Source organism: Bufo bufo, chromosome 5 (genome assembly GCF_905171765.1).
Source record: "Bufo bufo chromosome 5, aBufBuf1.1, whole genome shotgun sequence".
Classification (NCBI taxonomy): Eukaryota; Metazoa; Chordata; class Amphibia; order Anura; family Bufonidae; genus Bufo; species Bufo bufo.
This window is the reverse complement of record NC_053393.1, coordinates 466,292,174-466,413,898: the sequence shown is the minus strand read 5'-3', so window position 1 is coordinate 466,413,898 and position 121,725 is coordinate 466,292,174. Positions and strand designations below refer to the sequence as shown.

Genomic DNA, 121,725 nt, shown 5'->3' with positions numbered 1-121,725 from the left:
GACTTGTGAATCGCATTGAGTAGGAAAATAATCCAAAGTACCCCCAGCACTTTACCATCAGTAGGCCTCTTTATTGTAACAATTTCACTTTGGAAATCCAATAACTATTAAAGTTATGGCATACCCTAGCAATATGCCATAACTTTAAATAGCCTAATAAAGCAGAGTCTTGGAAAGTTATCTTCCCAAGAGGGCAGGAAAATAAATTTAGTGCTGGTCACACTTGAAAGATATTATTAATGTCAAATGGACTTGTATATCTACGCAGCTACACAATGTGTGGACTGCGCAGGAAAGCACTCCAGATCTCAACAGTTAAAACTACTTTGGGTATAAAAGAAACCGGGATAGTATGGTTAAATCCAGTGAACCTGAAATTGCAGGTTTGGTAGAAGTTACCCTTCAACCACAAATTCTTTTTTATAAATATTCTGCTCAGGCAACTTTCACACTTGTGTTGTCGTTTTCCGCTATTGGGATCCGGCAGAGGATCTCAATACCGGACAAAAATGCTTCCATTTAGTCCTCATGCATTCTGAATGGAAAAGTGATCCATTTAAGATGCATCAGGGTGTCTTCCGTCCCGGCAGCAATCTGTTTTGTGACCGGACACAAAAATGCTGCAAGCTATGGTTTTGTGTCTGGTCATAAAAAAACGGAAAAAAACTGATCCGGCACTGAAAACAATGTAAGTCAATGGTGAGCCTAAAAAACGGATCTCATTGACTTTTAATGTATTTAGTGACGGATCTGTTTTCTTCCGTTTTAATTTCACACAACTGCATCTTAACAGAACGGATGCATCCTGATGTGCAAAATCAAAACTGAAGTGTGAAAGTAGCCTTAGCTTCACTAAAAAATGATGATGACAGAAATGTAATTTGCTAGTGTTGCAAGTAGGATCATGCACAGGAGGTGTTTGATGCCAGGCTGGAGTACAACTTAAAATTATGGGATTTCAATACAGTGCACTCAAGAGACGCCAGTATCAATCAATTCCAGGGAGGTGAAGCTTCTGACAAAACACATGAATATACAAGACTCCTCTAAAAGCAGGAATACCCAGTGGACAATGACCTTGAAGATCTGCGCGTCTAATATAAGCCTTATTGTGAAAGTGTTGAGTTGGCACAGTGACTCGGCACCTGCGCAGTGGATCTGATAAGCACTGCCTTCTGAGCTCATCAGTCCCACTGCACAGATGCCGAGTCACTGAACCTCAGCGCAGTCGTGAGAACACAAGGCTAGAGAAGACGTCTAGCTTTGTCACTCAAAGGGGAGGTGGGAGTACAGAGAGCAGGGGAGTGCTTCGCTAGTGGTGCTTCTAGCTCTATGGCCAGCCCCTTGGTGCTTCAAATACCAAATTTACACAATTATAAAAATTTATATATCTACAACATTATTAACCCTTTATACAAAAGAAAGATATCATTTTACTTAGCATGATCAACCCTACTATTCCAATATGCCTGGTTTAATAGGATTGATCATGTTGACAGAGGCTCTTTAAATTAATATTTTACAAGTTATACTGAATCTTTTCCTATAAAGATATGTATCAATTTACTCAGCTCTTCCTACACTATAACAGGCTCCCTGCAGATTACACTGTTTTTCATGGTAACAGGTTCCCCTTCATTTCTACGTAATTAGACTCATTCTTGCAGCTGATCACTTAAACCTTTTTATTTCTCCAAACTCTCCTGGGGATAGAGACAGCATAAAGAGCAATTATCTAGGTTCTGTCATCACCCAGTTCATTCCAACCCATCCTATACTCTCTCAGCACCAAGACGTGAGTTTGGAAACTTGTACCTCCAACAATATAAACATTTTAATGTTGTTGCTACTAGGGTAGGGGTACCAATGTTTTCTCCAGGGTCCCCGCCAACCTTGATCCATACTTCTTGAAAAAAATTAAGCAGAGAATGAGATACAAAGTGTGAGCACTTCATAAGCTGACACACTGTGGTCACTTTAATTTAAGAGTAAACCCCCTTTAATTAATAAATAATGTCATTAATTTCAGTTATGTTAACTCTGTAAGACCAAAAGATGGAAAACAAAGGACAATCTAAGCTTCACATTTTGTTTAATTCCACCTGGCCAGTGTATAAGGTTCATGAAGACTTTTTGATTTAATACAGTCTTTATAATCGTCCTCTAAATGTAGCGGAGCGGAGTTTATCATTTAAAGAAGGCATATCTACTGGATATACTTATAGGAATGTTTTTGAGATGAGCTTCTTCCATTATTTTTGGAGTGTGGTTATTGACAAAAGGTCCAGAAAAAGAAATAATGGTTCTCACAATATAAATATATTGAGATATTTGTCCTTGAGCCAGCTTATAATCGGGTGCTCTTTTCATCTTGTTCTCTATGTAGTATGTTAGAATCACTAAACAAGTGGTCCGTTGGCAAGTTGTCTGGCCTGAAACAAAAATTTCCTTACATTGGTGAAAATAGCAATATACATCAGATTTCTATATTATGGACATAAAACTTGTATCAAAGTGAAATCATTAGTCCTGGGGTTCCCAGTTCTACATCAAGAGTATGCATTGACAGAATGATCATTGAAGTAGAAGACCAGATATGATTCACAGTATTCACACTGCTGGAATAAATCTCTTCATTTCTACTATTATTAATAGTAATAACATTTATTTTAAACCAAAATTAATTGAAGGGTACATACACATTTAAAGGGGTTCAATACATAACATGGGATAAAAAATATGTACAATATACTAGTAGAGATGGCCTTGCGGTTCGCCCGGTGGTCGGTTCGCTGCAAACTTTGTTCGTTCGCGATTCGCCGAAAATGCGAACATATGGCGATATTCTCGCATCCATATTCTTTTACATTGTGAAGAACTTTGACCCATGACACATCCATCAGGTGGTACAGGACAGCCAATTGAGAAGTTTCAGCACATGGACATACCCCCTACCTTATAAATAGACCTGATCTGGCCGCCATTTTACCTTCTGTCTTTTGTCAGTGTAGGGAGAGGTTGCTGTGTGGAGCAGGGACAGGCTGTTAGGGACAAAAACGCTATCAAATAGGTCCACAAAGGTCCTTTTAAGGACTGATATAGGTGTGCTATTGATAGGTGTGCAGTACAGAGGGGTGTAATACACTTATAATATACTTTCTAACATAGAAAGCATATTATAGTGGATTTGTATTGTGCAGCAGTGGTGAGCGGTTCTACAGCGATACTGCAGCTACACAGAGTGACAAACGCAATTAGAAAAAATAGTTATAACTGGTGAGATATACCAGTCGCCCCCCAAAAAAACTGATAGAAGCTGGATGTTTTTTTTTTACCAATAATATACTTTCTATATAGTGCATTTGGGTACTGCAGCATTTGTTTGCGGTTTTGCTGCGTTCCCTCTGCTATACACAGTGACAAACGGTATTGGAAAAAATAATTATAACTGGTGTGCGCATGTGCGTACGTGAAAATTATATTGCCGATATTTCGCATTGAAAAAAATAATGAATGGAGATCACAAATTCGAATAATACATCTGGTATGTCACTGTCCATGTTGTGGGACTATTTGTGTACTTCTAGTAATTATTTCTTGGCTGCAAATATGAGCTGAAGGTGTTTCAAGTTCGCCTGCCATTAAAATGAATGGGACCCGCCGCGAACTTGCGGTTCACGAACATTTGATCGTGTTCGCGCGATCGCGTTCTCGACACGTCCCGGCAGATGTTCGTCCATCACTATATACTAGAGACTAAATGAGTGACTGGTTCACAGGGGGTGAGGACCCCGCCAATGAGGGCTTGCAATCTATAAAGGAAGGGGGAATGGGACAGGGTGAGGGTAGATTGCTTTTGAATGTTTCAAAGATATGAGAGACCTAATTGGCGGGAAGAGCCTTAGTAAGGGAGGTGACCAAGAACCCAGTGGTCACTCTGGCTGAGCTCCAAAGGTCCTGTGTCTAGATATGAGAAACTTCCAGAAGGTCAAACATCACTTTAGCATTCCACCAATCTGGGCTTATGGAAGAGAGGGTAGGAAGAAGCCTGTGAAAGACACATTAAAGCTACCTAGAGTTTGAGAAATAAATAAATAAATAAAAAAGCACCTAAAAGGATTCTCAGATCTTTTTGGCCTCAATTCTAGGAGTTATGTCTGGAGGAAACAGGGCAATGCTCATTAGCTTCCCAATACCATCACTAAAGTGAAACATGGTGGTAGCAGCAGCATGCTGTGAGGTGTTTTTTAGCACCTGAGACAGGGTGACCTCTCAGGTTTGAAAGAATGCTGAATGGAGCAAAATAAAGAGATTTTTTCAATAAAAATATGATCCAGAGTGCTCTGGACCTCAGACTGGGCAGAAGGTTTACCTTCCAACAAGACAATGACCTTAAGTACACAGCCAAGATAACAGAGTTAAGGATGGATTGGAAGGGTACACAAATGTTATAGGGGAAGTTATAGAGAAGGATGTTGCAGCAGTCTAGGTGAGAGATGATAAGAGTATGCACTAGAATTTTTGCTGACTTGAATCATGAAGGAGCGGCTTTGAGAATATTTTTTTTTTTTTTGAATCGGCACAAGGGTTTGGATATGTGGATTAATAGATAGGGCTCAATTAAAGGTTATCCTGAGACAGAGGACTTGCGAGACTGGGGAAGCATTAACTGTGCTTGATAGATCTGGTGCTGGGAAGGTTCAACAAGATGGGGAAAAGATTAATTCAGTATTATGTATGTTGCATTTTTTAAATAAGATGGAGTAGGAGGATATAGCTGATAGTCACTCTGAATCTCAGGATAGCAGAAAGGTCATTTCTGAGTCAGATGGGTTAATTAGTGTGTCATCAATGTAGAAGTGTTACTCAAGGCCATTGGGGTTTATGAGCTATCCAAGGCAAATGAAACCATCAGACATCAGGCCCATGGTTTAATAATGCCTATTACTAGCTGCATGCATGTGCTGCTCCCAGTACAAGTGCAGCTAGTAATATATAGTGGTTGTGATGGTTGCATGTTGAAAAGGAGAAGGAAAGATGCCAGTATTGACTGATAGGCAAAAGAGGAGGGTCGGAGTTGGGGTAAATGCAAGAATAAGGTTGGGGATGAGATGCAATGGGAGAGAGTTCAGGACACAGGTGCAGACTTGTGATTTGGAGAGTAGGGCTAAAAGGTTAGGTTAAAACTTTCTCTGATGTTGTAGATCTTATCTTCGATGTATGAGATGAGGGATATGGGGGGCGGGACCAGAAGTTGAAGTCAAAAGTTTTAAATAATTGCCAGAGGTTGATTGACAGAGAATATATGACAATAGTGAAGTAGTCCTATTAAGCAATAACAAGTGCAGACTTGAAGTTAAGAACTGCTAGTCTGAATTGGGCATACTCTTCAGCGAAACATGTGTTGCAGACACAGCTGATCCATAGGAGAAATAGCCTTACCTTGGAATACCATTGGTGTCAAATGTATTGTCCTGAAGATCACTGCCCTTTGTCTCTGGTAAAAAGAAGCAGAGAAGACCTCCGATGATGGGGGCACTTCCATAAATGGCCATTGGTATAGATGGGTGATATTGGTCCATAAGCCTAATGAGGGGTGCTATTATCCCAGCGACCCGAGCTGCCATAGAGCAGAGTCCTACTCCACTCTGCCTGCAATATAGGGAAAACCTCCAGATCATTATAGTTGTAAACTCAGACAATGTATATAGCCTGTACTCTATGATGAAGAGTGGGTAAAGAAAACCATTTGCATATGTGCTGGTGGTTTACTGCTCAGTACTACAGAGAACTTGGTCCATGGCGGTACACCACTTGCATGGGTTTGTATAAGTTCCTCCTAAATTAGTCAACCTTCTTCCAAAAGCTGCGCCATGAACAAGCAGGTATGTGTGGATTTTACTTTGGCATTCTTGTGACCTAACATACTGTTAAACATATTTATGGTTCACACAGAACCGCTTGCAGTTAGGAATATATAGTTTATTAATCCTGGGAATCCTCTGTGGTGTAAATTCATTCCTTATGCACATGGTATGAAAACCACAAGGAGCAGACTTGAAATCCTTGCCTGGTACATCCTTTCTGATGAACACTTGTTGCATGTGATATTCCCATCATGCAACTAAGAGCCTAGCGGCATCATCAAAGCACAGGGGTGCAAGCACAGGGCATTATGGCATTCAAGGACAATGTACAGAAGCACGTGGTTTCATCATGGATTCATTGTGCATCCATCTGTAGTACTGCATGATGTAATCAATCATGTCATGATTTTTTTTTTACTCACAGATTTCAGTAAAAGCTACGTACACCTTTGGAGGCAATTTTTTTTTTTATTATTGCATTGTACTCATTTTGAGCTAAAAATTTTTTTTAATTGGTCTTATATGGTATTAAAAATATGGCATCCTTTTTTCTGGACAGAGCTGACATGGTATAAAAGCACCCTTTGGATTTTCTGTCTTTTCCGTCAGACCAGGAGCTGACGGACTCCTTATCTCTGCTCTATTACCTCCTACCTTCACACACTGGTCCACAGCCTCCCCTCGCAGCTCGTTCCTGCTGTCCCACGGGGGTCCTCCTTTCTGCCTACACTCTTCTTTTGTGACTTATGTGACCAAGGTCCGAAACGACCGAAATGTCATTAAGACTTGGAGTTACAATTTTGGCATCTCTCCATGATTACTTATGTACCCATTGGAGGATATGTCAGAATAAAATAATTTTTATTTGCATGATAACCTTGAGTGTGCAGTGGTTTTTCTCTTACTACTATTACTTCCTAAACACTATTTATAGCTCAGTTCTTATCTTACTAATAAGAATGTAGCTTAAATAAGTGTTTATGACCTCTAAGTAGTTTAGAGATGAGGTTTATTAGATGACCTACACAAAGTGAAAGTGAAAGTACCAGTCACACAGCTAGAAAAACAGTTAACCCTTTTTGACAGAACAGCTCAATATTTTTAATATAGGCCATTTGAAAAAAGTATCTTTATCCAAAAATGAGTAACAAGCAATCATTAAAAAAAATTACCTCCGAAGGTAATGTGCCTACATATAATATCGGAAACACCTAGAGGTACAGTATGCTGTCAGAGCAGGCTATGGGCATCATATTACGCATGCATACAACACAAAAACAGTATGTGACACAGCCATGTGAAGGAGCCCTAAGGCGTTTTTCACACGAGCAATACGGATTGTGTCAGAATCTGTTCAGGAAAAAACTGATGGTTTTGCACGCACGTTCAATAAGATCTCCTAGTTCAAATTCAATTTAGATCTCCTAGGAACCATCAGTGAAAAACACATTGCATCCGGATGCCTTCTGTTTTTCACACAGCCTCATTCACTTCTATGTAGCCAGGGCTGTGTTAAAAATGCTGTGATTTTTCCTGAACGCAAAGATGCTGCATGAAAAACTCCACTTTTGTACTCAAACCTGTTGAAATGAATGAGTGAGGATTGACTCCGAATGCTATGTGTTCACTACACATATCGCATCCGGATGGAAAACCAGCTCATGAACTCTAAGGGTAAAATTCTTTAGTACGCATATTTCTGCCTTTAGACAGCTCACCTGATGATTGTGGGGAATAACTCAGCAGCATATATATAACAGACTGAATAGGCAGACGCAGTTGAAAATTTTCCAATTACCGCCAGCACAGTGGTTACGACAGATAACTCTGAAAATGACACAGCATAATATTTTACATACTGGTTATATACAGAAAGTTTATTAAAGGGGTTGTCTCACTTTAGCAAATGGCATTCATTATGTAGACAAAGTAAATACAAGGCACTTACTATTTTATTGCGATTATCCATATTGCTTCCTTTGCTGGCTGGATTAAATTTTACACCACATTATACACTGCTTGTCTATATGGTTATGACTACCCTGCAATCCATCAGTGGTGGTTGTGCTTGCACACTATAGGAAAAAGCATCAGCCTCTCTGGTGGCTTGGACCGTGAAAGCACACATAGGCTGGTGCTTTTTCCTATAGTGTGCTTTTTCCTATAGTATGGCCTTCCCATATCACATATCACAACTGCTAATGGGTGGTATGTTACATATTGCCCAACAGTAAAGAGACATCCAGCAGTCTTATTCCTGTCTGCAGGGGCTTTATACACCCCTTCTAACATAGTACTGAGAAAGGACACACTGATATACACTTATATTAACCCCTTGGCAACATGTGACATACTAGTACGTCACAGCGGGAAGTGACATGATTATCAGGCGGGCCCTGGAGCTGGGTGTGCCCAATCAATGCAGGGGCCCGGCTGTAACTGACAGACGGACACCTGCTGTATCCACCGGCATCGCTGTAAATTCCATAGTCAGCGGATTAAACCCTTATATGCTGCGATCAACGCTGACCATAGCATATAAGAGGATCGCAGAGGGAGGGGGCTCCCACTGCCTCTCCATCGCCCCCGTGCTGCGGTGACAGGGGGCCGATGGCTGTCATGGCAAACCCAGGCCTGACAGAGTTTACTACACTGACAGTTAATGTAGTACAATACAGCATTTATTGTACTACATTGAAAGAGGGATCAGACCCTGAAATGTTAAAGTCCCTGTACTTTGACAAAAATAAAAAAAGGGAAAAAAGGGGAAAAAAAGTGTTTTATAAACAAAATAAGTTTACAGTAAAAAAGTCCCCCTTTCCCTTCATCAAGTGATTTTTAATAAAAAAAAAGAATAAAATAAAAATAGACATATTAGATATCACCGTGTCCATAATGGCTCTATAAAAATATCTACCCCCTTAGGTAAACGCCGTAAAAAAAATCTATAAAAAAAAAAAAAGCTATTTTTTGGTCACCTTTCCCCAAAAAAGTGTATTATTAAAAGATCAAAAAATCTTAGGTACCCAAAAACGGTACCAATAAAATCGGCAACTCTTCCCTACACAAGGCAATGTGCAGAAAAAGAAAAAAAAATTGGCTTTCAGAAAATGGAGACACAAAAACTATATTTTTTTCGAAAAATGCTTTTTATTGTGTAAAACTAAAATAAATAAAACAAAAAATAGACATACTGCTACGTCTGTAATGACCAGCTTTAAAAAAAATCACATGATCTGTCCTAAAAAAAGAAAATAAAAACTGCCAGCAGAGCCATTTTTTGTTACCTTGCCTCACAAAAAGCGTAATATCGAGTGATCAAAAATCATATGTACCCCAAAATTGTACCAATGCTCTCCAAAGTCCACATGTTGCACCTTCACTTCTACTCCTTGGCATGTGCCCATACAGCAGTTTACAAACACATATGGGGAGTTTCCGTAAACTGTAAAATCAGAGTAATAAATATTACGTTTTGTTTTGCTGTTAACCCTTGCTGCCTTACATAAAAAATGGGTTTAAATGGAAAATCTGCAAATAGAAGTGAAATTTTGAAATTTCACCTCTATTTTCCTTTCATTCTTGTTGAACACCTAATGGGTTAACAAAGTTTGTAAAATCATATTTGAATAACTTGAGGGGTGTAGTTTCTAAAATGGGGTCATTTAGGCATCTCACATATGAACGTGGTTTGATTCCAATTCCGAGCCGCATTTTTTGCGGCTCAGGTGCGGACCCATTCACTTCAATGGGGCTAGAAAAAGATGCAGACAGCACTCCGTGTGCTGTCCGCTACCGTTGCTCTGTTCCGTGCCCCGCAAAAATTATAGATCATGTCCTATTTTTCAACACTCTGCCCTGCCTCCATGCTGGATGAGACATTGGTGTACATTTTGGCCAAAGCGTAATAAGCCACTCACCGCGTCAAGGTCGTCTCATTTGAGTGGCATACCAACATGCATGCTGAGCCCACCATATACTTCTCCTGGAGCCAAATGGCTACTGGTAGGTTCTATATAAGCAGACTCAGTTTTATACTGACTTTAAAACCAGCCTCCAGGACAGATTGACTGGTCAGGTGTGGATGACTCAAAGGAGATCGCCACGCCTCCAATATAAACTACAAAGAAAAAATGTGGGGGGTTGAGTCAGCACAACCCGTATGTAGGTGCATATCACTATGGCGAAATACATATACAAACGGAAAATGCAAATGTGATCGCACACTACATCCAGCATTCTGCCCTGCCTCCATGCTGGATGAGGCATTGGTGTACATTTTGGCCAAAGCGTAATAAGCCACTCACCGCGTCAAGGTCGTCTCATTTGAGTGGTCCCTAACCCTAGTTCCTACCTGTTTATGTACGGGTTGTGCTGACTCAACCCCCCACATTTTTTCTTTGTAGTTTATATTGGAGGCGTGGCAATCTCCTTTGAGTCATGCACACCTGACCAGTCAATCTGTCCTGGAGGCTGGTTTTAAAGTCAGTATAAAACTGAGTCTGCTTATATAGAACCTACCAGTAGCCATTTGGCTCCAGGAGAAGTATATGGTGGGCTCAGCATGCATGTTGGTACTTGCATCCCTGGATCCGATGAAAGCTGTAATGGCACCGGACGGGGTTAAAAGCAGAGTGTGCTTGGCTTGCATGCTGACCTGCATTCCCTGGACTTTGTGTGGCTGTCATGGCCCATAAACAGGTAGGAACTAGGGTTAGGGACCACTCAAATGAGACGACCTTGACGCGGTGAGTAGCTTATTACGCTTTGGCCAAAATGTACACCAATGTCTCATCCAGCATGGAGGCAGGGCAGAGTGCTGGATGTAGTGTGCGATCACATTTGCATTTTCCGTTTGTATATGTATTTCGCCATAGTGATATGCACCTACATACGGGTTGTGCTGACTCAATCCCCCACATGTCCTATTTTTGTCCGTTTTGCGGACAAGAATAGGTATTTCTATAATGGGCTGTCTGTTCCGTTCCACAAATTGTGGAAGACACACGGGCAGCATCCGTGTTTTGCAGATCAGCAATTTGCGGACCGCAAAACACAGTACGTTCGCGTGCAAGAGGCCTAATGGGTGGCTTCTATTATATAAGCCCCACAAAGTGACTTCATAACGGAACTGGTCCTGGTATCACTGTCTGTCTCAAAAGCAGAGAAGTTAAAATTTAGAAAATTGCTAATTTTTAAAAATGGGTAAATTTTGGATAAAAAAATAAATAGAGCTGAAATATATTGACTCACATTTACCACTGTCGTGAAGTACAAGGTGTCACGAGAAAACATTCTCAGAATGGCTTGGATAAGTAAAAGCGTTCTACAATTATTACCACATAAAGTAACACTTCAAATTTGCAAAACAATGGCTCAGTCCTTAAAGGTGCTGGCACACACTGCAGTTCTGATATGCTTTCAGTGCAGTGTTCAATTTAGCTAGTTTAGCAGCCTCGTTGAACCCTGGTGTTCTGCAAAGTGCAAATTATTTAATAAAATGTATCTAGCTACAAAAAAAAATAACTGCATCCTGAATGCATGTTAGAACTGCACTGTATGCCAGCACCCTAAGGCCTCTTTCACACGGGCGTCACGTTTAGGCTCAGGATGCGTCCCAGGTGCATTGCGGCAAACCCACGCGAGTAGGTACGCAATTTCAGTCAGTTTTGACTGCGATTGCGTTCTGTTGTTCCGTTTTTATTGCGCGGGTGCAATGAGTTTTGCATGCACGTGATAAAAAACTGAATGTCGTACCCTGACCCGAACTTCTTCACTGAATTTCAAGTTTGGGTTCAAGATTGTGTAGATTTTATTATTTTCTGTATTCTTAATACAGAATGCATAGTACAATAGGGCTGGAGGGGTTAAAAAAAAAAAAAAAAAAATTTAACTCACCTCATCCACTTGTTCGCGCAGCCCGGCTTCTCTTTTTTCTTCTTCTTTGAGGAAAAGGACCTGTGGTGACGTCACTGCACTCATCACATGGTCCATCACATGATCCATCCATCGGATGCTTGCAATTTTCACGCAGCCCCATTCACTTCTATGGGGCTTGCGTTTCGTGAAAAACGCACAAAATAGAGCATGCTGAGATTTTCACGCAACGCACAAGTGATACGTAAAAATCACCGCTTATGTGCACAGCCCATAGAAATGAATCGGTCTGGATTCAGTGCAATGCATTCACCTCACACATTGCACCTGCGTGGAAATCTCGCCCATGTGAAAGAGGCCTAAGGTGAAAACTGTCCCAGGGTAGAAGGCGATAAGGCTACGGCTACACGGCGACACTGGTCACTGAGGATCGCTGAGTAGCGGTGATCCCATAGAAATGAATGTGATGGCCTCGGCAGTTGCAAGAAACCCAGTCGTGTTGGATTTATCGTGACTACCGCGGTGATCATATTCATTTCTATGGGATCACCTCTGCTCAGCAATCCTGGCCGCGACCAGTGTCGCCGTGTATCCCTAGCCTAAAAGGCATGTTTTCTCACTAAGCCTGTCTCTTGAAGGGACAGCAGAATAAATGTAACACATCCAATCCATTAACATTAGGTGGGGTCTCAGATACACCCCACTAATACGTTGCTCACCTTTTGGTATTGCAGTGGTGATAAGGCAAACAGTTCCCCCGAGCAAAAGGTAAAATGATTGACTTAGCCTTCTTCCAAAAAATTGCAATGCGAAAATAGATCCAAGGCGAGCGGGTATTTCAACAGCTCCAAATATGAGCTGAGTAGCATAAATGTCCAGTCCAAAGCTTCCCACATTCAGACTGAGGCCATAATACACTAAAGCATTCACAAACCTATAAAAAGATTTTAAAACATGGAGAAACTGTCAAGCCAAAAATACATAGAAGACAGTAAGCTGTAGGGGCTGTGAGGGTCATACATGTGTTATCAATATACAGACCACATATGACATAAGCGTAAAGAGGAGCTGTCATCTCCAGGAATGACTTTTAGTAACTACTTGCATTCCCCATGTACTAACAATTTTGGAGCATCTATTTCTAGGGTTTATTCACCACATGTAAAATCTGTCCGCTGGATAGTGTGTTCCAAAAAAGCCATAAAAAGAATAATAATAAAAAAAAAAGTAGTTTGAAGCTACTCTCTCTGTAACGAGTGGCCGGCAACGCGTGCTTCCTTCGCAGCACTGCTGGCACCCTGTGCAAGGAGAGGGACAGGGATGTAGCCTGCGTCCTCGTCTCCATGACAGCAGGTGAGCTGCAGGAGAGCCGAGCATCGATAATGATGATCGTCTCCATGACAGCAGGTGAGCTGCAGGAGAGCCGAGCATCGATAATGATGATCGTCTCCATGACAGCAGGTGAGCTGCAGGAGAGCCGAGCGCCGATAATGATGATCGGTGCTGGGCTGAGTTGGGCTGCTGTGAGTCACGTGATGCCGGCCACGTCATGTGACTCACCAGCCAGGACTATTTAAACAGGCAGCCTGCTGGCCACAGGTTGCCTGTGAATAAGGTCTTTTCATTTACCAAGTTCTCTGTATTGGTTTGCATTGTACCTTGACCTCGGCTCTGTTTCCTTGACCCCGCTTCTGCCGTTTCCTCTGAATTGACATGACCTCCTGGCATTCGGACCTCGGCTTGTGTTTGTTGTGATTTGGTTATTCCTTTGTACTGATGTGACCTCCTGGTACTGACCTCGGCTTGTTTTGACCTTGCTTACTCTTTTTTATGTATCTTTCGTCCTGTATTTTGACACATGCTTATATTTGCATTGTTTGTATATCTACCCCTCCGTGCCTGCCTGTCACTTTGTTTATTATTTTCTCCAGTTTCATTGTTCCCTTTAAGGCCCAGCACGTAATCACTTTTGGGAAAGTCGTCCAGTTGTACACCGTCGCCTAGGGCGGACCGTGCAAGTAGGCAGGGACAGAGGTGTGGGTTGAGTCAGGGCTGTGCACGCTCTCTCCTTCCATGACACTCTCTCCCTGTTTTTAGCAATTCTAAAGCTTTCAGGTACCTACAGATGAACAGGTGTCCCAGCAGATCTAAAACATCAGACCTATGTACTGTACTACAGTTCAGCTTGTTTACAGACAAATATTTTAATTTGCAGGAGATTTCTTGCATGTTTATTTCAATTATCTCTAGGACACTACAGTTGGAACTTACCATACCAAACACATAATGAGCGTTTTTTTCCTCAAAAGTGGGATCCTAAACAGGTCTATCATGTTGCCAGATTTAGTCTGTTTTTGTTCTTTTACCTAAAAAAAATTGGAAAGAATAATGTAATCTACTGTAATATTTATCTATAACCTCAAACTAATCCAAGTAATTTACAAACTGTGTTTCTTCACTAACACCTCCATATGTTATTACACCATCAACTCTACCCGAGCACATGGGATCCCAGGACTTGTTCTCCCTGTTCCTATATCTGATAGTAGAGAATCTGCTTGTTCATTACAAGACAGGCAGTAGGGTGGAGGTCGGAGCAAGTGATAAGGGACAAGTCTTGCGACACTCATGAGGCAAGAAGTGCCGTTGTGGTATTGCATAGTAAGACCTGGAGAATGTCACAGTGAAGTAGATGGTGAGCTGACTTTTCTTTGCGGCTGAGACAGTCAGCCATGGGAGGGGACAGCTGGCAGGGCACTGTGTGGGCTTTTGCTGTGCTGAGGTGTGCCTCCTGCCTATAAGGAGTCTGCTCTGGGGAGTCTTCTTGAGATGTGACAGATGTTATTCTAGAGAGGAACCAAGGTTGGTTGGGTGGTGCTAGACTGAACCTTGGGGGAAGCTACAGATGGGTCTAGGTGGGCCTATGTGGAAAGTGGGGCAGGGAAGAACTGGTGAACATCTAGCAGAAGTTTTGGCTGCCCTAAAGCCTGGAATGTGTTCTGGTTTCTTCAGACTTGTGGTGAAGTGGACGGGAAGGGGGTGCTAGAAGGGATTGCTTAAGAACTTTCTCAAGAATAGGGCTGCTGCAATCACTCTTCTTAAAAGGTTTTCCAAAATTTTAAAAAGATTTGCATGGCAGCAGAGAATATGCTAAAATAAAAAATAACCGATATTCACCTGTTAAATCCCCTCAAATAACTTTGAAGCAGCTATGATGATTCTTTACATCCACATGACTGCTGGACATCAGTGGTCTCAACAGTCTCTTGTTAAACATGCAGACATATTTGCTTAGGCCTTTGGCTGCAGCAATCACTCAGATGTAAGGCATGCCATTGCTACAGCAAAAAAAACATTGTCAGGGATCACTGGAGTGGTGGCACAAAGGCAAGAGCTGGCATATAAGGGTCTGTTGGCACCAAGTCAGACAGTTTGGGCATGTGTGGAACACACCTCCAAGGCAACATGTGGACACATCTAGGGCACAGGATAAGCCTGTAGTGGCAAGGAGCCATTAGACTCCAAAAGAAGTGCTGTGTTGGGAAAGCTGCACAGGGCACAAGGGCCCAGTAGCAAGTGCTAGAGAGGAGAGAGGGCTGTCTGGTAAGAGACACGGTCTGCTGCTGAGACAACCTGTGCAATGGACCCAGCAGAAGTGACTGCAGATAGAACAGAGAGAAGGGACAAGCATTGTGGCCTCATGCACATGTCCGTATTTACAATGCATTGAAAAAGTATTCATATTCCTTGACCTTTTCCGCATTTTTTAATGTTAGATCCACAAACTTAAATGTACAGATGCAGCAGAGTTAAGAGTCACAGTGATAACGTGTTAACTAGATGCGATAACTCACCAAGTGTTTGTGTTAACTACATCCATATTTTATTGGGATTTTATGTGATAGACCAACACAAAGTAGCAAATATGTGTGAAGTCAAGATGGACTTTATTTTCTAATTAGTTGACTTCTGAAGGCAATTGGTCACATTGGATTTTATTTAGGGGTATCAGAGTACAGGGGGCTGAATACAAATGCACACCACACTTTCCAGAATATGATTTATTAAACATTTTGAAAACCATGTATCGTTTTCATTTTAGTTCACACATGCTTGCTAGTTTGTGTTGGTCTGCCACATAAAATCCCAATAAAATACATTTAACTTTGTGGGTGTAATGTTAAAAATGTGGAAAAGTTCAAGGTATGAATACTTTTTCAAGGTACTGTAGGTCCGCAAAAAATGGATCCGCCAAATACCAATATCTTCTTTATGCATTCCATATTTTTCCCACTCTCATCAATAAAACTATCTTTATCTGCAAATATGGACAAGAATAGGACCTACATTGAGATTTGAGCAATGGCAGCACAGATCCATAGAAAATATGCATGTGTACATGGCACCATGTAGTAATGAAGGGGTCAGTGTGTTATTTGTAAAAAAAAAAAAAATGGATTAGCACACTGAACAAAAATATAGTCATGTGCATGACCCCTGAATGTGTTGGCTGTGGAAAATGTTTGTTTTTTAGTCTGGCCCATACTTGTTCACGGCTATAAAAAAAAAGTGAGGTACACTGCTCAAAAAAATAAAGGGAACACAAAAATAACACATCCTAGATCTGAATTAATTAAATATTCTTCTGAAATACTTTGTTCTTTACATAGTTGAATGTGCTGACAACAAAATCACACAAAAATAAAAAAATGGAAATCAAATTTTTCAACCCATGGAGGTCTGGATTTGGAGTCACCCTCAAAATTAAAGTGGAAAAACACACTACAGGCTGATCCAACTTTGATGTAATGTCCTTAAAACAAGTCAAAATGAGGCTCAGTAGTGTGTGTGGCCTCCACGTGCCTGTATGACCTCCCTACAACGCCTGTGCATGCTCCTGATGAGGTGGCGGACGGTCTCCTGAGGGATCTCCTCCCAGACCTGGACTAAAGCATCTGCCAACTCCTGGACAGTCTGTGGTGCAATGTGACGTTGGTGGATAGAGCGAGACATGATGTCCCAGATGTTCTCAATTGGATTCAGGTCTGGGGAACGGACGGGCCAGTCCATAGCATCAATGCCTTCGTCTTGCAGGAACTGCTGACACACTTCAGCCACATGAGGTCTAGCATTGTCTTGCATTATGAGGAACCCAGGGCCAACCGCACCAGCATATGGTCTCACAAGGGGTCTGAGGATCTCATCTCGGTACCTAATGGCAGTCAGGCTACCTCTGGCGAGCACATGGAGGGCTGTGTGGCCCTTCAAAAAAATGCCACCCCACACCATTACTGACCCAATGCCAAACCGGTCATGCTGGAGGATGTTGCAGGCAGCAGAACGTTCTCCACGGCGTCTCCAGACTCTGTCACATCTGTCACATGTGCTCAGTGAGAACCTGCTTTCATCTGTGAAGAGCACAGGGCGCCAGTGGCGAATTTGCCAATCTTGGTGTTCTCTGGCAAATGCCAAACGTCCTGCACGGTGTTGGGCTGTAAGCACAACCCCCACCTGTGGACGTCGGGCCCTCATATCACCCTCATGGAGTCTGTTTCTGACCGTTTGAGCAGACACATGCACATTTGTGGCCTGCTGGAGGTCATTTTGCAGGGCTCTGGCAGTGCTCCTCCTGTTCCTCCTTGCACAAAGGCGGAGGTAGCGGTCCTGCTGCTGGGTTGTTGCCCTCCTACGGCCTCCTCCACGTCTCTTGATGTATTGGCCTGTCTTCTGGTAGCGCCTCCATGCTCTGGACACTATGCTGACAGACACAGCAAACCTTCTTGCCACAGCTCGCATAAGCTGCACTACCTGGATAAGCTGCACTACCTGAGCCACTTGTGTGGGTTGTAGACTCCGTCTTATGCTTCCACTAGAGTAAAAAGAACTGCCAGCATTCAAAAGTGACCAAAACATCAGCCAGGAAGCATAGGAACTGAGAAGTGGTCTGTGGTAACCACCTGCAGAACCACACCTTTATTGGGGGTGTCTTGCTAATTGCCTATAATTTCCACCTGTTGTCTATCCCATTTGCACAACAGCATGTGAAATTGATTGTCACTCAGTGTTGCTTCCTAAGTGGACAGTTTGATTTCACAGAAGTGTGATTGACTTGGAGTTACATTGTGTTGTTTAAGTGTTCCCTTTATTTTTTTGAGCAGTGTACATAAAAATCCATGTGTCAGCTAGATATATAATGCAAGAGTGGAAAAATTGTACTGAAATATACATACAATAAAGTATAGACCAATAGCTAAATACATCACAAATAAATATGCCATACAAAGTTCTTAGGTGAATCACCAAAATTGTAAAAACTCAAAATTCCCAAATGTACAACACTGCCCAGCCGGCTACCCCTGTGCAAAATAAATTGACAATTTAAAAAGTCCACAAAAAAGAGTCCATAATAAAAAATAATGTCTCCAAATATATGTGGTAATAGTGTACCAGACTCTAAGCCAGTTAGTTTCTTCAATCATCGTGTTCTAGCAGTTCCTGCGCCACACACCATTTCAATGGTAAGCTTATATTTATTGATCTATACCAGGGCTGGCCAACCTGCGGCTCTCCAGCTGTTGTAAAACTACAATTCCCACCATGCCCTGCTATATGCTGATAGCTGAATGCTGTCTGGGCATGCTGGGAGTTGTAGTTTTGCAACAGCTGGAGAGCCTCGGGTTGGCCATCCCTGATCTATACTGTGTAGAACAGATTGATATTTAAAGGCTATGTACATCTTTGGAGGCAGTTTTTGCTTATGATTGCATTTTACTCATTTTTGGGTAAAAATCATATTTTCAAATGTCCTTTATTTAAAATATTGAGCCATTATATCACAAAGGGTTAACTGTTTTTCTAAATGTGCGACTGATACTTTCACATTGTGCCAGTCATTTTATTACTTATCTCTAAACTACTAAGAGGTCATAAACACTTATTTAAGGCTAGTTTCACACTAGCGGCAAGAAACTCCGACAGGCTGTTCTGGCGGGTGAACAGCCTGTCGGATCTGTGCTGACGCTAGAGCACGCGTCTCCCCGGACTACCGCTCTGGCCCTATTGACTATAATGACTAGCCTAATTGACTAGTGGCAGCACAGCACGTATCCGACAGGCTGTTCACCCTCCGGAACAGCCTGCCAGAGTTCCTTGCCGCTAGTGTGAAAGTACCCTAAGGGTACTTTCACACTTGCGTTTTTCTTTTCCGCCATAGAGTTCCGTCACAGGGGCTCTATACCGGAAAAGAACTGATCAGTTTTATCCCCATGCATTCTGAATGGAGAGTAATCCTTTCAGTTTGCATCAGGATGTCTTCAGTTCAGTCGTTTTGACTGATCAGGCAAAAGAGAAAACCGCAGCATGCTACGGTTTTCTCTCCAGCGAAAAAAACTGAAGACTTGCCTGAATGCCGGATCCGGCATTTTTTCCCATAGGAATGTATTAGCGCCGGATCCGGCATTCAGAATACCAGAATGCCGGATCCGTCCTTCCGGCCTGCGCATGCGCAGACCAGTAAAAATGTGAAAAAATGTACAAGATGGATCCGTCTGTCCGCATGACAAGCGGAGAGACGGATCCGTCCTTGCAATGCATTTGTGAGACGGATCCGCATCCGGATCCGTCTCACAAATGCTTTCAGTCAGCGGCAGATCGGCGGACAGTTCCGACGACGGAACTGCCCGCTGGATCACACTGCCGCAAGTGTGAAAGTAGCCTTAGCCACTTTCTTATCAGTATGTTAAGGATTGAGCTTTAATGAGTGTTTATAATGTGAGAGAGCAGAGATAAGGAGTCTGTCTGCTCCCCAGATGACGGAAACGACAGAAAATCCACAGGCAGCTAGTAGAACATGTCAGCTCTGTACACAAAATAGGATTCCATATTTTTAATAAAGACCAATTGAAAAAAAGATTTTTAGCAGAAAATAAGTACAGTACAATGCAATACTAAAAAATGGACAGCTATATAGAATTCATTCAATTTGGTAATTTTGAGTTTTTACTATCTTGGTTATACACCCATGAATACCATCCATAACCTCTCCTACATTTTATTTGCTCTCCTCTTACAGTGTTTTTGGAAAGTCTTCAGACCGTTTCACTTTTTTCATGTTTTATATTGCCACCTTGTACTAAAATAAAAATAAAAATTCTAGTAAGAGAATGCCAAGAGTGTGCAAAGCAGTAATCAAAGCAAAAGGTGGCTACTTTGAAGAACCTAGAATATGACATATTTTCAGTTGTTTCACACTTGTTTGTTATGTGTGTTAATTCATAGTTTTGATGCCTTCATAGTCATGAAAATAAAGAAAACTCTTTGAATGAGAAGGTGTGTCCAAACTTTTGGTCTGTACTGTATATATATATATATATATATATATATGTGTGTGTGCGTAAAAATAGGGAATGTGGGGCTAATGAAGAGAAAGGAGGAGGACCTCCTCTTACCACTCCATTCTAGTCTCAATGGAGAGCTCATCTTCCATTTTGTTGGGGGTTGAAGGACCTGTGATGAGGCTCTGCTGTGCAGTTCATTTACTGGCAGATGCTTCTATCTAACCAGGGAACTACACCATTCTTTGAGGAGTTCCTTTACTACATGTACAGGACCAGTGATGACATCATCACACATCCTTTAGCTTTATTCACTGATGGTAGGGATACTATACTGGAGCTAGATGTAATTAGTGGGTGGGGCCTATCCACTTCGGGCCCCTTTTTCCCATGGTCCCATAGCAGCTGCGTGGTCTGCCTCTATTGGAAGTACTCCACTGCAATGTGGCAACAATACAAAATATGAAAAAAATGAAAGTGCCAATTTTTGTGGCATACCTTGATCTTCCTTCTCGCCACTTTTCTCGAATGGCAGAAAAAGGAGGCGTGGTGAGAGCAGGAGGGCAAGCACATTTATCTTAATTCACATCAGTTTTCTAGCACACAAAAGGTGTCAAACAGGTGAGACTGTCGTAACAGGGTCATTCTACGACACTAAAAGCTTTACCTCCTTCAGTATATCTTCAGATAACTCTCGTTTGTTCATGCGCGCAGCTTTCTGGAGAAGATCTTTGGCTTTTTCATTTTTGCCTTTCGTTAGAAGCCAGCGGGGAGATTCTGGAAGAAACCTATGTGATATTATAATATAGATTGTGACTTTCTTGTAAGTAGCTGCTGTAGACATGAGATTTATATGTGTAATTATTCACTATGTATCTGTTCCTTACACATTGTATGTGGCTGCTATAGCCTCCATGTTCTCTTCGAGATGGAAAGACTATGGATGTATTTGGGACATCAATTAAAAAAAAATTGGATTCAGATTGGACCCACATTTTTGGAAAATTCCGGTCAAATTTGATTTGTTTAAAATTAATTCTATCATCTTTACTTGTGATCCAATAGTCTTTCCACTTATTTCTCATAAATCCAAAAATGTTTAACTTACCAAATATAAAAGACTAATAAAGCAGAGGGAGCAGAGCAAGCAATCTGTAGCAACCTCCAGTTACGTATAGCATATCCAATTCCAGCCAGCACCATTAGTCCTATTGCAAAGCATGTATGCCCAATGATAGTAGCATAGGCACGCTGTGAAGGCCCTACCCATTCAGCAACTGAAAGAGGGGAGAAAAAAATTATATATATAGGCAGGTGTTGGAAAAATGCTGCAAAGTTAGAATGCTTTTATCAATTAACAAAATGCAAAGTGAATGAACAAAAGAGAAACCTCAATCAGATCAAGTTTTGGTGTGACCACCCTTTGGCTTCTATACAGCATTGATTCTTCTACACTTGCACAGTTTTTGAAGAAACTTGGCAGGGAGGATGTTGTAAGCATCTTGGAGAGCTAACTATTCATCTTCTGTGGATGTAAGCTTGCTCACATCATTCTATCTCTTTCTTGTAATCCCAGACAGACTCACTGATGTTGATATCAGGGCTCTGTGGAGGTCCTATCATCACTTCCATGTTCTTCTTTAGGGCTCATGCACACAACCGTTGTTGTTTTGCGTTCCGTTTTTCACTGATCCGTTGTTCCGTATCTGAGGTTTTTTTTCCTCTGATTTAAGTCCTCTTCCGTTCTGTTATTCCACAAAACATATTCGTATGATTTCCGTATGTGATCCGTTTTTTGCGGATCAGAAACTGAAACAGTAAATTATTAATCACCAAACACATGAGCAACATGGGCTGAGCATAGTATTTCTACAGTATGGATCCGCAAAATACAGATGAAATACGGATGTGTTCCCTGTGCATTCCATATTTTTTGCGGACCCATTGACTTGAATGGGGCCTCGGACCGTGATTTGCGGACAATAATAGGACATGCACTACTTTTTTGAGGAACGGAAATACGGAAATGCAGAAACGGAATGCACACGGAGTACCTTCCGTTGTTTTTGCAAACCCATTGAAGTGAAGGGTTCCGCATACGGTCTGTAAAAAAAACCTGAATGGAAGCGGAAAGAAAATACGTTTGTGTGCATGAGCCCTTAATAATTCTTAATAACATTGGCTCTATGTTGGGGGTTGTTGTTCTGCTGTAGAATTAATTTAATTTAAACTAATAACACTATGAAAGCATTCTGAAAGCATTCTTACTAAACGTTTGAACAGTACTGGGTGTATATATAGGTGAAGAAAATAACATTGATCATCCTTTTGGAAGGAGTTAGATATTTCAGGCAGCAAGTCAGTTGCCAAAATTGAAGTGCTGGAAGTAGAAAAAAATGGGCAAATGTAAGGATCAGAGTGACTTTGACAGATGCTAGATTGTGAGGACAAGATGATTGGTTTAGAACATCTCCAAAACGGGAGGTCTTGTGGCGTGTTCTCAACATGCAGTGGTTAGAACCTAAAAGTGGCCAAGTAAGGACGACTGCCAAACTTGTGATAGGGTCATGGGCATCCGAGGATCATTAATGCATGCAAGGAGCATAGACTTTCCCAGCTGGGACAGGGACAGGGATGAAGGGTGGTTTAGGGATCTGGAACAGCTGCAAATGAAAAAAAATAATAATCAGTGCAGCAATTCCAGATGTTGTTCTTCTTTTCTTCTTTCTGCAGGAAAAGCTCAAATCGCAGTGGTGGTGCACCACAAGTCCCAGCAAGATAACAAGCAGCACAAAGAAGCACAGAACCTCTCTGCATGCAATCACCAGCTAGAATGGCTGCCTGCAGAGATGTTCAGCCCTTTCCTGTGCTGCTATAGCGCTGCCATTAGCTGGAGCGTTGTTCCAGCCAATCGCAGCGTTAGCAGGGAAAACCAAACACTGGTGTCCCCTGCCTGACATCGGGGGAGACTGGTACTGACTAGTTCAGCACCAGTCATCGCAGTACAACCCCTGCAGCTGCATGAATGAATGAAAACCATCCGGAGCTGCGATTGTCCGGTCTGCAGAAACTGGCCGATGGCAGAGATTGGGGCTGCAGGGGGCAGAAAAACTTCCCTGTGCTCCTAGGAAAGATGGCTGTACACCGCGCCGTAGCTGTACGGCACTGTTATTTTAAACACAGTTCGCAGCGCCGTACAGTTACGGCATTGGTAGCGAACGAGTTAATGTATGACACGACTTAACAAATGTACTCAATTGGATGATGCTGGAAATCTGAATCCAAATGGATCCTTCAATGCAGATGAGAACCAGCCCAGAAGAAGGGAGGAGGTGAATAAGAAATAACTTTTTTTTTTTAAGACAATTTCAATTACAAAAGTTATTGCAAGTATGAGATACAATCACAAACCTTCTTGCTTGTTTAAACAGAAAGTCATTGCTTGGAAAACACAGAATAAAAGGCTCTGAACACTTATTTTATAATTTAATAAAATATTACCTAGTACAAGATTGTTTATCAGGACCCCAGACATAGCGATTCCCACAAAACACCTCAGCACCATAAAGATATAAAAATGTGTAACAAATGCCGCTCCAAGACCAAAAGCGAACATCATTAAAATGGAGATTAAAATAACTGGACGTCTCCCAATCCTTTAAAGATTAAAAAAAAAGAAATAATTATTATATTTGTAAGATTTAAGATCAGTGACATAAACATATCTTTACTTACGTATTGCATGCATGAAAATGTGCAGCATTTCTACTTATGCAACTGGTTATTTTTACTTTTTTTTGCCAATTACAGTTTTGTACAGCTATTAATAGATTATATTACTATTTATAGTTTACTTATAGGGGTATTCCCCTCTAAGGCTTAAATGTCCCCTCTGGGGCCTCATCTTTTGGGTGAACAAGCGTCCAGAGGCTCTCATTTGCCAGCTGCACTTTCTGTGCAGTTCAATGGCACAACTCTCACCACTGAAGTCTATAGGAGGTTAAGAAAAAGAAAAAATGCTGTTCCAACTCGCCAATCTGACGTTTAAGTCATTTACACTGTGTTCCAAATTATTATGCAAATTGGATTTAAGTGTCATAAAGATGTAATTTTTTTTGTTTTTCAATGACACTCATGGATGGGATTGTGTCTCAGGGCTCTTTGGATCACTGAACTCAATCTCAAACACCTGTGATAATTAGTTTGCCAGGTGAGTCAGATTAAAGGAAAACTACTTAAGAAGGACGTTCGACATTAAGCAGGCCACAGGTTTCAAGCAATATGGAAAAGAAAAAGAGCTCTGCTGCCAAAAAGCATCAAATAGTGCAATGCCTTGGACAAGGTATGAGATATTTCACAAAAACTTAAGCATGATCATCATAATGTGGAAGAGATTTGTGGCTGAATAGAGCACAGACAGGTCTGTGCAGATAAAGGCGGAATGAGGAAGGTTTCTGCCAGACTAATAGTAAGAGAGCAGCTGCTAAAATGCCATTACAAAGCAGCAAACAAGTATTTGAAGCTGCTGGTGCCTCTGGAGTCCTGCGAACCTCAAGGTGTAGGATCCTCCTGAGGCTTGCAGTTGTGTATAAACCTACTATTCCTCCTCCTCAACCCCCCCCCCCCCCCCCCCCCCCCCCCCAAAACCAGTGCTCACAAGCAGAAATGGTTGCAGTGGGCCCAGACAAAATTGAAGACAAATTTTCAAACAGTCTTCTTTACTGATGAATGACGTGCAACTCTATATGGTCCAGATGGATGGAGTAATGGATGGTTGGTGGATGGCCATCATGTCCCAACAAGGCTGCGATAACAGCATGCAGGAGGCGGAGTCTTGTTTTGGGCCAAAATCATGGCGAGGTTGCTCATAAGACACTTTAGTATCTCTGAAGGTATGAAAATGACCTCGGCAAAGTATATTGAGTTTCTGACTGACCACTTTCTTCCATGGTACAAAAAGAAAAACTGTGCCTTCCATAGCAAATTCATCTTCATGCATGACAATGCACGATCTCATGCTTCAAAGAATACCTTCTCTTGGCTGCTATGGGTATAAAATGAGAGAAACTCATGATGTGGCTACCATCCTCCCCTGACCTCATCCTCCCTTGTATCCAACTTTCCAAAACCTCACAAGTTTAATGGATGCAAGAATTGTGAAGGTGATATCAAAGAAGGGGTTCTACGTTAACATTTAACATGGCCTGGTAAGATGTTTTTGATTGGAATAGCTTTTGATTCCAGTAAATATGACCTCTTAATGCTGCAAATTCAACAAATGGCCATTTTTAGGTTGATGACTGTCATTTTGTCATTTGCATCGACCATTTAGGAATATGAGAGAAAAATATAATTTGCATAATAATTTGGAACGTAGTGTAGCTGAGGGTACCCTATCAATAACATAATATTTAAAACTGTTTTTTTTTTTCTAAAAGTAATAAAAGAGCAGTACATTTGGACATTTGAGTGGGGATTGAGGCCCATTTGAGCTCTATGATTGCAGTGTCCACCTCTGCTCATGTCTCATACCAGCATGGAAACTGTAAGGCACAATACACACTGGTAAAAGCAACTCAATGGTTCTAAAACTGGTCAAAAACATGAGATAGAAGTCATACAAACAACTGGCTGCTATCTTCCCTGACTCCTACATTGATATATCCTTTTTGTCTTGCTTAGTATAAACTTTATTTTTATTATAGTGTCATAAAATGCTTTACTTATTATTTAGCCTCATTGCCACACAAAGCTCTCACTGCAGACACGTACCACACACACAGCTCACACTGTGCCACACAGGCTGCTCACATGGTTGAATCATGCTGCACACACATGGCTTACACAGTAAAAACATGCCACACAAGCTGCTCACATGGTGGACATATGCTGCGCATACATGGATAACACAGTGGACACATGTCAGACATGCAGCTCACACTGTGGACACGTGCCACACATGCAGCTTATACTGTAGATACATCCTACACACGCAGATCACATTTTGGACACACCCACACATGTTACACACACTACTCTCACTGTGGACACATGCTGCACACACATAGTTAACAGTGGACACATATCAGACATGTAGCTCACACTGTGGACACGTGTAACACACAGCTCACACTGTGGACACGTGTAACACACAGCTCACACTGTGGACACGTGTAACACACAGCTCACACTGTGGACACATGCTGCACACACAACTCACACTATGGCCACCAAAGTTGCTCACACAGTGGACTCATGCTGCACACATATAGCTCACATGGTAGACACCTGCTGCACACATATACGGTAGCTCACACTGTAAACACATGTGCAGTATGCCAGACCTTGCAGGGGAATTATGTGTGAGGTCACGGTGTGAGCAATAGGTGGGCCGAGGTAAATACAGTTCTGGTTACTCACGGCTATGTTGTCCCTGGGCAGGCTAGCATAAGTGAAAAGGAAAATGGCACAAGGATTCTCTGGGGCACACTGTGGTGTAAGGGACACTGGCCAGATGGTGGCTTGAGGTGCCCTTGGTTGTCTCTATTAATGTGCCAGTGGCAAGGTCCCTTGTAGTCGTGACGCGACTTACTGTAGTCGTGATTTACTATAGTGTTAATAGAGGAACTGAGTCTGAGGCAAGCAGGATGGAATTCGAGGTGGAACTTTACTGAAGATGACTTTGGATAACAGTTCATCCAATGCATTTAACAGTCTCAGCACAGAGATATACTGCTGCAAGTCCTCTACTGACAGGTGTAACTGTCCCTCGCTAGATATTATGCAGCGTACTCAAGTTAGGTTTAGAAATGTTCCTGGGTGTTGTAGTGCAATAGACACTAACCTGAGACGGCTGACTCTCTGCAAGGGCAGGTGATGATGAAAAATGTTCGTGACGCCAGTGCCAATTAAACGGTGGCACGCCGTTTGCTGATAGCAGGAATAACTGAGGAACCACGTGATGTTAAAGCAGAACTCAAACTTTAGTAGTCATCATATAGGGACATTAACGGAAACGCAGTTCCTTTGCAGACAGTTGATTTTCAATACAGTTGATGCAGGCAATATATGTATAGCAAGGTGACTTCAGAGTGTTAAACACAGGATTTGTAGTACAGGCGGCTTGCACTCTATTCCTGACTGATCCTGGAACATAGAAACTCTTCTCCAAGGCCCAATACCCTAGCTCTGGCGTATATCCTTGGTTTTATCTTTATCAAGTACCTCCTCTGTTGTCTTGAGTACCTCTTGCTTTTCTGAGCTTTGCCTCTGTCTCTCTCTCAGCTTCCTCAGGCTCTTTAATTGAGGGGTTCCTGCTTCTGCATAGGTGAACTCAGGAAGGGAACCTTCTCTTTGAATCTGGAACCCGGTTACAGGGACTGCAATACCCTCTCCTGGTCTGCAGGCTTCCGGCCTGGACTTGACTCAGACATAGTCTGATCTCTAACTCAGTCTAAAGTCTCCTTCAACTACCCCTCCTTTCCCTGACTGGGCCTTATATAAACTAGGGCTCCCTAGCTCCCTCTAGTGACTCAGAGCTGGAATGACACCCCTAGCAGGCCTGTACATGCAAGTTTCACAGTAACAGGGAAATACATAGCATTACAGTTTATAAAGATGACTTATACCAACTTCCCCATAAATAAGGGGGGGAACGACAGCACACAAGTGACCCTCCTGTAGTGACGGGCATTACAGTCCCCGTACACTACAATTAGATAAGGAGATTGTAGCCTTATTGGTAGTGGAATTCAGGAATGGTCCTGGTTCAGGCTTGTGAAGTCGCCAAAGGGTAAGCTACCCTTCACAGTGGAGTCCAAAGGTCCTAAGGCACTCAGAAGATGTGTCCAATAACCCTTTGGGGGTCTCCTTTCGGTAGTAGTCTCTGAATGAATAAAGTACTTCAGCTCTGGGCTGAGATATAGCTGAGGGATGTAGATAACAGGCTGCATACACCTCTAGACTGTGCTCAACTGCCACTCTAGTCTCAACAGGAAGTTGTCTGCAAACTAGACTTCACTGGCTAGGCCTGAGCTGGACTATATATATGGGAGGTGTTATCTCCCCCTAGTGGTAAGCTCAATGTAATTGAATGCTAGTACACCTGTTAGCAGGGATGATACATAAGGACATATTGCAGCTTAACAGGCTATATAAAAGGCATATAAAGTACAATACAACAACTTTGCAGTACCCACGAGGGTAGTGGGATGCTGCATATGCTGCACACATATAGCTAACACAGTGGGCACATGTCACACATGCAGTTCATACTGTGGACACATTCTGCACAGACAGGCAGCTCACACTGTGGACACATGCTGAACATATGCGTTGTGCCGCCCCCCAGGGCTGATCATGTCCCAGGTTTTTAGGAATGCCGAGTGGTGATGCAGCCTTATTAGTTTGGTGTGTCACTGTGCTCCTACCTGGATACCGCCGCTCCCCAGAGTTAGGCTCTGTAGAAATAAAGGGAAGGGGGAAGATGGTGGAGTAAGTGTCCAGACTTGGTAAAAGTTCAACAGGCAGTGTCAGACTAGGGTGCCTAGGGCCAGTGGCATACCTACCATATAGGCAGACCACGCAGCTGCTATGGGGCCCGTGGTATGGGGGGCCCGGACCGCATGGAAGGCCCCGCCCCCTACATCTGCAGACAGTTTATCGGGCATTGAGGCACACCCACTTGTCCTCCATTCAGACCTGGCCGGGCCCTGCTTGCTTCCCCTATTCTTAGTCAGGGTCCCCCTCCGAACCTCCCCCCCCCCATTCTGTACACAATAGAGCACACGCCACTGATGTCCCGACCCTCAGTGTCAGACTCAAGCAGACAGAACTTCACAGGCCACGCCTACCTCCATAAAGCCACACCCCGCCCGTGAAGCCCCCCTCATCAACAGCCGGGGGGGAAATACTGCAGCAGAAAAGAAACTGAGGTAGGAAACTAGCTGTCTGCCACCTCCCTCTATCCTGCTGTTATCTATTATCTCCCTCTGAACCTCTCTTGTATGCCCCTCTACTACTCTCCCCACAGAATAGCTGCAACCATCTGTGGCCTCCAGCCACTATCATCTTCTATGTTCCCTGAAGTCCCCAGAGACTCCTTGCCACCTTCTGTGACCCAAAGAACCTGTACCAGTTTCTGTGCCCCCTTCTCATAAAAGAGCCCCTGCCACCTTTTGTATTCCTTGTCACCACCACCCACTCACAAAGCCCATGGAACCCTCTGTCCTCCAATCTCTTTCTGTCCACCCATCAGTAACTCAGCCCCTATCACCTATTGGACTTGATGTGCCCAATCCCTTAGCACAAAGCCCTTGTCAACTTCTGCCCCCTGATCTATCAGAGTCCATGCCACCTGCTTCTTTCCCCTTTCATATAAAAGAGCCCATGCCAGCTGCTGCTAACCTCCCTCTAATAACAGATCTTCTCCATCTCCTTTTGTCTTTTATGTTCACTCCCCTCATAGAGCCTCTAGCAGCTTCTAATCTCCCACCCACTGCAGTGTTCCTGACATCTGCCCCCTCTAAGGCTCCATTCACACGTCCGTGAAATGGGTCCGCATCCGTTCCGCAATATCCGGAATGGGTGCGGACCCATTCATTCTCAATGGGGCAGGAATGGATGCGGAGAGCACAGTGTGCTCTCCACATCTGCATTTTCGGAGCGTGGACCCGATCTTCCGGTCCGCAGCTCCGGAAAAAAATAGAGCATGTCCTATTCTTGTCCGTAATTGCGGACAAGAATAGGCATTTCTATGGGGGTACCGGCCGGGTGCATTGCGGATCCGAAATACACTACGGACATGTAAATGGACCCTTACAGTGCCTAGTGGCACTGACTCTGTGGCAATTATGGGACAAAACATTGCAACCTGTCTCACTGTGTACAAGATATGGTGGCTTTATCTGTGTACATTGTATAAGGGTCCATTCAGACGTCCGTTGAATGGGTCCGGATCCGTTCAACAATTATGTGGAACGGGTGCAGACCCATTTATTTTCAATGGGGCCAGAAAAGATGCGGACAGCACACAGTGTGCTGTCCGCATCCGCATTTCCGGTCCACTGCCCCGAATTTCAGGCCCGCGGCTCCAGAAAAAAATAGAGCATGTCCTATTCTTGTCCACAGCTGCGGACAAGAATAGGAATGATCTATTAAGTGCCGGCGATGTGCGGCGTCAGTGTTTTGCGGACCGCAAAACACTATGGACGTCTGAATGGAACCTTAACAGGATTATTTATCTGTATAGCATATTATGTTATTATTTGTGCATAGTGTATGGGAGAAGCACTATATGGTGGAGTTACTGCTGTGTGCAAGGTTTAACAACATTATTGGTGTGTAACGTGTAATAGATCATAGTTTTTGTGTATAACGTATGATGTTCACGTTTTTATTTCTTGCACGTTATGATAGCAATATCAACTTATACTCAAGTCATTATTCATGATAAATGGCAATTTTTTTCTCATGGTAAACTAAGCATCAGCAGAAAGGAGTTAAGGAGGTTATCCAAACCCTATAATGCCCCCCAAAATGCCAGGGCACCTCATACAGCAGGTAATACTTAACCCGCTCCCGGCACCCGCATCACTGATGCCCACACGGCCGCCACTGCATCCCCCTCGTCACATGAATGAAAACATCAGGAGACGTGGGGGGCAGTCAATAGCAGGCCACGATGGGAACGAACCTCCTTAGCATCACGGGTGACGCTAGGGAGGCTCATTTCCTTCACGGCCTGCTGTTGGCTGCCCCAAGCATATGTATTACCTGTATGTGGTGGCCAGGCATTTGGGGGGGAATAATAGGTGTTAGATAACCCTTTTAACAGTTAGGATACCAGAGGAGGTTTTTTCATTTTTGCATTTTAATTTTTCTTCCCTATCTTCCTTGAGCCATGACTTTTTTATTTTTCCGGTCACATATCCATATGAGGGCTTATTTTTTGCAGGACAAGTTGTACTTTCTAATGCCAGCCTTTAATATGGCATACAATGTAGTGGAATTGGGAAAAAAAACGCAATTTCTCTACTATTTTACAGGTTTTGTTCCCTTTGCGAAGAAACTGACCTGTGCCTTTTATTCTCTGGGTCAGTGGGAATTCAATGGGGGTGTGACAGGGGAGGAGCCAGGACAGGTGGTGGGGTGGATAGTAGGCAGAGTTAGGGGGCCCAAATCAGATTTTTGCTATGGGGCCCAATGATTTCTATGTACACCCCTGCCTAGGGCCCACCAGTAAAATGTATTTTAGGGACCCACCGTACGTATACATTCAAATATTACCTGCTCACACAGCAGCAAGATGCTACGAGATGACTAAATATGGGGGTCCCTGTAGCAAATTTGACAAGGTAGGTCCTGGGGAAAAGAGGATACTGGCTAGCTTTCCTCTATACCTAGAAGTCATCTCAGCTATCTGATCATGTCTATAATAATAAACTAGGGAATTTCTTTAATAATCTATCAAGTTTTTTTATATGAACATAGGCTGGCTGAGGTGCTGTACATTGAATATATGTATGTAGTGCAATAAGTCTACTGTGTTATGTGCCACTTGTGCAGAGGGTGGGAGACTAGGGGCCCACCTTGCTCAGGGGCTCGCCAATGGATTCACCTGTACCCCTGTGGGTCAGTCCGAGCCTGAGTCAGGGTTCTTTGCAAGCCGATTCCCTTGGGAGACTCCAGCTGCAGAAGGGGGGAGATCCCCTTACTGCGAGATGTCTGCTCTCCTTCCAATTCTCAGCTTCACTCTCGACTAGACTAACTATAGCTTCATGCAACCCCTCCCTTGGTAGCCCACTTATTACCAAAAGAGGGAGAACGGAATGGTAAATTCTGTTCTATCTAAAGATACTCTCTGCCAGATACACTGCCACCTGCTGGACAACCAGGCACATCTCATGTAATAATAGTTGCATAAAAATACTATAAAGGCACAATATCAAAGGACCTAGAAATATATGCACAGATGACATTATTTATTAGCCATTAGAGACAGTAGCAGGGTGTAGGAAAGGGAGTGTCCGCTCTGGGGTACTACACATACATAGCTCACACTATAGCCCCACACGTTGCTCACACAGTGGACTCATGCTGCACACATGCCACACATGCAGCTCATACTGTGGGACATGCTGCACACACTTAGCTAACACAATGGACAATGCCATACACAAAGCTGACACAGTGAACACATGCTGCACATGTAACTTCCAGCTCGGAAGCGGTCTTACATTTAGACTGGCGCTGGATGCGCCCGAGTTATGTAGAGTCCGGCGCCTCTTCATAACTTCGGCAGATCCACCGCCAGATACAGGGGTTATTAAGACTGGATCTGGTCTTAATAAATTACCCCTTTATTTCTGTTTCTCAGTTTCACTTTGGACATTGCTGCTGAGACAGTGAGTTGCTAAGAGGGAATTTAGCTGTCCATTAGTGACATGGCACATGGGAGTCCTTGGCAAAGTCTATCAATCTTGTATTATATAGATACCGAAATTGACCTAAATTATTGGGATCTATTGTCTTTTGAAAAATGAAGTATTGTCATCATCTGTTTCATGCACTTATTATACATTCCTTCTTACCTGTCTGCTAAGTGACCGAAAAAAAGAGATCCAATCAGGAGACCAAGCATATAAATGGATTGACATATGTCATTCTGCTCTTTCCTGTGACATACCAGGTCAAACTTGAAATAAAGCAAATACCAAAATAAATATTATGATTGTAATAATCGCTGAAAAAATTTACACATTTTACTCTTAGTAGTAGTGTCCTTATTAGTATTATGTTAGTGTGAGAAACCTTTGCAGGGCATGGATAGACAAGCATTCAGCCAATGACTGCTTCCCTGAGCCTCCTACTTTCTTCAGCAGCGTAACTGATGTACAGTAGAAGGGCGCTCCTCTTCCTGCATCGCTACCTTTCTCAGGTCCCCCATTCATAGTGATATCCAGGAGGATCGGACAATACTTGTTTTGGTTCTTGCAGTTACATCAGGCAGACATTGCTCATGATCCTACAGGGAAGTAAGACTTATACACAGCAGAGGGCAGTACATGACTTAGGCTGGGGCTACACTGTGATCGTAGCTGTGTCGCAGTGCAGCATTAGAAATGGGAGTCTTAACATGACTCTCAAGTTGCAGAATTGGAAAAAATCTAAATCCAGCAGGATTGAATTTATCTGTGATTCTGGGGTGACAGTGGGGCCAAATTCAGTTCAGTGGCTGCTCTGCTACACAGATATCTCTGGTTGCACGGCAGGAGTCTTGACCAAAATCCCTGTGTAGCCCCACTCCTAAACAAGTTATCAGAGCCAAATCAAGGTTGGTGTGGCCTTCTGCCTAGCAAAAGTGTAATTTAAAAATTAGATAAAAATTGCCAGTTCCACTGAAGTCAATGGGACCTGTCAACAATTCAGTATGTATGTATGTCTACTATTATTGGAAATAAGCATTGGTATGTTGGATTTTAACATCCCTAATCCTTTTTGCAAACAGGAGATATAAGACCCCTATTGTAATAAATGTGCCTGCTCAGCCATTGGATTTCTTCGAGTTATCATTACAAACAGAACAATGACAGTCTGACAACCACTAATACATACTGTATAAGAAAAAGCAGCGTAAACACCTCTGAGAATGCTATATTGTTGGAGGTACTAGGAATGGAGTGGACTGGATGGTGAAAGCTCCAAAGTACTAGCCTCTGGACAAATGCTCCTTTTGCCCTTCTTGTTACTAATATCTAAGAGCCTAGAAGGGCAAGTGCCATATTGTATCACTGTATACTGAAACACACATAAACATACAGTGCTCAGGAGATGATCAGAAATCTTGCATCGGTATCACAAACCCTGAAAATAGCACATGAAAAAAAAGATACCTGACAAAAATACATGGTAATGTCCATAAAAATTTAAGAACAGAAGGAAGAGTACATTAAAAATATTTGGCATACATTCTGCTTCAATGATGCCTATGGGTTGCAATGTAGCCAAATTAAAAATCCCAAAAGATTCATGGCTATTAAGAATTTTCAATCTGTTGGGGCTATTTTCAAGAACTTGTTCAAGAATAACCAAACTGAGAGCGAAAGGGTCTCTATTGTGTTTAAGATCAAAGGGGGTCATTTATTACTAGATATATGCCAATTTTTGGCATGTATCTGTCGCATATTTGGTCACAAAGGGGATTTGTGGCCAAATCTTCCAATTAAAATGATCTAATTGTACTCCAGCAAGGGAGCTTGCATAGATTTAGGCTGGCACCTCTACATAACTTAGGCGCATCATGCATCAGCTCAAAGGGTATTAAGACCAGCGTCTAAAACGCTGGTCTTAATAAATGGTCCTTAAAGTGTCTGAATATATTGGGGGAGATATATCAAGACTGGCAGATCCATCCGCCAGTCTTGATCTCCCTGCACTGGTGTGAGATGCCCGTGATTTGTTTTAAGAGGCAGAAGTCTCTCAATAAATCAGGCGCATTTCTGCCCTTCTGTGCGCCAGAAGGTGAAGTCTATGCCAGCTACAGGCTGACATAGACTTCAGCTATAAATTCCGCCTATAACTTTCCTTCTGGCAAAAATTATAGTAAATGCTGCGGGTGGCGCAAAACCACGCCCCTTTTTCTTGAAGCTTCGGGAAAGTGCTAAAAGGCTCAAAAAGACGCATATTATGGTGCACAGATGCAGTGCGCCTGAATGTGCTTTTTTTTTTTTTACGCCACAATTGTGGTGTATAGGGCTTGATAAATGTCCCCCATTGTGTTTTGTGTTATCATTTAATATGTTATACCTGTATTCTGTATTCAGCCTGTTCCTCATACTTTGGGTGGTTTAAAAGGCACTAGTTATTTTTTAACCCATCATAGCAATCTTTTTGATGTTCAGACCCATTTTTACTACAGTGTCCATTTACTCTCATCCGACAGTGTTTTCACTTTTTTAGGGACAGGTTTACTAACAGGTGGGGGACTCGATTCATCTGAAATTATGTCAGTCTCTTACTGGGGCATTTTGAGTCCCTCTACATATCGTAGTCCACTTCCCGCTTCAAGTATATATAATTTTACAAACGTTTCATGGACAACTTTTTCATTTGGAAAGGTTTTGAGACACATGCCCAATCCTTTGGGACTTAACAAAGAATGGGGCCTGAAGTTTTCGATAGAAGATTCAGAGCATGAGACTGAATTCCTGAATCTCACGAAAATAGTATTGCCACCAAAACCCAATTTAATTCAGTGGACTGCAATAGCTACTTTCAATTTCACACTGGGCACCTGCCGGGCTGGCTCAGAAATGTCCCCTTCAGACAATACCAATGGATACACAGAAACTGTACCACTAATCAGGATTTTTTAGAGCGATACAAAATTATACAAAATCACTTTAGGCCCCTTTTACACGAGTTTTCCACGCGGGTGCAATACGTGAAGTGTACGCATAGCACCCACACTGAATTTTGACCTGTTCATTTCAATGGGGTATTTTACAGTAGATAATAAGCAGGTGGCTCACTCTGGTTTATCACGATTGGTGCACAGGTTTGGAGAAACACCCCTAGTTCTGATTGGTATAGATATATATTGGATAGAACCGGCACTCAAAACAATAGGAATTCACGTGGGACTGAAATAAAAGTGTTTAAGAATTTATTAAACAGTATACACTAGGTTAAAATATATATACACTGCGTGCAGAATTATTAGGCAAAAGAGTATTTTGACCACATCATCCTCTTTATGCATGTTGTCTTACTCCAAGCTGTATAGGCTCGAAAGCCTACTACCAATTAAGCATATTAGGTGATGTGCATCTCTGTAATGAGAAGGGGTGTGGTCTAATGACATCAACACCCTATATTAGGTGTGCATAATTATTAGGCAACTTCCTTTCCTTTGGCAAAATGGGTCAAAAGAAGGACTTGACAGGCTCAGAAAAGTCAAAAATAGTGAGATATCTTGCAGAGGGATGCAGCACTCTTAAAATTGCAAAGCTTCTGAAGCGTGATCATCGAACAATCAAGCGTTTCATTCAAAATAGTCAACAGGGTCGCAAGAAGCGTGTGGAAAAACCAAGGCGCAAAATAACTGCCCATGAACTGAGAAAAGTCAAGCGTGCAGCTGCCAAGATGCCACTTGCCACCAGTTTGGCCATATTTCAGAGCTGCAACATCACTGGAGTGCCCAAAAGCACAAGGTGTGCAATACTCAGAGACATGGCCAAGGTAAGAAAGGCTGAAAGATGACCACCACTGAACAAGACACACAAGCTGAAACGTCAAGACTGGGCCAAGAAATATCTCAAGACTGATTTTTCTAAGGTTTTATGGACTGATGAAATGAGAGTGAGTCTTGATGGGCCAGATAGATGGGCCCGTGGCTGGATTGGTAAAGGGCAGAGAGCTCCAGTCCGACTCAGACGCCAGCAAGGTGGAGGTGGAGTACTGGTTTGGGCTGGTATCATCAAAGATGAGCTTGTGGGGCCTTTTCGGGTTGAGGATGGAGTCAAGCTCAACTCCCAGTCCTACTGCCAGTTTCTGGAAGACACCTTCTTCAAGCAGTGGTACAGGAAGAAGTCTGCATCCTTCAAGAAAAACATGATTTTCATGCAGGACAATGCTCCATCACACGCGTCCAAGTACTCCACAGCGTGGCTGGCAAGAGAGGGTATAAAAGAAGAAAATCTAATGACATGGCCTCCTTGTTCACCTGATCTGAACCCCATTGAGAACCTGTGGTCCATCATCAAATGTGAGATTTACAAGGAGGGAAAACAGTACACCTCTCTGAACAGTGTCTGGGAGGCTGTGGTTGCTGCTGCACGCAATGTTGATGGTGAACAGATCAAAACACTGACAGAATCCATGGATGGCAGGCTTTTGAGTGTCCTTGCAAAGAAAGGTGGCTATATTGGTCACTGATTTGTTTTTGTTTTGTTTTTGAATGTCAGAAATGTATATTTGTGAATGTTGAGATGTTATATTGGTTTCACTGGTAAAAATAAATAATTGAAATGGGTATATATTTGTTTTTTGTTAAGTTGCCTAATAATTATGCACAGTAATAGTCACCTGCACACACAGATATCCCCCTAAAATAGCTAAAACTAAAAACAAACTAAAAACTACTTCCAAAAATATTCAGCTTTGATATTAATGAGTTTTTTGGGTTCATTGAGAACATGGTTGTTGTTCAATAATAAAATTAATCCTCAAAAATACAACTTGCCTAATAATTCTGCACTCCCTGTAAAAGGCATAAATAAAACATATCAATAAAAGCATATATCAAAAAAAAGGAAAGGAGGCATATATCAAAAATACATTGCCCATATAGTTCACTATGTCACAAAAGGCTGTATCCGTATATCTTCCCCGTTGGGTACGACTCATTGAATCACAGCCGTCTGTGGCAGAGCAAACCAGGACCAACCATATAACTGTATTCCAGATATAGTTAAATGCATACAAATTTCATATATTGTTGGGTTCATACAGATTACATATAATATTATAGAATGCCACCGTGTAGGACGCAAGATATAGATTATTCGGATGTGATCCGTAGTTGCACTTCATACGGTATATAGATTGTCCATCCGCTATAGTTGTCTCAAAGGTCTGAGTACACTATATGTGTCAGTTCAACTGTTCAGCAAGTCTATTACGTCCGCACTTGTGTCGCCTTTTGCTCAACGATACGGTGCAACTCCACTTATATTTAAATTGTATATTTACTCACTGTGTCCCATGTAGGCTCACTGCATTCATTCCGCGGGAGGATTACTGCCGTGGCGTCCCACGCTTCAACCTTTCTCCGCTATAGGTGTGTTAGTTCCGGTTTTGCCGGGATCTCGTCTCTAATCTCACGAGAGACCTGTATCGAATATTTTGCTTTCGTGAGTCCTACACCGATTGTTGTCTTACGTGAGTAAAGTAAAGTGAGGAGTTTCCACATCTTTTTTATAGATGAATTTTTTGTCTTTCAGTACATGGCCATGCACCGCCGAGATGGTTGTCTCACAGGTATTACGCCCAGACGCGTTTCGAGATATCTTATCTCTTCCTCAGTGGGTTACCTGTGAACTGTGGTGTCTCGTTTTTTATATTCTCCTCTTAATTGGTTAATTCATTTCACCTGTTCCGAGGATTATATTGTGAAATATAGACCTTACTCTCCGTTGATCTTTTCCTTTGCCATGCGACTTTTTGTCACATTGTATTACTTTTTCATCATCATCGTCATTAAGTTTTAATCTTGCGATTTATTTATAACAATATCACATGTCTCTGCATATATATATTCATTACATATGAACAAATTGTATAGATGTATAAAAAATATATAAATATATAAAAGAGTAATTTCATTATTAAACTTTAAAATACTCTAAAGACAGTGCTGCCGAATAAATGTAGGAAATGCTTCTATTTATAATATATTTTTATCAGTATTTCCTATTTATATTTTATATTTTGCTCGAATTTTTCGAACACTTATACAAATATTTTTCCAAACATATATTCCGATATTATTTTCGAATCCTATTTTCGGATGTTATTTTCAATAATCATCTCGATGAGTTTTATCAAGGAATATTTTTCATGACAATCTTTCGAAAAGTTTATCGAACAGAATCATCTTGAGGGCAGGTTGGCTCAGTGTTGGAATACTTTTGAAATTTTAAAATTTCAAGATTTTAAGATCATTTTTCACCCATCTCTCTTTCTTATGAGAATGATCTTATATAGGTGGTATATTTCAACACTGGTCCATCATTTTTCTTCAATCTCAATATTTTTTGTGATAAGCGTTTATCATGCGGTTTATTTTACTATTGCGTTTTTTTCTTTTTTTGTTGCGTTTTTTCTCAGGGATATATAGAATGATCTTGTCTACCTTCTGCTTAAGGGATTTTTTACAAATTCATTGCACTATAGAGTTATCAGAGGTTTTACATTTTATCAGAGGTTTTACATTTTTATAAAGGATATTGTCTTCAGTCCATAGTGAATATGGATCGATACTTTCTTGCTCAACTTTATATCAAGTATCATCCCTATTCTCCCATCTATACTGCTCTAAGTATGTTTATGATTTATCTTATTATTGTTCTATTTTCATATATTCCTCCAGTATTGTCTCTAAATCTCATAGTTTTATATTTTAATATTTTAAATGAAACCAAAGATTTCTAGGTCTGAATTCAGCCCTGCGGGGAGAAGGCTGCCAAAATCATAGATTCTTCTGGACTCGGCCCGTGACATTCTCATAATGTGATTGCCTCCTTTCCAGTGTATGTCCACCTTTTCCAGGGCCACAAACGAGAAACCCCTAGGGTCACTATTATGTGACACTTTAAAGTGTTTAGATAGAGAGTGGTTTTCGTAGCCTTTCCTGATGTTATTTAGATGTTCCGTGATTCTCACTCTCAGGGGTCTCTTGGTTCTGCCAATGTACTGTTTCCGGCAAGGGCACTGGAAAAGGTAGACAACACTGGAGGAATCACATGTTAGGCAACCCTTAATGTCCAAAGTGAATTGGTTTTGAGTAGATTGAACCCTAATGGTCTTTTTTGGGAATGTCGAATTTTTACACCCCAAACATCTCCCGCATCTATAGAACCCGTTCATATTCAACCATTTTTGAAGTGTGGGTGCTTCTTTTTTCTTGTGATTATTTATCGAAGGTGCTATTTTTAAACCTAAATTAGGTGCCTTTGTGAAAGTGATTAAAGGGAAAGTGTGCAACATAGGTCCAATAACTTTGTCTCTTAGTAAAAAGTGCCAGTGTTGGTTTATAATGTGACATATCTGTTTAGATAGTGTGCTATAGGGTAAAATTAACCTTAATTCACATTCCTTATTTGTGTTTTTATGAGTGTTCGGCTAAAAGAAGGTCTCTCTCTCTGTTTCTCTTATTTTCTCTAGAGCATCTGTCAGGACTTTTTGGGGGTAACCTTTACATTCAAATTGCTGTTTCATTTTTAGGGCCTCAGTTTCAAAATCGATTTCGTCGGTGCAGTTTCGCTTAATACGGCGGAACTGACCCGAGGGGATATTTAACAGCCACTGGGGTAGGTGACAGCTCGTAAATGGTATGAAACTATTTTTCGCTGTCGGCTTGTAATGGGTATTACACCTATATTTATTATCACGCTGTGTGATCTGAATGTCCAGGAATTCTATAGATTCCTCTTTTATTTTGGACAGAAAGATCAGGTTTTTATCATTGTGGTTCAGGGCCTCTAGGAATTGCTGCAACTGATGTGCATCTTTTCTCCAAACAAACAGGACGTCATCAATGTAGCGGCGCCATAGGGCCAGGTCCGTCCCCAGTTTAGGGGTGATGTTTTCATATTCCCACTGTAATAAAAAGTTATTTGCATAACTGGGGGCGAACCTGGTCCCCATGGCAGTCCCACATAGCTGTAAAAAGTGATCGCCCATCACAATTATCTTAAAATCTTGAAATTTTTAAATTTCAAAAGTATTCCAACACTGAGCCAACCTGCCTTCAAGATGATTCTGTTCGATAAACTTTTCGAAAGATTGTCATGAAAAATATTCCTTGATAAAACTCATCGAGATGATTATTGAAAATAACATCCGAAAATAGGATTCGAAAATAATATCGGAATATATGTTTGGAAAAATATTTGTATAAGTGTTCGAAAAATTCGAGCAAAATATAAAATATAAATAGGAAATACTGATAAAAATATATTATAAATAGAAGCATTTCCTACATTTATTCGGCAGCACTGTCTTTAGAGTATTTTAAAGTTTAATAATGAAATGACTCTTTTATATATTTATATATTTTTTATACATCTATACAATTTGTTCATATGTAATGAATATATATATGCAGAGACATGTGATATTGTTATAAATAAATCGCAAGATTAAAACTTAATGACGATGTTGATGAAAAAAGTAATACAATGTGACAAAAAGTCGCATGGCAAAGGAAAAGATCAACGGAGAGTAAGGTCTATATTTCACAATATAATCCTCGGAACAGGTGAAATTAATTAACCAATTAAGAGGAGAATATAAAAAACTAGACACCACAGTTCATAGGTTACCCACTGAGGAAGAGATAAGATATCTCGAAACGCGTCTGGGCGTAATACCTGTGAGACAACCATCTCGGCGGTGCATGGCCATGTACTGAAAGACGAAAAATTCATCTATAAAAAAGACGTGGAAACTCCTCACTTTACTCACGTAAGACAACAATCGGTGTAGGACTCACGAAAGCAAAATATTCGATGCAGGTCTCTCGCGAGATTTGAGACGAGATCCCGGCAAAACCGGAACTAACACACCTATAGCGGAGAAAGGTTGAAGCGTGGGACGCCATGGCAGTAATCCTCCCGCGGAATCAATGCAGTGAGCCTACATGGGACACAGTGAGTAAATATACAATTTAAATTAGTGGAGTTGCATCGTATCGTTGAGCAAAAGGTGACACAAGTGCGGACATAATAGACTTGCTGAACAGTTGAACTGCAACACATAGTGTACTCAGACCTTTGAGACAACTATAGCGGATGGACAATCTATATACCGTATGAAGTGCAACTACGGATCACATCCGAATAATCTATATCTTGCGTCCTACACGGTGGCATTCTATAATATTATATGTAATCTGTATGCACCCAACAATATATGAAATTTGTATGCATTTAACTATATCTGGAATACAGTTATATGGTTGGTCCTGGTTCGCTCTGCCACAGACGGCTGTGATTCAATGAGTCGTACCCAACGGGGAAGATATACGGATACAGCCTTTTGTGACATAGTGAACTATATGGGCAATGAATTTTTGATATATGCCTCCTTTTCTTTTTTTTTAAATATATGCTTTTATTGATATGTTTTATTTATGCCTTTTATATATATTTTAACCTAGTGTACACAAGGTATACTGTTTAATAAATTCTTAAACACTTTTATTTCAGTCCCACGTGAATTCCTATTGTTTTGAGTGCTGGTTCTATCCAATATATATAATTTCAATGGGTCTGTGCACATGAGAGTTGTTTTTCACGCATCATTTATGCGTTGCATGAGAATCGCAGCATGTTCTATATTCAACGTTTTTCACGCAGCCCTGGTCACATAGTGAATGGGGCTTCAGTGAAAAACGCATTGTATCTGGATGTTACTCGGATGCAATGCGTTTTTTAATGATGGTTGCTAGGAGATGTTTGTAAACCTTCAGTTTTTATTCACACATCAAAACTGATTGCAGCCGTGCAGAAAAAACTGAACGTAAATGCAGACAAAGCTGACTGAACTTGCTTGCGAAATGGTTCAAGTTTCACTGAACGCATCCTGACACAATCCGTATTGTTTGTTTGAAAGAGGCCTTAGGGAAAAAGGTTACCCCAAAGGTATTATTTCATCTGCATATTCCAGGGCCAAACTGATGTTGCAACAGTACTGTCTTATCAAAAGGACATCCAAAAACATAGGACTAGACTAGTGGAGGTTCGGTGTTTTGGGATGCCCATTAGTGTTGAGTGAATCGAAGTTAGCTAAGTAGAATTCGATCAGAATTTCAGGAAAAAATAGATACAGCACAAATCCAAATTTCCTTATGCTTCGTGGTAACGAATTATTTTATTTCCTAAAATGGCAGCTACGTAATATGTTCTGTTATACATAGACTTACTGGGCATCATCCTATTCAGTGTCAACAGAAGGTCAAATATATATAGGCGCATTTATCTAGTTCAACTGCTGCACCATTCATATTTACTGATTCAGTGACTGTACACTATGGCCATCAGACAGTTGCCAGGGCCCTCAAAAGGAATGGGAAGAGGCAAAAATATTCCTGTAGCTGGCACAAGTAGCAATAAAAGAAGGGTTGGTGGTAGCAGTTAGCTATCATCCAGCGGCCATGTTTTGACCAACAATCCAGCTGTACTGGAATAGTTGACTTGCTCTTCAACATCATCTCAAGTGATGTCAGACACACACTGCCAGGAATCATTTGGTTCCTCTGACACTACAATTGGCCATGGCATGGCCCAGGATCAACCTCTGTGCCCTCACCTATACTGCAACTGCCTCTTTCTTTTGCTGCTTCTTCTGCTAGGGAAGTAATGTATTGCTGCTGGCTCTGCTTTTCAGTGAGGATGACGTTAGTAAGGACAGTCAGCAGCAACAGGTCAGCACAGACATAGAGGAGAGATCTGCTGTATCCTCCTTTAGGCATGCAACTAGCGATGATGCCAGTCGGGTGGGAGCACGTGTTGCGAGCGGACAGTGACATAAAGGAAGTGAAGAGCAGACAGTAGTGGATGATAATGTAGCTGATCACACGTGAGAGCAGGGTGAAGAGGGGGCATCATCATCAGGGGGTGAGGGTGGCAGCAGGCCCATGAGACAGCAGCAGGGTGGCAGCATGCCCATGAACCAGAAGGTTGGAAGCAGTGGGAGATATGGAGCCAAACATGCCCGGGGTAGACCATCTGCTACTCAGCAGCCTACCTGTCAGGAAACAACTAGCGGAGCAGCAGGAAGTCAGCACGAAGTGGTGGCGGTAAAGTGCCATACTCGACAATGTGGTAATTTTTTATCAAGTTGCTGGAGGACGTTAGCATGGTGGTATGCAGGATATGTGGTCAGAACGTAAAGAGCAGTCAGGAGGGAAATGTCAGCACCACAGTCCTGCAACAACACATTGAGATCACCATAAAGTGGCCTGGAAAAACTGTGATAATGTAGCGGTACAGCCTGACACAGCAACCGCTGCATCTCCCAGCGCCGTGCACCCCTTCTCTAGCAGTCAGTGCTCCTCAACCTTAGCAGAAGGAAGCAGTCGTTCTTTTGCTTCGTCTATTGCTTTTGATGCTCCTCCTACTATTCTTCATTATGTGTTTCACCAGCAATCGATCAACGAGGCGATTCCCATTCCATGTCATTAAGTCTACACCTTTCAGAGAGCTGATGACTTGTGTACAGCCAAGGTGGAGAGTCCCAAGCCCTCTTTTCTTCTCTAAAAAATCAGTAACAGCCCTTCACACGTATGTTGAGCACAAGTCCAGTGGGCCTGTCAGCATTTGGTGCAGTTCATGCCAGGGCTGACTTGTGGATCTGTAACTATGGTCAAGGACAATATTTGTCATTTATAGCACACCAGCAACTTGGCCCGGTGATGGCAATGCCGCCTCTGTGTAGTAATCTGTGCCAATGTCCTTCTTTGCTCCTCATCCGTCACTTTGTCCTCAGCCTCCACTGTCGGCAAAGATCAGAGGTATCCTCCAGCATACCATGGCGTTGTGTCGAGGATATAAAGCAAATGCTTTATATAAAAGAAAGGATCAACGGAAAAATTTCAAGGGGAATTCATCCTAGAGGTGGACATATAAAATACCTCAAAAAGAGATCATCGTTAATTTAATTATAAACGGAAAATGCAAATGTGATCACACACTACATCCAGCACTCTGCCCTCCATGCTGGATGAGACATTGGTGTACATTTTGGCCAAAGCGTAATAAGCCACTCACCGCGTCAAGGTCGTCTCATTTGAGTGGTCCCTAACTCTTGTTCCTACCTGTTTATGGGCCATGACAGCCACATAAAGTCCAGGGAATGCAGGTCAGCATGCAAGCCAAGTACACTCTGCTTTTAACCCCGTCCGGTGCCATTACAGCTTTCATCGGATCCAGGGATGCAAGTACCAACATGCATGCTGAGCCCACCATATACTTCTCCTGGAGCCAAATGGCTAATGGTAGGTTCTTTATAAGCAGACTCAGTTTTATACTGACTTTAAAACCAGCCTCCAGGACAGATTGACTGGTCAGGTGTGCTTGACTCAAAGGAGATCGCCACGCCTCCAATATATGCTACAAAGAAAAAATGTGGGGGGTTGAGCCCGCACAACCTGCCTGTAGGTGCATATCACTATGGCAAAATACATATACAAACGGAAAATGCAAATGTGATCGCACACTACATCCAGCACTCTGCCCTCCATGCTGGATGAGACATTGGTGTACATTTTGGCCAAAGCGTAATAAGCCACTCACCGCGTCAAGGTCGTCTCATTTGAGTGGTCCCTAACTCTTGTTCCTACCTGTTTATGGGCCATGACAGCCACATAAAGTCCAGGGAATGCAGGTCAGCATGCAAGCCAAGTACACTCTGCTTTTAACCCCGTCCGGTGCCATTACAGCTTTCATCGGATCCAGGGATGCAAGTACCAACATGCATGCTGAGCCCACCATATACTTCTCCTGGAGCCAAATGGCTAATGGTAGGTTCTTTATAAGCAGACTCAGTTTTATACTGACTTTAAAACCAGCCTCCAGGACAGATTGACTGGTCAGGTGTGCTTGACTCAAAGGAGATCGCCACGCCTCCAATATATGCTACAAAGAAAAAATGTGGGGGGTTGAGCCCGCACAACCTGCCTGTAGGTGCAGATCACTATGGCGAAATACATATACAAACGGAAAATGCAAATGTGATCGCACACTACATCCAGCACTCTGCCCTCCATGCTGGATGAGACATTGGTGTACATTTTGGCCAAAGCGTAATAAGCCACTCACCGCGTCAAGGTCGTCTCATTTGAGTGGTCCCTAACTCTTGTTCCTACCTGTTTATGGGCCATGACAGCCACATAAAGTCCAGGGAATGCAGGTCAGCATGCAAGCCAAGTACACTCTGCTTTTAACCCCGTCCGGTGCCATTACAGCTTTCATCGGATCCAGGGATGCAAGTACCAACATGCATGCTGAGCCCACCATATACTTCTCCTGGAGCCAAATGGCTAATGGTAGGTTCTTTATAAGCAGACTCAGTTTTATACTGACTTTAAAACCAGCCTCCAGGACAGATTGACTGGTCAGGTGTGCTTGACTCAAAGGAGATCGCCACGCCTCCAATATATGCTACAAAGAAAAAATGTGGGGGGTTGAGCCCGCACAACCTGCCTGTAGGTGCATATCACTATGGCAAAATACATATACAAACGGAAAATGCAAATGTGATCGCACACTACATCCAGCACTCTGCCCTCCATGCTGGATGAGACATTGGTGTACATTTTGGCCAAAGCGTAATAAGCCACTCACCGCGTCAAGGTCGTCTCATTTGAGTGGTCCCTAACTCTTGTTCCTACCTGTTTATGGGCCATGACAGCCACATAAAGTCCAGGGAATGCAGGTCAGCATGCAAGCCAAGTACACTCTGCTTTTAACCCCGTCCGGTGCCATTACAGCTTTCATCGGATCCAGGGATGCAAGTACCAACATGCATGCTGAGCCCACCATATACTTCTCCTGGAGCCAAATGGCTAATGGTAGGTTCTTTATAAGCAGACTCAGTTTTATACTGACTTTAAAACCAGCCTCCAGGACAGATTGACTGGTCAGGTGTGCTTGACTCAAAGGAGATCGCCACGCCTCCAATATATGCTACAAAGAAAAAATGTGGGGGGTTGAGCCCGCACAACCTGCCTGTAGGTGCAGATCACTATGGCGAAATACATATACAAACGGAAAATGCAAATGTGATCGCACACTACATCCAGCACTCTGCCCTCCATGCTGGATGAGACATTGGTGTACATTTTGGCCAAAGCGTAATAAGCCACTCACCGCGTCAAGGTCGTCTCATTTGAGTGGTCCCTAACTCTTGTTCCTACCTGTTTATGGGCCATGACAGCCACATAAAGTCCAGGGAATGCAGGTCAGCATGCAAGCCAAGTACACTCTGCTTTTAACCCCGTCCGGTGCCATTACAGCTTTCATCGGATCCAGGGAGACAAGAATAACTCTTTTGGTCTACTTTAAAATACATACACAATGGTGAATATAACACAATATGGCCTATTATATATCAAATCCACTATAATTAGGATATTTTGATATAAATGTTATAACCTATGAAAAGGCACAACAGTTGTCACACGGTTCTGCATCTGGTCAGCCTGGGCGAACAGAGTCACTGTGGGGAGGAACAGCTCCATGTCATCAACCGAAATATTGAATATTGGCTGTCTTCTCGCCAAATGGAGATAGGAACCATGGTCACTGATAACGAGAAGAACATTCTGTCTTGGTTGCATCAGGGAGAACTGACCCATGTGCCCTGCATGGCACACATCTTTCATTTGCTTCTCACTCGGTTCCTCAAGTCTTCCACCCAACTGCAAGATGTCTTGAAAATGTCAAGGAAGCTGTGCATGTACTTCAGCCACTTTTACCATGCAAAACTGTTCTCCTTGACCTGCAAAGGCAGAGTGGAGTTCCCCTACATTGCCTTATATGTGACGTTTCCACACATTGAAACTCCATGCTCCACATGTTGGACCAAGTGTATGCGCAGAGGAAGCCTATGACTGATTACTTGATGACGGACAGGACTACTCCCCGATATAACTTTGACGTGGCAGCTCATGCTTATACCTGCTGTTTGGTCAGGCCCTTTGAGGAGGCCACTTTATTTGTCAGTCGCCAGGACTACAGGGTGAATGATGTCATTCCATTCCTTCTCGTCCTGGAGGGGATGCTGATAAATCTGACTGACAAGGGGATAGAAGATGTGGCGCCTATATCTAGCAGCCACCTGTGGAGGCTGAACTGGCAAAGAAGAAGGATGAGGAGGAGGACATAAATGCCCAGGAATTCTATACAGAACTAGGTGGTTTATCTGCCCAAGTGACAGGAGAGGAGCAGGAGGAGCTACAGGGCGACGACGAAGACGAAGCAGATGACCCCACCAGACCGTAGCAGTATAAAGTGGAGATGAAAGCAGGGAGTCCCTCCGATTCCCTTGTGCAAATGGTCAGATGCATGCTGAGTTTCTTGCGGAGTGACAGCCGCATTATCACCATTTGGCAGAGGAATTACTACTGGCTCTCCACAATATTAGACCCTTGCTACCGGTCCAAAATGGGGGCCTTTTTTACACTTTCTGAGAGGGATGAAAAATCAACTACTATCGAGACATCCTTTGTAGTTGGTTGGTTGCTGCCTACATGTGCCATCGCCCATCCTGACGAAGGTTTAACTGGGGGGACCCTCTGAGCTCACGCTCCACTGCCATGACTGCTAGAGAGGAGGGGGGGCAGGAGCAGCACCAGCTCCATCAGAAGGAACTTAAGCCTTTTGTCTGTGATGCAAAAGACTAGATCATTCTGGCAGTAATGATCTGACTGCGGTGTGCTGCCACACTGGAAAACATTGTGAGAAATGGTCCATATTCTGCCCACGTGCTGCTGCCATTATTCTGATGCTGCCACCCGCCTGATGCCACATGCCCACTGCCTCTACTGCCATCGTCCACTCTCTTGTGCTTTTACTGCCACTGCTGTTGCGCTCCTCTCCCCACTCTGTTCCGTGGCCACCATTGTAACGCTTCATTCTGTTGCCACCCTAACCAGTCTGTTCTGGAGCCACTATTATGACTTTTCATGCTGTTGCCACTCTCACCACTCTGTTACAGGGCCACTATTGTAACTTTTCATGCTGTTGCCACCCTCCACAGTCTGTTCTGGGGCCATTATTGTAGCTCTTCATGCTGTTGCCAAAATCTTTAAGCAAGATGGCGGAGGCCGGACCGTCGCGAGCAAATTGAGGTGCTAAGTTTGATTTAATTTTTTTCATTGTCAATTTTACACTCAGATGCCGCGATCATGTATGAACGAGGCATCTGAGGGGTACAGTGACGGGGGCGGTGCTATCGCAGCTCCCTGTCATTGCACCTGCTACTTACAAAAAAATGTGCTTCGTGACAAAGAAATCTGTCATGAAGTGCTTTTTTTGGTGAAATTCTGCGAATTAGCCGAATTGAACTTTTAAGAAATTCGCTCATCTCTACTCATAGCTGTCACATGGGCTTGGCAGTAAATGAAGTCCACTGGCTGAATGCTGTGTTAGGGTTTATGCACACAAACCTAATTTTTCTCCATGTCCATTCCATTTTCTTTGCTGCCTGTATGCGAAACCATTCATTTCAATGGGACCGCAAAAAATGGAAATGACTGCATGTGCATTCCGTGTCCGCCTGGCTGTTCCAAAAAAAAATAGAACCTATCCTATTATTATCCACATTACGGACAAGGATAGGACTGTTCTTTTAGGGGCTAGCCGTTCAGTTTTGCCAAATGCAGAATGCACATGGCGCAGTATCAGTGTTTTGCCGCAACACATCCAACAGTCATGTGCATGAGCCCTTATGATAAGTTCACACTAAGCAGATTACATTTATGACACTCTCCAATTCTTGCACTTACCGTATGTGCATGCTGCAGAAGCAACACTCTTCACATGTAGGGAATGGATAACATGTCTGCCACATGTATACTTTCACATTCTCCATTTAAACACAATTTGTGATCAACATATTAAACAGTAAAAGCATCTTCAACATTTCATTTAATTTTATCAAATTGAAATCATCATTCCCTGAATTTGTACTAATGTATATCTTGGCTTTATGTTAAGACAAATGGTATTAATATGTATGTGATGTTGCTCAGCACTCCGAAGTTACTGTTCAGCCACAACTAACAGAGTGACAAAGGTTATCTGTATGTGCATCATGCCTTCTAAATACTACGTTTGGCATTATACCAACATGGTTTATTGATTACATGCAATTCAGCATTTAAATCTATCAATTAATGAAATATTTACAGACCTCAGTGACCAGCGTTGACTTTTGCTGTGACGTGTCGTACACCCATCCATTCCGGCATTCCTCCGTGCTGTTTAGTCCATTCCTCTCAATGGATTCAATATCCCAATCCACTGGAGTGTACATGAGGCATTGCTCGTAGCCTCTACGTTCATTGTGTGGGATGGTTAAATTCAGCTGGTAGTCCTCAGTTAGATTTGGACTTTTCTCCAAGATCCAGTTGGTATTGCAGTGGTGAGGCACAGAGATTCCCATAAACACCTGCCCAAACATGTGGAAGGCATTAAAGAAACTAAGGAAACACAACATAAAGACCAAACATTTCTGAAAGCGACCAAATTCTCCAACATGTTTTAGGATTTCTCCAAAGTCCGTCATTGTCACTTCATTCAAAGTAATGAAAAACACAAAACAAGCAGATAGAAATTAATGTTTAACCTCTGTCCAAGAGACACCTGTACAGAGGCAAAGTCTCATATTTATATTACATGTATTGTGTTTACCTGTACAGATTGTATCATTACAGTCTATAGATCATTTAAATTGTATATGATCTTCCTATGCATAGGTACATCTAAGAGTTAATTTTCCATATTTATGTTTTATTTATTTTACTTAGGGCTCATTCAGATGACCGAATATTTGTGTCGTTATCATTTCAATAGGGCCACAAAAAATGCGGAAAGCACACTGTGTGCTCTCCGCATGCGTACTTCTGTTCCATGGCCCCACAACTGTGGACAAGAATAGGCATTTCTATCATAGGGCTGGCCGTTCTGCAAAATGTGGAACGCACATGACCAGTATCCCTGTTTTGCGAATCCGCAATTTGCAGACCGCAAAAAAAGATAGTCGCCTGAATGAGCCCTTACTCATATAGCACCATCATAATCTGCAGCACTTTGCAAATGTTATCATCAATCATAATCAAAATTTCATATCAGTGAGAGGAAACCCATGCACACACAGGAAAAACATACAAATCCATGAAGATGTTTCCTTGGTTGGATTTGAACCAAGGACTGCAAGGCATCAATGCTGCCCCATGCTATAGCCATTGAAATTTACGAAGGGCTTAATAAATTCTGTCAAAAAACATAAATAAAATCTGCAATAATAAAAAAAAACAAGTGCCCAAAGAGAGCAAAGCAAATCCGAACAAAGTTATTTAAATAATGTAAGGGATCATGTACGTACTTGCGGTGGGGTCGATAAACTCTCAGACTCCGGGGGTTAAAAGTCCAAATGGCACTTTATTTGCTCCTCAGTGCAGCACAATTCATGGCATTCAAGTTAACAGTCACTTGGCTGAAGTCGCAGCACATAACAAGAAGAAAAAATCCAAATAAACTATTGCCCATCTGGGCTCTGATTAATACACAGGTCTCACCAATACAGCGCAGTTCACACAGGGGGAATCAGGCTCTGCCGGCTAGCAGGTCAGCTATCTTCCCAGGCTTTCTGACACTGACTGACAATCTGAGACCTGATTTTATTCCCCAGTAATGATCCCAGCAGTAACACCTAAGATCACCACAGGCTAGAGGAAATAGCCATGCTGGAGTAAGGGTGTGGACTGGTAGGTCAGAGCAGATACATTAGGTCCCTTAAATAATTGTAATGGGGAGATGGACGCTGAGGATCAGGAAAAGGAAAAGCTACTAAATATTTTTTTTAATCTCTGTATATATAAAAAAAAAAGAGAAAGGAGCTGAAGTAGGTGGTGCCAAGACTGTAATACATCCGGTAATTTACTAAATTGGCTAACTGTAGACATGGTCCAAGCTAAGATAAATAAGGTTACTGTGAACAAGGTTCCAGGTCCAGAAGGATTCACCCTAAGAGTTCTTAAAGAATTCAGTTCAGTTATTTCAGTGCCCCTATTCATGATTCTCTGGTGACTGGCATAGTGCCAAGCAATTGGCACAAAGCAAATGTGGTGCCCATATTCAAAAAGTCCTTCTCAAGTAATTATAGGCCAGTAAAGCTTAAGTGACTATATACAAGAGTATGTGACTGTAACATCATAGATGATAGCCAGCATAGGGTTGCACTGGGTATCGAATTAGCGATGCCCAATCAATACTTTTGTACTGGTATCGTTTCGATACCGGGATTTGCCTTTTACTGATACTAGGCTGCGCTACTGCGCTATCACAGAACATGGCACGTGCTGCTCTCAGCGCGCGCCATGTTCCCTCAGCAGCACAGTGAAGACGGAGTCTCTCCCTCCCCCTGTGCCACTGCCATCAATGAGAGGAGAGAGGGGCGGAGGAGGGGAGGGACTGTGGCCACTGCGCCGGCTCAGGCGGCGCTATGACGCCATTATCATCGCGCCGCCTGAGCCGGGCAGCACACAGCAGGGACACAGGCCGGAAGAGGCCTGCATCGCATCACTGCTGATAAAGGTAAGTATTAGTGTTTTGTTTTTTTGGGGGTGGAGCTGGCACTATGGGAGCATCTGGCATTTCTTTCAGCCCCATTGGGGTGGCACTCTGGGGGCATTTATTTCTTGCCCATTTTGGGGTGGGCACTATGGGGGCATTTCTTACTGGCACATTATGGGGGGCACCATGAGGGAGAGGAGCAGTATGGGGGGCATCTGGGGGCTCTAAAGGGGCTTTTTTTATTGGCACATTATGGGGGCACTATAGGGGAGAGCGGCACCATGGGGCATTATTTGGGGGCACTATGGGGGAGTGGAGCACTATTTGGGCATCTGGTGGCACTAAGAAGGGACATTTTTTACTGGCACATTATGGGGGAGAGGAGCACTATAGGGGCATCTGCTGGGGGCATTATGAAGTGGGCTTTTTTTACTGGCATATTATGGGGGACACTATAGGGAAGGGGGAGAGGAGCACTATGAGGGCATTTACTGGGGCACTATATAGGTTTTTTTTATACTGGCATACATTATGGGGACTTTAGCTCAACTGCGGGCACTAAGCGGGGGTATTTCATGTACTGTCATATTATAAGAAGAATTATTACTAGTGTTGAGCTCGAATATTCGAATCGCGAATATCATAACTTCGGAAATTCGTGAATATTTCGAATATAGTGCTATATATTCGTTATATTGAATATTCGTCATTTTTTAACATCTGAAAACATGATTCCTCCCTACTTCTTTCTTGTGGGTCAATAAGCCATTGGCCCACAAGCAACTTAAGCAGGGGGGAATCATGTTTTCATATGGAAAATAAAATGACCATTATTCTAAAAAACGAATACATAGCAATATAGTGAATATATTCGTTATTTAGAATTTTGGCATTATTTTTTTCCTATCTGTACAGTTGTTCGCATACTCCTCCCCGACAAGCGTCCCCGTCACCATGGGAACGCCTGTGGGTTAGAAAATTCCATCGGATCTGAGTTTTCCCTGAGATCGTGAAAACTCAGATCCGATGGTATATTCTAACCCACAGGCGTTCCCATGGTTACGGGGACGCTTGTCGGGGAGCAGTATGCCAAAGTGGAATAATAGTACACATTGGGGGAAAAAAAGACGAATATTCTAAATAACGATTTTATTCGCTCTATTACTTTAACTTCGTCTTTTAGAATATTCGTAATATTCTAAAAGACGAAGTTAGAGCAATATTACGAATATTCTTAAAATGCACATATAGACTGTAATTTAGCTAATATAGTGCTATAGTAATTTTTTTAATAGTGGCCATATTTTCCAAAACTGAAGTTTAGAAGAGGCAAAAAAAATTTGACAAAAAAAAAAGATTATAGCACTATATTAGCTAAATTACAATCTATATGTGTATTTCTATATCATATTTATTGGCATATTAAGTTTTTATATTTGATTAGAGATGGGACGACGAATCCGTCGAATCTTGCTGGATTCGAAGGTTTCGTGGACTCGAATCCTGACTTCATTTTCAAAATTCGAATCCGACGAATCCCAGGCATAGTCATCTGTATTGCCGTCCTCAGGACAGCGATACAGATGCCTTGCCTGTGCTGCAGCAGGAGAGAGAGATGGGTGTCTGCTGGGACTCAAACCCACAACCTTCTGTATCAGAGGCAACGCACTTACCCACACAGCTATTAGAGCTGTATAGCTACTGACTGAAAAAATATGAGACTTAGACTCTGTTAGCTGTTCTAGCCAGTGTACATCTATACAAAAATGGCTGAAAACTGGTGGTCTGTTCTGAAAGTCTGAAAGGAGAAGATGAGGAAGAGGGAAGGAACATCTACATCAAAGGAGACGTCACTGGATGTAAGAGGTATGTGGCGCTGTATTACCCTGTATTTCCAATTTTTTTCGAATCAAAATCTGAATACTTTGTTAAAAAAGTAAGGACTCTTTATTTTTTCATATTAAAAGAATATTGAGTTTGGATCACTTTGTTTCTTACACCATTCACACAATTCTTATCTACAGGATTCGTAGGATTCGAGATTCGAAAGATTTGAGAGATTTGAGAACCTTTTCGGATTCGGATTCGAAAAAAATTGGATTCGTCCCACCTCTATATTTGATATTATATTTGACATTTATATGATCCTATTGTGTGTTTTTATCTAAATAATTCTAATATATAAATTCTAATATATTCTAATATATACATACTTCTTCATATGTCCATCATGTGTGGCCCGGTTTGAGTGTGGGGCATATATTTGTGTATATTTTTATTCAATCTTTTATCTAATGATTTCATTCATCATTTATTCTTTATCATTACTCTTGATACAGTGTCAGTCTGGCTCTTTAAATGACTCCAGTACTACAGTATTTTGGCCGTGGTCCGCTCCGCTTGTGGAGCACATGGATTACATTGTAAAACCTGGGGCCCTCCTGATTGGCCCCGACGCTTTTCCGTCCTGGGTGCATCCCACTGTTGGAACGCACTTCCGGTTTTGAGCATCACGTGACCGGAACTCGGTCGGACCCAACATCACCTCGTCTGAGGTGCGTTCCACCGGTGGAACGCACTTCCAGCTTCCGGCATCAGGTGACCGGAAGTACATATTTAAAGCGCTCCTTAAAGTCCCGGCTGTACAAATTATCTATTTTCATTACATTGTACTCCTATCTGTTTATACCGGACTACATTTAATCCTCCCATTAACCCCCAGATGTATTTTTATTTAATTTAAGTATATCAATATTCCGAAGGTGGAGCGCACTTCCGGTTCCGGGTCATGTGACCGGAAGTGAGCCTCCCACCACGTGGACTCAATGGTTTCTATGTGTTGGGTATGTATAAAACACTGTAAATGTATGTGCACTATGTTTTTCTCCTGAGGAAGGGGTTTATGACAGCCACGAAACGTGTTGAGCTATTTCTTAATAAAAAGTCACCTCGTGTCACTTGAGAAGTCCTCTGGGTCATCTATCAATAGGACGACGAAGGGACTATCATTCTACAGGCGACCACGGCGGTCAAGTGTTTGGTGTCAAGTGTTTTGATCTTATCATGCACCACCCTCCCTGGTAACGTGAGTAAGACACGAGTTTGTGTATATTTTATTTCAATGAAGACCCTAACAGTTGTTCTATACTGAAAATGACAACTACAAATTGTGTGCTAATTCTTTTTATTTATTCTTTTTATATATTTTTATATATCTTTCATGCATCATGCCTTACATCACATCCACATCCACATTGATTTAGCCTTGACATCTCTCCATGTGTACTTTCTACCTGGATGAGCTGTGGTATAGCATTTTAGCCTCCTAGAACCCAAAGCCACTCTTTTCTTTACCTATTTCTCTATACTTTGGCACTCCACTCGTTTATTTTTTCTTGTATACCTACTGCCAGTAGCGTACCGCCAATATAGGCAGACCACGCCGTTGCTATGGGGCCCGGGGCGCACGGAAGGCCCCGCCAGCTCTATTTATTTTAGCCAGGCAGTACTAGTACAAACACACACTGTGGGCGGCGCAGGCACAGCGCGGGCCCGCGGCACTTGCCTTTGATCGGCGCCCGGCGCCCTCCCCTTGTATTAACCTGCTCATGCTGCCTCACTGCTTGAATTTGATTCTCCCGCCCGGCCAGCCTGCAGGTGTGTTCTAGTTTTCACAGACACTGGCCAATCAGCGCAAGTCAGCAGCACAAAGAGGCAGCTGCTGATTGGCCAGTGTCATTACACATTCATTCTCTGAGTCTGTCTGACCTGAGTTGAGCCACGACTCGAGTGAAGTAGGCAGCCTGCACCCTGCACCCTGCATCGATCCCTTCCCAGCACAAGACTGAAGGACTGCTTGCCCGCTCCTGACCGGACACGGTTGGTGCCGGTGGTTTGTTATATTGGGAAGGGTCCCCAGGGATAGATAGATAGATTAATGCAGGCTGCAGCATTGCCGGCCCAGGCAGCAAGAGAACTCATAGGGAGGGGGTGCCTATAGAGGACAGTCTGCTTTCCTCCTACTCTGTCCTGTATGAGCCGCCCCCCCCCCCCCCTGAATCCTCTATGAGCCCCGCTAATGCCCCCATTACGCCAAAATGTCCAGGGGGGGAGGAGGAGGAAAGCACACTGTCCTCTATGAGCCTTCCCCCCCCCCCGACTCTATGAGCCTTCCCCCCCCCCCCCCCCCCCCCCGAGTTCTCTATGAGCCCCTCAACTCCTAATGCCCCCCAAAATGCCAGGGGGTGAAGGAGTAGAAGGAAAGCACACTGTCCTGAGCATTTTGGGGGGCATTAAGGGTTTGGGGGCTCATAGAGGACAGTCTGCTTTCCTCCTACTCTGTCCTGTATGACCCCCCCCCCCCTGAATCCTCTATGAGCCCCCCTTATGCCCCCATTACCCCAAAATGCCCAGGGGGGAGAGGAGTAGAAGGAAAGCACACTGTCCTGGGCATTTTGGGGGGCATTAAGGGTTTGGGGGGCTCATAGAGGACAGTCTGCTTTCCTCCTACTCTGTCCTGTATGATCCCCCCCCCCTGAATCCTCTATGAGCCCCGCTAATGCCCCCATTACCCCAAAATGCCCAGGGGGGAGAGGAGTAGAAGGAAAGCACACTGTCCTGAGCATTTTGGGGGGCATTAAGGGTTTGGGGGGCTCATAGTGGACAGTGTGCTCTCCTACTCCTTCCCCCCGGGCATTTTGGGGGGCATTAGGGATTCTTTAATGGGGGTGTGGCATGGGAGGAGCCAGGACAGGAGGTGGGACGGGCCAGGGGTGGGTAGTGGGCGGGGTTAGGTTGCCCAATTCAGATGCTTGCATTGGGGCCCAGTGATTTCTATGTACGCCCCTGCCTACTGCCATTGCAAAATGCGATTCAGGCCGACTTCGACACCAGTTCCACTCAGTGTGAGCAGACTCACCCATCTGCACATCCTCTTGGTCCATTTCTTGTTGGTAGACCTTGGCGCCCTACTTTCCCCTTCCCCACCCACCTTCTGTTCCCACTATCCCTTTGTCCACATTCACATCTCCTCTTCTTCTTCCTCTTCCCCCTCCCCCCTTACCATTGGCCCTATCAGCCACCTTCCTTTCCACTTTGACCATCCCCACTTACGCTGCTCTTTTTCTATTTTTTATGCAATTACTGCATTAGTCAGGGCACGGGTGATGTTACGGGACACATGCTGGTGTAAGGCTGGGACTGCACAACACGAAAAATATTGGCGGCTGGGGACTTAGTAACGAGGGAAAGCCGCCGCCATCAGGCTGCAGAAAGCCTCAGTGTGCACAAGCTTAAATTGCAACATTTCCAGGGCCAGCAATTTGGAAAGGTGTGCATTTAGTGCTATGGTCTGTGGGTGGGTGGCTGAGTATTTGCGCTTTCATTCAAAGGCCTGGGGTATAGACATCTGTATGCTGCTCTGGGACACAGAAGTGGATGTGCTAGCTGATGGTGCTTGCGAAGGTCCAGGTGCAGGATGAGAGGCATCCAGGCCTGCGTGTTGGACAGGGGATTGGCCAGCACGTAACACAGGGGAAGAGGAGACAGTGGTGTGACATGCAGACACTAATTGCGGACCCAGGCCCACCTATTAGGGTGCTTTGATGCCATGTGGCGGATCATGCTGGTGGTTGTGAGGTTGCTAGTGTTCACAGTGCTCATTTTGGTACGGCACAGGTTGCAAATGACAATTCTTTTTTTGTTCGCACTTTCCTCAAAAAAGTGCCAGACTGCGGAACACCTACCCCTTGGCCCGCCTTTTGCCACCACACTGCCTCTTCCAGCCTGTTGCGGTGCTGCAGATCCCTCCCCCTTTGTACTGCTGTCCTCGCTCGGCTTGCCACTTTCCCAGGTTGGGTCAGTGACTTCATCGTCCAGCACCTCCTCTTCCACTTCCTCACTCTGGTCCTCCTCCTGACTTGTTGACCTAACAAGAACCTCAGTTATTGACAACTGTCTCATCCTCATCATGAACCTCTTAAAACTAATTAGAGGTGACTTATTGGCAACTGTGTCTCATCATCATCATCCACCTCATGAAACACTAATTGCCGTTCCCCATCATCATCTTCTTCTGAATGTGGATGCTCCAGTGTTTGGGAATCAGGGCACAAGATCTCCTCATGTCCCTCTTCAAGTGGGCTTGGCGGGAGGCCCAAATTAAGGAATGGCGATGAAAACAGCTCCTTGGAATATCTGAGTGTGGGATCACTTGTTTTCCAAGACTCTCCATAGAGGGTGGAAGGAGTATCAGGGTGAGGATTCTGTTGACCAGTCTCTTGGCCACTGAGACTGGACTTTGTGGAAGACAGGGTGGTGCTTAACCGACTGGAAGTATTTTCTGCTGGTATCCAACCGACCACCTGGTCGCACTGATGTGACTTTGAGAGTGGTGTCCTGCGCCGCCCTTCAAACTGGGACATGAAGCTAGGTATCGTGGATGAGTGTGTTTCTTGTGCTCTGGCAGCAGGCACAGTTTCACCGCGCCCAGGGCCACGGCCTCTGCGTGCACCATCAGCAGCACGGCCACTTCCCCGTCTCTTACTGCTCGCCTTGCGCATATTAAATGGTATATATGCTTGCAAGTATGTCACATGTACAGTAGGACTTTTGGGTCTCTAACAAGTTTTAGCAATTTAGTGCAGGTTGCGCTAAAAATATATATTGCTGCCACACACAATAGTCCTTAAAAGGACTTGTGGGTCTATAACAAGTATAAAAACTAAAATATCGCTATTTCAATCCCTATACTATCTCTCCCTTCTGCTCTCCAGCTCTCCTGACTAATACTGAGCCGACTAATACTGAGCCGAACACGTGTCATCGGGTGCTATATAGCACCCGATGACTCATTCCGGCCAGCCAATCACTGTAATGCCAGCAGCCAACATGGCTACAGCATTACAGTGAATGGCAGCACCTATCTGCACGTTTATTGGCTGTGTAGCAGCCAATAAACGTGCGGGGAGGAGGCTCAAGCATCGCCCTCGAGCACACGCGGTATTTGGCCGAACACCGCGATGTGCCGAGCATCGCAATGCTCGAGCCAAACTAGTGTTCGGCCGAGCATGCTCGCCCAACACTTAAGCCTAAGCCAGCATGGGTTTACTAAGGACTGAAGTTGTCAGATTAATCTCATTTGTTTTTATGATAAAGTGAGTAGAAACATGATTAATAGCACTCTTTCTATTTCTGCAGATGACTTCAAGCCATTTAGTACTGTGCAGGATATTGTCATGTATTAAATGACTTATGAACTTACTGGACAGGGATGTCATACTTCCACTTTACAAAGCTTATGTATGGCCTCATCTGGAATAAGCAGTTCAGTTCTGTGGGCCAGTTCATAGATAGGATGCCCTGGAGCTGGAAAAGGTACAAAGAAGAACAACTATTCTGATAAAGAGCATGGAGGGTCTTAATTATGAGGATAAACTAAAAGAAAAACATAATTTAGTCTTGACAAGACTAAGGGGAGACACAATTAACTTGTATAAATATATAAATGTCCCATTTAAACGGTATGGTAAAAAGCTGTTCCATGTAAATTCCCTTAAAAAAATAATGGGGCACTGCCTCCAACTGGAGAAGACAAAGTTCAGTCTCCAGAGGTGACAAGGCTTCTTCACAATAAGAACTGTGAATCTGTGGAATAGTCTACCTCCGAACATGGTCACAGCCAGAACAAGGAACAGTGGACAGTTTAAAAAAAGGCTTAGATGATTCCATAGAACTAAATAACATTAATGCTTGTGTAAATGTGTAGAAGTCTGGTTTCCCTCCCCCTTCCCTTAATTCCCATCACTTGGTTGAACTTGATGGACTTGTGTCTTTTTTCATGCATACTATGTAACTATTTAACTATATTATCACACATGCATTTCATTCAATTGTTTAGGCCAGATGTTTTCCAAGTAACACATTTAAACTCTGCATCCATGCAGTCTTGCTGCTCCTATGGAAGACCTATGAATACTGGGTACTGTACACTTCTATTTGTGTGGGAACAATATTGCAGTGCTGTAAAGATATACATTCTTTCTCAACATTATTATTATAATAAAGCAGATGTGAATCCACTGTCACTTGGAACTAACAGGCCACTACCTCTTCGAGTAGTCTCTGTTCAAGTGACTGCTGAACCATGAGGGTGAAGAGGCACAGTGGAGCATAGAGGGATCAAAAAAGTGGGGAGCAAAAGCATACCCAGGGACAGGACGAGATCAAGTACGGCAGAGTATGACCGTCAGATAACCAATCTAAGGTCAGGGTTGACAGCACAGGGTCAGTACAGATATCAGGCAAGAGTCAGGAGAGGCAGTAAAGGGTCAAATTCCAAAGGTCAGGCAGAGGTCGGTACACGGAACAGGCAAACAATATAGAACCTTTACTGGAAACTAGTGAACTAGAACCTATTGCTCAGGCACCTTCCACAGAGGAAGGTGACTTAAATACCCTAATGTAGCCAGTTATATGCTGGAAATAAAGATGGGGCTAATGGCCCTTAAAGAGCCGGCTGGAATACACGCACAAGCCTTCAGTTAGGAGGTACAGAGTTACTCCAGCGACTAGGACCGACGTGCAGGGAGAGGGAGATGCCGGTGGGACACACAAGACCACCGGAGGCCAGAAAAAGCGTAGAGGGTGAGCAAGGCAGCAGCTTTGTGCATCAGCAGAAGAGGAGTGTCGGTGGATAGAGACCGCCGCCAAAATGTTTATATTGTTTCAAGTCATCTAAAATGAAACATATAGCAACTTTTAAAGTAGTTTTAATAAAAAATTATTTCAAATACAACCAAGATGGTGCTTACCAAAGTTTTCCCATATGGCTTGGTACACACAGGATAGTTCTATATATAATGGAGTGTTGGTAGGATCTTTCAAACTTCAGAAGTAAAGTCCAGCATCAGCATTTCCAAGGTTTATTTCTTAAAGTGTGTCATTCTGATTTTTTTTTTGTAATGTGTAGGGGCAGGCAAATCTCATTCATCATTTTCTATGCCTGTTTTAGGCATAGAAAATGGTCTAAATGTAAGCCAGCAAGGAAACTGTCTTAACCTTTAGACTGGAGCTAGATACTTATAAGTTATGTGGGGGCTTGCACCTCTTCATAACTTCGGCAGATCCACTGCTATAGGGGGTTATTAAGAACAGCGTCTAAAACACCGGTCTTAATAAATGACCCCCACAGTTTATAAGGCTGAAATAAGATATAAGTCCATCCAGTTCAGCCTGCTAGCCTGCAAGTTGATCCAAAGGAAGGCATATAACCCCATGAGGTGGACACCAATTTTCCTCATTTTTGCTTAACATTGACTGTGTTATGTAAACAGTAGACATGGGGTGTTGCTAAAGGTCAAAATGGGTCACTTTACGACTATTTTTCTAATAGAAATCTACAATTTCAGTAATTTAAGTATATTACAAAAATGGTCAGTTTCCCTCCCCCTACAGATTACAAAAAAAATATAGAATGACAGTTACACATTAATTATAGCATAAGGTAACATCAGCAAAGTATTGAAAAAACAGACTTAAACCAGTCGCGTTGCCATGTTATCACTAGAGTGTGCAGAATAGTGAATTAAACAATGTACTAGCATCTATACCAACATTTTACATACAACCAATTGAAAAATATACATCAAATGATTTTTAAAATTGAGACAGTCGGAAATCTTTTGTCCAATTTCCATATCCAGCATCCTATAATGTAATTTCTTTCTTCAGTTTCTTTCTCTTATGGGTTTACTAACCCATTCAAAGCTGAAAAAACATTTTTATCTTCTATTCAGCTATTATGGGCAATATGGGCAAATCTGTTGGGACGGTGTTATGTGACCATTCTTCATCTTTTTATCTCTCCTGTTTTCTGATATGTACAGTAAAAGGACGAACAACATTTTGATTGATTCGTGCAGGACGAATCGCAAAACTTTAGATTCAATGGAACTCAAGATTGTTTGGAAATTCTTACAAATTTGATTAGTTTAGAATCTTTTACTCATCCCTGCTAGTGATAACACACTTCAATTGGTTTTCTTTCCCAATAAAACTACTCCCAGAAATACACTCACCGACAGATGTGTAAATTTTTCTATATCGTACAGCCATTAATATAAACAAATTACCGTAAGAACATCATTCAAAACTATTTATCAGTATTAAATCAGGGTGCAACACTAGCAGAAATACTAAAATCAGGGTGCATAAACATAAAGACCCTTTTGGCAAAACTTGGCTTTCTCAGAAAATTTTCTAGAGTGTCTGTCAGCATGATCAACCATATTAAACCAGGCATAACTCTTGGTAGGGTTCATCATGCTGATTAAAACAATACCTTTCTTTTGTCTGTAAAAAGCTACAGAGATATCTGTGTTTTTATTTATATGTAAATGAGCACATTAGAGCACCAGGGTCAGGGCTGAATCTTTGGAGCACTGCTTTTGTAACACCCCTGTACTGTGCACACTTCCCCCTCCTCTTGATTGACAGGGTTAGACATGCTGAGGGCCGAGATGTGTCGAGCTGTGTTCTAGCCTGTACACATCATATACTTTAGCCTTACCATGTTGAGAATAGCGGTTTTGTATGCTTAGAAAATACATATTATGGGTTTATTCACAGACACAATGTATGATTATGAAGACACCAGTAATATATATTATCTTTCTAAGTATAGAAAATCACTCTTCCCAATATGATAAGGCTATAGCTTGGAGGTAGGTGGTTATCCTTGTGTGTAGGTGTCCCAGGAGAGGCTTCTAGATCTTTTCCTCCAGTTTTTTTTATCTCTCAATTAAATGGGTATTCCAGTTAGATTTGGTTATCTCCTATCCTTTGGATAGGGATAACTATTAGATCGGTGGGGGTCCTAGTGCTGGGACTCCCACCAGCCACGATAATGGGCACTGCATACCCTCCGCAGCCCTCTGAAATGAATGTAGCAGCCAGAAATAGCTGAGCGCTGTACTTGGTTATCTCCAGAACTCCCATAGAAATGAATAGGGCAGCCACATGCATGTGCGACCAGCTGCTCTGTTCATTTCAGAGGGGCTGCAGGGGGTACAAAGCCCCACTTACTTGTGATCAGTGGGGGTCCTAGTGCTAGGACCCCCTTTGATCTAATAGTTATCCCCTTCCTGTGGATAGAGGATAACTTAATCTAACCAGAATACTCTTTTTACCCATAATAAAAGGTTATAGCCTTACTATATTGAGAATAGAGGTTGTCTATACTCTTGTCTATAAGCTTATACATATTACTAGTGTCTTAATAATCATATAATGTACCTCTGAATAAACCAGCAATATGTATTAGCTTTGTAAATATAGAAAATCTATATTCTCAATACAGCAAGGCTGTGGCCTTTTATTATGGGTTAAATAATAACTGAAGCAAAAAATGTTCTCCTCGGTCATCTACTGTACATGCAATACGGACCACTTACCTCTTATCCCCTTATCATATTGAGAAGAGTGGTTTTGTAATACTTTGAAAGCTAATACATATTACCGGTATCTATAATCATACATTGCGCCTCTGTGTAGGATTGCTGAACACATATTCAACATAGAAACTAAGCTCATCAATGCTTGTAGTGCAGCTAAGAACTTTGTTGACCTCCACAAAGGCTGTTTGAAATATTTAGTCTTCAAAAAGTTAGTATTTTTGGCTTTGAATGGGTTAATCAGCCCATCAGAAGAGGAAACTGGTGTGAGACTACTCTATAGAGAGGAATACTTGATTTGATATTTGAACACAATTGTTTTTGAATACCATACCAAACTCTGTGCAATATACAACTCCCAACTGCACCTGCAGGGTAGAACATCAGCTCCTGGTATCAGTGGATATTATTAAAGTACTATTTTGTTACTGTTTTGGTCTTTGTAGCCAATAGTGACTGAGCAGAGTGCTGTTTTTGATGTATGGAGTGGTGCCACTGGCAAGGGCACACTCCAATTGGCTGTTTTAATCACCGACCACCCTCTTTTTTCCTATCAAGTGAACCAAGAAGCTTACCAAAGAACAAGCTACTAAGAGAGAATGTAGATCCGAAGTACATGCAGGTAATAGGTGAGCAGACGAATATAGTACTTTTATGATATCCACAGTTGACAGTCAGGAGCTTATGTTCTACCCTGCAGGTGCAGTTGGGAGTTGTATATTGCACCGAGTTTGGGATTGTATGTAATAGACATTCACTAGGTGTTGGGCTGAGTTGACAAATGTTGGTAGTCAGCGCAGAACCATTCTTGTTTTTAATATATATATATATATATATACACACTCACCTAAAGAATTATTAGGAACACCTGTTCTATTTCTTATTAATGCAATTATCTAGTCAACCAATCACATGGCAGTTGCTTCAATGCATTTAGGGGTGTGGTCCTGGTCAAGACAATCTCCTGAACTCCAAACTGAATGTCAGAATGGGAAAGAAAGGCAATTTTGAGCGTGACATGGTTGTTGGTGCCAGATTTCACAATCTGCTCAGTTACTGGGATTTTCACGCACAATCATTTCTAGGGTTTACAAAGAATGGTGTGAAAAGGGAAAAACATCCAGTATGCGGCAGTCCTGTGGGCAAAAATGCCTTGTGGATGCTAGAGGTCAGAGGAGAATCGGCCGACTGATTCAAGCTGATAGAAGAGCAACGTTGACTGAAATAACCACTCGTTACAACCGAGGTATGCAGCAAAGCATTTGTGAAGCCACAACACGTACAACCTTGAGGCGGATAGGCTACAACAGCAGAAGACCCCACCGGGTACCACTCATCTCCACTACAAATAGGAAAAAGAGGCTACAATTTGCACGAGCTCACCAAAATTGGACTGTTGAAGACTGGAAAAATGTTGCCTGGTCTGATGAGTCTCGATTTCTGTTGAGACATTCAAATGGTAGAGTCCGAATTTGGCGTAAATAGAATGAGAACATGTATCCATCCTCTGATGGCTACTTCCAGCAGGATAATGCACCATGTCACAAAGCTCGAATCATTTCAAATGGGTTTCTTGAACATGACAATGAGTTCACTGTACTAAAATGGCCCCCACAGTCACCAGATCTCAACCCAATAGAGCATCTTTGGGATGTGGTGGAACGGGAGCTTTGTGCCCTGGATGTGCATCCCTCAAATCTCCATCAACTGCAAGATGCTATCCTATCAATATGGGCCAACATTTCTAAAGAATGCTATCAGCACCTTGTTGAATCAATGCCACGTAGAATTAAGGCAGTTCTGAAGGCAAAAGGGGGTCCAACACCGTATTAGTATGGTGTTCCTAATAATTCTTTAGGTGAGTGTATATTAAAGAGTAGTAGGCAGCACTCCGGTATGAAAAAGAAAAAGTGGACTTCTTTATTTACCGATGCAAGTTTCAGCTCGTCTCAATGGAGCCTTTGTCACAAAGGCTGACAAAGCCTCCATTGAGACGAGGCTAAAACGTTGCATGGGTGAATAAAGAAGTCCACTTTTTCTTTTTCATACCAGAGTGCTGCCTACTACTCTTTATTTTATTGCTTGGGGATCCTAGTCCAGGATTCATCTAGGATTTGCACCTAGGATCTTGAAGAGTGCATCTGTTTGCTTTAATATATATATATATATATATATATATATATATATATATATATATTGTGAGAGTGGAGCTGCCAGAAGGCCATAGGAAGGCCATTCAAGTGGTGTATCTCACCCAGAGCAAGCTGGGTAACAACAAGAAAGCCTGGGAAAATAGGGTTTTCCCATTGTCTAGGGTCCTACCACTACGCTAACTATGGTGTGAACAAGGTCTGAAGGTGATGAAATCCAGCTCACAGCCAAGCTTCCACACAACCGCATAGCAGGACAACTAATGCAATGTGAACAAAGCAAGACTGTAAGCCACACCCATATCAGACCGTGTGATGGAGGTTACCAGGTGCAAAAGAATGTTTAAATGCCAGGTAAAGGCACATTCAATACATATAAAACAAAATCACAGAAATATAGTGGCAAATATGGGGGAGCTGCTCAAACCCCAAACACTGTAGCGTGTTTTTCATTGGGGGAGCAGTCCCACCGCATGTGGACCGCAGCAAACGACTATCCCCAGCAAAAAAATGCGTACAATGGAGGATGCCGGCGCGGTCCACATGCACCACAAAGGCATCCTACACAAAACGGAGCATTGTGCGGATGAAAATATAATTATATAAATCACAGAAAAAAATGCACCAAACGGATATGCCACTGACTATACTAGCTAGTCATACAAGCAGATATTAAAAGCTGAGACTTTTGCCAATATATTTCTGTCAGGAACACATCGGAGCCCATCATGCACCACGTCACGGTCTCTCAGCATGGCAAGGGTCCTACCACTAAGCTATCTATGGTGTGAACAAGGTCTGAAGGTGATGAAATCCGATTCATGATGGGCTCCGATGTGTTCCTGACAGGAATATATTGGCAAAAGTCTCAGCTTTTAATATCTGCTTGTATGACTAGCTAGTATAGTCAGTGGCATATCCGTTTGGTGCATTTTTTTCTGTGATTTATATAATTATATTTTCATCCGCACAATGCTCCATTTTGTGTAGGATGCCTTTGTGGTGCATGTGGACCGCGCCGGCATCCTCCATTGTACGCATTTTTTTTGCTGGGGATAGTCGTTTGCTGCGGTCCACATGCGGTGGGACTGCTCCCCCAATGAAAAACACGCTACAGTGTTTGGGGTTTGAGCAGCTCCCCCATATTTGCCACTATATTTCTGTGATTTTGTTTTCCCATTGTCTGCAGCAGCTAGCCTGGTAATGGGGTTAATTAGCAGCCAGCTGAGGAGCCCGAATAAATCTAGGCTGAGCTCCTCATTCAGGGCTCTCCCAGTCTGGAAAGGAGCAGGCTGTGTCAAGGCCTGTGGGAGTCGGGACCCTCTAACCCTGTGTGGGGGTAAGCACTGTGATGTGTTTTGGGAAGCTGGGTGGTAGACCCAGATCCCGATAGAGAGGGAAAAAACTGTTTAGTCAGTGGCCAGACGGCTGAGGATTTATGTTTTGGTTGCTGTTTTTGTGTTGATGTGCTTCAAAATACAGTAGAAGCATCGTTTGGACTTCAACCTGGTGTCCGTGGCGAAGTCTGTGAGAATGACCCCCAGATAAGAGACGATCCTTTACAATATATATATTAGATTGTATGTAAACTAATGGTGTGAAGTGTCAGTTCCCCACAGATCTGATAATGGTGGTCAATCCTGAGGATTGACCATCAATATTGTGAACCCTGAAAACCCCATTAACTTCACAGGTCTAGATGCAGATAATGATCTCCCGCGTATTTTAAAACGGTGTAAACAGTTCCAATGGTCTTAATATTACAGTTCTTTATGAATAAATCAATACAGTATCATAACATTGCTGTATTATCATGATGACGACAAGATCAAAATTAGGATTCCGTTCTTCAAGTAGACCCAAAGTAAACTTTGACGATTAAAGGAGTTATCCCACACCTATTTCATATTGCTGGGGGTCCAACTGTTGGGACCCTCAGCAATACTCAGAGCAAGAAGTCCTTGAGTTGTCTTGAATGGAGTGGAAGTTCATGTCAGTCCACGACTCTATTAATGTATATGGGAGTGACGTATACAGTGCTCCATCAGTCCCATAGAAATGAATGGAGAGCTGTACCAACTTGTGCACTATCACTCCATCTCATTTTCAGGATCACTAGAAGTTACAGTGTTTAGACCCTCAGCAATCCAACATTTTATCACCAAATGCTGTGAATATGTAATTTAAAAATTGTAGAAAAAATATTATAAACGAGTCCTTTTTTGCTGTTGTGCAGGATCCACTTCTTGCTCTTGTTGAATTTCATGTATGAGCTGATCTTTTGGAAGGTTATGAGATCTGAAAAACAAAAATTACTTGGCTGACCATTAAAGGATAACTGTCATATTTTTACTCAAATTAAATTTTCATATATGTTGTTGGTGCTGTGGTGATAATCCATAATCACTAATTATTGTGTTCACATACTACTTGTTTAGTAAGATTCCTTCCACAGCAACTGCTCCTCACAAGACTTCTTTCTGACTATCTTCACAAGATGGCCGCTGATGCCCTTACCCTGAGGCTAAGACCTCCCTCCCTAACTACCCAGAATTCATTTGGCTCATCTCGGGAACGCGCAGCCTCACCCCAACCAATCGGCTTTCTCCAGACTTAAACATGCCCTCTTCCTCCTGAGTAGTTGATCGTGAATATTCCAATCGCAAATTATTATTGCGAATATCGGCACTATCCCGGCCCGACGGGAGCGTGCACACAGCGTTCGAGACTGCCCACTACTATGTCCTCCGTATTCTGTATATAGAAGATAGGAGACGGAGGACACCTAGCAACTCAGTTTTAGCCGAACCACTGAAATGCCTGGGAGAGGAAAGAACATGCTGCAATTATTAGGTAATTCAATACCTATACAAAAGTATTAACTAGGGAACTAAGGTAAACTTAGTAAGACCAATCATATTACATTAAAAAAAAAATATGACAGTTACCCTTTAAGTTGTAATGGGTTTATTCAGGGGAGAATAAAAGAAATCAATTCTTGTCAAAATGCTAAAATAATGAAGGCTTCAAAATACTTTCAGATAATAGTAGCTTGTGATATGGCACTCATATATCTAAGGAGTCGGCTTCAACAATTATGAATTTATTATTACTTCATACATCATAACAATAAGTGATAAAAACCATGAATTTCATCCATAAAAAACATACAATAAAATATTACACTGCGTGCAGAATTATTAGGCAAATGAGTATTTTGACCACATCATCCTCTTTATGCATGTTGTCTTACTCCAAGCTGTATAGGCTCGAAAGCCTACTACCAATTAAGCATATTAGGTGATGTGCATCTCTGTAATGAGAAGGGGTGTGGTCTAATGACATCAACACCCTATATTAGGTGTGCATAATTATTAGGCAACTTCCTTTCCTTTGGCAAAATGGGTCAAAAGAAGGACTTGACAGGCTCAGAAAAGTAAAAAATAGTGAGATATCTTGCAGAGGGATGCAGCACTCTTAAAATTGCAAAGCTTCTGAAGCGTGATCATCGAACAATCAAGCGTTTCATTCAAAATAGTCAACAGGGTCGCAAGAAGCGTGTGGAAAAACCAAGGCGAAAAATAACTGCCCATGAACTGAGAAAAGTCAAGCGTGCAGCTGCCAAGATGCCACTTGCCACCAGTTTGGCCATATTTCAGAGCTGCAACATCACTGGAGTGCCCAAAAGCACAAGGTGTGCAATACTCAGAGACATGGCCAAGGTAAGAAAGGCTGAAAGACGACCACCACTGAACAAGACACACAAGCTGAAACGTCAAGACTGGGCCAATAAATATCTCAAGACTGATTTTTCTAAGGTTTTATGGACTGATGAAATGAGAGTGAGTCTTGATGGGCCAGATGGATGGGCCCGTGGCTGGATTGGTAAAGGGCAGAGAGCTCCAGTCCGACTCAGACGCCAGCAAGGTGGAGGTGGAGTACTGGTTTGGGCTGCTATCATCAAAGATGAGCTTGTGGGGCCTTTTTGGGTTGAGGATGGAGCCAAGCTCAACTCCCAGTCCTACTGCCAGTTTCTGGAAGACACCTTCTTCAAGCAGTGGTACAGGAAGAAGTCTGCATCCTTCAAGAAAAACATGATTTTCATGCAGGACAATGCTCCATCACACGCGTCCAAGTACTCCACAGCGTGGCTGGCAAGAAAGGGTATAAAAGAAGAAAATCTAATGACATGGCCTCCTTGTTCACCTGATCTGAACCCCATTGAGAACCTGTGGTCCATCATCAAATGTGAGATTTACAAGGAGGGAAAACAGTACACCTCTCTGAACAGTGTCTGGGAGGCTGTGGTTGCTGCTGCACGCAATGTTGATGGTGAACAGATCAAAACACTGACAGAATCCATGGATGGCAGGCTTTTGAGTGTCCTTGCAAAGAAAGGTGGCTATATTGGTCACTGATTTGTTTTTGTTTTGTTTTTGAATGTCAGAAATGTATATTTGTGAATGTTGAGATGTTATATTGGTTTCACTGGTAAAAATAAATAATTGAAATGGGCATATATTTGTTTTTTGTTAAGTTGCCTAATAATTATGCACAGTAATAGTCACCTGCACACACAGATATCCCCCTAAAATAGCTAAAACTAAAAACAAACTAAAAACTACTTCCAAAAATATTCAGCTTTGATATTAATGAGTTTTTTGGGTTCATTGAGAACATGGTTGTTGTTCAATAATAAAATGAATCCTCAAAAATACAACTTGCCTAATAATTCTGCACTCCCTGTATATTATAACACCACTAAAATAGCATAATTAGGAATATATAATTTAAACTAGGACTAAATAGTATTCACCATGATTACCAGGTTTTGTGTTGCAAATGTTGCATACTATTGCATCTCCATCGATTAATCAGCTTCACATAGGGTTAAGTTCAAACAGTCAATTTGAATGATAAGTATAGGATATAGCCGCACCATATGTTTGAAAGGTTCATGTTGTCATTATTATCTCTGTATAAGGTATAGTTCACAGATGCTTAACAGTGGGGGAATTGAGCTCTAGGTGCGTCCCACCTGTTTAGAGCTATATTATTCCCTTACCTCCGAATCAGTGTGCGGCTTGCTCCTCTGAACTCTGCCGCTTCAGCATCCCTTGTGCTCCTATCCTGGCTTGCTCCAGTCATGTGAGAGTGAATTTGCCAGACTCCAAGTGTTCTATGGAGCAGTTGTTCACGAGGGGACGGATCAGTTTCTTAATCAGCAGGCAGCAAATAGGTAAGCGATCTTCAGCGTACGCAGAGACAATGGTGTTGCAGATTCCTCGCAGACGCGTTTCGAAGTCCTATAGGTGACTGACTTCTTCCTCAGTGGTAACCTGGCACATATCGCAACACCTTTTTTATACCCTATTTCCTAATAGAATACAGTTGTAACCAAGTCCTGACCTGGATCATACCGATGGCTGCAACAGAATCCTGGCCCGGATTGTGATCAAAAGGACAATCTGATTATAAAGTAATTGATGTTCAAATACAGTTATTTAAACTTATTGTGTCTCTTTATATCATATAGATATATTGTAAATATAATTCATTAGTCTCTTACTTCCAAATTCATAAAACGCTGATTGCGATAATGATGCGGTTTCTATGCGTTTTTTTCCCATCAATGCGTTTTTTCCTTTATTACTGCTAAAATATATTTATTAACAATTGGAATAAAGAGTTTTGGAGAAGCTCTATTCTTTTCTACTCTATACTCTTCTTTCACTTTTTCTGTATCCTATAAACATTTATAAAAGGATCTAAAATCAATATAAAAGATATATGAAAAATATAAAGATAAAAATGTAAAAGAACATATAGAAGACATGATAAACATGAGGTTGTGGTTAAATCAGAGATGGATGCCCCCCACCAAGGCGCCATATATCTTTTATATTGATTTTAGATCCTTTTATAAATGTTTATAGGATACAGAAAAAGAGAAAGAAGAGTATAGATTAGAAAAGAATAGAGCTACTCCAAAACTCTTTATTCCAATTGTTAATAAATATATTTTAGCAGTAATAAAGGAAAAAACGCATTGATGGGGAAAAGAACAAATAGAAACCGCATCATTATCGCAATCAGCGTTTTATGAATTTGGAAGTAAGAGACTAATGAATTATACTTACAATATACCTATATGATATCTATATGATATAAAGAGACACAATAAGTTTAAATAACTGTATTTGAACATCAATTACTTTATAATCAGATTGTCCTTTTGATCACAATACGGGCCGGGATTCTGTTGCAGCAATCGGTATGATCCAGGTCAGGACTTGCTTACAACTGGATTCAATTAGGAAATAGGGTATAAAAAAGGTGTTGCGATATGTGCCAGGTTACCACTGAGAAAGAAGTCAGTCACCTATAGGACTTCGAAACACGTCTGCGAGGAATCTGGACTTTGCAACACCATTGTCTCTGCGTACGCTGAAGATCGCTTACCTATTTGCTGCCTGCTGATTAAGAAACTGATCCGTCCCCTCGTGAACAACTGCTCCATAGAACACTTGGAGTCTGGCAAATTCACTCTCACGTGACTGGAGCAAGCCAGGATTGGAGCACGAGGGATGCTGAAGCGGCAGAGTTCAGAGGAGCAAGCCGCACACTGATTCGGAGGTAAGGGAATAATATAGCTCTAAACAGGTGGGACGCCACCTAGAGCTCAATTCCCCCACTGTTAAGCATCTGTGAACTATACCTTATACAGAGATGATAATGACAACATGAACCTTTCAAACATATGGTTCGGCTATATCCTATACTTATCATTCAAATTGACTATTTGAACTTAACCCTATGTGAAGCTGATTAATCGATGGAGATGCAATAGTATGCGACATTTGCAACACAAAACCTGGTAATCATGGTGGATACTATTTAGTCCTATTTTAAATTATATATTCCTAATTACGTTATTTTAGTGGTGTTATAATATATTATTTTATTGTATGTTTTTTATGGATGAAATTCATGGTTTTTATTACTTATTGTTATGATATATGAATTAATAATAAATTAATAATTGTTGAAGCTGACTCCTCAGATATATAAGTGCCATATCACAAGCTGCTATTATCTAATCATTTTTTGGTGTTTGGAGTTAACACCTTTTAGATATTGAGCACCTTCCCATCCTACCTGTAGGTAGAGCCACCTCATTTAATTACCTTCAAAATACACTGCTCAAAAAAATAAAGGGAACACTTAAACAACACAATGTAACTCCAAGTCAATCACACTTCTGTGAAATCAAACTGTCCACTTAGGAAGCAACACTGAGTGACAATCAATTTCACATACTGTTGTGCAAATGGGATAGACAACAGGTGGAAATTATAGGCAATTAGCAAGACACTCCCAATAAAGGAGTGGTTCTGCAGGTGGTAACCACAGACTACTTCTCAGTTCCTATGCTTCCTGGCTGATGTTTTGGTCACTTTTGAATGCTGGCGGTGCTTTCACTCTAGTGGTAGCATGAGACGGAGTCTACAACCCACACAAGTGGCTCAGGTAGTGCAGCTTATCCAGGATGGCACATCAATGCGAGCTGTGGCAAGAAGGTTTGCTGTGTCTGTCAGCGTAGTGTCCAGAGCATAGAGGCGCTACCAGGAGACAGGCCAGTACATCAGGAGACGTGGGCAACAACCCAGCAGCAGGACCGCTACCTCTGCCTTTGTGCAAGGAGGAACAGGAGGAGCACTGTCAGAGCCCTGCAAAATGACCTCCAGCAGGCCACAAATGTGCATGTGTCTGCTCAAATGGTCAGAAACAGACTCCATGAGGGTGATATTAGGGCCCGACGTCCACAGGTGGGGGTTGTGCTTACAGCCCAACACCGTGCAGGACGTTTGGCATTTGCCAGAGAACACCAAGATTGGCAAATTCGCCACTGGCGCCCTGTGCTCTTCACAGATGAAAGCAGGTTCACACTGAGCACATGTGACAGACCTGACAGAGTCTGGAGACGCCGTGGAGAACGTTCTGCTGCCTGCAACATCCTCCAGCATGACCGGTTTGGCATTGGGTCAGTAATGGTGTGGGGTGGCATTTCTTTGGAGGGCCACGCAGCCCTCCATGTGCTTGCCAGAGGTAGCCTGACTGCCATTAGGTTCCCGAGATGAGATCCTCAGACCCCTTGTGAGACCATATGCTGGTGCGGTTGGCCCTGGGTTCCTCCTAATGCACGACAATGCCAGACCTCATGTGGCTGGAGTGTGTCAGCAGTTCCTGCAAGACGAAGGCATTGATGCTATGGACTGGCCCGCCCATTCCCCAGACCTGAATCCAATTGAGCACATCTGGGACATCATGTCTCGCTCTATCCACCAACGTCACATTGCACCACAGACTGTCCAGGAGTTGGCAGATGCTTTAGTCCAGGTCTGGGAGGAGATCCCTCAGGAGACCGTCCGCCACCTCATCAGGAGCATGCACAGGCGTTGTAGGGAGGTCATACAGGCACGTGGAGGCCACACACACTACTGAGCCTCATTTTGACTTGTTTTAAGGACATTACATCAAAGTTGGATCAGCCTGTAGTGTGTTTTTCCACTTTCATTTTGAGTGTGACTCCAAATCCAGACCTCCATGAGGTGAAAAATTTGATTTCCATTTTTTTATTTTTGTGTGATTTTGTTGTCAGCACATTCAACTATGTAAAGAACAAAGTATTTCAGAAGAATATTTAATTAACTCAGATCTAGAATGTGTTATTTTTGTGTTCCCTTTATTTTTTTGAGCAGTGTACTTTCCTTCCCAAATCCTCAATGTTCCCCTGCTACTGCTGTTTGGGTTCCTTCCTGCCCCATTAGTTTACATGTGTGCATGATGATCGTCCGATGAGTAGGCCAATAAATCACAGTGCAACACAGTGATGTATCAACCACAGTGAATGGATGTCCAACTCAAGTGACATGCCATATGGACATCTATGAAAAACACACCATCACATGTGACAGGAGACCCAAGCAGTAACAGCAAGAATCATGAGTAATTTGAAAGGTAACTATATTAACAATTTTATTAATTAGGATAGAATGAAATGCTTTTATTTATATATAAATTTTACATATATTTAAGTAAATTAATCACTAATTTGAAAAATGTCTTAGTATTCATGTTCAACATGCTTAAATGAATTATCCTACGAAAACTATTATTGCAATATACATGCTATATATACAGTGGATATAAAAAGTCTACACAACCCTGTTTAAAATGTCAGGTTTCTGTGATGTAAAAAAAAAATGAGACAAAGATAAATCATTTTAGAACATTTTCCACCTTTAATGTGACCTATAAACTGCATGACTCAATTGAAAAACAAACTGAAATCTTTTAGGTAGATGATGATAATATGGTTGCCTAAGTTTGCACACCCTTAAACTAATACTTTGTTGAAGCACCTTTTGATTTTATTACAGCACTCAGTCTTTTTGGGTATGAGTCTATCAGCATGGCACATTTTGACTTGGCAAGATTTGCCCACTCTTCTTTGCAAAAACACTCCAAATCTGTCAGAATGCGAGGGCATCTCCTGTGCACAGCCCTCTTCAGATCACCTCACAGATTTTCAATCGGATTTAGTTCTGGGCTCTAGCTGGGCCATTCCAAAACTTCAATCTTCTTCTGCTGAAGCCATTCCTTTGTTGATTTGGATGTATGCTTTGGGTCGTTGTCTTGCTGAAAGATAAAGTTCCTCTTCATGTTCAGCTTTCTAGTAGAAGCCTGAAGGTTTTGTGCCAATATTGACTGGTATTTGGAACTGTTAATAATTCCCGCTAGCTTAACTAAGGCCCCAGTTCCAGCTGAAGAAAAACAGCCCCAAAGCATGATGCTGCCACCACCACGCTTCACTGTGGGTATGGTGTTCTTTTGGTGATGTGCAGTGTTGTTTTTGCGCCAAACATATCTTTTGGAATTATGACCAAAAAGTTCAACCTTGGTTTCATCAGACCATAACAACTTTTCCGACATGCTTTTAGGAGACTTCAGATGTGTTTTTGCAAAATGTAGCCTAGCTTGGATGTTTTTCTTCGTAAGAAAAGGCTTTCGTCTTGCCACTCTACCCCATAGCCCAGACATATGAAGAATACAGGAGATTGTTGTCACATGTACCACACAGCCAGTACTTGGCAGATATTCTAGCAGCTCGTTTAATGTTGCTGTAGGCCTCTTGGTAGCCTCCCAGACCAGTTTTTTTTCTCGTCTTTTCATAAATTTTGGAGGGACGTCCAGTTCTTGGTAATGTCACTGTTGTGCCATATTTTCTACACTTGATGATGACTGTCTTCACTGTGTTCCATGGTATATCTAATGCCTTGGAAATTATTTTGTACCCTTCCCCTGACCTTTTAACAATGAGATCCCTCTGATGTTTAGGAAGCTCGCTGTGGACCATGGCTTATGCTGTGGGATGCGACTAAGAAAATTTCAGGAAAGACCAACTAGAGCAGCTGAACTTTATTTGGGGTTAATCTGAGGCACTTTGAATGATGGCAGGTGTAGTTTTATTTTTTTTCTTAAATCTAAAAGATTTCAGTTTGTTTTTTTAATTGAGTGGTACAGTTTGTAGGTCACATTAACCCCTTAGGGACTTAGGACGTACCAGTACGCCCTGTTTCCCGAGTCCTTAAGGACCCAGGGCGTACCAGTACGTCCTGTGTAGTTTTGATCACTGCCGCACGTCCGGCAGTGATCGGAACAGGGTGCCTGTTGAAATCATTCAGCAGGCACCCTGTGACAATGCCTAGGAGGGTCCTGTAACCCCCCCCCCCCGCGCGCATTGCCGATCGCTACAAACCGCAGGTCAATTCAGACCTGCGGTTTTTAATGCTTATGCAAGTTTCTAATCCCTGCGGTCCTAAACAGGAGCAGGCGCGTGATGTCAGTGAGTGAGCGCCGCCTCCCGCACTGCCTGCTGTTACCGTTACCGGAGCTAAGACAAAGTAAGGTATCCAATGCAAGTAAAGAGATCAGCATTCAGCAATGTCAATGATTAAAGTTCAAGTTACTAATTAGTTTATAAATGTGCTCCTGTGAGCGGCGTGGCCCTGTATATTCTAACATCCAGGCAAGCGTCCCTGTCACCATGGGAATGCCTGGGGGTTAGAATATACCATCGGATTTGAGTTTTCACGCTCTCACTGAGAGCGTGAAAACTCAGATCCGATGGTATATTCTAACCCCCAGGCAAGCATCCCCGTCACCATGGGAACGCCTGGGGGTTAGAAAATGATCGGATCTTCCGATGATCGGAACCTCCCCAGCCTCTGTGTCGGCCCGGCCCTGCGTGCGCCCTGCTCCAGTCCTGACCCCTCCCCAGCCAAGCCTGAGCCGCGGACCGCTCGCGCCCCGCCCACTACACTAATGTAGTGGGCGGGCGGTCCGCGGCTCGGGCCTGGCTGCTGTTTGTAGTGTGTGTGTGTAAAAAAATAAAATAAAAAATCAACAGAAGGCGGCCCGGACGGGCCCCCAGTGGCGTAGGGCCCCATAGCCACTGCTATGGTTGCTATGGCGATCCTTACGCCACTGGACCCACTGGATCTTCAAGAACCAAGTGGGTCTGGGTAAAAAAAAAAAAATTTAAAAGTGAAAAAATGTCAAAATAAAAAAAAAAAACATTTATCCCTGATTAAAAATATAAAATACACTACACATGTTATATATCACCATGTCCGTAATGACCCAAACTATAAAAGGGTCATGTTACATTTCCCGCACGGTGAACGCCATAAAAAATAAAAACTATGATGAAATAGAAATTTTGCTCACCTTACTTCCAAAAAAAGGTAATAAAATTGATCAAAAAAGTCGTATGTATGCCAAAATAGTACCATTCAAACCGTCGTCTCATCCCGCAAAAAATGAGCTCCTACATGAGACAATGGCCCAAAAAATAAAAAAAAACTATGGCTCTCAGACTATGGAGACACTAAAATGATTTTTTTTGTTTCAAAAAGAAAATTATTGTGTAAAACCTTAATAAATAAAAAAAAGTACACATATTAGGTATTGCCGTGTCCGTAAGAACCTGCTCTATAAAAATATCACATGATCTAACCCCTCAGGTGAACAACGTAAAAATAAAAAATAAAAATGGAGTAAAAAAAGCCATAATTTTGTCACCTTACTTCCAAAAAAAGGTAAGAAAAGTGATCAAAAAAGTCGTATGTACCCCAAAATCATACCATTAAAACAGTCATCTCATCCTGCAAAAAATGAGACCCTAACTAAGACAATCGCCCAAAAAATAAAAAAACTATGGCTCTCAGACTATGGAGACACTAAAATGATTTTTTTTGTTTCAAAAATGATATTATTGTGTAAAACTTAAATAAATTTAAAAAAGTAAACATATTAGGTATCCCTGCGTCCGTAACAACCTGCTCTATAAAAATAGTACATGATCTAATCTGTCAGATGAACGTTGTAAATAATAAAAAATAAAAACCGTGCCAAAACAGGTATTTTTTGGCAAATTTTCCATTTTAATCCATTTTTTCCCGTAACAAAGCAAGGGTTAACAGCCAAACAAAACTCAATATTTATTGCCCTGATTCTTTAGTTTACAGAAACACCCCATATGTGGTCATAAACCTCTGTACGGGCACACAGCAGGGCGCAGAAGGAAAGGAATGCCATATGGATTTTGGAAGGCAGTTTTTGCTGGACTTGTTTTTTGACACCATGTCCCATTTGAAGCCCTCCTGATGCACCCCTAGAGTAGAAACTCCAAAAAGTGACCCCATTTAAGAAACTACACCCCTCAAGGTATTCAAAACAGATTTTACAAACTTTGTTAACCCTTTAAGTGTTCCACAAGAGTCAATGGCAAATGGAGATGAAATTTCAGAATTTTCTATTTTTTGTTACTTTGCTTCATAAAAAGTGTAATAAAGAGCAACCAAAAATCATATGTACCCTAAAATAGTACCAAAAAAACTGCCACCTTATCCCGTAGTTTCCAAAATGGGGTCACGTTTTTGGAGTTTCTACTCTAGGGGTGCATCAGGGGGCTTCAAATGGGACATGGTGTAAATAAACCACATGGCGTTCCTTTCCCTCTACACCCTGACGTGGGGCTGTAGAGTGGTGTACAACCACATATCGGGTGTTTCTGTAAACCGCAGAGTCAGGGCAATAAATATAGAGTTTTGTTTGGCTGTTAACCCTTGCTTTGTTAGTGGAAAAAATTTATTAAAATGGAAATTTTGGCAAAAAATTTAAATTCTGAAATTTCATCTCCATTTGCCATCAACTCTTGGGGAACATCTAAAGGGTTAATAATGTTTGTAAAATAAGTTTTGAATACCTTGAGGGGTCTAGAATGGGGTCACTTTTGGGTGGTTTCTATTATGTAAGTCTCACAAAGTGACTTCAGACCTGAACTGGTCCCTAAAAAGTGGTTTTTTGAAAATTTTCAAGATTTGCATCTAAACTTCTAAGCCTTCTAACGTCCCCAAAAAATAAAATGATCCAAACATAAAGTAGACATATGGGGAATGTAAACTAATAGCTATTTTTGGAGGTATTAATATGTATTATAGAAGTAGAGAAATTGAAACTTGGAAATTTGCTAATTTTTCAAAAATTTGGTAAATTTGGTATTTTTTTTATAAATAAAAATTATTATTTTTTTTTACTCCATTTTACCAGTGTTATGAAGTACAATATGTGACAAAAAAAACCTATCTCAGAATGGCCTGGATAAGTAAAAGCGTTTTAAAGTTATCACCACATAAAGTGACACTGGTCAGATTTGCAAAAAATGGCCAAGCCCTTAAGGTGAAATAGGTTCTTAGGGGTTAAAGGTGGAAAAAGTTCTGAAATGATTTATCTTTGTGTCATTTTTTTACAGCACAGAAACCTGACATTTTAACAGGGGTGTGTAGACTTGTTATATCCACTGTATGTATATATATATATACACAAAAATACAATGCAGCAGCACTCTGCAAACCAAATAAAGTATATAAATGTCATAGTAATAAATGTTCTGATATTAATCCTACGCTTATTTAGTAAATTTGAGATTCTTAGCAAATATATTTTGTACAAAATTATTTGGGCCAGTCTGCCAAATGGTAGGGCTCATAACAGGTAGCTTTTAGTGTTCGGTTCCCGTCTTACAGAGATCGTCTTGACGTTTGGCAGACGGGCCCAAATAATTTTGTACAAAATAATCTTAAATTTACTAAATAAGCGTAGGATTAATATCAGAACATTTATTACTATGACATTTATATACTTTATTTGGTTTGCAGAGTGCTGCTGCATTGTATTTTTGTGTGTATATATATATATATATATACAGTACAGACCAAAAGTTTGAACACACCTTCTCATTCAAAGAGTTTTCTTTATTTTCATGACTATGAAAATTGTAGATTCACACTGAAGGCATCAAAACTATGAATTAACACATGTGGAATTATATACATAACAAACAAGTGTGAAACAACTGAAAATATGTCATATTCTAGGTTCTTCAAAGTAGCCACCTTTTTCTTTGATTACTGCTTTGCACACTCTTGGCATTCTCTTGATGAGCTTCAAGAGGTAGTCCCCTGAAATGGTCTTCCAACAGTCTTGAAGGAGTTCCCAGAGATGCTTAGCACTTGTTGGCCCTTTTGCCTTCACTCTGCGGTCCAGCTCACCCCAAAACATCTCAATTGGGTTCAGGTCCGGTGACTGTGGAGGCCAGGTCATCTGGCGCAGCACCCCATCACTCTCCTTCATGGTCAAATAGCCCTTACTTTCAAAGTTTTCCCAATTTTTCGGCTGACTGACTGACCTTCATTTCTTAAAGTAATGATGGCCACTTGTTTTTCTTTACTTAGCTGCTTTTTTCTTGCCATAATACAAATTCTAACAGTCTATTCAGTAGGACTATCAGCTGTGTATCCACCTGACTTCTCCTCAACGCAACTGATGGTCCCAACCCCATTTATAAGGCAAGAAATCCCACTTATTAAACCTGACAGGGCACACCTGTGAAGTGAAAACCATTTCAGGGGACTACCTCTTGAAGCTCATCAAGAGAATGCCAAGAGTGTGCAAAGCAGTAATCAAAGCAAAAGGTGGCTACTTTGAAGAACCTAGAATATGACATATTTTCAGTTGTTTCACACTTGTTTGTTATGTATATAATTCCACATGTGTTAATTTATAGTTTTGATGCCTTCAGTGTGAATCTACAATTTTCATAGTCATGAAAATAAAGAAAACTCTTTGAATGAGAAGGTGTGTCCAAACTTTTGGTCTGTACTGTATATATGTATGTGTGTGTATATATATATATATATATATATATATATATAATATATATATTCTTCTTTGTTAGGACCCCTGCTGTCTATCCATCTAGTCCATCTTCATCTCATTCAGTGGTGGACTAATATTCTCAGTAGCTTCCATTCTCCCCTCCCCTTAGTATTTACATAGTGATCTCATAGAGAAGTGAGTGAAACGGCCTAGATACCTTTCATTCTTTCATTTGTACTTCTAATTTCATAGACATATGTAGCTACAGTATATCTTTTTATAGACATGGGAGAAGAAAATTGTGGATAAGTTATATACAATATATACAGTATATCCTTGGACTATTTTCTATGCAAAGGAGGAAAGCGTTAAGAAGAACTAATTGCAATGCATCCTGGAACAAGCAAGTGCTTGAATGTCTTATGTGAGCTACTGCCCACGCACAGAAAGCCAAGAAAGTTCTCCAGATAAGTAAAAAGAGTTTTCATTTTATAGGATAAGCCCCTTTAAAAGGACAATAAAACACAATGCAGAAATGTGATTTAATAACTAGTAAGACATTCCTAATTTCCTACATATTGGAAGTTTTACCTTGGAATGTCATTGGCGTCATGAGTATGGTCTTGAAGCTCCCTGTTTCGCGTCTCTGGTAATAGGAAGCAGAGGAGACCTCCGATAATGGGGCCACTGCCATAAATGCCCATTGGTATAGCTGGGTGGTACTTATCCAAAAGACTAATAAGTGGAGAAATTATCCCAGCTACTCGGGCTGTCATAGAGCAAAGTCCCACTCCATTCTGCCTGAAAGCAGACAAAATCTCACCATGAAACATAATAAAATAGTTTAGTTTCTGCAAAATACAATTGAATGTAAATGTGAAAAAAGCATAAGAAATAAAATAAAAATATCAGTGTAAACCATTTGACCAGTTGTGGCACAAAAACATAGTGCAAGTTATAAACGTGTCAGTGAATGACAGCCTTCTCTGTAGGAGTGTGCATGGGAAAAAGCATTCTAGTCATAGATTGAGGGTGGGAAAAGCTGCCCTTCCAACTCATGAGAGAAAGCAGGGATTACTGAATCAATAAAGTATACAGGGACGTACTATTTCGAGCCAAAACTCAGAAGGGGTCCACCCAGGAGGAGGACTAAAAGATTTTATTGTCAGGGCCCCCTCAACACTATTATACAATGATATTATACAGTCATGTGAAAAAATTAGGACACCCTTTGAAAGCATGTGGTTTTTTGTAACATTTTTAATAAATGGTTATTTCATCTCCGTTTCAACAATACAGAGAGATTAAAGTAATCCGACTAAACAAAGAAAACTGAAGAAAAGTCTTTTCAAGATCTTCTGTAAATGTCATTCTACAAAAATGCCTATTCTAACTGAGGAAAAAGATAGGACACCCTTGCCCCTAATAGCGAGTGTTACCTCCTTTGGCTGAAATAACTGCAGTGAGACGGTTCTTGTAGCCATCTACCAGTCTTCGACATCGGTCTGAGGAAATTTTACCCCACTCCTCAATGCAGAACTTTTTCAGCTGTGAGATGTTTGAGGGGTTTCTTGCACGTACAGCCCTTTTCAAGTCACCCCACAGCATCTCAATGGGATTCAAATCTGGACTTTGACTTGGCCATTCCAGGACTCTCCATTTCTTCTTTTTCAGCCAATCTTTGGTTGATTTACTAGTATGTTTTGGGTCATTGTCATGTTGCATGGTCCAGTTCCGCTTCAGCTTTAATTTTCTAACTGATGGTCTCACATGTTCTTCAAGCACCTTCTGATACACAGTAGAATTCATCGTGGATTCTATGATGGTGAGCTGACCAGGTCCTGCTGCAGCAAAGCAGCCCCAAACCATGACACTTCCACCTCCATGCTTCACAGTTGGTATGAGGTTCTTTTCTTGGAATGCTGTGTTTGGTTTACGCCAAACATGTCCTCTGCTGTTGTGTCCAAATAATTCAATTTTGGACTCATCTGTCCAAAGAACATTATTCCAGAAGTCCTGGTCTTTGTCAACTTTATCGCTGGCAAATGTCAGTCTGGCCTCGATGTTTCTCTTGGAAAGCAAAGGTTTCCTCCTTGCACACCTCCCATGCAAGTTAAACTTGTACAGTCTCTTTCTGATTGTAGAGGCATGTACTTCTACATCAACAGTAGCCAGAGCCTGCTGTAGTTCTCGAGATGACACTTTAGGGTTTTTGGATACCTCTTTTAGCATCTTGCGGTCTGCTCTTGGGGTGAACTTGCTGGGGCGACCAGTCCTGGGCATGTTGGCAGTTGTTTTGAAAGCCCTCCACTTGTAGACTATCTTCCGGACAGTGGAATGGCTGATTTCAAAATCTTTTGAGATCTTTTTAAATCCCTTCCCAGACTCATAGGCTGCTACAATCTTTTTTCTGAAGTCCTCTGACAGCTCTTTTGCTCTCACCATGGTGCTCACTCTCACTTCAACAGTCAGGAGCACACCAAACTAAATGTCTGAGGTTTAAATAGGGCAAGCCTCATTCAACATGCAGAGTAACGATCTACTAATTATGTGCACCTGGTGTGATATACCTGTGTGAGATCTGAGCCAATTTAAGAGGGAATACATGTGAGGGTGTCCTATCTTTTTCCTCAGTTAGAATAGGCATTTTTGTAGAATGACATTTACAGAAGATCTTGAAAAGACTTTTCTTCAGTTTTCTTTGTTTAGTTGGATTACTTTAATCTCTCTGTATTGTTGAAACGGAGATGAAATAACCATTTATTAAAAATGTTACAAAAAACCACATGCTTTCAAAGGGTGTCCTAATTTTTTCACATGACTGTATATGGTGATACTGCAGGAAATGGACACTGCCAAGCCTTGTCTGAGAGAACGAACTTGACTAGCCACAGGAGTGGGGATTGTACAGGGGGAGGAGGTTACAAAGAAGTAGCTGGGGGAGGCGGGGCATTAAAAAAAATTGCCGTGGGGCCCAGTCATTTTTAGTTATGCCACTGACATTATACACAATTTCACAAAACTATTAGAGATGAGCGACGTTTTGAAAAATCGATTTGGCAGCTTCCCTGAAGTTTGTTAAGAAATTTGATTAGATCCAAATTAATTTGTCACAAATCACCGTAAATCTGGTATACCTAGCCCAATCCGCCTAATCATATTCTTCCCACTTGGTGGCCCTATCTCAGAGTGAAGGCTTGTAACTTAAACTGCAGGGAGAGTGTATCACTGTGTTCATCATTGTGCAGTGCACCCGGATTCATAGCTAATCCCTTCTGTTAGCTATCGATTTACTGTGCATCAGTATTACAGGTAAATGTTACAGTCAGGTCTAATTTATTGCCGTGGGTTTAACTGTGCAGTGCACTAAAATTCAAGTAGTGGCCCCATGACAGAGTGAGGAGGGTCCAGAAGTGGCAGTAGCAGTGACAGTAGTGGTCCCATAACAGAGTGGGGAGAGTGGTAGCAGTGGCAGTAAGCTGTGTTCACATCACCGTTTATCTGTCAGAAACTGACTTAACGTTATGCTACAGGAACAGAAGGGATTAGCTATGATATATTTAATTCTACTGCACAGTCATGTACAGGGCAGCAATTTACACTTGCCTGTAGTAAGGATGCAACATAATGCTACAGCTAGCAGAAAGGATTAGCTATGAATGTCCGTGCACTGCACAGTGATGCACACGGCAATATGACACCTGCCTTTAATACTGAGGCACACTAACTGTATCACTAAAACAACAAATTAAAGCATAACTGTCATTCTTTTTTTTACTTGGTAATCTATAGGGGCAGTGATACTGACAATTTTTGTAATATGCTTTAATTACTGAAATTGTACTTTTCTATTAGAAAATTATATATTATGTAGTATGAGACTGGCACTCCCTCGCATGGAAATAGAGCAATAGTAATAGTGTTACACAATATTTAATTGGCAAAATATATTAAAATACAACTTTACAATACAATATTAAAATGACAATCGCTGCAGCGGAAACAATATCAATCCCTAAAAATACCTAAAATCTAAAACTACAATAAAAACTCAAAAAATGTCCAAAAAGAAGGGTCAGTCTATTCCTTATAATAGTATTGGCATTTCTTTCTTATATGCAATGTAACATGCAAAATTCATGCAAGGCACCTTTTCAAATATTTGGAATTGTCCGATATAAATATTCAATAAAGTATCCGATCGGACACCAAGTTATTACTCACAGGTGAATGTCGATTATCCTGCAGTCCCAATATTCGATCCTTTTGATCTTTACTCATGGTATTTGTTCATATTCCCGTGGTTCTCAGTGTTTAGCGTCCCACCTGGTTTGTTCATCACTGGTCTCTCTCGATCGTTATCCACAAATCTCGGATCCGGTTATACGATCAAGGTGTAATATCGCGAGAGGTGAACTTATACTTGTACTGACCAGTTTGAATGGCTGAAATTCCGGGTCTTTATCTTTGGAGCGCTCCGATTCCTTTGTATATCTCCGGATATTAATAGACGAACTTCCAGTGGGGGTCTCTTGTTGGGGATGTCTTTGAAAAGCATCAAACGCGTTTCGGGGATCTCCTTTCCCCTTCCTCAGTGGTGACATCCCAACTTACTGTGATTCCTTTTATATCCCTTTTAAGATGAATGTAAGATCAGATCTGGAGTAAGGAATCTGCTCTGGAACACCAAAATCTGGTCTGGAACCAAAAAACGCATATGCGGTTTCCATGCGTTTTTTTTTGGGGGGGTGCGTTTTTTGCGGTATATTGTGCCCCATGGTCTGATTAGTCTAGTCTATAAAGGAAATAGTCCAGAAAGGTTGCTAAATATTACATAAAGATAAAAAAACAAGTATAATGCACAATTGGATTGGACTCAAGGGTTTCTATAGGTGTGGTAAATGTCGTGGGTGTAAAAACACGACATTTCCAAAAAGAACAACTCAGGTCACCTCAACTCAGAACTCGTTTTCGGTAGAAATCAAGCATTTTCTTACATGTGATTCTACCAGTGTAATTTATTTGATACAATGTCCATGCCGAAAACAGTATATAGGCCAGACTAAAAGAGCTCTGAAAACAAGGATTTCAGAACATTTGACAAATATAAAAAACGGATATATGAAACATTCTCTCTCTAGACCTCTTTTTAAGGAGGCCCATAATAAAGACTATAGGGGGCTAACATTCACTGCTCTGGAAAGGATCGATAACAATTGGCGAGGAGGGAAACATGTAAAGACCATGTCCAGAGCAGAATCAAGGAAAATTTATGAATTTGGAAGCCTTATTCTGAAAGGTCTCAATGCAGACCTGGAGATTTTTGATTCCTGTAAGAAACTAACGGTGGGTGTGCCCCTCGTCAGACGAGGGGTCGCATGTCTGGCTGTCTATCAACACTGCGACCCCTCCTCTGTGATGGGCCTACCCACCATTTAACACTTGAACAGATGCACCGTCACTTTATCTATCAGGATACTATATGTTATATTATATTTATTTCACTTGTATGTTTTATACTTATGTAATGTTATCTATGAAATTAATATCCACAGTATAGCACTTAGAATCGATTTCTGTTACAGGATATCCGCACATTGATATATTTTGTTATGAATTGACCATTTGGCAACCTTTCTGGACTATTTCCTTTATAGACTAGACTAATCAGACCATGGGGCACAATATACCACAAAAAACGCATCGTCCCCCCAAAAAAACGCATGGAAACCGCATATGCGTTTTTTGGTTCCAGACCAGATTTTGGTGTTCCAGAGCAGATCCCTTACTCCAGATCTGATCTTACATGCATCTTAAAAGAAATATAAAAGGAATCACAGTAAGTTGGCATGTCACCACTGAGGAAGCGGAAAGGAGATCCCCGAAACGCGTTTGGTGCTTTTCAAAGACATCCCCAACAAGAGACCCCCACTGGAAGTTCGTCTATTAATATCCGGAGATATACAAAGGAATCGGAGCGCTCCAAAGATAAAGACCCGGAATTTCAGCCATTCAAACTGGTCAGTATAAGTTCACCTCTCGCGATATTACACCCTGATCGTATAACCGGATCCGAGATTTGTGGATAACGATCGAGAGAGACCAGTGACGAACGAACCAGGTGGGACGCTAATCATTGAGAACCACGGGAATATGAACAAATACCGTGAGTAAAAATCAAAAGGATCAAAAATTGGGACTGCAGGATAATCGACATACACCTGTGAGTAATAACTTGGTGTCCGATTGGATACTTTATTAAATATTTATATCGGACAATTCCGAATATTTGAAAAGGTGACTTGCATGGATTTTGCATGTTACATTGCATATAAGAAAGAAATGCCAATACTATTATAAGGAATAGACTGACACTTTTGGCTTGCGATATTTTTGCACATTCAGGACGTATGGTCCCTTTCTTTTTGGACTTTTTTTTTGAGTTTTTATTGAAGTTTTAGATTTTAGGTATTTTTAAGGATTGATATTGTTTCCGCTGCAGCGATTGTCATTTTAATATTGCATTGTAACGTTGTATTTTAATATATTTTGCCAATTAAATATTGTGTAACAACACTATTACTATTGCTCTATTTCCATGCGAGGGAGTGCCAGTCTCATACTACATAATATATACTTTTTATTACGCCTTTGTTGATTTGAGGGAATCAATTTGAGACTAGAGCACCCAATCCAGAATTGTAAGGAGAGTGAGCGGTTTGTCTATACTACTTTTTCTATTAGAAAATTAGCTGTAAACATAGAAACATAGAATGTGTCGGCAGATACTTTCTGATATTACTTTTAAACCTTTACCCCTCTAATTTAAAACTATGTCCTCTTGTAGCAGTTTTTCTTCTTTTAAATATTCTCTCCTCTTTTACCTTGTTGATTCTCTTTATGTATTTAAAAGTTTCTATCATATCCCCTCTGTCTCGTCTTTCTTCCAAGCTATACATGTTAAGGTCCTTTAATCTTTCCTGGTAAGTTTTATCCTGCAATCCATGTACTAGTTTAGTAGTACTCTCTCCAAAGTATCAATATCCTTCTGGAGATATGGTCTCCAGTACTGCGCACAATATTCCAAATGAGGTCTCACTAGTGCTCTGTAGAGCGGCATGAGCACCCCTCCATTCTGCTAGCATTTCCTGTTGCTCTATGACCTTGTCTGCCTACCTTTAAGTCTTCTGAAATAATGACCCCTAAATCCCTTTCCTCAGATACTGAGGTTAGGACTGTATCACAGATTTTATATTCTGCTCTTGGGTTTTTACCTCCCAGGTGCATTATCTTGCACTTATCAACATGAGATTTTAGTTGCCAGATTTTTGACCATTGCTCTAGTTTTCCTAAATCCTTTTCCATTTGGTGTATCCCTTCAGGAACATCAACCCTGTTACAAATCTTTGTGTCATCAGCAAAAAGACACACCTTACCATCGAGGTCTTCTGCAATTTTGCTGATAAAGATATTAAACAATATGGGTCCCAGAACAGATTCCTGAGGTACCCCACTGGTAACAAGACCATGGTCTGAATATACTCTATTGACTACAACCCTCTGTTGTCTGTCCCTCAGCCACTGCCTAATCCATTCAATCCATTCCATCCATATGAGAGTCCAAGCACAAAGACTGCAATTTATTGATAAGCCTTTTATGTGAGACAGTATCAAAAGCCTTACTAAAGTCTAGATAAGCGATGTCTACTGTACCTCCACCATCTATTATTTTAGTCACCCAATCAAAAAAATCTATAAGATTAGTTTGACATAATCTCCCTGAAGTAAACCCATGCTGTTTTTCATCTTTCAATTCATGGGATTTTAGATGTTCCACAATCCTCTCCTTAAGTATGGTTTCCATTAATTTCCCCACTATTGATGTCAGGCTTACTGTCCTATAGTTTCCCGATTCCTCTCTACTACCTTTCTTGTGAATGGGCACAACATTTGCTAATTTCCAATCTTTTGGGATGACTTCTGTTACCAGTGATTGGTTAAATAAATCTGTTAATCGTTTTGCTAGTTCATCGCTAAGCTCTTTTAATAGCTTTGGGTGTATCCCATCAGGCCCCTGTGACTTATTTGTATTAATTTTAGACAGCTGACTTAGAACCTCTACCTCTGTAAAGACACATGCATCAAAAGATTCATTAGTCTTCCTTCCTAACTGAGGTCCTTTTCCTTCATTTTCCTTTGTAAAAACTGAACAGAAGTATTCATTGAGGCAGTCAGCTAGTTCTTTATCTTCTTCCATATACCTTCCTTCTTTTGTTTTTAATTTGGTAATTCCTTGTTTTAGTTTCCTTTTTCCGGGAAGTTTCAGGTGCTGCACATCTCGTATCATCTGAAGGCAATCGTCTATGCTATGAAGATACGAGATGTGCAGCACCTGAAACTACGGATACTGGAAGCCTGTGCTAGCATTTCTCCTGCGGTGTTGCTATCAGTGTGTGAAGAGTGGGAGAAGAGGGTTGCATTGACAATCCAACACAATGGGCAGCACATCGAACACATTTTATAAGTGATCAGAAACTTGTAAATAACTCATGAAAGAATAAAGTTACGTTAAAACCAAGCACACCATTGTTTTTCTTGTGAAATTCCCAATAAGTTTGATGTGTCACATGACCCTCTTCCTATTGAAAAAACAAAAGTTGGATTCAAAATGGCCAACTTCAAAATGGCCGCCATGGTCACCACCCATCTTGAAAAGTTTCCCCCCTCACATATACTAATGTGCCACAAACAGGAAGTTAATATCACCAACCATTCCCATTTTATTAAGGTGTATCCATATAAATGGCCCACCCTGTAGACTCAAGTTCATTGATCTTTTTCCCTAAACTGCAAACATTTGTAGACAAGACTCTGAGCTTGTCATTTCTTAACCTATGTGCTACTGGCATCTTCTGGCATTGTTCCAGGGGGCAGTCGGACTGCTGGATTATCACTCTTTTGCCCCCCTTTCCTAGTTTAAATGCTCCTTTGCAAATACTTTGAACTGTTCACTGAGGACATTTGTTCCCTTGAGAGAAAGATGCAAGCCATCTTTCTTGTACAGTTCTTTTCCATTCCAACGAGAGCTAACACGAGACACAAAGCCAAACCCTTGGTTCAGACACCATTCACCAAGCCATACATTTAATTCCTTAATGGTCATCTTCCTGTCATGCTGAAGGTTATGCACAGGCAAAACTGCAGAGAATGAAACAGTCAATGCAACCTCCTGTATGTCATTACCAAGTGTGTGAAAAGCTTCTTTCACCTTTGAAACCTTATTGCAAGCCAGATCTGTCCCAAGATGGACAATAACATCCACTTCCCTTTCCTGCTTTGCTTGCCTAACAATATTAAGAATACGTTGTCTGTCTTTGCTAGCGGTAGCACCAGGGAGACATCTCACAACACCATTTTCCTCAAACTTCACACCTCCTAGAATCGCCCACCAACAGCTGCTTACTATCAGTAAAGTGGCTTATTTTGAGCCTTAGCAACACTCCTCTGTCTTCTCTTTACATAACACAGTGTTGAGCAAGTTTTCACAGTTATGTAAACAGAAGACAGAGGAGCGTTGTTAAGGCTCAAAATGGGCCACTTTAGAGCAATTTTTCTAATAGAAATTTCAGTAATTCAAGTATATTACAAAAATGGTCAGTATCACTGCCCCTACACATAAAAAAATAAAAATAAAAGAATGACAGCTACAATGACAGCGATACATTCTCCCTGCAGTCTCCCCTGCACTCTTCCTCTCTAATATTGTTCTTTCAAACTGTTTTCAGCAACACTGTCCCTAGCACATGAGCAAAGTTGGCGGAGACCGCACGGGATGACGTTTTTACAGGGCTGTGATATCACAGGGCTGGCTACCTGCAGATTGGTTCACTGCACGGTATAATGGGTGATTTCACGTTCCCGTGCGTCTTGCTTTCACTTTGTAACATTTGCAGCCACCATTTTAGGAAAACCTGATTCGTTACCATGAACTGCAAGGAAATTCGGCTTTGTTGCAAATCGATTTTTCTTAAACTTCAGACCAAACTCCACTTTGAATGCTTTGCTTTGCCCAACACTACTATTAATCTTAGGTCTGTTAAATGTATTATTTGCAGCTAGATTGGCCCAGACGTGTAACTACTACCCTAGCCATAGTGGCTGGCTGCTACGGGGCCTGCCCAGATGCTAGCTACACACCAAGAGCTGAAGGACCTGTGGTGATGTCACTGTCATCTGATTAGTGCAGGAGAGTGCAGAGCTCTGCAGTGGAGAGAAGTGGTAGTGAAGGACCTGCAATGATGTCACCACTTTGATCAGTGCAAGAGAAGATGGAGCTCAGAAGTGTTGAGAAGAATTTGTGGTTAAGGACCTGTGATGATGTCATGGGAGCTTTGTGTGGAGGAAAAGAAAGTGGAAAGGCAATAGATTCAATTTGAGCCAGAGAAAAGCTGGGAGTTGTAGTTCTCTCCTCTTATACCTCATCCCTGTAATGTCCTCTGATATAATAATGGACTAGACATAATGGGAGTTGTAGTTCTGTCCTAGTACACCTCCTTTTTGTTATGTCCTCTGATATCACATAATAACATCGTTGAATATGCTCAGAGTTGTAGTCCTCCTTTTTGGGGTTATAAAGTGGCCACCTTAGGTCTAATTGATTATTTACTTTCAGGACCCAGAACGCACGGCAGCAGGGCTCTAGCACATATACCCTACAGTGGCACTGGTAGACAGACTGCTGAGTCTAGTACTGTGCTAGTAAGTGTCAGGACTCAGGAGGACCTGGCGCTGGTATAGAACGTCATCACACTAGCAAGCACTATGACGTTTTCCCCGTCCAGTTTAGGAACGGAAGAGGAGCCTTGTCACGGGGTTCCGAAGGTGCACTCGGTCCCCCATCGCCCGCAGACCTGTTGCTTAGCTTTGGGAATGAGGATCTGTGTTTGACCTCATTCCCAGGGCGGCTTTACTAGCTGGGTGGCTCCCTGCTCCTAAGTCTGCCTTGAGCGCCGAGCTGATCACTCGGTGCTCGACTGGTTGGTCTGTCGGTCATGTGACGCTGGCCACGTCACATGACCCTCACTCCCCACTATAAATACAGGCAGCCTGCTGGCTACAGGTTGCCTGTTGATTTCTAGGTTCCTGGCTATTTGTTGGACTACTGAATATTTACCTGATCCTGTTCCCTGACGATCCTCTGCCTGCTCCTCTTGTACTTCGCTACTCTCCTGGTATTTGACCCCGGCTTCTCCTGACCATTCTTTGCTTAATCCGTTGTACTGCGTAGCTCTCTTGGTTCTGACCCGGTCCGTTCATGTTCCGTATTTTGTCTTGTCTGTCTTCCCTGCACATATCCTAAGTTAGGGACTGCCGTCCAGTTGTCCCCTGTCATCAGGACTCGTGAGGCAAGTAGGCAGGGCCAGGGGTGAGGGTGGAGCGCAGTGGTCACTACCCTTCCCCCTGTGTGTGTGTGGACGTGACCGTTACAAGCCTAGTGGCAGCATTTACACTCACCTAAAGAATTATTAGGAACACCATACTAATACGGTGTTGGACCCCCTTTTGCCTTCAGAACTGCCTTAATTCTACGTGGCATTGATTCAGCAAGGTGCTGATAGCATTTTTTAGAAATGTTGGCCCATATTGATAGGATAGCATCTTGCAGTTGATGGAGATTTGAGGGATGCACATCCAGGGCACGAAGCTCCTGTTCCACCACATCCCAAAGATCCTCTATTGGGTTGAGATCTGGTGACTGTGGGGGCCATTTTAGTACAGTGAACTCATTGTCATGTTTAAGAAACCAATTTGAAATGATTCGAGCTTTGTGACATGGTGCATTATCCTGCTGGAAGTAGCCATCAGAGGATGGATACATGTTCTCATTCTGTTTACGCCAAATTCGGACTCTACCATTTGTATGTCTCAACAGAAATCGACACGCATCGGAACCAGGCAACATTTTTCCAGTCTTCAACAGTCCAATTTTGGTGAGCTCGTGCAAATTGTAGCCTCTTTTTCCTATTTGTAGTGGAGATGAGTGGTACCCGGTGGGGTCTTCTGCTGTTGTAGCCAATCGCCTCAAGGTTGTGCATGTTGTGGCTTCACAAATGCTTTGCTGCATACCTCGGTTGTAACGAGTGGTTATTTCAGTCAACGTTGCTCTTCTATCAGCTTGAATCAGTCGGCCCATTCACCTCTGACCTCTAGCATCCACAAGGCATTTTTGCCCACAGGAATGCAGCATACTGGATGTTTTTCCCTTTTCACACCATTCTTTGTAAACCCTAGAAATGGTTGGGCGTGAAAATCCCAGTAACTGAGCAGATTGTAAAATACTCAGACTGGCCCGTCTGGCACCAACAACCATGCCCCGCTCAAAATTGCTTAAATCACCTTTCTTTTCCACTCTGACATTCAGTTTGGAGTTCAGGAGATTGTCTTCACCAGGACCACATCCCTAAATGCATTGAAGCAACTGCCATGTGATTGGTTGACTAGATAATTGCATTAATGAGAAATAGAACAGGTGTTCCTAATAATTCTTTAGGTGACTGTAGTAGTCCTGTGCATCCTGACTGGAGTGCGGAGTCTGCTCACCAGGAGGCTGAGTCTCTGAGGAGTGAAATTATTTGTAAGTTAGGGAACTTATCACTGTCTCTGTCACTAACTTGTAGATCAGTGAAAGGAGACAAAAGTAGTGGAGTAGGACAGGGAGGTCTCAGAGGGAGGTAGGAGACATAAATAATGCCTAACTCCCAACTAGCCTGACAGTGTTGCTACAGCACCCCAAAACTCAATCAGCACTGCTGATTTAGTTTTGGGACATTGTCACTGTTTGGTGGGACCCATTAAGAGATTCTATTAATAAAGTGGGTTCCAGTTTTTTTCTAGACCCTCCAACATGGCCAGACATGTGGTGGTGATCATATGTACCTGATCTCTGCCACTAGGTTTTGGCTCCATCTCTCCACCACCGACTCTTCTACAGGTCCAGGGTCTCTCTGCATCACCATACATGTTGACATGGGGCACATGACTACTGTGGCCAGTCACTAGGTCACGTGCTGCATGGGAGGAAGGGGTTGCAAGGAAGTTGCTGGGGGGGAGCACATTCAAAAACTTGCTATGGGACACACTTATTTTTAGTTACAGTATGTCGCTGGATAGGCGAAGTTCTTAAATTTTAAAATTGGCCTGGTAAGGAAGCTGGGTAAACACTCTAGTAATGAATTGGTTAAAGAGCATCTGTCAGCAGGTCCAACTCTATTAAACAAGGCATACTGCCGGGTATGGTTGATCCTGCTGATTGAAACAATATATCTCTTAGCATCTCAAAACATCTCAGATTTTACCTTTCCACCCTTAGCTGCTCCCCTTGACTGATAGGGTCGGTATATGTGCAGTTGGCATCTCATCATTAGGGAAAGCTAAGAGATGTACTAAGCATGCATCAATTAAAGATGACCTGGCACATGCAGCATTTCCAGACAGGCAAGACCATAGTGAGGAGGCCTGGTCCTGTCAGTCAGGGTAGTGGCTAAGGTTGGAAAGCAAAGAAGCTAATGTGCTCCGAGGGGCTAGAGCTGATTTCTCATTAATGGGGGACACAGATTTAATAAGAGGCATTGTAGGATCAGATACCGAATGCCTCAGATATGAGGTACAGAAATTGTGACATTGTATTGCTTTTGGGGGGAGAATAGTTCTTTACATACAACCATTTGAAGCATTGTATAGCTCTGTACTTTGTGTGCCAACATAAAGCCGCTGTGCCACATGCATTGGTCCTAAACCTGCCTCTGTAATATGGTGTTGTATAGAAGCTCATGAAGTAATACCGTAGGAATTCCACATGCTGCTATACATGTCCTGTGCACTTAGCCCTGCCATGTGCATGAGGCCTTACTATCATTCTTGCCCTTTATATTTTCTGGTAGAGTAACGATTATATGATTTTTGTAAACCACTCACCTGATGACTGTGGGGAATACCTCTGCTGCATAAATATAGCAAATGGAAAAAGAGGCTGCAATGGCAAATTTTCCAATAACTGCAAGCACAGTGACGACAACAGGTAACGCTTAAAAGAAGAAAAAAAAAGAGATTAAAAATAACCCATTTTGTAATCCCATGATTAATGTTAAAAAATAAAATCAATATAGTATATAACAATGCCTAACACGGCTAGAACCACATCTGTACTTCATATGGATCAAGAGATTCATTGTTCCAATTGCGCTGCTAGATTTATTCAAGCTGGCAACTCCCTGTAGCTTCTAAAAAAGCTGGAAACAGTTGAAAGAACTGAGCATGTGCAACTACCTCAGTGATATACAGTATATATATAATAAACTAACTTATTAACCCTTTCTCTACCAGCTCCGTACACGTACGGTGCTGGAAAGATGGGTAAACAATGTGCTCGCTGCTGTTTCAAACAGCAGAGACCCACATGTAATGACCACGACTGGCAACAATGCCGATCCCAGTCATTAAAGCCTTTAGATGCCGTGATCAAGTGCTAAAAAAAACCTGAAACGTGCGCTTCCAGGCTTCTTATCGGCATCCAATGCATACAAAGAGGATGTCGGTAATTCAATTGAATATGCTGTGTCTCTCTGAAGAGACCCAGGGAATGAAAGCTGCAATTCTTATTTTGGCCAGCAGGGGGCAGGCCAACATAAGAAATTAGCAATTCTCCTCTCATCATGGATCTATAAGAACCATGATGGTTCAGAATAAAAAAAAAAGGAGTTTTGTATCCTCAAACATGAGCTAATAACATAAAAAAATATATAAATTTAAATCACCCCCTTTCCGTAGAATAAAAAAATAAATAACAAAAAATATAAACATCATGGGCATCACCGCGTCTGAAAACGCTCATACTATTAAAATATAAAAATATTTTTCCAATGCGGCGAATGGCAAAAAAGGGTCAAAATGGCAGATTCTCTATTTTTTTTATCACATTTCTGATTTAAAAAAATATAATGTGATCAAAAAATCACACACTCCAAAATGGCATCAATAAAGACTACAGATCGTTCCGCAAAAAATGAGCCCCGACATAGCTCAGTAGATATAACTATAAAAAAAAAGTTGTGGGGGTCAGAATATGATGATGTAAAAAAAATTTTTTCAAAGTTTTGATTTCTTTTTACACAATTTAGACAGAAAAAATAACTATATATATATATATATAAATATATATATATATATATATAATGTGGTATCGTTGTAATTGTACTAACCCAGAAAATGAAGTGCATGGTCAGTTTTGTTGCAAAGGGAACGCAGTAGGAACAAAACCCAATTCCACCTCATTTGGAGTTTTTTTCCCCCTTCCCACTACATTGTATGCCATTAGTGTTGATCGAGCACCAAGGTGCTCAGGTGCTCGAATAGAAAACTTATAGAGCACCCGAGCACAATGGAAGTCAATGGGAGAACCCGAGCATTAAACCAGGCACCCCCTGCTCTGAAGAGGGGAGGGTGTCTGGTTCATAGGAAAAGGTCCGAAATTGATAGAAACACCACCGAAATGGTTCGGGAACAGCATTTGGGGGGGATGTCTGGATGCATCTAGGACTCCCAGGTCGCTAATGGGAACAATGCTGTCCGAGTAGTACACCACTTTTACAGATTGACAATAATACGCACAAAACCGAAGATAAAATCGAATTTAGAGGAAAAATTGTTAGGAAACATTCTTTCCTGTATATTTACATGTATGTAAAGTGCAAGTGCTGCCAAAAATTACAAGGAAGAGGCACTCCTATACAACCTGTATATCACATAAAGGAGGGCCTCATTCAAATTGTGGTACAATTGTTCAGGTAGTGGGACTCTTACACTCATAAAGCCTATGCACTAAGAGAAAGGGCTGCCAAAAATTACAAGGAACTGGCACTCCAATATTACACATAAAGGAGGGCATCATACACACCCTTGAAAAATTGATGGCCTACTGGTGACCCTCAAAAACATTAGGAGTAAGGGCCTGCTGGTAAGGGCCTGGTGCTAATCTGACCATCTAAAACATTAGGGGTGAGAGTCTGCTGCTGAGCGGACCCTCTAAAACATTAGGGGTGAGGCATGCTGCTTATCTGACCATCTAAAACATTAGGGCTGAGGGTTGCCATCTGAGAATTTGAGCTCTTTGGACGTCCCAGCAACTTCAAGGTGAATATCCAGAAGTCAGAAATATTGAATATCACCCTCCATCACCGAGAATCCACCCAACTTAGGGAAGCATTCTCCTTTCAATGGGCTGCACAATCCATTAAGTTCACCTATCTGCAAATCCTTCCCACCTTTTGAGTTGAATCTCCAGAGGTGGTCCTCACTCCAAATCTCATGGTTTGTCAAAATCAATGCTCTTAAGATGGACATTTTACCCAGACTTCTGTATCTATTTCAGACGATCCCTTGTGGGATCCCTCAAGCATTTACTGGCTGCCTCAAGAGACTGACTTCTCAATTCATATGAAAAAGCTCTAGGGTGAGGTTAAGCTATAGTCTGCTGATGCATCCAAAGACCTTCAGCAGAGTGGGCCTTCCCAACTTTCTCACATATTACAGGGCAGCGATTGCGAATTGTGTCCTTGACCTTCTTGTTAATTGCTCTACGCAATTGTGGGTGGAGATAGAACATGGAACGGCGCCACACTTGGCATCAGGTATTTTTTGGCTCCCATCCTCTACACAGGCCCAGTTGCCCCACCCTCAACCTTCACCACTTATGCTTTCTTTGGCGAAGTCCTGGAGCAAGTTTGCATCTGAACTTAATCTAGTCACAACACCAGGCCCTCTTACAGTCTTAACAGACCACCCAGCTCTGCCTCCGGGCCTCAAATCTTTTCTGACCTTTCGATCCCCGAGTGGGAATTTAACTAGGGTTATAGACCTCTACAACAGTAATGGCTTGCGCCCTCTCAATGACTTATCACACAACTTTATTAACTCCCTGGCACCTGGATCGCAGTTATGTGCCCCTCTATCAGACTTAGAAAAACTGTGTGTTGCGGACTCGGCACCTGGACACGCTATCTCATTCATTTACAATTTACTGAACACTGGATAGATTGGGGATGTGGCAGTCAATGCTTCGGCAACAGCTCCTAGGTTCATTATCACTTGGGAGGAAGAAATAGGCACCACTCTTACAGTGGAACAATGGAGTAGATATCTACTATTTACTCATAAATCATCAGTGTCGTGTAGACTGCAGGAACTCAACTACATGATACTGACTCGGTGGTATAGTACATCGGTAAAGCTCCACCAGTTTTATCCTTCTGTACCTGATACCTGCTGGTGTTGTTCGGCGGCGGTCGACGCATTGCTTCACATCTGGTGGGATTGCCCGGGGGTGGCTCCTTTGTGGAGAGATGTATTCACCTTATATAATTCCCTTTACCGGTCTACTGTACCTCCCTCACCTACAGTAGCCTTGTTATCTGTTTTTCCAGGTCAGATCCAACAGATTAAGAGAGGATCACTCAGACTCTTTGTTTTGGCCATGAGGCAAATAGTTCCCCGCAGATGGAGAGCAACTGAGAGTCTTCAGAGAATAACTTGGGTATCTGCACTCGATATCCTTGTTCACATGGAGGAGCTCTGGGCTGAAGATCACGACCTGGTGTCTGCATTTGCACAGGCTTGGGAGCCTTGGCTTCAGTTCCGCAAGTCCTTGCAATTCTCGGATTGGCTGATCAATGGCATTGTTCCTTCACAGGTCACCTAGATGGTCAGTGTCTCTGATAACGTAGACACTCTTACCCACCCTAATCCCTTGTATCTGTCCGGTCTCCTATGTAAGTCTGTGAGTCTGTGTTCTTTTTTGCCTGTCTTATCGTTTCTATATACCTCACCCTTTGCACTTTTTAATAAATGATAGTACCCTACACCTGTATTTCTACCTAGGTTACATTACATTACTGTCTCTATTACATCTGTTCTTGGTATTGCACTGTATTATGTAGCTACGTTTGCCTATGATACTGCATTATGTCAAGCTTTACTGATGGAGACACAATGTTTCTGTGCCTATATCACCTTGTTATTGTATTTCAAAACTGTCTTAATAAAAAGAGATTGAACCACAAAACTATGTAAGAGAGAAAACAAATGTTTGTCAAATCCGTGTTCCACAACAGATATTTCCCACAGATACCTTGTAAATCAACTGATGATTCATGATTATTGACATGGGGAGATGGAATAAGATGATGACGGGCACCTCTATCATATCATATTTAAAATGACAGATTGACTATTTGGTCCAGTAAGGTACCAAAGTCTGGGAGTAACTGCAATCTCCTAACACTTATGATCTTGCAAATGCGTACTATAAATATAATCCTTAGAAATCTATACTAATTAAATTCTATGTAAAATGCTAAATACAGATTTTTCCTTGAAAGCCAAAATATTGTTCACTTTCCAATTTTTTTAAAATGTAAACCTCCTTTTCCAAATTTAGATAACAAGATAATTATATCATGTCTTACTTTTTGGTATGGCAATAATGACCAGACACACAGTTCCTCCCAATAAAAGGCACAGAGATTGACTTAGTTTCCGTCCAATGATCTGTACTATGAACATGGATCCAAGGCGAGCTGGAATTTCTACTGCACCAAATATAAGCTGTGTGAGATATATGTCCAGCCCAAAGCTACCAACGTTTAAACTCAGACCATAATATACCAGACTGTTTACAAACCTGCAATCACATCAAAAGTTTAAAATGAAACTCAACATGTAAAGAAATGGAAATTAAAAAACTAAAGATTTTTTAATATAACGTAGAATGTTGTCACAATAAGTAGTATCAACACCACCTTTTAGAGTTACCTGGTACACTGAGGTTATTTGGATTTAGATTCAGATGGCATACACCCTACAGTATTTCTAATATTTAAGGAATCTACATGACAGGGTCTATTCTACAGGATTGGCATATAGCAAATATGGTGCCAATATTCAAAAAGGAGTCAAAAAGTGAGTTCGGAAACTGTAGGCCTATTATTTTAACATCTATGGGTGGCACACTGAAGGTTTTCTAAGAGATGCTATCCTGTAGTTTCTTAATGAAAATATGTGTTGTGCTGTCCCAGCTATTGGCTTCCCAACTAAATTCCATTTTCATTGTATTCAGTGGTATATCTGTTACCCACTATACTTACTGTGCTCTGCTGCCATCTTGTCGCCATTGTTATATTTGGTTTATGTACATTATCTGAGGCTGTAATTTCCATATTCTTTTCTTTCTGTTACTCCTCTTCTTGAGGTGAAACCTGTCTTATGCATCCCTTTCCTGTTTGCCAGATATGCATCACAGATCCGGAGACAGGATTTTATTTGACATCTATCACATAACTTCTCAAAGTGCATTCAATAAATTACCTAAAAGCACATCCATTGTATCTCACTCACTGGAATTCTACATGCAACTAGTGTCGCTAGGGGAAGAAGTATAGCAAGTTCACTATCTTCCATTGCTTGTACAAGAGATTGCCACTCACACTCATCAGAGGCTTTTATCATGTACATCGGTGGCAAATAAGTGTATAAGGCCATATCAGCATGTATTTATGAAATACTTGTCCTATCAAACTAATCTAATCAGTTTCTATGAGGAGGCAAGTTCTAGACTCGAAAAGGGTGAGTCATTGGATGTAATCTCTTGATTTCTCCAAAGCATTTAATACTGTGCCACATAAAATGTTAGTACAGTACATAAAATGAGAATTCTTGGACTGGGGGGAAATTTGTATGTGTGGGTAACTGGCTCAGTGATAGAAACCAGGGTGGTTATTAATGGTACGTACTCAAATTGGGTCACTGTCACAAGTGAGGTATTTAAGCGAGCAGTAATGGACTCAGTAATCTTCAATATTTTCATTAAAGATCTTGCTGAAGAGTTTCACAGTACAATATTTTTTACAGATAGTAAACTGTGTAAGGTAATGAACAAAAACAAGGACTGTAATGTATATTACTACAGCTGGTTGAAAGCTTGGGCAGAAAAGTTGCAAATGGGTAGGGAGAATACATATCACTAGTACATACCAAATGGTAAAAAACTGGGTAAGACTGGCATGGAATAGTACTTGGGAATTTTAGTTGACAGTAACCTTAACTGTAGTAATCAGTCAGGCAGCTGCTGCCAAGGCTAACAAGATCATGGGGCGCACTATGTTCTTGTACTATGTTCTTGACATGGGTGTAGATGCACATGATAGTTCTACCACTTTACAGAGAAGGACATATCAAAGTTTGAACAGATTCAAGGGCAGGAAACAATTATTTAGTTTAGAAAAAAGATGTCTAAAGGGAGATCTGATAACTATGTATTAACACAGAGGTGCTTTAAAGTTTGTAAGCCTTTTACATTTTCTATATTTATGCATAAAATTGACCTAAAACTATATCAGATTTTCATACACGTCTTAGAGGTAGATAAAGATAAACAAATCAAACGTATCTAAATATTAGAGTTGGTCATTTATTTATTGAGGACAATGATCCCATATTACATGCTTGTGAGCAGTGATGGCCAGTTCACATTGTTCGCAAGCGAACATATGCGGGCTGCCATCTTTTTTCACAAGTCCGGCGAGGCACAGGTAAGCCGGTCTGAAAACAAGTGCGGTCAGCGGGAGCAGGCAGTTCCGAGAACAGCCACCGGGGGCCTTCATCGGGCTGTTCTCGGAACTGCCTGCTCCCGGTGACCGCATTTGTTTTCAGAACGGCTCGTGGCACAGGGACAGGTAAGGGCTTACCTGTGCCTCGCCGGACTTGTGAAAAAAAGATGGCAGCCCGCATATGTTCGCAGGCAAACCATGCGAACTGGCCATCATTGCTTGTGAGTGGCAAAAGTATGTGAACCTTTAGAATTATCATTTAATTTGAAAGTGAAATAAAAGTTAGGTGTTTTCAATTAATGATATGACCATTAGGTGTGAGTGGGTGACATGCTGCCACACCGTGGGTATTGCTGCAGTAATCACATATATATGATACTTAATTAAATTGAAAGCACCCAGCAAAAAAAAATTTTCATTGCGACCACGTGAAAACTGAAAATACATAAATGGACAATTGAGTAGTATAGCAAACAAAAAATTAAAAATAGACATATTAGGTATCGCTGCATCCGTAATGATCTGCGCTAGATTGCTTCCTAAGAAACTGTTAATCACCAAATTAGTTACAATTTGCACTAACACTACCAAGGAAGTTAATTTTATCGAAGCCTGCCAGCTAGACATCTATACTTCACCTGACGTGGCCTCTAAAGCCACTGAAAGGCCGACAGTAGACATATGCACATTACACTTCTGGCCCAGTGGAGACCGCAAACAGAGACAGGAGCCACAGCACTGGAACTGGGATGCTTTGACAAGAACAGTGTCCTTTTTTCTTTGTATATCATGTCCAGCCCCCTGAGAATTTTTGTCTCAGGCAACCCCTTTAAAGTAATTAAACTTTAGAGAGGAAAAACTATAAAATTTTTATCCATGTTTATGCAGTATAGTAACCAAAGTAAAATGATTAACCATTAACAGTATTTGCAGGATCTAATAGGTTTCTATGTGTACAATTCTTCTCCATACCCAAGAAATAAAAAAGCTCTGAATGGAAATACTCAAGTCTGAGACAAGATGTTATTATCTGTACTGTACATTCTCCTGAGTACAAGGGAGACATAATTAGGTGTATTGTCGTAGAACTTACCACACAAAACTCATGACAAGAGTTACTTTTCTTAAATATGGAATCCTGAACAGATCAAGCATAGTTCCAGATTTACTCTGCTTTTCTTCTTGTAACTGGGAGAAATGTCAAAATTAGAATTTTGTAATATAACCCCTGTGGGTCTAGTGCAGGGATGCTCAACCTGCGGCCCTCCAGCTGTTGTAAAACTACAACTCCCACCATGGCTTGCTGTAGACTGATATTGCATGCTGGGAGTTGTAGTTTTGCAACAGCTAGAGGGCCGCAGGTTGGGCATCACTGGTCTAGTGAATGCTGCGACTGTGAATTACAAGCAGGGACTCACAGCAGCAGGCATTAGTGCTGATTCTTTTGATGTGAAGTGGACTACAAATCCCATGAGCACTTTTTCTTCTTCCTTGTAGACAATAGCAGGGGGACCAGTGGAAAAGGCTAAGAAAGGAAGGAAGGTGAACAGCAGCAATCTTTGAGACTGCATCATGGCCAGAAGATAGAGAGATTGGGAGATCCACAGACAGAAGTGACACATTTGTCCAAGGACTTTTGAGCTATCCTCTGCAATAGAATATTCTACCTAGACTGTAGACAGGGAGATTTGCTACCTGTAGCAGTAATTCCTCTGGTATAGTCCGTCTATTAAAATGTGCTGCTTTTTGAAGAAGATTTTTTGCTTCCTCATATTTGCCATTAATTAAAAGCCATCGTGGTGATTCTGGAAGAACCCTGTAGGATTACACATATGAAAACAATAAGTCTATATTTAATGCAGATCTCCAGTTATTGCCTTAAAACTGTAAACTTGTAAAGTATGGTCTCTTGGGAAGAGGCTGATGTGATCAGGACCCCAAAACCACAATTACAGTTACCAGTCAAGCGCAGATACTTTTAACTTTCACAACAGTTTCTCATTTCCAACTATAATCACCCAAAAAATTAATGAAAATAACTTACATATGTATGAAGATCCAAACAACTTTATTGTAAGTATATATAAACATATAAACAATACATACATATATAATAAAACAGGCAGCACAAGGCGGGACACACAGATGAGTAGCAGGACCCAAGGAGAGGCCGGGAGATCGATGCACGAAATGACAGGGAAAAAGAATGCTAGCTGAAAGAGCATATCTCAAAACCTCATAGCAGCAACGCCCCAAACTCTTTCAGCTAGCATTCTTTTTCCCTGTCATTTCGTGCATCGATCTCCCGGCCTCTCCTTGGGTCCTGCTACTCATCTGTGTGTCCCGCCTTGTGCTGCCTGTTTTATTATATATGTATGTATTGTTTATATGTTTATATATACTTACAATAAAGTTGTTTGGATCTTCATACATATGTAAGTTATTTTCATTAATTTTTTTGGTGATTATTATGACTCCTTGGGGGTCCGATGTTTTTGATATTAAAAAAACGTGAAAGCGTACAGCGGCTCACCCCCGTTCCGTACGGATAGGTGCTCACCCTCTGGTCCTACCCTCAGGACCCACAAAAGGTAATGGCAATATAGAAAAGTGAGGGGGCACTCCAAGAGGGATGTCTAGATGATATAGATATTTATTAATATATTAAAAACATACCCTTAAAACCATTAAAACATACATAAAACACATATGCAAAACGTCACTGGTAGGGTCCCAGCATCAATCTACATAGAATTGACAACACTTACAGTCTGATTGCAATGGTAAAGACAGAATGAATGTCCCAATCATATGTTGCAACAGTGTGCAATTTCACTGTAACCAATGACGTTGAAGCTATAGTGATGCTTATCACTAGCGGCCCTGTGGCCCAGTCCTATTGGGGCAACGATGATGGTGGTGTCCCTTAATCTGATGTTTCTGGACAAGCAGAGGTATATACCAAATTTGGAGACTGAACTCCAGCTACTTACAGTCTCTCGTCGCTTTCAGTGTTGCGGTCTTACCCTTCCTGGCTGTCTCTCCGCAGCGCTGGTTTCCAGGCGGCCGTACACTCACAGCGTCTCACGTGGTGTACTCGGCCAAGACGTGGCGTCCCACGTGACCTGGTTACCTGGGGTGCCGGCTGGACGCTGGTTTGACGTCACTGGTATGCGACTTGAGCTCCGGTTCTATGCCGGTAAAGAATCTAGTGTAGCGATATCTTTGTCTTTGTTGTAGAAAGCTTTCTTGTTCTTTCCAGGAATCCACGCTCACTCGGTATTTGCCTGGCAAATACCGAGTGAGCGTGGATTCCTGGAAAGAACAAGAAAGCTTTCTACAACAAAGACAAAGATATCGCTACACTAGATTCTTTACCGGCATAGAACCGGAGCTCAAGTCGCATACCAGTGACGTCAAACCAGCGTCCAGCCGGCACCCCAGGTAACCAGGTCACGTGGGACGCCACGTCTTGGCCGAGTACACCACGTGAGACGCTGTGAGTGTACGGCCGCCTGGAAACCAGCGCTGCGGAGAGACAGCCAGGAAGGGTAAGACCGCAACACTGAAAGCGACGAGAGACTGTAAGTAGCTGGAGTTCAGTCTCCAAATTTGGTATATACCTCTGCTTGTCCAGAAACATCAGATTAAGGGACACCACCATCATCGTTGCCCCAATAGGACTGGGCCACAGGGCCGCTAGTGATAAGCATCACTATAGCTTCAACGTCATTGGTTACAGTGAAATTGCACACTGTTGCAACATATGATTGGGACATTCATTCTGTCTTTACCATTGCAATCAGACTGTAAGTGTTGTCAATTCTATGTAGATTGATGCTGGGACCCTACCAGTGACGTTTTGCATATGTGTTTTATGTATGTTTTAATGGTTTTAAGGGTATGTTTTTAATATATTAATAAATATCTATATCATCTAGACATCCCTCTTGGAGTGCCCCCTCACTTTTCTATATTGTTTTTGATATTAATCTGTCCGGTTAATATTGGTTGATCATTTCCAACTATGTACAAATGATTGGTAATGGTGGCTTACCCTACTTGTTGGCTCTCACCTAGATCCGTAACGCCCTGTCACAACCGCAGTGTTTTCTGGATGTATGCCTAGTTATTCGCTTATGGAGATCCAACATCATATCGTACTTGTGGAGAGAGCCCTCATCAGAACTCATCAGACTTTTTAAGACTGACAAAGAGCAGTTTTGCACTGCCATATGGGACACACATGATCAATCCTGCTAACTCTTGTTAAGTGCATTGATTTGCTGCTGCCACTGGGCTATGCCCCATCCTCATTTTACACCAAGTAAGTTAGTTCTGTCCCCCACAATAGCACCAGTGTGTGTGGAGTTCCCACCGCATTATCACATAGACTAACAGCACTTTTTTTTGTAGGAAGCGGGACCTGGATCACAACTCCCTGCTACCATTGTGCATCGGACTGATTGACCCAGCAGTAGCCACTCCCAATTTAGACAAGATTGGAACATGATTTAAAATATTATACTAAAAAGCAGTGATCATATATTACATTACAAATGAAATGCCCATGGATTGGTAACACTAGTCTTCCCACCTCTGGGCTGAAACACGCATCATATTATAACATTGTAAACAATGTATTGGGGAAGAGTTCCACCATCTTATAAAACTTAATTTGAGGATCTACAGGTTAATTCTAAAAAAATTATTTTACCTAATTTCACTCACATACTGCAATAAAACAGGTAATGCATTGCATTTAATGTAAAGTATCGGGAGCTACATACAGTACATAGGAGAGGGAAGGAAAAAGCACTTGTGCAACAAAAAAGTCCAAATGGATCCAGCGAGTAAAATCAATGATTCTTTATTTCTTCATTCGTTCAACCATAAGACAGGTCTTCTTCATGGATTCATAGTATAAAGTATGATAGTTTATACTATGAATCCATGAAGACCTGTCTTATGGTTGAAACGCATTGATTTTATGCAGGAGCATTACTTGTTAATACATTTTTTTAAATGAAGAAATAAAGAATCATTGATTTTACTCGCTGGATCAATTTAGACTTTTAGGTTGGGTGTGAACACAGTCCGGATCCGTGCAGAGCAGGTCAGAGCACCTCTACCACTTGAGAGCTGGACTTTGTTCTATCTACAAGGTACTGTGCACTTGTACCCAGCCTGGGCCCCTGTGTCACTATTAGTGTTGATCGAGCACCAAAGCGCTCGGGTGCTCTGGTGCTCTGGTAGAGCACTTTGCAATGCTCGGATGTTCTACAGAGCACCCAAACACAATGGAAGTCAATGGGAGAAACCGAGCATTAAACCAGGCACCCCCTGCTCTAAAGAGGGGAGGGTGCCGGGTCCCACTGAGGTCTATGCAGAAGGGAGAGAGGCACTTAATACTGGCACATTGGGGGGGAGATGGCACTATGATACTGGCACATGGGGAGGTGGGTGGGAAGGAGAGAGGCACTTGATATTGGCACATTGGGGGGAGATGGCACTATGATACTGGCACATGGGGGAGAAGGAGAGGGGCACTTAATACTGGCACATTGGGGGGAGATGGCACTATGATACTGGCACATGGGGAGGTGGGTGGGAAGAAGAGAGGCACTTGATACTGGCATATTGGGGGGGAGATGGCACTATGATACTGGCACATAGTGGGGGGAAGGAGAGAGGCACTTGATACTGGCACTTTGGGGGGGGAGATATGGCACTATGATACTGGGACATGGGGGGAGGCACTTGATACTGGCACTTGGGGGGGTTTGGCACTTGATACTGGCACATGGGGGGGCATCTATGGGTCCCTTACTGGCACATTATTGGGGGGCATTATGGGGGTCCCTTTTTACTGGCACATTATTGGGGGACACTATGGGGGCATCTACTGAGGCCACAAAGAAGGGGTATTTTATATGCGGGGCTCTGTGTGGTACTAGTATTATCAGGGGGTTTATCTGTTTCTCCAGTATTGTATTGGGGAGCACAGCGGCACAGTATTGTGGTAGGATGATTTGTCCAAAAGATGCGAGAATGTAAGTAAGTAAACTAAGATTTTTTTTTTGTCAAAACTATTTCTGAAAGTTTCTGCCAGTATTTGAACTCACAACCTTCTACATTAGAGCCAAAAACCTTAAAGGGTTTCTACCACTTTGTTTTCACATAATTAGCTGTCAGACACTAGCGATCCGCTAGTGTCTGCTCTACCGAACCATCCTAATATAATTGCTTTTGGGGCAGCCGTTTCGCTGAAAAAAGAACTTATATTGATATGCTAATGACATCTCCCTGCTCAGACATCTCCACTGCACCTGTTCCTCGGAGCACTATGACGTCATCGGCGCAGGCGCAGTGGAGATGTCTGAGCAGGGAAGCGGTCAGACATTCACTGCGCATGTGCCGAATACATACGCTCACAGGGAGGATCGCATTCCGGAGGAGATGGGCGGGCTGGAGGGACGCGCTGGGCGGCGGCAGTTTGTGAAGGTAGACCAAGCCTCTAGGTGCTAATGACGCCCCCATAGCACCTAGAGGCTCATTAGCATATCTATATAAGTTCTTTTTTTAGCGAAACGGCTGCCCCAAAAGCAATTATATTAGGATGGTTCGGTAGAGCAGACACTAGCGGATCGCTAGTGTCTGAAAGCTAATTATGTGAAATGAAGTGGTAGAAACCCTTTAACCACTACGCTATACAGCTACATTTTAACCTGCAGTGAAATATGAAATGATACTTCTGCTGTATAGGAATACTTACTACATGACAAACTACTATGAAGTTTGAAGAGACAGAAGGATTTGAGCAGGCCTACATTGACAAAAGATCTGTGGTTAGTCCTCCACGATGTCTGGAACAACATCCCTGCCAAGTTCCTTCAAAAACTGTATGCAAGTGTACCTAATTGACACTATTTTGAAGACAAAGGCTGGTAACACCAAATATTGATTTGATTTAGATTTCTCTTTTCTTCATTCACTTAGCTTTTCTTAATTGAGAGAAATAATCCATTAACACTTCTATTTTGAAAAGCATTGTAACCTTGAAGCATTTTTCCACACATTTGCCTAAAACATTTGCACACTACTTTAATACACGTGATGCAAACAAAATTTAAAAACTTTTATTATGCTTTTATAGTTCTTGTTATTTAGTATAATGGTCCAAAAATTTAGAACCTGCTTTTTCTCATTTAGAAAGAAACTTTTCTGTCCTAAATTTCTAACTTGGTATTAGGCCTCTTTCACATGGTCAGTATTTTTACATCAGTATTTGTAAGGCTACTTTCACATTAGCGTTTTCAATTCCGCTATTGAGATCCGTCATAGGATCTCAATAGCGGAAGAAAACTCTTCAGTTTTGTCCCCATTCATTGTCAATGGGGACAAAACTGAACTGAACAAAACGGAATTCACCAAAATACATTCCGTTCCATTTGGTTGCGGATGTGGTGGTGGTGTGTGGTGCGTCCTGACACACAATGTAAGTCAATGGGGACAGATCCGCTTTCTCTGACACAATAGAAAACGGATCCGTCCCCCGTTGACTTTCAATAGTGTTCATGATGGATCCGTCATGGCTATAGAAGACATAATACAACCGGATCCGTTCATGACGGATGCATGCGGTTGTATTATTGTAACAGAAGCGTTTTTGCAGATCCATGACGGATCCGCAAAAAAAGCTAATGTGAAAGTAGTCTAAGCCAAAACCAGGAGTGGGTCCAAAACACAGAAGAGGCAAAATTATTTCTATTATACCTTTTCTTTGTAGGCCCCACTTCTGGTTTTGGCTTACAAATACTGATCAAATACTGATACAAAATATTGACTATGTGGAACAGACCGTATGCAAACATTTGAATGTTTTGGCTATCCATTTATAATTTTATCTAAATTCTCAATACAATCCATTATCACACAGCAGTATCAACTACAGGCTCTGCCGGTGATATATAAATCTGATATTGGAAACACAATAATATATTATTACATTTTATCTTATATATTATATTATCACTTCCAGATCACAAGTAGAAAAATCAGAACATTCTCAATTTCCACCTTACGCTATGTCATGTTACCTTTCCTTACCAAATATAGAAGAATAATAAGCCCGTGGGCGCAGAGCAAGCAATTTGTAGCCACCTCCAGTTCCTAATGCCATAACTAAGCCCGGCCAGAACCATTAGTCCCACTGCAAAGCAGACATGGCCGGTGATAGTGGCGTATGCACGATGAGAAGATCCCACCCACTCAGCAACTGTAAAATAAAAGTCGCATAATGTTTCTTTGAAAACTGATTAAAAAAAGTCACTGAAATTGTATTTTTAGATCTTTTTGTACAGATGTTATGATTAAATAATAAATATAATAATAAAATATATAATATACAGTGGTGCTTGAAAGTTTTTGAACCCTTCAGATTCAAAACGTTCTATATTTCTCCATAAATAGACCTAAAACTTCATCAGATTTTCACACAAGTCCTAACAGTAGATAAAGATAATCAAATTAAACAAATTAGTTAAAATATTAAGGCTGTATCACACCTGCAAATTTTTCAGCAGATGATTGCTAACAAGCATTCGTATGAACGTTTGTTAACGATCATCTGGCAATGTAATACTTCAGCCGATTGCACGATGAACGAGCAAACACTTGTTCATCGGGCAATTGTGATTTTTAAGCAGGCTTGAAAATTATAGTTTGTCGGTGGCAGATCGTGCTGTCTAATAACGATCTGCTGCCGGCAAACCACTATATATATATTCTGCTTCTTGTCATACGCCTAAGTAGATCTGGCAGGTATCTATCTTCTGCTCTGTCTGTAGTCTGCTTGGTTTGGGCCTGACTAGCTGAGGAGGTACTTAGCTTCTCCTGGTGTTTGGATAAGTACTCACAGGACTGCTCGCAGGGTATGGTGGTTTCTTCCTGGAGATCTATAGTTCTGGAGGGCTGCTTGCTTGTCACCAGCTGAGGTAGATGACTCAGGCTGGGAAGAGTGATCTTTAACCTCAGCCGAGGTTTGGATCCTAGGTTGAGATCCCTGTAACTGGGAGCTCCTACCAACACAGCCTTCCCCAGCCGGGGGGCTGGTACACACTAACTAACTTCCTTCTCCTCCTCATGAGACAGGACATGGGACCAGCCCACTTCTGCTCACACGGGCTGGAATCAACTATTCAAGGCTAGATACTAACTGACTATGGTCTGCTACACATGGCTGCCACCTGCTGGTGTACATTGAAATTACAGCAAATATATAATACAGGCCTAAAAATACATATAATGGCAAATGCAAAGTTAAATTACACAAAGTGACAATACGCATATACACCTGACATGATGTAGCAGGGAAACAGAAGTTTAGTGACATACTTCAGGATGTTACAGATGGATCTCTGTTCTTTAAATAAAACAGGTCACCCAACTCACACCTGATTGTCATCCCATTGATTGAAAACACCTGACTCTAATTTCACCTTTAATTCATCGGCTAATCCTAGATGTCCACATACTTTTGCCACAGACAGACATGTAATATTGGATCATTTTCCTCATCAAATAAATGACCAACTCTAATGTTTCTGACACATTTATTTGATTTGGTTTTATCTACTTTTAGGACTTGTATGAAAATCTGATGTAGTTTTAGGTCAACTTTTTGCAGAAATATAAAAAATTGTGAAAGGTTCACAAAGTTTCAAGCACCAATATAATTCTCATTTATGAGATGTTTATTGTCATTATATAATTCACACTGTGATCTTCCAGCTTACATGTGTTTTTCAATCAAAATTACTGCTCATGAATATTTATTAGGGGCTCAGCCCTATTAAAGTACATATTTAGCATAAATTGCCCTGTTGTGTGACCTCACTTTCCCCTCTGAGCAAAAGTTAATATAATTTGTCAAGCTTTTAGTCTCCTGTACAGACACTTGCAGTACCCCAGAATAGGATACTTGCAAAGTAGTTTTTTGTTACATAATGCTCTGATGTATTCTATAACTCAGTATTCGGCTGTATGGATCAGTTAGGGTTAACAATCCTGACTCTGCCTTTGTAGAAAGCTATGTGATGTACTTAGTTCACTGTAGTGTTAGCTGAGGAAGTGAGAGGAGCAACATGTTATCACTCCTTGGAACTTTGCATCAAGAAAGCCATCTCTCCTCTACAAGGAAGCATTTGCAAGACTGAGCATTAAACTCATTTATTGCTCACTAAGATTTTCTGGAAAGCTATTAAAATAGCAAAAAGCCATACTGAATATTTTATGTAAATTAAGTTTTACTATGTTCGTTTGGTCCCCATGCAGTTTCATTTTTGTCTAAAGCACATCCCCTGTTCACGATGAATTTTGATCCTGCATAAAATATGGGATGACTCGACAAGAGAGCATTCCTATAAGGAACCATGTTATAGAACAGGAGGAGCTGAGCAGATTGATATAAAGTTCTGTGGGGAAAGATTCAGTATTAGTTTTATTTTATTATTCATCTATGTCTTTCCTCATTCTGAGCCTAAGAGTCATGTGGGCGGTCCTAATTAGTCCGTCTTCCTGTGTGAGTGTGCATATGAAGATAACTATCAGTCACTGATTAGGCCCGACCCACATGACTTCTTAGCTCAGAATAAGCAGAGATTTAGATGACTAAATTGACTATTTACTGAATATTTTCCAATAAAACTATATATCAATCTGCTCAGCTTCTTCTGCTCTATAACTGCCTGCAGAATGGACTACATTTTCATGGTGACAGGTTCCCTTTTAACAAGCTTTAGGTTGTTTATGATAAGTAAATTAGATTGTGAGCCCCACTATGGTCATGAACTAAGGGACTTTTTGCACAGGTTGAGGATTGGGTTGGTTACTAGGGAAGAATGTTTGTATGAATGCTTGTTCCCAACAACTGCCTTGTGTAATGGTGCCCTTGACCATCTTTAATATGGTCCTTAAAATCATCGTTGGTGGGCAGGGCATTATCCTGTGTGAACCAAGATCTGCTGCCAACTAACAATGTATCCGTATGAAAACAAACAATGGCAGTAGCAATCATGGGGGTTGCATCGAAACGAGCCGGCAATGATCGTTCATTCACAATCATTGTCCTAAGTATTTGCCTAACATGGTGGATACATTCGCAATGTCCATCAGTGTGGAACATAGATAAGGTAACATACAGATGCAAGAAAAAGTATGTGAACCATTTGGAATTATATGGATCTCTGCACAAATTGATCATAAAATGTGATCTGATCTTCATCTTAGTCACAACAATAGACATTCACAGTCTGCTTTAACTAATAATATACAAATAATTAAATGTTACCATGTTTTTATTGAACACACCATGTAAACATTCACAGTGCAGGTGGAAAAAGTATGTGAACCCTTGGATTTAATAACTGGTTGAACCTCCTTTGGCAGCAATAACTTTAACCAAACGTTTCCTGTAGTTGCAGATCAGACGTGCACAACGGTCAGGAGTAATTCTTGACCATTCCTCTTTACAGCACTGTTTCAGTTCAGCAATATTCTTGGGATGTCTGGTGTAAATCGCTTTCTTGAGGTCATGCCACAGCATCTCAATCGGGTTGAGGTCAGGACTCTGACTGGGCCACTCCAGAAGGCGTATTTTCTTCTGTTTAAGCCATTCTGTTGTTGATTTACTTCTATGCTTTGGGTCGCTGTCCTGTTGCAACACCCATCTTCTGTTGAGCTTCAGCTGGTGGACAGATGGCCTTAAGTTCTCCTGCAAAATGTCTTGATAAACTTGGGAATTCATTTTTCCTTCGATGATAGCAATCCATCCAGGCCCTGACGCAGCAAAGCAGACCCAAACCATGATGCCCCCACCACCATACTTCACAGTTGGGATGAGGTTTTGATGTTGGTGGGCTGTGCCTCTTTTTCTCCACACATAGTGTTGTGTATTTCTTCCAAACAACTCAACTTTGGTTTCATCTGTCCACCAAATTTTTTGCCAGTACTGCTGTGGAACATCCAGGTGCTCTTGTGCAAACTGTAAACGTGCAGCAATGTTTTTTTTGGACAGCAGTGGCTTCCTCTGTGGTATCCTCCCATGAAATCTATTCTTGTTTAGTGTTTTACATATCGTATCGTACAGGGATGTTAGCATATGCCAGAGACTTTTGTAAGTCTTTAGCAGACACTCTAGGATTCTTCTTCACCTCATTGGGCAGTCTGAGCTGTGCTCTTGCAGTCATCTTTACAGGACGGCCAGTCCTAGGGAGAGTAGCAGCAGTGCTGAACTTTCTCCATTTATAGACAATTTGTCTTACCGTGGACTGATGAACAGCAAGGCTTTTGGAGATACTTTTATAACCCTTTCCAGCTTTATGCAAGTCAACAATTCTTAATCGTATGTCTTCTGAGAGCTCTTTTGTGCGAGGCATCCTTCACATCAGGCAATGCTTCTGGTGAAAAGCAAACCCAGAACTAGTGTGTGTTTTTTTATAGAGCAGGGCAACTGTAACCAACACCTCCAATCTCATCTCATTGATTGGACTACAGTTGGCTGACACCTCACTCCAATTAGCTCTTGGAGATGTCATTAGTCTAGGGGTTCACATAATTTTTCCACCTGCACTGTGAATGTTTACATGGTGTGTTCACTAAAAACATGGTAACATTTAATTATTTGTGTGTTATTAGTTTAAGCAGACTGTGATTGTCTATTGTTGTGACTTAGATGAAGATCAGATCACATTTTATGACCAATTTGTGCAGAAATCCATATAATTCCAAAGGGTTCACATACTTTTTTTTGCAACTGTAAATAGGATTAGGTGAGCAAACTAGACAACTCTGTTGCATTGGAACCTTTTTAAAAATTTCATTGGTCAGATAAACATAAAACATCTGAAAATAATAATGGAAAGTATTTTTACCTAATACAAGATTGTTAATCAGGACCCCTGACATAGCCATTCCCACCACACATCTCAATGCTATGTAGACGTAAAATTCTGTGACAAATGCCGCTCCGATGCCAAATGAGAACATTAGTAACATGGAGATTAATATAACAGGACGCCTCCCAATCCTTTAAAACACAGCGATAAACATACATAAAATGTTAATTGTACAATTCTATTGTCATACAAAGAGGTTAGTATCATATTTTGCCAAAGATGTGATACTGTGCAGTCAAGGTGAGTTATAGCATATGACTTAGGTCTAGGGGATTCTACACTTTGTAATCTGATTAATGTTAACGTTGGTTAACTTTTATTCATAGTTTTATGTTCTCTTGGGGTGTATATTGATCCTAGTTCAAAACTATCTTATAAAAATGAGACATCCTTTTGAAAGGAAAGTGCTAACAGTGAAGGTGCTGGTGAGGTTTTGCTGTTTGGGATATTTTATATTCTTCATATAATGTTTTCCATCAGTATATTACAATTCAGGGCCAGATCCCTGTAGTAGATAATAGTAGATAATATAATATCATTCACTCTGAAAAAAATATATAATTTCGGTTATACTTTTTATAAAGACCCCTTGCAATATCTTGTGTTGTTGCATTCCTCTGTTATTGCTCCTGAAAATGTATAAATCAATAATGTCCCTACAAAGATTGTTGGCCCTGATAAGAGAGTGTCAAACTAACTATGGACAGGCCCCTTTGACAAGGGGAATTATAACATATAATTGGTAATCTGTTCACACATTGCCAAGAGGAAAAAATGAACAATAGCAGAAATGTACAAAATGCTCTAGAATTGCTATTTCAGCAAAAAATGCCAGCCCTTAGGGCTCATTCAGACGGCCATAGTGTTTTGCAGTCTGCAAATGGTGGATCCAGAAAAAACAGATACCGGTGGTATGAGTTCGGCATTTTGTGGACCACACATGGGCGGCACTATGATAGAAATGAATTGTGGACAGGAATACGACATGCTTTATCTTTCTTGTGGGGCCGCGGAACAGAACTACGGGTGCGGACAGCACAAGGTATGCTGTCCGCATCTTTTGCAGCCCCATTGAAATGAATGGGTCCGCACCTGTTCCGCAAAATTGCGGAACGGATGCGGACTCATTCATACAATCGTCTGAATGAGCCCTAAGACTCTTAGGGACAGCTCCTGCATTAAAGAGGAATAATTGCCACTCATGAATAATTGCCACTCATGACATGGACTCATGACAAAGCCGCCAGGACCAATCTATGTACTGTAGTACATACTTGACTCATCCAGTACTCCTAGGATTAAATGCACCCATTGATTTTGGCTACTAGGAAATCTAATAGATGCCAGAAAAGGAGAACCTGTTCGCTCTGTTGACATATCTGTGTCCTAAATACTTGTGTTCTCCATATAATGGCAATTCTAGAGCCACATCTTTTTAGAATTCTGCATTGTACTGGTCCTTTGTTAATACTCCACAGGATCACATGCCCCGCTTCAAATGGATTGTTTTGATGACAAATCCTATAATGAGTCGGAAATTTAATTTTCATAGTATCATATTGGTGGGGGTCTCACTCCTAGCAGCCCACCAATGAGCTATTTAAGGGGCCCACGGCACTAATTCGGGCACTACGGCCTCTTCAGTGTTTACCTGCACGCTGTCTACAGTGTAACAGCAGTGCTAAAGTAATTACAGCTTTCATCCCATTAACTTCAATGGGAGAGGAAGCTGTCATTATTCTGCAACACCGCTACAATGTAGACAGCGTGCAGGTAAAAATGGAAGATGTAGCACTGGAATGAGTACCACAGCCGCTTCAAACAGTTGATCAGCAGGGGCGCCGGGAGTCAAACCCCCACCGATCTGATACTGTGCTGGAAACAGGTCATCAATATCATGGAAACAAAATAACTTTTAACTTCTCATCATGACTCTTAGGCTACTTTCACACTACGGTTCAGAGCGGGTCCGTCTGATGTCTGCTCAGACGGATCCGCTCCTATAATGCAGACGTTTGGATCCGTCCAGAACGGATCCGTCTGCATTATAGTTGAAAAAAATTTCTAAGTGTGAAAGTAGCCTGAACGGATCCGTCCAGACTTTACATTGAAAGTCAATGGGGGACGGATCCGTTTGAAGATTGAGCCATATTGTGTCATCTTCAAACGGATCCGTCCCCATTGACTTACATTGTAAGTCTGGACGGATCCGCTTGCCTCCGCACGGCCAGGTGTCCGCTTGCTGAGCGGAGCGGAGGCTGAACGCCGCCAGACTAATGCATTCTGAGCGGATCCGCGTCCACTCAGAATGCATTAGGGCAGTACGGATGCGTTCGGAGCCGCTTGTGAGCCCCTTCAAACGGAGCTCACAAGCGGAGCCCCGAACGCTAGTGTGAAAGTAGCCTTATTCACAACCTAGAGGATCTAGTATAGAAAATGTTTGTTCTGTACAAACCTACCATGCTGCTAATAATAACAACTTACCTATCTCCTAAGGGACCAAAAATAATGGATCCAATAAGGAGTCCCGACATGTAAATGGCCTGAGAAATGTCAGTTTCTTCTTTTCTGTGACACACCAAGTTGAACTGAATGGCAAAAAATATTCTAATTATATTGAGGCTAAATTATACTGTACCCTCTAAACATGAGTGATCAAAAACCTGTACACTGAATATTTTACTTCTACATACATTTATAATTTCTGACAGATTATCATGCCGTACAGTATATAGTGAAGTGATTTAATGTAAACATACACAGTCCAATCACATTATTATGACCACTTCCCACTTTCGACATCACCAGCGCGTAGCTCATGAAGGAGGTCACGTGCGGTGAGCTGTCTTGGTGGGTAGATAAGGTGTGTGATAGTCTGCACACACATCCCTCGTTGCTGTCATGGATAAAAGGGATTTATCAGAGTTGTAAAAAGGGATAATTATTGGCTTTTGGGCCGGGAGTGGCGGTATTTCTGTTACTGCGCAGTTTGTGAACGGTTTATGTGCTGCTGTGGTGAAAGTGTATCGTGAGTGGACAAATGGCGCCATGGTGAATAAGTGACATGGAAACTGCAGAGCACCACGTGCTATTGATGTGAGAGGTGAATATTCGTTATGAAGGTGCGCGAGGGCGGACTCACGGGCTACAGTGAAGCAGCTCACCACCAAAATAAACCAGGCGACTACCAGATGTGTGTCGAAAACAACAGTCCAGCGAGCCCCACTGCATAGGGTACTCCAAAGCAGACGGATGGTCACTGCACCTATGCTAAGGAAGTTACATCTGCAGAAAAGGCTTTCATTTTCACAGCAGTATTGGAATTGGATTTCCACTGATTGGCAAAGTGTTGCCTTCTCAGATGAGTCACGTTATCTGCTTCATTGAGCGGATGGACGAGAAACGCACTTGTCAGTACATTGTAATGGTTTTGCATTTCAATAGGTGGCCTCTGTTGAGAAATCGGCTTTTTCGTTTTATGCTAATTAGCCCCTGAGTGAAACGAGGGAGGTGCCATTGCACTTAGCTGCACCAGAGGCTCTGCTTCTTTTCATTCCCGGCAGAACCCCAGCACTTTGACTGACAGGTCCAGGCAGTGCAGATGTACTCACTCCTGGCACTGAAGTCTCACGGCAGCACGATCTCCAGCCATATACCGCCAAACACTGTGCGCTAGACTTCAGGGCCAGGCATGAGTACATGTGGTGGGAGAGTATCCAGGAATGAAAAGGAGCTGAGCCTCAGGTGCAATGGTACTGCCCTTAACAAAGAGGTTCTGAAGCAGTTTGTGTTTAGTATAAGGAATAATGTTAACCCTACTATAAATGATTAAGATTAGAAGTCACCTTGTTGTCCTGTAACCTGTATTATTGTATCATATACAGTATTTAGCACATTATATATAATGACTATATTCAATATAGTACAGTGACAATATAGATTTGTTAATGTCTCTCTATGTAAGACATATGATAAAAATAACATTGGCCTACAGTTATGAATGAGAGTGCACCTAGATGTTGTAAATTGCGCCAAATTTTGGTGCAGTTTGGAGTATGTAGTTTAAGAAAAATCCATTAAAAATTGCTTAATTGGAAAGAATGTGGATTAGAAGGATAGAGGACGTGACCCAAGAAAACACATTTTGATCCAAAATTGTGCCACAGTTTGGACGTAAAATTTTGTTGCAAAGTACAGATGCTTTTACGAAAGCAGATCATTGGGCAAATTATTGGACCCATTATCAGCAATGAATGTTGGTACCGATAATTGGCCTGTGTAAACATACCACCGATCACCTGATAAACAAGCAAATGCTCATTCATTTGGTGAAAGCATCTTTGATGTTGCACAATAAATCATTGTCGGCAGCAGATCTCCCTGTGTAAACAGGAATGTGCTGCTGCAAACTATGAATCTGTGTGGAGGAGGCGAAGGATCTCCGTACAATCTAATGTGGAAGGTTTACTAGTGATGATTAAATGTGTACAGACCTCAGTGACCAGCGTGGACTCTTGCTGTGACGTGTCGTACACCCATCCATTCCGGCATTCCTCCGTGCTGTTTAGTCCATTCCTCTCAATGGATTCAATACTCCAGTTCACTGGAGTGTACATGAGGCATTGCTCGTAGCCTCCACGTTCATTGCGAGGGATGGTTAAATTCAGCTGGTAGTCCTCAGTTAGATTTGGGTTTTTCTCCAGGATCCAGTTGGTATTGCAGTGGTGAGGCACAGAGATTCCCATAAACACCTGCCCAAACATGTGGAAGGCATTAAACACACTCAGGAAACACAACATGAAGACCAAACATTTCTGAAAGCGACCAAATTCTCCAACATGTTTTAGGATTTCCCCAAAGTCCGTCATTGTCATCTGATTCAGAGTTGAGTGAAATGCTTCAGTGAGACAGACAGAAATTAATGTTTAATCCTTGTCAACGTGCCACCTTGAAAGAGCCAAAGTCTCACATTTATCCCTTGGGTTAATTTTATGCAATACTTTTGTAATTTATGAGAACTTTGCCTGGAAATACTCTTGTATTTTTATCACAGCCATTTTTCAAAAAGCAACTGCCCAGAGATTGGACACCTTTGTATTTGTCCTTATTTGTGGATTAGTGTTAGATTCTGCTAGAATAGTTTTGTAGTTTTTTGTTTAAAAAAAGCAAACTTCCACATCCCCTTTTTCCACAAACGAAGGGCTAATGCACACGAACATATGTCATCCGTATTTCATCCGTATTTTGCGGATCCATAGTGTAGAAATGCTTTGCCTAGCCCATATTGCTCATGTGTTTGGTGATTAATAAGTTACTGTTTCTGTATACGATCCACAAAAAAACGGATCAAATACGGAAACCATACAGATATGTTTTGTGCAATAATGGAACGGAAGAGGACTTAAGGCTACATGCACACGAATGTTGTTGTTTCCATGTCCGTTCCGTTTTTTTTGCGGATAGGATGCGGACCCATTCATTTCAATGGGTCCGCATAAAATGCAGACAGCCCACTGTGTGCTGTCCGCATCAGTATGTCTGTTCCGTAGCCCCGCAAAAAAAATAGAACATGTCCTATTCTTGTCCGTTTTAGGCATTTTTACAATGATCTGCAAAAAAAAAACGGATGGCATACGGATGTTATCCGTTTTCTTTTGCGGACCGCAAAATACATATGGTCATGTGCATGTAGCCTAAATCAGAGAAAAAAAAAACATCAGATACCGAATAACGGATCAGTGAAAAACGGACTTTAAAACAACAAAGGTCGTGTGCATGAGCCTTTACTGTTATAAATGCCACTGTGTCAACCATCAACCCAAACACTGAAATACTGAGCTGGAGATGCAAATAATTTAAGACAGGCATGCTCAACCTGCGGCCCTCCAGCTGTTGCAAAACTACAACTCCCATTATGCCCTGCTGTAGGCTGATGGCTGTAAGCTGTCCGGGCATGCTGGGAGTTGTAGTTTTGCAACAGCTGGAGGGCCGCAGGTTGGGCATCCCTGATTTAAGAGATTCTGGGTCAGTGTAATGTTCAATATGAATTTACTATGGAAGCCATGTGATTGTGGGGACTGGGCAGTATGTGATAGGGCTGTGATGGTTAACCTCCGACACTCCAGCTGTGGTAAAACTACAACTCCCAAGATGCACCCTTGCTTGGCTGTTCTCAGAACTCCATAGAAATGAATGGAGCATGCTGGGAGTTGTAGTTCCACCACAGCTGGAGTGACGGAGGTTAGCCATCACTGTGATAGGGGCAGTGATTAGCAGAAGGAAAGCAACAATATATGCAGTGTAGTAAAAGAGGCCAATCTGTGACGACAAGACATAGATGCATATATCTTACTACAGTATTCTTGGCAAAATTTGTTGGAGTGAAGGTGCAGGAATGTAATATATAGTTACGTAGTTCATAAAGTTGAAAAAACACACAGATCCATCAAGTCCAACCTAAATCCTGAAGGGAGGCAAAAACCCTGTTCAGACAGCCTCCAACTACCTTTTACTAGGGGGAAATCTTCCTTCCTGACTCCAAAAATATAGTCATAAATCCCTGAATCAATTACCACATCTGCTGTAATCTAGTACAGTGCATGCACTCATTGAAAAAATAATGCACCCAGACAGAAATGTCAGAAAAGTCACACACAGTTATGTCTCAGGCAGATGTATAGATGATAACCAGTGTGGTCTGTATGTTTCCCTTGCTGCCTATAAAAAGGTTCTCAGAGGCTACTTTTAGGTAGAGATCGTTGACTGGTAGACATGCCTCTACAATGGACACAATTTTGTGGTCCACTATCCATACTGTACACAGGTGGCACCTTCTTTACACACTCCTGTCTCTACCTGGATTATTTCCAGGCGCTTAGCAGAAGAAAATGTGGTGTCACGACGACCATTACATGTCCTGCCTTTGACAGACAGATGTTGCCACCTGACAGCCAGAAACCTGGACTGCTATGGACTGGAATTGTATCGTCTTTAGCAACAAATCCTAGTAGTGAGCATATTTCAGCAGGATAATGCTCACCCACACACCACAAGGATTTCTCATGATTGT

At 41.9% G+C, this 121,725-nt stretch overlaps 2 protein-coding genes across 4 annotated transcripts; both read right to left on the bottom strand.

The window, feature by feature from the left end:
- Positions 1 to 2,073: 2,073 nt before the first annotated feature.
- LOC121002340 (solute carrier family 22 member 13-like) lies at positions 2,074 to 50,168 on the bottom strand. Of its 2 annotated transcripts, XM_040433780.1 has the most exons (10): positions 49,775 to 50,168; positions 32,668 to 32,771; positions 23,579 to 23,733; positions 21,186 to 21,354; positions 20,745 to 20,865; positions 14,016 to 14,110; positions 12,464 to 12,678; positions 7,586 to 7,694; positions 5,443 to 5,652; positions 2,074 to 2,432 (listed from the first exon to the last, which is right to left on the bottom strand). In XM_040433780.1, the coding sequence occupies exons 1-10, from the start codon at positions 50,147 to 50,149 to the stop codon at positions 2,348 to 2,350; spliced, it is 1,638 nt and encodes a 545-aa protein (XP_040289714.1). In that variant the 5' UTR covers positions 50,150 to 50,168; the 3' UTR covers positions 2,074 to 2,347. The 2 variants fall into 2 exon arrangements, with proteins under 2 accessions (XP_040289714.1, XP_040289715.1); XM_040433781.1 differs by lacking the exon at positions 2,074 to 2,432 and having other exon boundaries at positions 5,509 to 5,648.
- A 17,165-nt stretch (positions 50,169 to 67,333) lies between these two features.
- LOC121002339 (solute carrier family 22 member 13-like) lies at positions 67,334 to 119,524 on the bottom strand. 2 transcript variants are annotated; one of them, XM_040433778.1, is made up of 10 exons: positions 119,150 to 119,524; positions 117,141 to 117,244; positions 114,633 to 114,787; positions 109,810 to 109,978; positions 103,396 to 103,516; positions 102,794 to 102,888; positions 99,562 to 99,776; positions 95,018 to 95,126; positions 81,635 to 81,844; positions 67,334 to 68,073 (listed from the first exon to the last, which is right to left on the bottom strand). In XM_040433778.1, exons 1-10 carry the CDS (start codon positions 119,522 to 119,524, stop codon positions 67,917 to 67,919), a joined length of 1,710 nt encoding a protein of 569 aa, XP_040289712.1. In that variant the 3' UTR covers positions 67,334 to 67,916. The 2 variants fall into 2 exon arrangements, with proteins under 2 accessions (XP_040289712.1, XP_040289713.1); XM_040433779.1 differs by having other exon boundaries at positions 67,334 to 68,056.
- Positions 119,525 to 121,725: the final 2,201 nt, after the last annotated feature.

Coding starts and splice junctions, on each gene's coding strand:
- LOC121002340 (XM_040433780.1), bottom strand. CDS start 50,149: ATGACGGACTTTGGAGAAATCCTAAAACATGTTGGAGAATTTGGTCGC. Junction 12,679..14,015: donor CTCATTATGTGTTTGGTATG/GTAAGTTCCAAC, acceptor ATCTTTTTATAG/GTTTGTGAATGCTTTAGTGT. Junction 5,653..7,585: donor TTATTCCCCACAATCATCAG/GTGAGCTGTCTA, acceptor CCTATATTGCAG/GCAGAGTGGAGTAGGACTCT.
- LOC121002339 (XM_040433778.1), bottom strand. CDS start 119,524: ATGACGGACTTTGGGGAAATCCTAAAACATGTTGGAGAATTTGGTCGC. Junction 103,517..109,809: donor TTATTATTCTTCTATATTTG/GTAAGGAAAGGT, acceptor GTAATCCTACAG/GGTTCTTCCAGAATCACCAC. Junction 95,127..99,561: donor CATTATTGCCATACCAAAAA/GTAAGACATGAT, acceptor TCTTCTTTTAAG/CGTTACCTGTTGTCGTCACT.